The 144179-nt window shown below is 43.5% G+C and overlaps 2 protein-coding genes across 2 annotated transcripts; both read left to right on the forward strand.

Moving 5' to 3' along the window:
- Positions 1 to 1865: 1865 nt before the first annotated feature.
- SELENOS (selenoprotein S) lies at positions 1866 to 10117 on the forward strand. The gene is made up of 6 exons (XM_036878694.2): positions 1866 to 2022; positions 2689 to 2823; positions 4804 to 4910; positions 7441 to 7530; positions 7632 to 7710; positions 9454 to 10117. The coding sequence occupies exons 1-6, from the start codon at positions 1947 to 1949 to the stop codon at positions 9531 to 9533; spliced, it is 567 nt and encodes a 188-aa protein (XP_036734589.1). The 5' UTR covers positions 1866 to 1946; the 3' UTR covers positions 9534 to 10117.
- A 27737-nt stretch (positions 10118 to 37854) lies between these two features.
- Positions 37855 to 116842, forward strand: CHSY1 (chondroitin sulfate synthase 1). The gene is made up of 3 exons (XM_036878715.2): positions 37855 to 38176; positions 51243 to 51738; positions 113905 to 116842. Exons 1-3 carry the CDS (start codon positions 37857 to 37859, stop codon positions 115495 to 115497), a joined length of 2409 nt encoding a protein of 802 aa, XP_036734610.2. The 5' UTR covers positions 37855 to 37856; the 3' UTR covers positions 115498 to 116842.
- Positions 116843 to 144179: the final 27337 nt, after the last annotated feature.

The raw sequence follows: 144179 nt of genomic DNA on the forward strand, positions 1-144179 counted from the left end.
CATGTCTTATTATGTTATCTCTTGTTAAGGCAGGGAACTGTTAAAAAATGGCTCACATATAAATCAAGTATAAAAATCAAACGAATATTCATATTTGACCTGATTGTTTATAGTTCATAATGCATGATCAAAACCAAAAGCTTCTGTGATGACTGCCCTTGTACTGTTCACCATGTAAGAACTTATTCACTATGTAAGAATTTGTTCACCATGTAAGAACTTGTTCGTTATGCTTCAGAAGATTGGAGACTGACGAGAATTAGGCTTGGGGTGGATTAATGATTGTGCATTGAGCACTGAGTCCCCTATACAGAATTTTATTGTTAACAACCATTTGATCAATAAATATGAGAGATGCCCTCTCAAAAAAAAAAAAAACTGGCTCAGTAACCCAAGCCACTAGCAATCTTAATCACCAAGTTCCTATATGTTAAAAACTGGCTCAGTAACCCAAGCCACTAGCAGTCTTAATCACCAAGTTGCTATATATCAATCAATTCCCAAGCATTGATTGAAAGTGTTGTTCTGGATCCCTTTTCAGAGCCTTACCTCCCTAGGAGAAAAATGCCCTAACCAATGGCTTCCATGGACAGTGACACCAGTTAGTGTGCCTAACAATGTCCAAAGCATAACCAAAGAGGCCAGGCAACCCTGATCGTCTTGACCAGTTTATCATTGTTTGCATACAGGGTACATTTAAAGCTGATCCCAAACCAGATATCCCAACTGTTACTCCAAGAAATAGTTCTGGCACACAGAGTTCCTGCAAGATGCCAGAGCAAGTGAGAAACCACCTCAAAGCAAAGAGTGATGGTTCATCATCATGTACAAGTGAGAGGAAAATTAAAAAGGATGGAGTAAAATTACTCCTTCCTAAACCTGTCGAATCATTCATTGGCTGTCTTCACAGCCTTAGGTCCTCAAATTTCCCCATCCGAGAAGACCCTCTACAAGGTGAAGAGCTCTCAGGCTTTTCTTTGCCATGGTCTGTGCTGCTGAACATGCCACTGAAGAGGCTGGTGCTGTGGTACCGGGAGCTGACCCCCTTGAGGAACTTGCAAGCAAACCAGTTAGCTAAGCAGTGGCGGTGTTGGAGCTTCGCGTCGGTGCATTTCTTTACCACGGTGGCGGCTGCAGCCACGGCGCGCTGATGTCATCACCTATTAACTATTTGTTCACCGTTATATTCCTAATCCTCAACCCTGCTTTTGAGACAGTTGCGTTCAAAGTCTTCTCCAAAGACACCTCAAGGTCAAATTTCAGGTATTGTGGTTAAGGTAGGCCTTAGGAGTGGTGACAGGTGAGGCGTGGAAGAGGTTGGAGGAGGGCATCGCTGGCAGGGGGAACAGCCAGGAACTGTGATAATGCTTTCGACGCAGGATTCAATATGTGTTGGAGCCGTTGCTATAATTCTTTTCCCAAGAGGTTTTGATTCTTGAGGAGAACCGTGAGGGTCGGCGGGGGTTTTTTAGCCTGAGAGTAACACCAGCGGCAGGGGGAGGAGGCTTCGAGTATTTTTCTTTACGCCTCGTGGGGCGGGACCTTGGCTGCACCTTCAGTGGCTGAGGGTCCCCACTCAGCTGAACTCTTTTGCCCAACCTGGGGCAAGAATGTGGGCGCAAATCCTGTTTCCAGGCGTCCCTAACCTCTGGGACCTCGGTGTCCAATTAGTACAAAAAGTAAACCCTCGATAAACACTCGGCAAGGAGGTCAGTCGCTCAGCCTCGTGTAGACAATTAAGCCGCACCGCCACCCCAAGCGCGGTGGCCCCGGGGCTCGCCCACTAACATCTCGCCCCGCCTCTCCCTGGCCACGCCCCCCGGGGCGAGCGTCAGGGGCGGGTCGCGCTGCGATTGGCCGAGGCGCGCCGCGTGTACGTAAGGGCGCGCCCGCAGGCGAAGGCTCCAGCTGACGCTGACGTGGCCGGGCCGGCCAGAGCGGCGGCCATGGAGCGGGACGGGGAGCAGCTGTCCGCGCGGCCGGCCCTGGAGACAGAGGGGTTGCATTTTCTGCATATTACCGGTGAGTCGCCGCGAGTCTCGGGGCCGCGGGCTCGCCCTGCCGGCTCTTAGGCGCGCCGCCGTGTGTGGTAGGTCGGCCTCCGCTACGCGCTGGGCCGGGCCTAGAGAAGCTTGGCCGGCAGCCGGCTGCTGGCGCTGCTCGCAAGGCCGGGCGGCGGGCCCGGAGCGCGCCGAGGCTCTCGCGGAGCTGCACCTCCCTGGGCGGAGACTTAGGGCCCTTTTTTGCACGAATTCTTTACTTTTAAGGAAGTAAGCCCTTCCGAGCTGCGGTGACTGGGGTCACTCGATCCTTGGCCCCCCCCACCCCCACATACCCTTCCAGCCACCCTAACAACGGCGCGCCTTCCTGTGTGTTCCCTAGGTGTGAAAGGCCTTTGCCCTCCTAAGTCGGATTAACACCCCTTCATTCATTCCCTCAAAACCTGGCTGCGGTGCCCTGCATCCTCCAGCCTTGTTTCCCTGACACCCCCAATTCTTGAGAACTTCTCGGTGATCCTCGAATTACTGTCCTACTTGCTCATACATTAAATGGCTACTTAGGAGGCCACTTCATCAGCTAGACTCTGAAGGTTTTGAGAACATGAACTTCGTTTATTTTGTCTTTGTTGCCTTTTATAGAAGAGTCTAGTGGTAGTATCAGTTTCTTGAAAACTTTTCTTCTTTTCAGTGGGCTCTCTGCTGGCCACCTACGGCTGGTACATTGTCTTCAGCTGCATCCTTCTCTACGTGGTCTTCCAGAAGCTCTTCACCCGGCTGAGGGCCTTGCGGCAGAGGCAGCTGGACCGAGCTGCGGCAGCTGTGGGTTAGTGCCAGATAACAGAAATGAAGGCGATGGCTTTACATCTATTTCTCTTAGTATTTAAAACTTAGTCTATTGTTAAGGGTAAGAAGTACATGATTTTAATCTCTGTGGGAGGAAAACCTGTCTCTGAAATTGATTTTGGTGAACATGGAGTAGATTTTTTTATTTCAGAGATTTTAATGAGTTTGGAAACCTTGGTGGTTTAAAGCACTCATTGCATATCTTGTTGAATGGTTTTTCCATCTATCAGATAGATTAAAATGAAGACTTAACGGGCTTCTCCATATTTGTGGGTCTGCATACTGAGTCATCTCTAGAATCATTGTGAGTCCCAAGAAACTAAGCGTTAGTTCTTCACACGCCTGGTATCTTGATTTTCACATCTTAGTCATCAGAACTGATTTCACATTAACACTTGGCTGTTTCAAAAACGTGTTCCTTCTGAAATGTCACTAGTTAGAAAATATCATTTCTGAGGATACATCCAAAAAAAAAGGGTTAAGTGTTTTGAGACTAGTAGCATAATTAAACAAATACAAATCATCATTCCTCAGATATTTCTGAGGTTGGAGAGGAAAAACAAATATTATAGCACATAAGTAGTCATTAGTGGAAAGACTTAGAAAATTCCTTCACTCAAACATACCCTCTCCTCTCTCTCCCAAGAAGCCATGTGGTCCTGCCATTCTTCCAGTCTTTCTGATTGTTGTCTGTACATCCAGCAACGAACTACAAACTACAGTTGTAAATGGTGCATAAGCTGCAGGATTACCACGAGTGGTGACAATGGCGTTAGGAAATAGCCTCAGTCACCTGTAAGGTTACCTCTGTGAGTGAAGTACTCGCCCTGTAAGACTGACTTTACCAACTGAAGAGTAGATTTGTAAGGTGATGGTAGGATGGGCACTTGGAAGGAAGATTTTTTATGAAGCACAGCAGAAAGTGCATGTGCAGTGAAAGGGTGTGTGGTGCAACACCTTCTGTTAGAAAAATTAGATTTAAAAGATCCACCCTTGATTGACTTTTATTCTAAGATTTACCCCCCTTGGTTACAAATGTTGCCAGAATTGACATCTGTACTAAGTTGAACTAGTTTTGTTTTTGTTTTTTTAAAAACAAAGTGTCAGTCATTGTTACTGACACACACTGTCTACTACATACCTCCAACACACCCACACCTCTCAGCTTCTTTGACGATGACATTTTGTCCTGTTTAATGTAGATTAAATTAAGTGGCCCTTTCCCACTACTTTCTGTAGGTAATGATGATTGCTTTTTGGGGGTATGGTACCGATATGAACATAGAAGTTGTAGTTTGTTTTCTTGTTTAAAAAATTAGTCATACCATTGTGTGCTTGCCAGTTAGTGGTCCTTAACATGGTAGTCTGAAGAAATAGAGAACTTTATGGCATATTTAAATTTTCTTTGTTTTATAAGCCAGATAAAAACATAAAACTTTATTTCTATTAATGCCAACTGGAAGGATTTTTCTTTCTTTTCTGTAGAAACAAAGGTAAAATATCTAAGAATCCTTACCTCTTTCTGGTAGAGATCTGAGGTAATTAAGTGATGGCTAATGATCAGAAAACTACCTTCCCTTGGCTGTCTTCTAGAATTCTGGTCAACTGGGAGCCTGGGTGTTAGGGGGTATCCAGCTTGTGGAATAGAATTTTAGTGTGTGACCATCAGACCACTAATATTTCAGTCACGGGGCTTATCCCATGTTCTCTGGAGTTGCTGAGAGAGCCCAGAAATCTGCATTTCTAACAGAAGTTTCTGGTGCTGTGGATTGTTAATAAAAGCTAAGAACTATGGCAATAGGACAATCCCCTGCCCTTTTAAGCAGTAAAATACATGCAGAAGGGTAGAATTATCCATGTTAAAGTAATTTCTTTTTTGGCATTTTCTGACATCTGTAATACTTCTAATACTGTGGACCTTCAAGAGTTTCTTCTTCTCAAATTTTTTCTGACATTTTAGAACCTGATGTTGTTGTTAAGCGACAGGAGGCTTTAGCAGCTGCTCGACTGAAAATGCAAGAAGAATTAAATGCACAAGTTGAAAAGCATAAGGAAAAACTAAGAAAGGTATGAACTGGTTTCCATTTGAATACCCAGTCTTAAGTAGTTTGCGACTTAGTGGATAGAAATGGAGGGGGGGATAGGGGCAGCGCGGGTCAGACATACATACATGCATGCCCTTACTGGAAACCCCTAACTGTAACAGAATCATCTCCACTTGGCTTAGTATTTCCTTGTGCAATTTCTTACTGCTTAGGGGGAAATACTCCTATAGGCATATTTGGTTATGTTACTGCTGTTCAGTGTTTCCCTCACAGCAACATTTTATACAACAAAACTCCTGGTGTCATGCCACTAGACACACAGAGTATATGCACTTTGCTTCTTGCTCTGTGTTCTGTTTCAGGCTGTGTGTCTCACACAACCTGCTCGGTGAGGCCACTCTTTAGTGGACTGAAGGAGAGCCAGGGGAGGCTGGCAGTGGGCTTACCCCAGGCTTAAGGAATCTTTAAAGGCCCATGGTTTGGTTAGAGCGGTTGGAGGCAGGGGAGGGTAGGAGGGAAGGGAAAGGAAGAACCAAGGTGACTGTTGGAAGTGAGCCAAGCAGCCAGGTGACCTGTGCTGCCCTTCTCTGGGGTGAGATCACCCACCAGTCTGGCCCAGTCTGTGTAACTGAAATGACCAAGTGTAGACTCTTGTTTTCTGGGTTCAATCCAGGTGTTTCTGGGTGCTTCTTCATCCCCTCTGAAGGAACACCCTGCTGCTCTAAGGCAGCAGGGAACTTGGTCTTCCTGTTGGTCTTGCACGTATCTCTGGCATTCCAGGGCCATGTGCCTCTGCTGCTGCCTGTGGCTCTTGTTTCTGCACGGTCATCTCGTACATGGCTGTCTCCCCAGCTTGGCTTTGGCCCAGAAGGAAAGGACGGAACAAGACCACACCTGCTGCACACACTCGCCCTCCTGGGTCACCCTGTCTCAGCAGCCTTCTTCAATGATCAGTTCGTTGCCCATTTTCCACTTAAATACAGTCACTGACCTAAAATGTACTAGCACATTCTTACTAATTTTTTAAAGAACATGAAGTAAAAAATCCGTGACATAAATATCTATACCAGGAAAATTAAGTTTCTGCCCTCCTTGCTCCCCTGCCTCCTGTTGCTCAAGCATTCCATAGTAGGTTTTTCACGTGTTTTCCAGAAATTTTTTTATCCGTGTATAAATCACTTGCATAGATCTTTTTTCATGGAAACTGCAAAATAATATACCCAGATGCCAGTTTTGAGCAGTTCTGTTTTAGTTTTTTTCATTACTGATTTCTAACCATTTTGTTTTTGTTTTGTTTTTACCATTTTGTTTCTAGAACATAGAATAAGTTGAATTCCTTCTACATGTCAGAATTAACAACTTTGGGGTCTGAATTTTTGCATATGTTAGTAAAATAGCTTGATTATTTATTCATTTGCTGATGTAGCTGGAGAAGATCTTTTTAAAAGATCACTTTTTAAAATAGTCTCTTAGAATTAGAAGAGACAAAAGCGTATGTTCAGCTTTAAAATTGTTAACAGCATATGTGGTTCTGTCTCATGTACTTAAAGAAATACTATAAGCTGATTGAGTCTGCCTGACTCAGTTAAATCAGCTCTTGTTTGTGGTCTCAGGGTTGATCAGCTGTGTTCCAGTCTGGTGCTGTCCATGTTAGCTAGGAATGTAGAACAACCTTGGATCAAGAGGTTGACCTCACCTCCTTTCATTCTTCCTTGACCTCTTGTACTTGCCAACAGTGCAAAACAAAGTGAGATGACAGGTTGGTTTAGCAGTGCTGGGCCCTGAAAGCCATGGAGAAATTTTCTGGAGATGTGCTTTCTAAGGTACATTCTTGCATATCCTTGTGACATCACAGCTTAATTGGAACCAGGATGAACTGCAGTTTGGGCCTGGATTCTATTAGAAATGTGGAATTTAGTGACCTTTGTGTGCACATTAGCTGCAGAGCCCAGTTGCTGGCAGGAGTGCTGCTCTTTAACGAGTAGGAAGCAGAGGCAGAGACCCAGCGCACCAAGTTTTCCTCCCACCGTGGGAACCTGCTCACTGGGTTACTAGGAGCTTTCTCACTGCTCATTGTTGGGCATCGTTTTCTGCTGAGATTCGTTTTCCCTTAGGTTTCCAATGGTACTTGACTTTCAGAGAACTTTCAAATCTGCTCTTATTGGATCCTCACAGCCTGCAAACAGAGGGGTTAAGTGACTTACCTCAGGTGACACAGCCAGGAAGCAACAAAACAGGCCTGCCACGATGTTCATGTGTTCCAAGTCAGAGTTCTTCCACGTTGCCAGAAATGTCCTCCTTCAGGCGAGCTTTGGAAGAATTGAATCAGGATTCTTTTTTTCCATGACCCTTCTGCTTTCTTTAATAGTGTACTAAACAAAAGGTTCCATTTGCAAGTTAAAGTTACACTACGAGATGATACTAGTTTCATTAACTGAAGAAAATGCAGGAGAAGGTTTGTTTTGAAGGACATTTAAATTAAAAGTTGTCAACATTAGCATTTTCTTTGAGAAAGTTGGCAGCTTATGAATGTACAATGTGCAATTTCTCAGCTTGAAGAAGAGAAAAGGAGACAGAAGATTGAAATGTGGGACAGCATGCAAGAAGGAAAAAGTTACAAAGGAAACGCAAGAAGGCCTCAGGTGAGTGTACACTTTGGCATAGTTGATGTCTTTCAAAGTAGATGCATGTTTGTTGAATAGACTGTTTGTAAATAGTCTTAAGCCTGTGTGTGTTCAAACAGGAAGAAGAGAGTTCTGGGCCTTCTACTTCATCAGCCATCCCCAAACGAAAATCTGACAGAAAGCCTTTGCGGGGAGGTGGTAAGTACCAAACATGAAAGCATTATCAACAATTAGAGGCTATCCTTACCATATGAAAACAAGTTTATTTGTTTCATTGTCTGTAAATTGACACTAATTCCTAAGTTTAGGATTATGAAGATAAAATAAAAGAAATAACAGGTGCACAGCACCCCCTCAATGGCTGGGAGTCACCAGTCTGCTGAGCCCAGTTGCCCAGTGGGCCTGGGGCAAGGATGTGGGCACAAGTCCTGTTTCTCAGCAGCTTGTAACCTCCTTGGCGCCAGTGTCCAATGAGTACAAAAGTAAATATTCAATAAGAAATTGGAAAGGGAGGTTAGTGCAGGCACTCCGCACGTAGTTGGAATGATTGCACCTGTGTTGTAGTGTTCTCCCTTGGTCCCACACAGACCTGAAAGGGAAAGGTGACTAGGATGAGGAATCGTTTGCCCATCTTGCCGATGAGCGTCGAAGGCCTCTAACACAGTGGTTTTGGTCTTTCCAGCCAGGACTGCCTTGTTTCTTGCAATAACTTTGTCAAGGAGACATGGACAGATGTTCATCCAGAGCTTTTTTCTTGTGTGCAAACACCTCTCTCCGCCTTACACTCTCGGTGATACTGGTGTCTGTATCTAGAGGACTTTAACATCATTTTGGGAAGATGGAACTATACACAAAGGAAAATAAATAGTCCTTTGTAATATGCTAGGAGGTCCCCCTTAATCCTCAGGGAGGAGGGGGCAAAGGTACTGGAACACTTTGCTTAGGAAGCAGTTGTAGGCTGAAGACTTCATTCTCCCTGGGAGGAGAAGGGATTTCTGTAGGGAGGTACAGCGGAGGCAGAGGTGTAGAAGCCCGAGCGGTGTTGTGGATGAGTGTGGGGAGATGGGACCAGCCCCAGACAAGCTGGGCTGCCCTTAGAGGCTGAGCTCTTGATCCCCGTTGTGGCAGGAACCCAAAGCTGGGTTGCTCTAGGGGAGCGAGATTTCTGAAAAGGAACTGCTGTGTTCAAATGTCCTCTTGCTGAAAGACTATTTTTCAGAGCAAAAAAACAGTGGTAATACTTAGTATAGGAGTGGAAAGTGTAGAAAATGTAATGCATAGTTTGCATATGTCCATGACCTCTTTCAGTGTTCCCAACAGTCCTGTGCGGAGTGCTTTGTCCAGCGTGGTTATATAGACAAGGAATCTGAGGCACAGGGAGTTAACTGCCCAAGGATCCCACAGCAAGTACACAGCAAAACCACCTCAAGGTCTCCCTGGCTGTAGAGCCTGAGCACCCAACCTGCCACCAGAGATCCATTAACTTTGGGAAGCTAATGAGTGGGTGGGACAGGGGCCAAAGCACACAGCTTATCCATTCCTCACTGGTAGAAGTGGCAAGTTCCATTCTGTTTTGGTTTCTTAAGTTTATTTTCTGTAGCTTGAACAATCCTTACTTAAATGTATATGTTTTATTAAGCACTGCAGTAGAAGTCTTCACATACTTAAATCCAGCCATCTTGAGAGGTTTTGAGGGGGCAGTTATTTTGTATGTTTTGGGGAGTTAAGACCAAGAAGCTGAATGGCTTCTTTTATTCCCACGAGAAAGTCAATTCAAACTGCAATCACAGTATAAAGTATTTTTTTCATTTGGTAGCTGTAAGTTTTATGAATATGTCCATGAGAACAGACATAACTTTGCAGTGCTTTGCATATATCAGGTTCACAATTTCATGTTTGATGTAGAATCTCCCTAGTAACTCGTGCTTTTCTCTCATCCAGGTTACAACCCTCTGTCTGGTGAAGGAGGTGGAGCCTGCTCCTGGAGACCTGGGCGCAGAGGCCCCACATCTGGTGGATGAGGCTAAGAATCTTGTTAGTGTTACTTTGACATTAGCAAGATGAATCCTTAACCCTCGATTCAGTTGCCTTACACACTTTTCACAGTGACTAGCCAAGGGGAGGTGGGGCTTATTTCTGTTCTTATTTCACCTGTGTCTTTAAGGGTTGAAATCAGCGTAGGGTATAGACGTTGCCACTAGGCAGTAGTGGCAGTTGGTCACACTTCACTAAAGCCAGTCACTGCTTTCGTGGATTCCATGGGTGGTTGCTAATTGGTAGGTGAAGGCCTCCAGGTGATTAACGATCTTGTTCAAGGACCTAGTAATGATCCTTCAAGTTAGAGTCCTTGCTCGTCGGACAGTCTCTGTGACAGGTTGTGTTGAATGATGTCTTCCTTGTAAATGGTGAGCCCACCAGCAAGGATTACTGATGCAGGCAGTTGATGGGGTTGTTTCTGTATATTTATTTTTATGTACAGAACTTTGTAAAAAAGAAACTAAATATTACAAAATTGCAAGGAACATTTTTTTAGCATCTTTATTAATCCAAGGAAATTTCTTTATGAACTTGAACTGTCAAACATTAAACAACTTTTTATCATTCACAGCTTCCTACTATTATTACTTATTTTCCCTGTTCATTATTCCTCGTCTCCTCTGAGTATACAGCAGTGGCAGACAGCTGCGGTGAGTCCCAAAGTTGGTAGTTTCTTTGGGATTTATCCACGGATCAGGTGCTTGGAGTTGAGTTGCTGAATTAATAGGACAGAGAAACATCTTGTCTAGAGAGGCCTGCAGGCCAACCAGATTTCTAAGATCCCTGTTGGTCATTCCCCTTAAGCCATGACTCATGTTACATTCTTATCCAGAGACTCTGTCAAAGGTATGCTATAGAGGCCTGGGTAGTAACTATTTTAGCTGCAGAGTTTCCGTTTCTACATTTTTTAAGGAACCAGCTCATGGGCTGGCTGCATTTGGCCTGCATGTTACAGTTTGCTGATCCTCACTGTCAAGTCTAGATTGTGAGAAGGAACAAAATTAACTTGTGGAATAGTGTTAATTAGCTGGAAAAGTGTTCTGCAGTTGTCTCATATATAAATTAGTCAATATTTATTGAGTATCTGATACGTGAAATTTTCTGTGGTTGTCTCTTTTGATATGTGTAAAGGAAAAAAATACAGCCTGATCTTATGGGGTGGGGCTGGGAGGAGTGAAAACAGGGCCCTTGAACAAGAGGACAGTTGCAAACAGGTCACTATAGTTGAGACTTAAGTATTTGAGTACAGAGACATTTGAGTTAAATTTTGACAAGGACATTGGGGGTTCCCGGCGGAAGAGAGGGTCACTGAACACAAGGCTGGGCCTTGGGAGGTTTAAGAGAGCCCTTGAACCTTGATCTCAGCTTCCGGTTTTAAACTAGATTGGCTTTCCACCAGCATAGATGTACAAACATGGGAGATTTTAGACTTGGATTAAAAGTTTTCATCCAGATTTATTGTTTATATCTGAACAGATTCCTTTATAAGGGTATAAAGGAACGTTTTAATAATTATTTCATCAGTACATTTTCTGTAGCTGAAAATTTGCATTAAGCAGCTCTCAACTATTCATATTAGAAGAAGGGCCTGTTTTAGTATAGTATTAGATGAGGTTTTCCTCAAACCTCATTTTTCCCATGCATTGCCAAGTCATGAGCACACTGGAGGAACTTGTGCTTAAATTCTCAAGTATCTGTACTCCGAGTGCCCGCCTTGCATCTAGCACTTTTGGGTGGGGGAGGGGAGGCAGTACCGTGTTGGTGATTGATTAGGAGGTAATGAAGGAGAGAGGGAAATGTTTTCATCTTCATAATAGCGTTTGAGGAGCATTTGCCTTGTGCCAGGCACATACATCAGTACTTACTCTGCACTACAGTCCTGTGAGGTAGGTGCCTTGGTTTGCAGAAACTGAAGCTTAGAGGGGTGACTTGTCTCAGGCCCTGATCACTGTGGTCTGCTTCATCCTTGTGCTCCTAGCAGCCAGAGACATGCATAACCAAGGTAGGGCTTGACGTAGTAAATGAAACAGAGAAGAGTGGATACTTGGCTAAAGGTTGCCTGCTCTATAAAGTGTAATGGGGCCGTAAGCATCTCAGAAGGGTGGGCTGAGGTAGCCAGGGCAGGTAGGCCTTGTCCCGCTTTGGAAAGCATGAGGAAGTGGAGCCAGGTCCTGAGTTCTGTGGGGAGTAACGGCGCGGGTGAAGGCCGGGAGAGCTGCGTCTGGTGTGCCGAGCCATGGGGGACACCACCTTGTGCCTCGGGTTGCGGCTGCGGTCACCAGGCACCTACCGTGGGCTGCAAGCAGCTTGGTCTGATGCAGTAGACAGGAGCTATTCAGTTGTTAAGTGTAAATGTGAGGATCAGGGAGCAACATTAGTAAATTTGGGGTAAAATACCCATCAATCTTCAGTTGAAATTGGTAGCTGGAGTTGTATCCTTCGCCAAATGTCCCTGCGTCTGTACGCGAGGAGACAGAGACTGGAGCGATCACGCCGGGATGCCAGGCCCTCTCTGCTGCGCCTCATCCGCTGCTTAACTATGCTGAGTCTTTCTCATCATGTGAGAACATGGCCACATGAGATAACCCGAGCCCTGCCTGCCTCTGGTGCTCTCCCTGTAGTGCAAGCTTTGAGTGGTCTCCCTTCCTGGTCTCCTCTCCCTGCTGCTCCTTCACACATGCTTACTGGGTCATCAGATCTCAAGCTCCAGGAGAGCCTGAGTCCTCATCTTGCTCTGCCTGGTTAAAAAAAATGATTGTGCTGAGGGCTGCAAATGGAAAATACAAGTTGCAATAAGAAATGATCTGACTTAGGGGGACCCAACTTATCTTTACCCTGTAGCTAGATTCCACTTTTGTGGAACGTGGGGGTTGGAAATGTTAGGGAGTAATTTACAGATGAAATAACTTCACCATAAGCCAAGTCTTGCGTCTTCAGTGTTAGTTCTAGTTCCTGGCATATCCTCACTAGTATGTCCTGTCCACTTGGTAATGTGAAAACAGGCTTAGCGAGTGTCTTCAGGAACTTAACTGGCCACTGTTGTCTTTTTAGCATCATGGGAGGAAGTGGTAAAATGCTACAGGACCAGCTTCAGGAGCAAATTTCTGCAAATGTTGATCTAGGGTAGCCCCTTTCACTTTGAAACATCTATTCCAAACTTCCTCTCCATTCACTTTAGGCCTCTCCTTGCCATCATCACAGTCCACAAACCCCATGATAAAAATAGGACTTGCAATCAAAAAGTACAAGAGAAGTGAGCTTGCCAATTCAACCTCTGATGTGGAGGGTGTACCCCTTAGCTACTCCAGTGTCTCCAGCCACCGTGAGCTTAGTGACTCAAAGCAGCCATTTACCCCTAAGATTCTGCTGGGCTCAGTTCAGTTGATGCCGGCTGTACTCCCCCAGGTGTCTATGGTCAGCTGATGGGTCGGCTAGAGGCTAGTTGGGCCCAAATGGCCTCACTGGCGGGTTGCCCACGTATCAGACTAGGTCATGTGTTTCTCAATCTTCAGCAGGCTAGCTGGGCCTGTTCATTTGGTGGTTCAATTCCAAAGCCTGAAAAGGTCTGTGTTCTTCACATTTTGCTTACATCCCATCTAAGCTAAAGTAATTCATAAGATTAGGCCCTTTGCAAAGGACAGAAAAAGCTGTCTTTCAAGGGGAGGAGCTATAATACCTCAGGCAAGGGTGTAGGTGCAGCCAGCGGAAGAAACTGGCCACTTACAGTGGAAGTATCATCCTCGTGGGTCTTGTAATACCCGTCTTTTCAGCCTATGAGAGCTCTCCAGTCTGGATCAAGGCTGCTCCAACTTAATCCTTGAGGACTATCCTCAAGATTTATAATCCAGAGAATTGTCCAGCCAACATGAAGAATCCTGCTCTGACAAATACACTATACCCCCATAATAAGCATAGAAAATGGCCTGTGTTGGGGTCCTGCAGGAAACATGGTGCACTCAAATTATTGATGGAGGAGTGGTCAATAAGGAGCCATTTGCAAAGGTTTTGATGGGGTTTAGGCAAACCACCAAGGAACAGTATGATACTGGGGGCAGCTAGTAACACTGGGGGACTAGCGATGCCCACTCCCCATCCCCAAAGCCTGAAGATCTGGAAAGAGAACGGTTCCCAGAACCCATAGAGAGGATCTGTTGGAGATGGCTGCCTGGCAGAGATGGGTCTGCAACAGAGACAACCAACAAAGTAACCCCGTGAGAAGGAACCAGAATAAATCCTCTGACCCCACTCTCCCACCCACCAGTCGCTGCCAATGCCTTTCATTGGCTGAACCCAGCTGAAAGCTGGAGCCCCTGGGGATAACAATATTGGCTAAGCTGGGTAACTAACTGATGCCCCTCCTCAAAATGGCTGTTAGGGGCTGAAATATGTCCCCCGAGAAGACAGGTTGAGGTCCTAAGACCTACTACCTATGAATGTGACCTCATTTAGAAATAGGGTCTCTGCAGATGCAGTCACATTCAGATGAGGTCCTAGGAGGTCACAGTGAATCAGGGTAGGGCCTAATCCAATGCTACCAGTACGTAGTCTGCTAGGGCCGCCATAACAAAGGGCCATACACTGGGAGGCTTGAATGCCAGAAATGTCTTCTCTCTGTTTTGGAGGCTGGAAGCCAAAGGGTGTCAGCAGGTTTGCTTTCCTCTGAGGCCACTCCTTGAAGATGGCCACCCTCTTGCTGCCTCCTCATATGGTCTTTTCTCTGTGGCTGTGCATCCTTCCTTTATCTTTGTGCCCTAAATCTCCTCCTTTTATAAGACCACCAGTCAGATTGGGTTAGCGCCCATCCCAAAGGCCTCATTTTATCAGAATTACCTATTTAAAGACTCTTGTCTCCCAAAGCAGTCACATTCCCAGGTACTGGAGGTTAATGCTTCAACATGGGAATTTGGGGGAATACAATCAGCTCATAACAATTGGTATCCTTATAAAAAGAGAAGAGACACAGAGAAGAGCAGAGCCAGGTGAAGACGGCAGACCCACAAACCAAGGAGCGCCGGGGCTGCCAGAGGCTGGAAAGGGCAGGAGGCATCCTCCCTTGGAGGCACCAGAGGTACTTCTCTGTTTGGGATCTATTGTGATCAGCTCTTCCTATGGGCTTGGAGGCAATGAGGAGTGGTGGGTTGGGTCCTGAGGCTGGAACCACAACAGCAGGAAAGGCAGCTACCCCAGGTGTGTTCACTGAAAGGTGTTTATATATGCGGAGGCTGGCTGGGGCGGAAATAGAGGGATTTAGAGATTCAAAGCTCTCAGACTTCTCTATGTCAACACATATCTTAGGATCCCGCTTCTTTCCCAGTGCCCTTAGAATGAGTGACCAAACAGGACTGAGCATTTAATTGACAGTGCAACTTGGCAATCCTTCTTGCAGGCCCTGGACTGGGCTTCAGCTAGTTCTCCTCTGCAGCCACAGAGGATGCAGAAATGGCTCCAGGACTTTCTGATCTTTCCCTCGGGTTCTGCATTGACCATAACTACCTTCACTTTTTCCTTCTTCCTGTGTGTGCACTCAAGGGCCATCAGAACCATCCAGCTCACCCCACGCTTTCTAATCCCTCTTGTTATACTGTGACTGTTTCACAGCCCTTGATCTCCCATGGCTGTGCTCCTCTCTCTGACACCATTACCAGTGACATTTTGCCTGTGATGTCACTGAATGCCATGGCTCACCAGTGTCCCATTACTCACTCCTTCAATATGTGGGCAACCCAGTCCCCAAATCCCAGTTTGAGGGTCTGGGCACATTCACTCTATGTATCAGGTTGTGTCCTGGGTAGAAACAGATGGGATACATGAACTGGGTCATTAAGAGGAGCCTAATAAAGGGACTGCTTACAAAGGTGTGGGCAGGGTTTGGGGAGATGAAGAAGGGAAGGGGCAGTACCCCAGACCTGGCAACACTGGGAGGTCATTACCAGTACTAGGCTTGGGACAGCAAGGGAGAGTATAGAGCTGGAGCCATCCATGGAGGTATGCTGCCACCCCATGGTTCCTTGGCAGGGGCCCAGGTAATGAGAGCTGTGCCACGTGCTGCAAATGCTCTGGCTCTGAGGTGGCTTACAGTAAGGATGTTGTACAGTGAGGTTAATAAAAGCAATATAAAATGAGGACAAAGCAAGGGAACAAACAACCTCATACAGTTCTTTGGGCATTTAATTCTGTTCTGGGCTTCTTAGCAGCCAAGGTAAAAAGGGAACCACAAATTGTTTCTCATTAATAGAAAAAAGAAAGATGTGAGACATTTTGAGGGGACAAAGTTTGTCTTGACAACAAAGTTTAAGGTAAATTTCAGACAGAGAACACTAACAGAAGAGAAACATGCCAAAGGGCATAATAAATGTCCCTAAGAACAGGTTAATGGCAAATTCAAATGTGGTTTTCAAAAATAAACAAAACAGGAATGCTGGTCTTTCTTGTAAAAGTTAAGGACATAACATTAGCGCATAGTTCAGTGATGACAATGTCTGTAGTGGGTCAAGCCTAGAACTGGTTAGACTTCGCTTGTTAATGGTGGGCAGTAGCTTCCTGCAGTTGTGCACTGAGAACTGCCTGGTTCGGCGGGCTCGGGCTGGCTAGATGCTACCGAGTGCAGGGTTATGGGGGTGGAGGTACGGGTAGAGGAAATCAGCCTTGGGCTGAGCTGATAGGGGCAATCAAATGCAATCTCAGAAAAGAATCTACAATACCCAGCAGAGTGGATGGAGAGCTTATGCATTTACACCACAGATTTTCAATCTTTCTTATACCTATGAGTGTTCCCAGGGTCACCCACAGGTCCCACCAGAGTGGCTATGTCTACACATTCTTCCCTTATCTCAGAAACTGTAAGTGAGCAGAAATGATGTCACAGTAGGAATGACCTCATATATATTCTAATTTACATTTTACAAGTTAACTTATAAATTCTGGGTCTTATGTCATGTTTAGAAAGGCTTTCTATACTCCAAGATTCTGTCATTGTACAAGTACTTTTTTGCTTAAACTTTTCATCCATCTGGGATTTACTTTCATATAAAGAAAGAGAGAGAAATCTAACTTTTTCCCCCTCAATTTGTTACACAGTTGTTCCATGTTTCCTTCACTTTTCCAATGTACCAAATCTCAAAATATATTTAGGTTTATTTTGGTCTCTACTCTGTTCTAATGACATCTGTCTATACATCATTTTATGGGAACACTCACAGGTACAATTTTGGATTATGTTGCTTCACCTTCGAAGATCTGTTGGAGTGTAACCCCCCAGTACCTCAGAATATGACCTTATTTGGAAGTAAGGTTATTACAGATGTCATTAGTTAAGATAAAATCATACTGGAGTAAGGTAAGTCCCCAACCCAATATGACAGGTGTCCTCATAAGAAGAGGGAAATCTGGATATAGCACGAGACCCACCCAAGGAGAGTGCCATGTGATGTCAAGGGCAGAGAGCGGATGCATGCAGCTGCAGGCCAAGCAACCCCAAGGATCGGTGGCCACCAGCAAAAGCTGGGAGGAGGCCAGGCAAGAGCTATCCAGGATCTTGGAGGGAGCATGGCCGCCTGACACCTTGCTTTTCAGACTTCTAGACTCCAGGACTAAGAGGGAATAAATAATGTTGTGTTGTTTGAAGCCACCCAATTTGTGGCACTTTGTTACAGCAGCCCTAGGAAACCAACAATGTGTCAACACCACACTGCTTTAATTAATGTATCTTTGTAATATTCTTTAAAGTATAATGTCATCCCTCATCACTCTTTCTTGGAGTTTTTCTCACTATTGGTGAATTTTTAATTTTTCCATGTAAAATTTAGAGACAGCTTGTCTAGTTTTCGCCAAAGAAATCCCACTGGTCTTTTTAGTGTTTTATAGTCATCATTTTAAAGTAGTTTTGTGAGAATCAGCATCTCCATACTGTGGAATCTTTGTGTTTAAGGACAAACTTGATAAATATGACCACATAAGAATAAAAGATTTCTGCCTGGCTAAAACAACCTCAAAGTTAAACCAAGCTAGCAAAGAATATTTGCAAATCACAAACCAATAAAAAAATACCAATACATCAATAGAAAAAATACTAAGAACACAAATAGTAAGTTTCATAGAAAGGAAAATTCAAATGGTTTCTAGGCATATGAAAAGATGTTCAACCTCATCCATATAAAAGGGATACAAGGAGAAACCTTTGTTTTCCTTTTTTCCTATCAAATTAACAAATGTAAATAAGCTTAATAACATGTATTGGCAAAAGTTTGGGGACCAGATGCTCTCAAATCTCATACATTGTTGATGGGAGTGAACGTTGGTATAACATTCACTCTACAGCAAGCAATTTGGATAGATCTTAAAGACACACACTCTTTATTCTTCTTCTGAAATGTATCCTAAAATACCTCTGCACAAAAGTGTGTAATAGAATATTCCTGTTTACATAAATCAAAAGATTGGTATATCTTAATATTATAACAAATTATGGCCTATCCATACAGGAGAATACTAAGTAGCTGTAACTGTCAATGAGCGACAGAATGATTTGTATTAAGTGGAAAAAGTGGGTTGCAGAACAGTGTTATAGGATGCCGACATGGAGTTTAAAAGGGGGGATGATGAACATATGCACATCCACATACACACAGGGGCTGGGATATATATACAATAACCTCTGGGCAATACAAAAACAACCATGTAGTTGCTGTTGGGGGGGGAGGGGTCCTGAAAGGTTGAAGAGCAGAAAGAGAGGAAAGACTAAACTGCCATGCCTCTCTACCTTTTTAATTTTATCCCATATGCATACATTACCCATTCAAATAAGAAATATAAGTCTTTGATTTTTAAACATTTTTATTTTAATAAAAAAACATCTATAGAAAAGTACATTATAGGTATGCAGCACAGGCTGATCACATCCAAGTAACTAAAACCTAAAACAATATTTTAAAAATAGATTTAACCCATTCACACACTTCAAAAGTTTGATCATTCTTAGTAAACATTTATTTGAAAAATACATTTCAACTACTTACAAACTTCTAGAGCTTGGCTATTATTAAATGTAAAAACAAAAAATCACATTTAGAAAAATGACAAAATAATAATAGTAGGATAATAATAATAGACCTTTGCATTTGTCAGGTGCTTCATAGGTTTCAAAGCACTTCGTGGCCTTTAATTTACTGGTCCTGAGAGAGAGACAGGGCCAGAGCAACTACATCCATTAGACAAATGAAGAAACTGGTTCTAGAAAGAAAGGGAACTTGCCCAGAGTGAGCAGAATGCTCGATTCCTGACAGACTTCCACCAACCTTGCTGCCTCCAGGCATGCTGGGACAGAACCACAAGATGAGAGAAAAAAGGGGCCTAGGAACACCCTTGGTACTTTTGTCCTTTCTGCACCAGTAAGTGAAAGCTAACATCTAGTAGCTCACAGTTCACAAAGCAATTTCACACCCATCATTGGTTTAACCCTATGAAATAGATTATTCCCCCAATTGTTTAGTCCATGAGGAAGCTGAGATTCAAAAAGCAAAATGGTTTGCTAATAAGTGGTAGAGCCAAGTTACATTTTGCAATCACATCGAATGCCTCACCACTGACATTGTCTACTATTACCCTCGAGTGGAGAATAGGTGCCTTAGACGGGAGTCTTGCCATGGTACTTCTGGTCACCCTCTCCCTTCTCTTACATGTATTCCTGAAATGCTAGACTGGGTAATTCAGGCCAGCCTTCCTTCTAAAACTAACTTTTAAAATCCATACAGGATAGTTTTAATGTCTGCAATTGTTAGAAGAGGGTATGGGAACATGGGAAGAAGGTGTGCAAAGCACTAGTGGCCACTTTTGTCCTGGGACATTTGTCAGCCTCTACAAAGTATCTGAGAGGCTGAGTTGCTTTTTTCTGGCCTCTCAAGGCTAGAGAACATTGTCTGAATCTATGGAACCTTGGTAAATCCCCAACCCTGACTTTAAAGGCCTTAGCAGTGTTCTCAGCCTAATTTCCTGTCATCTTGGTGATTCAGAGAAATCTCAACCTGGCATTGGAATTAAGGTAGTCGTGAATTGTAACTGTTCCCAAATGCCAGACAGAAGCAATCCCACTTTTCTCTGAATTAGAGTTCAAATTATTTCCACACATGATTTTTTAAGTACTGTCCAGCACACAAAGATGATTAGGTACATGAGGAGACAGGACCACATAAGAAAGACCTGGAAGAAACAATATGCAATGGACTCTAAAGAATTCTAGTAAAACCACCATAAAATAGACTGTAAACAACTATATTTACCTTGTACAAGGAGAAAAAAAAGAAGATTCAAGTCTTTGCCAAACAAGTGGAAACCATTAAAAAGTGACATAAGATATTTTTAAAGAATCAAATATAAGTTTTAGGATTGAAAACAATTTGTTAACTGAAAATAATAGTTCATGGTCAGGTTTAATAGGTGTTAGACAAAACTGAAGAAAATAGTCAATTTGAAGACAGAGCAAAATAAATGATCTGGAATGAAGCAAAAAGAAATAAATGCTGAAAATTACATAAGACAAGGTAAAGGTAGTAATAGATCCAGCTGACCTTGAAAGATGTGGGTATAGGGGCACTGGCCCTTCACACAGTTGAAAATCCATGTATAACTTTTTGACTCCCCCAAAACTTAATCACTGAAAGCTTAATGTTGGCTGGAAGCCAACATATTATAGCTGTTTAACAAATATTTTTTGTGTTTTATGTATTATATACTGTATTCTTACAACACAGTAAACTAGAGAAAATATGTCTTTTCAAATTGTTGCAAATGTCCAAAAATCTTTTCAATACATTTATTAAAAAAAAGTCCTCATTTGAGTGGACCCACACAAGTCAAACCTGTGTTGTTCAAGGGTCAGGTGTACATAGAAGACTTAGAGGAATCATGTAACACATTTGAAATAGTAGTTGCAGTAGAAGAGGAGAGAGAAAAATGGACAGGGGTATTATTTAAAGAAACAATGGTAGAGACTTTTTCCAGAACTGATAAAAGACACCAATGCACAGACTCAAAAATCCAACAGATCCTGATCAGGATCAATATAAAAACACATAGACACAATATAACAAAACTACTGAAAACTAAAGACAAAGAAAAAACTTCAGAATCACTCAGGGGGGAAAAAAAGACATCTTTATAAGAGCTTATCCTTGACAGAGCAGTTAGATTGATAGCTGACTTCTATCAGAACAATTACTGGAAACCAGGAGACAGCACAAGTATATTTATTGTGGTTTTAAAGAAAGTAACTGCCATCCTGAAATTCTCTATCCAGGCAAATTATCTTCAGTAATGAAAGCAAAATAAAGACAGTTTTAGACAAACAAAAACTGAGGAAGTTAACAATCAGCAAACCTGCACCAAGGAAAATTCTAAAAGTTGTTCTTAAATAGAAGTGAAAATGATTGGGAGTGGGAATCCAATTGGTTGGAAGTTGGAGAAGCAGGATGGGATGAAAAGCAACAAAAGAGGTAGTAATGTGAGCAAATTCATAACTAAAAATAATAATGTATCATAGCATAATGTAAAATACAAAATAATATTATAGCATTGCACTGTTTGTATATACCATAATTTAGCCATTCCCCTATTATTGGATATATAGGTTGCTTCCAACTTCTTGGTTAAAATCAAGTCATGGTATGTATCTCTAGAAAATCTAGACAAGCTTTTGTCAGTCATGGCTTGTAGATAATTTGATTATATATTCTGATAATGCCTGCAGTGCAGGTATAATATATTAACATTGAGGGCTGATTCCTACTCTTTGGTAACTAAACAAGTGTGCAGAAGGGTTGGCATTCTCTTCCAAAAGTTAAGAAGTCTACTCACTATTCCTGTAGCTGGCATGCTGGTTATTAATTATTCTCTCTCAGCTTCAGTCTCACCCTTCTGTGGGTGGTAGTTGTGGTGCTTGGACTTGGATTTGCAAACCACATTTCTGCTTTGTCTGCAGCTCACTGTTAGTCATTGCCAATAGGGAAGGGGGCTAGAGGGAGGCTGCAAGGCTGAAGGGGAAAGAAGGAACTTTCCTTTCCTGTCTCCCTCTTCTTCATGTGAGCATTACCCCAACTATGCTCCTTAACCTCAGTAGAAGCAATTCCCTCCTATCACAGCAGCTCCTAGGTTTGGTTCTCCCCAAACCCAGAGAGACCAGCACCTATTGGCCGGGACCCCACCCCACCCCCAGAGGTCTGAGTTTCAGCTCAGCGGAACTCCTCTTCTAAGATTTTAAGTTTTAAGAATTTCAGCCTCTTCCTATTGTTCCTTCAGGCCTGGGAATGGTGGCTGCCTCTGCAGTTGCTTCTTCCATGATATCTTAGTGTTTTCCTTTACCCTTTGGTTAACCCATGAACAACTTTGTGCCTAGTTAACAATTCCTTATATTAAATTCTCTTATTTTGGATTTCCATTTCCAGCCAAGATGGGATAGTGGTGATTGGTTTTACCCACGCACCTGAAACAACCAAATCAAAAAAGATAATGTTTTCAACCCACTGGTCATCAGATAAGGCAAGACAGTGACCCTTGCGAGAGGGAACAAGTGAAGGGGCCATAGGGTTGCTCCAGCTTAAGAGAGTATCCAGGACACAGCTCAGGAAGAGTGAAGCCAGGTGGGACTTAGCTGACTCCTGGAGTTGAAAAGACAGAGCTGAAAGCTGGGGGAGCCCCAGGTGGCTAGAGTTTGCAGGACAGAAAAAAAGGGAACTCTAGACAGAACTTGAGATCTGCAGAGTCCTCCTCAAATATCAGTGAAGTACTAATTAGCAGATGCCTGAGAGAAAGTCCTTCAAAGCTGGGAAAAGAACTCCCCAAAAGAATTAGAACGAGTGGCATGCGGCACTCACACAGTGGTAAGAACAGTGCCTGTTCCCGCCAGCCAGACTGGACAATCTAGTAATGAACAGGACATTGGGTAGAGCCCTGGGGGAAGCCTTGTCCCCGTAGCAGAGAATAATTACTCCCGGACTGAGGATTGACCTAGACCGGCCTCACAAAGCATAAAAGCAAAACCCTAAAGAATCAAACTGCTTCCAAGGAATTGGAACAAGGAACCTAACTGCCTCCCAGACCAAAACTCAAGCCTTAACAGAATACAAAAAAAGCATTCAATGAAGTAAAATTCATAATCTCTGGCATCCTAAGATTAAGACGCTAAGGAGATTCCTGCAAAGAGGCAGGAAAACAAGGCCTGTCATGAGGAGAAAACACTTGAAACTGACCCACAATTCACAGATATTAGAATTAACAGAGAAGAGCCTTAAAACAATTACTGTATTTTATATGTCCAAAAAGTTAAGTAGATACATGGAAAATATATATTTTAAAGAAGACTCAAACAGAACTTCTAGAGATGAAAACTACACTGGGTAGCATTAGACATTCTAAAAGAAAAGATAGTGAACCTAAGGACAGGGCCATGAAAACAATCCAAAATGAAACCCAAAGAGAAAAAAAGAATCAAAAAATAATGTCAAGGGCATAGAGCTTGGGGCAACTTCAAGCAGCCATATGAACATGAATGACTGGAATCCTGGGGTAGGGGGGACAGGAAATATATATGAAGGAATAATGGCCAAAATTTTCTAAATTTTATGGCAATTCTGAAGCCACAACAAGAACATGAAGAAAATAATAACAGCACTCATCATAAATAAATTGCTGAAAACAGACGATAAAGATAAAAAGTAAAAGAAGAAAATCTTAAAAGCAGCCAGAGAGAGGGAAACAGCACATATAGAAGAACAGAAATAAGGATGGCAGTATGGTCAGAAACAATCCAAGTGTAAAGGGATCATCAAGAGGACATAGCGATCCTAAATGTTATGCTCCTAGGAACAGAGCTTTGCAGGAAAAACCAGTGGAATTGCAAAGAGAAATGGACAAATTCATAACTGCAGTCAGAGCTAATAATCCTCTTTCTTGACAGAATGAGTACAATTAGTATGGATATTTTAGTCAACATGATCAACCAATTTGACCTGATGAACACCTTTAGAGCACTCCACCCCAAATCAGCAGAATACACATTATTTGCTCAAGTGCACACTTTCTCAAGGACATTTGCCAACATAGAAAAGGTTCTGGCCATAAAATAAATCTCAATAAATGTTTGAAGATTTAAGTCATACAACATATCTTCTCTGACTGCAATGGAATTAAGTTAGAAATTAATATATAGATATCTGGAGAATTCATCCCTAAACATTTGGAACCTAAATAACATATCTACATAACTGATAGGTCAAAAAACAAATGAGAGGGGAAATTAGACAGTACTTTTTATAAAAATGAAAACAACATTCAAAATTTGTGGGATACTGGTAACATAGTATTTGTGGAAAATTTATAGTGCTAATCATCTGTATTAGAAAAGAAAAAGGTCTCAAATCAGTTACCTCTTCTCCTATCTTAAATAACTAGAAAAATAAGAGCAGGTTAAACCCAAAGTAAATAGGACAAAAGAAATAATAATGATTAGAGTAGAAATCAATGAAAAATAAAACAAAAAATAGAGAAAATCAATAAAACTAAAAACTGGTTCTTTGAAAAAAACAATAAAATTGAAATATCTCTAATCAGACTAATCAGGGAGAAAAAAGAGAAGACACTAATTACCAATATCATGAGTGAGGAAGATAATATCATTATAGATTCTATAGATATTAAAAAGGATAAAAGGGAAATATTATGAATGGCTTTCATGCCAATATACTTGACAACTTAGAGGAAATAGACCAATTCCTTAAAAGACACAAACTGCCAAAACTCACTCCAGAAGAAATAGGTAACCTGAATAACCCTCTATCTTTTAAGGAAATTAAATCTCTATTTTAATGCCTCCCCACAAAGGCAACTCCAGGGTCAAATGGCTTTGCTGGTAAATTCGACTAAACATTTAAGGAAGAAATAACACAAATTCTACACAAACTCTTCCAAAAAAATGGAAGAGAAGGGAATATTTTACAACTCATCCTACAAGGGTAGCATTATGCTGATGTGAAAATCACACACATTACAAAAAAGAAACTACAGACCAATATCCCCAAGACATGCCCCATGGGCATAAATGCAAAAATTCTGAACAAAATTTTATGAAGCTGGGTTTTAAAAATCCTGTAATTTATTAAAAAAAGAATTCATGATGTTATGAGGTTGAGTCAACATTTGAAAATCAATCAGTATTATTCCAAATATTTAAAGACAAGAAAAACCAGATGATCATCTCAAGAGGCATAGAAAAATCACTTAACAAAACTTAACATAAATTTCTAGTAAAACTCAGGAAACTAGGAAAAGAAAGGAACTTCTTCAAACTTGATAAAGGCCCTCTATTAAAAACCTGTAGCTCACACCACACTTCAGGGGAAAAGACTGCTAGCTTTCCTCCAAGATTAGACAGTCCTATTCAACCTTGTACTGGACGTTCCAGCCAATACAATAAAACAAGCGTAGGAAATGTATGGTACTCAGACTGGGAAGGAAGAAGTAAAATTCATTATGTGTGATGACCTGATTGTCTATGTAGAAAATCTGATGGAATCTACAAAGAGTTATTAGAACCACTTAAGTGAACTCAGCATGGTTGCAGGATATAAAATCAAAATACAGATGTCAATTGTATCTACAGAGAATACATGTTTTACAGTAGTCCAGATGTCCACACTCAATAAAACATTTGACAAAACAACAGAACAAAACAAAACAAAATATAAAGAACCCAGAATATCCAAAACAACTTCAAAAAAGAACAAAGCTGGAGGTCTTACATTACCTGATTTCTAAACTTATTTTATATATACATCTGGAAAAATGAAGTTTGATCCAAATCTCATTCAAAAATTAACTCAAAATACCTCATAGACTTAAATACAAACCCTAAAGCCATAGAGCTTCTGGAAGAAAAGATGAGAAAAATCTTGGTGGCAAATCTTGAGTCAGACAAAGATTTCTTTGCTACAACACGAAAAGGAACAATCTATAAATTTGTGCACTTCGAAGGATACTGTTAAGGGGATAAAAAGACAGTTAACAGACTGGTAGAATATGTTTGCAAATCACATATATGATAAAGGACTTTTATTCAGAATATATAAAGAACTCTCAAAATTCAAGAATAAGAAAATAAACCACCCTATTTTTAAATGGCTCAAAGCTTTGAACAGACAGTTCACCAAGAAGACATATGGATGGCTAATAAGCACATGGAAAGGTGCTCGGTGTAATTAGTCATTAGGAAAATGCAAATTAAAACCACTCTGAGATTCTACTAAATACTTATTAAAAAGGCTAAAATGGGGGCTCTCTTGTCTCCTCCTGGTGTGAGCCAGGAGCTCTGCCCTCTCGCTTAGTCTCTAAATAAAAGCCTCTGCCTGGCTCTCCTACCTTGAGTGTTTGCGATCTTCGACTCCGTGAACAAGAACCCTGGCATCATTTTTGGGGGCTCGTCCAGAATAGTTTCGGAGGTGAGTATTGGCATCTGAGCCTGCCTTTTTCTTTCACTGTCCTTATAGAAGGAAGCCGCCTATGGCACTCAAAACCAGGCGCTTGTGAGCCATTTAAATGAGACAGGCCCGGCTGCCCATCTTAAAGTCCAGAGCGACAGGTTCCCCCTGCGTCTCCCTCAGTGGATCCCCCATCTCCCTTGGGAGCCGGGCATGTCCCCTGAGTGGTGGTCAGGATTCCCCTTCAGAGGCATCTCCTCGGATGCGAGGGACTGAGGAAGGCCGTGGGCAGCTGCGAGGGTCTAGGCTGAGGCTGCACTTCAGCGGCTTCTCAAAGGCCCGCGTGTCTGGAATCAGACCCCGACAGCCCGCCTGGGTGTCCACGAGGAGTGCCTCTCTCTCTGTCTCTGACTCCCAGCCTGCTTCCTCAGGCTGCCCTGGCCTCAGTGAGGCAGGGGGCGTCCCTAACTCTCTCCTAACTTCATCAACTTCACGGAACCCGATGCTCACCGCCGCAAGGTAGGAGACCTATGCTTCTCTCTTATTCTTGACTAAATGCTGTACTTTATATCTCATAAAAATGTGTCTGGGCACCTGTTTAGCCACTCAAAGACGATTAGTGTTGGCTACCAGTCTCAAGTCTCCAGGGAAAGGTTTCCTGGTGTCCGCTCCTCCTTGATCCCCCGCCTTGGACGGGAATGTCGGGGAGTGGCTGGGCGGATTTCCCACTTTCCTCACCTAATCTGCAGACTCCGAGGGCAGACGGGATGAGTAGACAGCGGTCCTGGATCTCAGCTCTGGCCGATTGGTCCGATGGCACTGAGTGAGCCTCCGGCTAGGCTGCTGCCTATGCGAGAGCCGCAGATGACCCCCGACTTCTTTGTCTCACAGATAAGATCTCTTACAGTGGGTGACTAGTAGGATAATTCCCAGGCAGTGGCAGAACTGGTGTTTGAGAGTACAGACCCCCTCCTTCATAACTGTCCATGGCAGCGTCTGTGTGGATTTTATCTTTGGCCTTAGAAAAAGCCCCCCTGCTCCCCATTCACAGCAGTCCTCTTGGGACTGTGCCACTTTCTCCTGTGTAGCGTAAATGAGGTTTGTGAAGTAGTCAAGCTGTACCTGAGCCCAGCACGTAAATGGCTCCATTCTACTGACCTCTCTTCCTTAGAGGCAGTCATCCTGGGGTACGGCATGTCCTTTTCTGCAGTCCCAGAGAAGTGGAACAGGCTTGTGACTCTGACTGACCACTGCTCTGGCAGCAAGAGGTCACACAGTCCCTGCACTTATCGGACAGGCAGGGGCCTCTCAAAGAATGATCCCGAGTGTACTATGCTAAAGCCTGTGCAGAAGAAATTAGGGTCTGGATTAGAACTCCCAAAAGGCGTAAAGTAAGAACACACTGGTAAAGTCCCACTAAACCCAGAGCTCTGAGGGGACTCTTGCTCAGCGGGAAGGCAAGAGGGAAATCAAGGCAAGGTACAGGCCACGCTGGTAAGGAGTGGTTAAGTCTGGTAGGCCCGACAGAGGAGGTGATTGACCACTGTCACCCAGGCTCCAAGGCGAGGCAACACCTCACAGAAAAGGCCGACCAGGTGTGGCACACCTGTTTTTCTTTTTCTTCCAGATGGGAGCATCCTCTTCAAGGTTAAAGCCAGACACGTCTCTGGCATGCATTCTGAGTAATTGGGAGCAATTTGATTCCCAAACCCTGAAAAAGAAGTGTGTATCTTCTTCCGCACACAAGGCTGGCCTCAGTACAAACTCTCTGATGGAGAGGCTTGGCCCTCTGAGATAAATATACAATATAATAAGGTCATGCAACTAAATTAATTTTGCCATAAGGAAGGAAAATGGTCAAAAGTCCTGTGGACTACTACAATGTAAAACTTTCTAAATCTTTTTATTGGAAATCTATTCTACTTATTGGGTTCATTATTACCCTAAAAAATTGGGAGGTTTTTAAACTAGACTCCAAGACATTTATCTTCTGCAATACAGCTTGGCTTAAATCTTTCAAAAGAAAAGAATGCTTCAAGAGAGGCTTGGCTTTGTCATGTTTTGTGAAGGTTTTGAAAATAATCTAGTATGGTTGTTAAGAAGGAGTGAACTAAATAAGTGTAGTAACTGAACTTTTTGGCTGCAAGGATGTTGTTGGGTTAGAACATACCACACCCTGCAAACTTCCCAAGCCTCCGACATCAATGGACTATGAGTGTCTTTCATTGGTATGATCTCCTAGCCTCCATTTTTATACCATCTCTTGGTTTAGAAGATGCAATTTGGCATCTCAAATCCTTAACCAATTTTACTCAAAAGGCCTTAATACTAAAGGCCAAGCAGTTATACAAAATAGAATGGCACTAGACATCTTAACAGCAGCACAGGTGGGATCTGTGCTTTAATTAAAATTGGGTATTGTGTGTACATTCCAAGTTATTCACAAAATGTCTCATTCACTCCAGGACCTCTGAAAGCTAGTCCAAGCTATGTCAGGCCCAGAAGTCCCATGAACTACTATGATAATGGAGCTGGTTTTCTAAATCCTTTAAAACCATAAAACTGCAAATGGGGATGGAAATGGAACCCCAGATAGAAGTGTCCATCTTCTGAGGCCCTCTGGACTGACCAGTGATGGAGACGTAGCTGCACTCTTTACTGCCCCCCTTCTCAGCATGAAGCAGCCAGAGTGGTCATCCCCCCCAACTCCCTAGCTAGGGTCGCCATCTGTAGAGGGGGGAATGAGACGGGGACCATGAGTTTAGACAGAGTAGGGTGAGGGCCTCTGGAAGAAACAAAGCAAGATAATCCACTGTGGGATTTGTTTTGGCTGCTGGGGGGCCCAGATTGTTTTTCTGACTTTACTCAGGTGTTGCTTTTCTTCCTGCCGCCCTAGTCCAGTGATTTGCCATCTGGGCAGTTTAATAAGCAAGCCCAAAACAAACAGGAAGGATTCCATCTTGAAAATAAGATTGCATTTAAAAACCCAATTTGTTAAAAAGTAACTTTCTTGACATACTCTTTAACAGACAATAACTCAGCCCACCTTGGGAGCAAAGCAGGCAGTCCTGAGTGATAAGCTCCCAGACCAGGAAGCTGCTATCCTGGGAGGAAATCAGAGCAGTAAATTTCTTGTAAATAACCAGGAAGAATAAGAAACCTAATGTCTCTTCAAAGATAAACATTTTGGGCCCACTTAGCAGGTGTACCTCCCTAGCCCTTTGTCTCTCAACCACCTATAAAAATGCCAGGAGCTCTGTCCTCTCACTATGCCAAGTGTAGGTGAGGATGTGGAAGACCTGAAATTCTCATGCATTCCTTGCTGGTAGAAATATAAAATGGAAAATGATGGGCAGTTTCTTAAAAAGTTAAACCTCACCTATCATATATGATCCAGCCATTCCACTAATGAATTTTGCATAAAGGAAATGAAAGCACATGTCCATACAAAGACTTGTGCATGAATGTTCATAGCAGCTTTACATGTAATAGCCCAAATCCAAATCAATACAAATGTCCATCAACAGGCGAGCAGATAAATTAGGTGTGTTCATAGAATGGAATGCTACTTGGCAATAAAATGGAATGAACTATTGGTATGTGCAACAACATGGATAGATTTCCAAATAACGTGTGTGGAAGAAGCAAGACACAAAATGCACACTCCCGTATGATTTCATGTATAGAAAACTCTGGAAGATGTGCATTAATCTACAGTGACTCAGGGCAAATCAGTGGTTGCCTGAGAAAGATGTGGGGGGCAAGGAGGGAGTAACTTTTGGGAGTGATAGATAAGTCCACAATCTTGATCAGAGTTGTTTTAGTCTATTTGAGTTACTATAACCAAATACTACAGAAAGGGTGGCTTATAAACAGCACAAATTTATTTCTCTCAGTTCTGGAGTCTGGAAATCCAAGATCAAGGGATCAGCATGGTCAGGTGAAGACCCTCCTCTGAGGCTCAGATTTCTCGTGTCCTCTGATGGTGGAAGGAACACTAGGGGGTCCCGTGGGGCCCCTTTTATACAGGCACTAATCCCATTCATGAGGGCTCAGTAGTGGTGGTAGGGGTTTTACAGGTGCATACATGTATCAAAACTCATCCAATTGTGCATTTGAAACATGTGCAGTTTATTGTATATCAGCCCTCAATAAAACTGTTTTTAAAATGTTCTGTCTTCAAATAGCTGGCAAGGTTTCTGTCCTCTGACTAGATCCTGATGGCATAGATGGTTCTGTTGTGGATTCAGAACTCTCTGTGGGATCTTTGAGTCTCTGTCTGCTTTACTCACTTGACATCACAAAATTTGACAAAGGAGAAAGCAAAGGTTGTTTGGGTCTGATATGTTCAGGCAGGTGTCATGGGAAGCTCCAAGCCCAAGCCTGAGTGCACAACTTCTCAGCCTTGCTTCTGATGTTCACTGTCTTATAATGGAAGCACTTGGCTTTATTATTACTAAATATTTAGAAATAAAATGTATTTTGCAAAGGCACAAATGTTTGTTTCTCCCTTAACCAAATCAAACATTTGTTGGAAAATGTCATGAAACAGAAAATGTAGAGAAGAAAACAAAGTATATGAGTTCAGTATCATTTCCTCCTGTTCATTTCAATATCATTGAAAGAATGTTGAATCATTCTGCCTGGCACCAGGGCCAGCTGTATCTTAAGACCACTTCCAGTTTGTGACAATAAAAGCATGTTATTTTTGAGACTTCTCTTCCATCTGGTAGGAGAAGGGCACATTTTCAGAGTTCCCTTTGAGTTCAGGTGTGGGTGGGGACTGGAGCCTTTCTTGAGGGGACACAGCAAGGCAAGCAAACACTGTGTGCAAATGACCACGCTACCGACGTGTGAGGTCAAAATGGATTAAAAGTGGCATTTCGAGAAGAACCACAAAGAAAACATCTGGACCTCAGACTTCTGCCTCGAGGTCCTGTAGACAACCTCTTCAGTGTGATCTCTGTGGCTGCGGTCCTGGGCAGATGCAGGACCAGAAGTTCTCCACTACCACATACAATCAGCTTATACTGGCTGATATTTTTCATCTGTTGGGGAAACTGACCCATTTCCCCCATAAGAGAAGAGATCCATAGCTCTCAAAACTATCTGGTTATCAGAACCATGTTGGGGCGCTTGCTAAACCTACAGACTCTGGCCCACCTCTTCTCTCATTCAGTTTCAAGATGTAAGGGGTCTAGCTGACCATTTAATTTACCTCCTCCCATTTTACAGTTTCACCAGTTAGCCACAAACTCAAGACCAGGATATCACCTTGGAAAATGCTGGTAAAAGCAGTAATTAAAAACAGGCTATTATTAACCATAAAGGAAAATATTCTCTTGGGAGTCTAGGTTACAGACCTTTACTTAATGGGAATAGCTACATACCACAAGAGGGCGTCATTGTCACAAAGTTCTAGCATTACCCTTGACCTTTGTGTTTACTATTACAATATTTTTAAGAAATTTTTGAGAGAGTTTAAGGGTAATAAAAGGACACGGCCAAGGCGTTATGATTATGGAAGGTCCAAGAATAAAGTACAAGAAGGAAATGGCATAAAACAAGTGGAGAAATAGATTCTGAAAAAAGTTTAGACATTTTAATGGTTTGAGAAGGTTCTTAATATTTCTGTGACGGAAGAACACTTATAATATGTTAAGTAACTAGAAAGTAAAAGTTCAGTTAGCTCTGTGAAATTTTCATTTAACCAGTTGCTAAGGGGCGAGAGACAAAACTTGAAAGAAACTATTTGGGGAATTCTTGCTTAGACTTTGAGGTATTTTGGGCTGGGTTATTGGCTAATCAGTTGGTGACAGTCCTTACCATATGGCCCCCTAGTTTCATCTCCACCTCCACTTAAATTAAACAAGGGCGCTTGCACCAAATAAAGTCGTCAAGGACTGATGGTCTTAGTGATCTGTGCTCTGCTAATCTCACTGAAATGGTACATTTTTAAAATTGGTACCTTTTTTTGGATAAATAATACAGTCACATAATTAAATACCAGATGGATATTTAAAAGCATTCATTGGGAAATATTGTTCCCATCTCTCCTTTCAACTGCCCTCCCAAAGGTTTGCTTTTTGTTTCTTGTGCATCCTTCTTTCTAATATTCTGTTACAAACACTAGCAAAATTCTTATCTTCTCTGCTTTCTGTTCTGTACCATGTGGCACTTATGCCATCCCAGTAGAGAGAGAGTGCTTCCTTCCTTGTTTCACACCAGCAGAGTCCTTCACTCTCTGACAGATGCACTGTCTCTATTCCTCCATTCCCCTCTGAAACGACAATTAGGTCTAATAGCTGAGTATCTCAAAAAATGTGGCAGATAATTACCTTCCACGAGTATCATTTTGTCCTGGTATCACGGGAGGATAAACTCTCAGAAGTGGGATTGCTGGGTCAAAAGGAAATAGGCTTGTAATTTGCAGTTTTGACAAAACTGCCCTCCAAGTGGACCGCAGGATTTTGCTGTCTTCCCAGAATGTTTGGGAGTCTCTTTCACCAGACACCTGAACAGAATGTTTCATGTTCCATTTTCTTTTGAACTCCCGGAGAGGCCTTAATACCAGATCTGGATAACAATTCCTATCACCCATCAGATGGGTGATAAAAGTGTTTAAGACCCTAGCCTGGGCAGAGCGTAACAACAGGAAGTGTGAGGATCAATGAAATGGGGTCATTAATTATGTTTTATGGTGCTCATGTTTTCTGGTTCTTGCATTGCACTTTATGTATTTGTGGATCTGAATTTGTGCTGCCACCATTCATAGCTTAAACGTACGGTTTGATTTTTTTTTCCCCAGGCAGTTTTTTGCTTCATTAAGCCTGGAGTAGAACAAAGAGAGTTTGAACGGCCTGTTGGGAGCATTTCCACAGGCTCCCAGAGCTGCCCATCACTGTGTGCAGCCCTCAGGTGGGGATGCCACTGCCCAGCTGCCCAGAGCTTGGGTACTGGGTAGGGTGGGGACAGGGGTAGGGTGGGGAGACCTGCCTTCCCTCCAGTGGAATGGAAGCTTTGTCTTTGTGCAAAGTCCCCAGCTGTGGAAACTTTCACACTGCTCTAAAGATTAATGGCATTTCTTGGCAACGGATGGGAAAAGCAAATTTCTCTGCTACACAAGGATTAAGTCTTAACCAAGAAGCATACTGTCCCCAGCCTCTGCTGGGAAGTTATCTCCCAGAAAACACTCAGGCTGTTTCCTAATAGTGCCTGTGCTGGCGGCAGCCAGCGTTTTCTAGTCAGTGAGATTACATCCCATCTGGCCAGCACACACAGTGGTACTAAATTTCTCCTCTCTGTCTCTCTCATACACACGCGCCTGTGTAAAACACACACACGTGATGACTCAATGTCTGACAGAAAAAATGGCAAAGCTAATAAACAGAGCAAGAAAGCATGAAGAACATTCTAGCCCACCAGTGTCCTATCCACTAGTGTCTGGAAGCCTGAACATAAGCCATAATCACTTGTTCTTTCCTGCGTCTGGCTGGAAGTGCTGCAAATAGAAGGAAATAATGAGCAAAATTAATTAGCTAATGGGGACCTTAAATGTCACTTTAATGGCAGCATTCATAATAAAGCAAAGTTTTACTGGGTTAATAGAGGTTAAGTGGTAATATTAGTCAAATGGTCATTATAGATTTTCTTCTTTGCAGCAATGAACAGGGTCTTCTGAAAGGCTGGATTATTACAACTCCTTCCACCACATTCACTTTTTCTTTAAAAAAGCATTTCTAAAGGTTTTAAAAAATTATAGGCAGGGCTCCCTGTTCGAGGCAGAAGTCCAGGAGCTGTGTCTTTAAAGAAGCCCTTACAGGGAACTCTGTCGGTTCAAGGCCTGCTGCCAACGAACAATTGAGGTATTTACCAAGGGTTTCCAAGAAATTACTGCAAATTATGTGAAATGTTATACCTGTAACAGGCGTTCGATGTGTTTGCAACAGAAAAAAAGTAACAGCACTTGTGAGAACAGAGGTGCAATTTGTGAGAAAATGCTCAGTAATGTAGGTAGAGATGAATTTTAATTACATGTCATAGAGAGTAACACATAAAACAGAAAGGAGATTAGATGATGCGGCATTTCTTTAAAAACACATTTCTGACTCAGTCTAGAATCACTGAGCAGGAACTTTTAACACAATCTGGTGGAAAAGACCCTTTTAGAGCTACGGAAACTGAGATGCTGAGTGGGGACGCTCCTTATGTAAGTAGGACTTCCTTAGTGTAAAAGGCAGGCCGACACCAAGATCAGAGTCCTCCATTCAGGCTGGGCCCCCATCTCGGGTAGCGTTTGTGCCATTAGGAGTCTTCGTCAGTGAATAACTCTGTAGTTTGTGGTTTCCCTTACAAGTCTATCTGATTATGGTTAATACTGCTCCTTTTTTTAAATGAGAAAATTGGTCAATGACTCCTCCACTTAACAGAGAGGGCTCCTAGTGCAGCTAAATCGAGCGAAAAAGTTCTTTACTCAGTTGACAGAGATGAAATGCCTAGGAAATCTGATCAGCCTGACTTCTCCTTACCTTTAGAAATAAATTAACGAGAGGAAGACACTGTAGAAAGTTAGGAGCTACCCTGGCCTGGAGAGGTTTTGGAGAGGGTGCACATGTGTGCCTTGGGAGATGGGAGGTCTCAGATGCATGCCATCCTCCCAGAGCCTTGCTGGTATTGGCTTTGTGGGGGCTGGTGGGGCTGGTGGGGCTGGTTGCTAGGCAGTTCTCAGTACTGGGCTAACCAGCTCTGGCTGGCCCTTTGGGTCTCTGGCTGGTCTAGCCTGAGGGTTTCAGCCCTGTGTGAATTCACTATGGATTCAGTGAGACTAAGAAATGACAACGGAACATTCTTGGGGTAAAAAGGTTTATACCCAGCTTTATTCTCACGGAGATGGGTTGAGCTCTGGGATCACACCCGCTCCCGGCAGTCTGCAGGTCCATAATCCACCTCCTCTCTGCCTCCACTCAGAACACTGGGTGGAGCTTTTTATATAGTGACTGAGTCAGTAATAGCTCATTGCCTAAGGGTGTGGGAGCAGTAGCCTAGCAGTAGGCCAATTACATCATCAAGTAGTTTAGGATCAGGGGAGGATCCTGGCCGAAGGAACTTCCGTTTTTCCCACAGGCAATCCCTGAAGTCCTTGGTTCTGGGCATTTGTCCCCAGCCATGCGATCTTCCCTGGGGACAGCTCTGCCTCCTGACCCGGGCCTGGGAGGGAGAGCTGCCTCACCTTGACCATGCAGCTGCTTCTTCCTGCTATGCTGGAGCTTCGCTGTTTCCTCCCCAGGCTGCACTCAGGGAAGCAGTCCCTGCCCCAGTGTGGAGCCTCCTAGAGCCCCTGGCTGACTTCCACAGGACTCCAGCTCTCCCCTTCTCCTCCCACCCTCCCCTGGCCTGGCATTCCTCAGCTTTCCTGGGAGCACTTAGCCTATGCCAGGTGCTCTTCGGTGCTCTAAACCTTCAGGCTCGGCCTTTATGGAGAACAGGGAGCTTCTCTATGTTATGAAGGAAACACATCCTTTGAGTCTGCAGGTGAAGCAGATGTGGCAGCCGACCCAGGAACTGAGTGACAACTGGGAGCCAAGGAATCCAGGAGGACAAACACATTCAGAGTCCTCAAAATTCTAATTCCCATCACTTGTTTATGCACTAGTCATCAGATTTTAGTCTAGAAGAGGAAAAACAGATCATTTAAAAGCAGGTTAGAAAATACTGAAATCAAGTATGTCATGAAATCAAACATCTTTATCTTGCCAGATATGAACTTTATGGAAATCATTGTGAATTATGGGGCTGTTGCTGAGTTTGGGGTATCTGGTGACTACGCAGCATCTGTGGCTTATGGGCTTACTGGAAACCCCTTTGGATGGTTTTTGAGCCTGTAATTCATGGTTTTGTGTTCTGTATTTATCCCAAGACCACTGCTGGAATCCTGTGTTCACTGTATAATGAGTATTTTATTTTTAGATGTGGATCACTTCTTAGGGAGGGCATCTGGGGGGAATGTGGGTAATGAACTATTTTTGCCATAAATCACAAGTGCCAAAGAAAGTGGTAATATCCTAAGAACAAACAAGAGTGACCACCATTCAGTGGCAGACACAGTGTCTTAATCTCCCACAATTTGGTGCTTTAAGTTGCATATTTCAGTCATTCAGTTATGTGAACAATGAAGAAAGAGGCAAGGATTACTCCCATGCTTGCTTATTTTCTGTCTCTAATTCCTGGGCTCATTTGATTATGTAAAGGGAACCTGCCAGGCTCAGGAAAATACTTTGCTCTCCAGGAGTTTCATTGGAAAACCCCAATATAGTGGTGACTAAGTAACAAATGCTTACACAGACATTTGTTACAGGGGCACGTTCTCAGCTTTTGTTGCCTTAGCTGTTTTTTTCTTTTTTAAAAGAGAAAATGTAGACAACTGAAAATCCATCTTAGAGAAATCGTTATTCAAACCCTGTCTTTAGATATCCACGGCACTTTTATGGATGGGCTATGTCAAGATACTGACAAAGATTCAGGTTAGAGGTACTAGCCGACTATCTGTAAGTAAAAGCAGCGTTCACCATGCAGAGTATTAACATCACCTTCTATTTCTTCAACATTCATTAAATGCTAGTACTGTTAGGAACTGGGACATTAATATGGCTTTTTTTTTTTTAGCTTAGAACTGGTGGCAGGGAACATGGTAACTGAATTCACGGTTCACTCTAAGCATGCACGTCTCAAACGGCTTCTGAACTGTTTATTCTATACGTGCTCGCTCGCTCGCTGCTGCCTACAGAACGGCGGGAACAAAGATACAGTGTGAACTGGGAGGACGCGGGCAAGGTAGACTGTGAGGTCCGCCGGCTGCAGAGCAGGGCGTGGGCACTGGGGTTTGGCTGAGGACAGTCACTGCAGGAGGAGCGAGCCGTTCGTGGGGAGTTGGGGACCCAGGAGCCCCTTCTTCAAAAATCCCTCCTAAGAGTCTCGCGCACAGGATGCGGCCGCCCGGCGGGCACGGTCCTCGCAGAGTTCGCCCTCGGGCGGGTGCCCGGCGCCGCCACGGGGAGTACGAGCGCGGGCCGGCGGGGGCGTGGCCGGCGGGTGGGTAACCGGCTGCCGGCGCTGAGCCCGGCCTCACGCCCTCTCTGCCCCGGCGGCCACGGCGCCGCAGACCGCGCGGGCGGGGCGGGCGAGCCGGGCGCCGCGCGCGCCGGGAGGGCTCTTTTTTTTTTTGGTCAAACTTTGGCCACGTGAACCGCCCCCCATTCACTTTTGCGCCAATCGGGCAGCACGGACGGATCCCGAGAGGGGCCAGGCTCCGCCGCCGCCGGGGCCGCTTCAAAAACGCGCCGTTCGTGACGTGAGGGGCTCCTGCTGCAATGGCGAGCTAAGCCGGAGGATGTGCAGCTGCAGCGGCGGCGCCGGCCACGAAGAGGACCGGGGCGGGCGCAGCGCGAGCGAAGCCGAGCTAGCCGGGGTTCGCGGGCAGGGCGGGACGGGGGTCCGGACGCAGCTGCCACTGCTGCCGCTGTCGCGCTGGCCCCGCGTCCCCGCGCGCGAGCGGGAGGAACCGCTGCCGCCTCGCGCCCGAGCCGCCGCCGGCGCGCGCCGGGCATGGTCCCCTCTTAAAGGCGCAGGCCGCGGCGGTGGGGGTGGGAGTGCGGAACAAAGCGCCGGCGCGGGGCCTGCGGGCGGCTTGGGGGCCGCGATGGGCGCGGCGGGCCGGCGGCGGCCGCGGCGCTGCCCGGGCCGGGCCTCGCGGCGCTAGGGCGGGCTGGCCTCCGCGGGCGGGGGCAGCGGGCTGAGGGCGCACGGAGCCTGCGGCTGCAGCGGCGGCCCGGCGGGCGGCGCGGCGTGGGCATGGCAGCGCGCAGCCGGCGCGCCTGGCTCAGCGTGCTGCTCGGGCTCGTGCTGGGCTTCGTGCTGGCCTCGCGGCTCGTCCTCCCCCGCGCCTCCGAGCTGAAGCGAGCGGGCCCGCGGCGCCGTGCCAGCCCCGAGGGCTGCCGGCCCGGGCAAGCGGCAAATTTCCAGGCCGGCGGGACGCGCAGCTATGCGCGCGGGACGCAGCTCTGGCCGCACGGTCCGGCCCCGGATTTCGGCCCGCGCGACAGGAACTTTCTCTTCGTGGGAGTCATGACCGCCCAGAAATACCTGCAGACCCGCGCCGTGGCCGCCTACAGGTGAGCCCCTGCTCCCACGGCATCGCCGCCTCCATCCAGCATCCCGGCGGGCGGCCCTGCCGGCCCCGCGCCGCTCATGCCTCTGCCAGCTTCCCAGACTCGAGGCTCCCAGGGTTCCTGTGGGATTGGGCTGCCCCTCGGGCGATGCCGGGCACTGACAGCAAAAGTCAGAGCGGTGTGATGGCCGCAGCGCTCGAGACAGGGGCTTTGGGGGCAGACAGACCAGGGCGGCCCCTCCGGGTGCGGTCCTCGCCCTGACTTTGTACATGGCACCTTAGCTTTTCTTCATCCAAGTTCTCCGCTCCTTTGTTAAATGGGCCGACTGAACGAATCTCCCTCATAAGGTCGTTGGAAAACCTCGGCGCGATACCTGTGATGGTGGTGGCCGTGATGGTTATTTCATTCTCTGAAATACGTGCTTTTGCCCTTGCAGAGCTAGAGCCACTGTACATTAATCTGGCTATTGCAGATTTCATTGTTGAAAGGGGGTGCCCAGCGTACAGTTGACTGCACCAGTCTGTTGAGTAAGTGGAAAGATGACCAGCAGTTCCTGGACCGAGGTAGATTTGGTGTCCACTAGTCCAGTTTAGTGATGGATATGTGTTGTCCAGTGTCTGGGCTCTAGTTGGCCATATGAGTCATAAAAGTAGCTGGAATCATGCTCAGGATTAAAGGAATTAAAATCTTTAGAAGGGAGATGATTTTGGAGTGGCAGATTTGTATTAGAGTGAATTCAAGGAAGAAGAGGGGTGTGTGGATTCAATGAAGGGGGTGAAGGGAAACCTTATACGTGTGAAGTACAGACATGCTTACTGTACGGATAAGATTTGGGATTCATCCAGCCACAGAGCAAACCAATATGGGGAGGTCCTCTGGGAATGAACTTTTTTTTAGAACAGTCAGTGCTGAGTAAGGCCAGACTGGTTGCTGTTAGTTCTTAGTTTATAACCAGCGCCTTTATAACTTCAGCTTTTAAATCAGGTCCTGATGTAAACCTTTAGGCATTAGACGTTGTGAGGGGGAGAGTATATATGGATCCCTGTTCCTCTAAGGGAGGAAGTCAAGGATTGAAAAGGTGTATAAGCACTAATGTCTGCCTTTTCAGTGCATTGATTCCCCACTCCTGTGTTTCCATTAGGAGCTGAAGTCCAGAGCCCAGGCTCTGCCAGGAGGGGTCCTAAGTGACTGAAAAGCTTAGAGTGCAAGTAGTGTTAAATTTAGGTAGCAATTTGGGAACCCTCAGAGCTAAGGTCTTTTTTCCCAGATCTACCATGAGTTACCTGGAATTTTATGAGGATTGTGCTTTTTGACAAGAGAATATCCACATCAAAATTGAGCTGTATAAATTGTTCACAGCATAGTTTTGAAAGAATAAATCTACATGACTGCAATTTGATGACAAGCTCTGAAATCACAATATGGGGGAAAATTACCCAAATAGTTTGTTTGAATACCAGATGGTGTGATTTCTTGTCCTGCAAACAAAAACATTTGCATGGGTACAAAATCAGTATATACAAACCAGTTAAGGGTCCTGGAACACTCAGAAAATGTCATGCAACCTTGACCTGTTTTATACCTGGGGATGGGCTTTTCCCAAAGCACATGCTTGGAGCTCTTACTTTTGGCCTGGTTTCTAAATCTCCTACTTCATCTCCTTTTGGGGATGTAGGATTTTCTTACTGCTTATTTCTTTCAGGCAGTTAGGGCGAAATAGAAACATAATTTGCCCTCTGGCCCAGTTCTCCCTTTTTTGTGAAAACTCAGCCTTTCTGATAAAGGAAAACCCTTACCAGGAAACAGTGATCCCATCCAGTCATTCTGTTTGCTTTTCTGAATACCTTTTCTCTCTCTCTGATCCTAAGAAGTCATTTTACTTGGAGCCTGGGAGTGGACTTCTCCTCCTGGTCAAGGTCCTCTGCTTCTCAGCCTGTCAGCCCTGTGTTTAGGCTCGGTGCAGATGGCACAAAATGAGTTTAGCCTTAAGGAACATTTTGGGGAAGGCCTAAATTGAGATGGAGTTATAGGGTGTAACTTATGATTATGGCTTTGCAGTGCTTTTCAGCCTGGGCCAGAAGTCCACACTCAACTCAAACTGGAAATTTCATGCACAGTTCTGTGTAACAGTGCCTGAATCTTCTAGCATGGGGTAGAACTCCAGTGTGTCACTGGGTGTGCTCAGTTTTACATCTTCCGTAAAGTGCATGTTCATTGTTTACCTTAGAAAAAACTCCATTGTTGTTTGTTTTTGTTTTTTAAAATTCAATTATTTTTGTCTATGGGTTGAAGGAGGTGCCAACATTTTTGGTAAGATAGCACCATGGTGTCCTTTTATGCTAGGTAGGATATTGAAAACGTCAGATTCTGAGATCCAGACAGGACTTTAAAAAAGAGCCTTTGAAAAACTCGGAGGAGATAAGCCTTTCCATACTAAAGTTGGTGTACTTTCAAGATCCGACAGCCTCATCATTATGGACTTTTACTTTCCATGCAGTTCAAGTGGGGAGAGGGGCCACTGAGAGATGTTGGCAGTGCAGTGACAGCTGATAGCAGGCAAGTGACAGATTTTTAAAAGCAGGCACAACAAAACTCAAAGGATATCTGGTCAGACATCAGCCAGGGCTACTTATTCTGTAGACCCTGAGGTGACCTAGGTGTTCAGTTTAGAAAGGTTCATCAAAATGTTCACATACACTGAAGACTCATCCCTTCATTTAACATAGATGCCTGACCCCTCCAAGTTCGGGCCCTTAGTGTTGAGAACACAAAAAAAATAGTGAAGATGGTTGTTCTCACTGAGCTTCTGTTCTAGTGGGAGGGACAGGCACTGAAAAGAGCATTTCAGCTCGTGTTGGGTGCTGTGAAGAAGATAGAACAGGGTAAGGAAAGGATGGGGTGGTGTCCTCTAATTAGGTGGTTGGGTCAGGGCTTGGGGAACTTTGTGTTTGGGCTGAGATCTGACAGTGGGGAAACGATTGTGTAGATATCACTGATGAGCTTGTGGGGGGCAGAGGGAGGAGCTGGTAAATTATAGGGCAGGAACCAGCTTGGAAAAGAACCTGAAAAAGGCCAATGAAATAAAGATGAGGCCTGACAGTGTCTGGTCTCCTGGAAATGTATTCCAAGTGAATTAGAAAGAAAGCCTTTGGAAGGCTTAGGCAGGAGAGGGAGGTGATTGCATTGTGTTCTAAAGAGTTGATTTTTGCATATTGTGTGGAGAATGGATGGTAGGGAAACGGAGATGTTAGGAGGTGGTCCAGGTGGGGATGAGGGTGGCTGATATGAGTGTGGTAGCAGTAGAGGTGGAGAGAATAGACAGTTCCAGAATACGTGCCTGAGCCAGAATTAAAGATGGGCTGTTGGAATGCTTGTGGGGCATAAGCAAAGAGGAATTGACAATGACTTTTGCTTTGAAAGACAAGGCGGGTGCTTCTGCCATTTACTGACGTGGGAAGAGACCAGAGGAAGAGTAGATTCAGTGGAAGGAGGTGAATCAGCAGAGATCTAGTTCTGCACAGGAAAAGTTTTAAGATGGCTTTTAGACACACAGGTGGCTTGGCTGTGTACTTAGGTTTATAAATGCTATGAATTGAAGAAGGAATTGAGAGAAAATTTACATCTGTGGTGATTACGTTGTTGGAGGTGTAAACTAAAATCTGAAGCCCTCTTAAACTAAAATTCCCTGAGGGCTCTGGGTAACTGGGGCTATACAAATAAACATATGAAATAAATTGTTTTGACTCATCTAGGAAGATACTTGTATTCTCACTAATTTCACTTTAAGATGGTACCATGATTCCTCTACAGTAATTTATTGTGCTGCTTACTAGTGACAGATCACCCAGAACCCCTGGGCTCCTTGTGTCTTTAATTACGAGCTGCAATTTTTTTTTGATATTTTTTCTTAGTTATGTTTGATGTACAGAAGTAAAATACTCACATAGTTCAGTGTTCTCCTTTCTGATTTTTTTTTTCTTTACCCCTCAGCTCAGCTCAGAAAGTTATTACCTGGGAGAGCTTTTTAAATGTAACTTTTTTTCCCCCCTAATTCTAGAAAGGAAAGAAACTACCTTAACCTCATTTTTTCCCCCCAAATAGCACATTGTCTCTGAACTGTCTGTTGAATAAGCTCCCGTTTCCCTACCAACTTGAAATGGCATCTTCCTCATACTCAAAATTCCTGGGTATGCTGTTGGACTTCCCATTTTATTCCATTGATCTTTTCTGTCTGTTCTTGTGCCAGTACCACCCATTGGAACTATTGGAAGTTGAATAATGTTTTAATATCCGGTAGACAAGTTCTCTTTTGTTTCAAATATTTCTTGGCTATACTTACTTGTTCTTGCTGGGAGAGTTTTGATGCTGTTTCTTTTTTTTTTTTAATTAATGGTTTGATAAAAAAGAAAAAGCAAACATACTTAGCTTTTTAGTCCCATTTTTATGCTCAGAATACTAAACTAATCCAACACCTTTTATTAGGCTTGATTCTTATCTTCCTTGGGTTGAGGATGGAGAACTGTTTTGTTCTTTATGTTCTCAGAAGAAAGAGGTGGATGCTTTCCCTTCATTGCCCCAGGAGAGATAAAGGGTACCATTAAAGATTAGCATCAGTCTGTGGGGAATTGTGGGAAGGAAGTTTGAGAAACACCAGCTTTAGGTAAAGGAATTTTATCGCAAGATGTTGTTATACCAGTTAATGGCCTCTTCCCAATGCTTTCAAAGACACGTAGTTCCTTTTACTAACTTTAATGAGCAAATTTCAGAGCTCCTTTCCTTATTTCTTGAACTCAGTAAACCCTGTTTATTTTAAGCAGTTTAGAGCAATTGTTTTCTCAGATAGAATTCAGCTTGGCAAAAATTTACTGAAAGCTTTCTATAATCCAAATGAACCTGTAAGTGAACTTTTGGAGCATAATTCATTTCACTTTATGAATCACTCGTATAGGAAGGCAAGATTATATGTGATGGTGTTTTCACTGAATGGGCATTTTCACTTTTCCCCACCATTAATTAAGCTGCTCTTTGTTGAAAAGAGATTTATAATCCTATCCCTGCAGAGTTCATTGTCTAGGTGAGGAAACCAATGATCATTTTGGATGGTTAAGGGCTCTGGGGTGCCTGGACTGATTATTGCGAGGGCACAGAAGAAATAGGCCTGTGCTGCTTATGAAGGGGATCAGGAAGGGTCTCACCCACACTCCTATTCGCTAGTCTTCCCCTAACTGGTCTTTAAGGCTGAGTTAGGAGTGTTTGAAGCAGAGATAGCAGGTTCCTGGAAACAGGGCATAGCAGGAAGAAGTGAATGAACAGTGACAAAGGGCAGTTCCTTGGGGCTGAGATCTGAGATCTGGGAATTTCTTTAGAAATTTCCCAAAGGAATTTAAAGATGTGCTCAGAGATGTTAACTAATGAAGTGGAAATTTCAAGTATCTTTGTGTTGTGTGTGCATTAGGAACTATGGACCGCAACTGATTTAGCTGGTGATCTACTTCTCTAACTATAAAAAGTGATGTGGCTGAAATACATTTATTGAAATGAAGGGAGGTTCATAATATGTTTTAAGTGAGAGTAGGCTATAAAATTGTATGCTCAGTATGAGGTCATTTTTGTTTAAAATCTGTGTTTGTGTAGCATAGAAAAGAAGGTGTAAAAGTATATACACCACTATGCTGAATGACTTCATATTCTTCTTGGCTCTTTTCTATATTTTTGAGTTTTCCTACAATGAGCAATTATTTTGTAATAAAGATGCAGAGCTACAGTTAAAAAAAAAAGAGCAGGAGGAGATGACAGCTCTTAGGAAATGTGAGTGCAGTTTTAAGCATGTTAAATTGTAGGTACCTGTAAAAGTGCTGGGCACAGATGGCATGTTGGCCCTTGACTCCCTGGAGCGTGAGTCTGGGGTCATTCTTGTTTCAGTAAGTGACAGTTAATCCTGCCCTGAAATGTAGGGGAAAACTTGTTTATTTGGTTACTGTAACTGTATTTTCCTCAGTTTTTGTTACTTCATACTGCTGAGGTGATACATGGGAGAATCAGGTGACAGCACTTGAATGTGAGAATTTTAGTTAACGATTTAAAAGTAAAGCTGCGCACACACTTAATTCAGTGTCTTTTTTGAAGCGTTTATAGCTATAGGTATTTGTCTAGCCAAGTACATTTGTTTGTGGATGGTTAAAAATAAGGTGTAGTCTGCTCTGATTGGACATCTGCTCTGGGCTTGCAAACCCAGAACCTGAAGATTTTTGAAAATGTAGATAATAATGCCATTAAAATGATTGTTTTGTAAGTTGAACTTAGGTACAAAGGCTGATTTGTGTTAAACTTTCTGCTGTGCTTCCAACCCTAACAGTGGAAAATGTTTGGGCAGGATTTAGAGTAGCAAAGGGACCCAAATATAAGAGTGGTTTCAGAAGCTAGTGATTGAATGTCTTCCGATCTTCAGTAAAATCCCGCCCAAACTCTGAAGCGGTGTCCTGGATGGGCAGGGCTCTGCCAGGCAGACGCAGAGTGGGTGGAAGTGGCTGAAGTCAGTATCAGGCTGCCCTCCTTATCTGAGATGACTGCTTTCTCAGCCTTGTCGGTGGAGGAGGGACTGCAAAAGAAATGTGGGTTATAACCTGGGAACCAGGTGTGCAGGATGGAAAAGCCACAGCCTGACCAGTGGAGGCTTTGCAGTCATATTGTTTTCCGGCTTTGACATTTATTAGCTTTATGATCTTGGGCAAATGACTTACTTGGCTCCGAGCCAAGTCTCATCTGCAAAATGTGTGTAACAATACCTTACACGCTTTATAGAGTTGTCATAAGATCCAGTGTCTAATGCCCTCAGCACAGTGTCTGCACTCCGCTGCTCAGTAAAGGGTGCCTGTTGGCTGTTATGCGGGCTTGTTGTGACTGAGTGCCTCAACGGGGGAAGACTGGCTTGGAAAGGGGTTAGCCAGAATAGGTTTGGGGTAGTTTTATTGTTTGCATTAAGTAACACTACCTTTTTTTTTTTTTGCTTTGAATTAAATGTGAAAACTAATTTTGTTCATGCATGATTAAGAGTTAGTTGCATGTTTATGCTTTAAGTGTACAACAACAAAAAATACAAACTACATAAGGTAGCTCTCCAACGCTTGAAGCTGTCGAGATGTATCATGAGAACAGAATTTGCCTTCTGTCATTAACACTCCAAATTTTAATTCTTACATTTCAAAGAGGGCATTTTTGTGGGCTCTACTGATGAGTATTGCCACTGTTTGCTCTGAACCTGGATTCTAAGGGCAGGTTGCTATTAGCTCTTAATACCTTGGAACTGCCTCCTGGGCTAGTGCCCAGGCCATTGTTGAAATGGGAAGCTGTAATCCACCCACCGAGAGCTTTATTGAGAGTAAAAAGGCTCTGTAATGCTTGCTTTCACTGTAAGTCTATTTTTTTAGGATTAGCAGTAAAGAATATAATACTTGTTTTTTAAAAAAGTTTCCCACCAGTTGTGATCTGTGTTCTGTTTCCCCACTTACTTCCAAAAAGAATTTGAGATTGCTCACGTCATAGGGTCATACGCAGTGAGACAGTTGAAGATTTTAAAAGAGGAAACCACATATCCGGAAACCACATAGGGGGAGGAGGGAGCACCCAGCTTAGTGCTTGGGGCTGCAGAGCTCCCCAAAGGAAGACGGGCCCGATAGGGGACTGAGGAACCTTGCAGCATCCTACCAGAGGGCATTCCCTCAGCTCCTGGAGAAGCCTTGAATCATCACTTGGTAGCCGTGGAAGACCTCTGAGTTTTCCCAAGGCCTGATTGGGTTCAAGTGCATATGACTGGCAGCATAGCACTGCCCTCCATGTGCTTTTCTGGGACAATGAGCTAAGGTTGCTGCTCCTTCAAACTGCTTCCCATAGGGTGATCAGTCCCTTTGGCCTTTCTCTCTCCACCACAGACTTTCAGGGCTTAGCATCCAGAACAGTTATTTCACTCAGTCCTGAATAGTGGGACATGGTCTTGGGCTTCTGTTGGTTGCCTGCTGGAAAGGCTTATAGCTGAGTTTGGACCCACAGTTAGAAGATACAGAGGCCACCTGATGACAGATAGGTCCCAAGCTGGTATCTTCGTAGGGGCTCTAGTTGGTCCAGTGTTCACGGTGGGCATAGATTTGTGAGGGCAACTACTGCTGCCGTTTTGCCCTCCTTGGTACAGGCACCGCCTCCACGCCTTGCTCTGATTTTCCTACTCTTTGTTTTTCTTCGGCCTTATTTTCATGCTTATTTAGTTCATACTCTGTGTAGTTGGGTTAAGTTGTCTAAATCTTTTCTGAAATGGGGAAGAATATAGATACGTACATTCAATTCCTGTTGTCGGTTCTACAGAGGGAAAACTGTACTTTCCTTTTCTTGATTCCAAATTCTGAGGTGATTTGATCACATGAGTCCTTTCAAACTTACCCTGTAACCATCAGACAACATATGTAATTGTGATTTGGGGGAACTCCCAGAAAATCTCCCCTTTGTGGTTATAAAAATGTATAGCTATTAATGTTTAGAAAATGTAAAAAGAAAGTACTCAAGCTTACTCCATTTTTCTTTTAGGTTTTTTTCCATTGGATAGAGTAAAAAAATACTTTCATCACAACAGTTCTGTTGTCAAATCTTTTTATTTCTTTGGATCCTTTCCAGCTTAAAGCTTTCCCCCAGATAAAAATTGATTTTTCTAATTCTAAATATACCCATCTTTTGTAGAAAATTTAGAAAATGTAGAAAACACAAAGAAGATTAAATCCCTTCTCCATTCAAAAATAAGCACTTTTGGGTTAATTTGTACATTATTTATTTTTGTATGTGTACTTTTGTTCCCTTAATATTCCATGTCACAAGTAGACACTATTGTCTGCTTTAAAACTTAACTGCATATTATGAATGTATGTACCCAGGACAGTCATGGTGTAAATGCAGTTTTACACAGAAATGTATTTTATGTAGTTTTTCTTAAAATGGTATTGAATTGAAATGGAGACTACTGTATTAAGTCCTGACTCAGCGAAGGCATTCCTTAGCGAAGCCACCACTGTCCAGCTGTTTTACTTAACTCTGATTTAACATGGAATAGGGATAGCATTTAGAAGCCTGGAGGAATGGAAGAGTGCTTTCTTGGCACTCTCGAATTTCGGTTGTCTTATCTGTGCTTTAGTAAGACTTGGTTATCAGTCCATTGAAAATCGAGCTTTCTGGCAAGGACCTTTGCAAATTTTGCGGTTTTAATTAAGTGAGAGCTCTTTGCTCCAGGTAACAAACGTGTTGATGACAAAAGTTGACATTTGCTTATGAAAATTAAGGAACTTGACCTATTTCTATCTCAGAAGGAAGGCCAGCTTGCTTCTTTAGCAGTATTTCCTTGAAATTAATAGTGTACTCTCCCTGCTCCCCCAGGATAGTAAATCATGATTTATGTTCCAGAACTCTTTAACTTCATGGAGCTCTTTAAGCTATAGGTACCCAAGTGAAAAAAGATTAGAATTTCTTAAGATTGGAAGATTTACAAATACTTCATATTGAGAGATTTCCTTAGAACCAGCAGTCATTTAGAAAAGAAAAGGGCAACATGAGGTTTTGCCCTGGGTTACCTAAAAAGGAGAAGATAAAAATTGGGTTGAGTTACCATAAAACTCTAGAGGCTTTTAAGGATGCTTTGAAGTTAGATTGTTTTTAAAATTAATTAGGTTCTCTTCTTGGACAAATGACACTATTTCAAGTGACAGTTTAGGCGTTAATCGCATCAGTGGTAGTTGTATTGCTGGCACTGCCTTTCCTGTGCCCTGTCTGGTGGGGCCCGTTGGAAACCAGTCCAGGCTGGATTTTGATCCTCAGTCTAATTATGAAGGGGTCTGGGATTTTGAGCGGAAACACTTTTGAAGTCTTATTAGACTTCTACCCTAACATTATCTCAGAATGATGGTAAAACAGAATTCTAATGTATAGCGTGTGTTAGGTTTTTAGCCAGAGATGTGACAAGCGGCATTTCCATAATAACCTTCTCTCCAATGTGTAATCTTGTGACTGGCTGTTCCAAGTTCAGCCCACACTCTCCCATCTCCTTCATTTCCTCTTTCACTACCTTATTTTATTTGCAAACTTCTGTCTTCCCTAATAAGTCACGTTTATATAATGCTTATTGCATGCCAGGCTAACTTCTAAGCACTTTTAATCTAATAATCCGTTGAACCCTCATAACAGCCCTGGAAGGCAGGTGCAATTATTATCACAGGTTTACAGCTTAGGAAAGTGAGGCACAGAGTAACTTCCCTGAAGTGGAGCCAGGGTTCTCATCCCAGCAACCTGATTCCAGAGCCCAAGCTCTTAACCATTACGCTGTGTGTTGTCCTTTTAGTGGGCTGTTTGTGTGAAGGTAGACGTTGCCTTACACATCCCATGTCCTAAATAATAACGTGGTGCATTAGTACTTTAAGAGCTTCTGAGGCTGGCTGCTTTAGTACTACTTTGAACTTGATCTACTTCATTAATCACATTTTAGTTCAGAAGCAGTTGGGTAGAATCTAAGTTAATTTTGTTCACCATCCCTTTAAAATCAATTGTAAGCTAATACAGAATCCTCAGCTTTATGTTTCAAAAGTACCATGAATGATAGTATATCAACTCTAGCTTGCCTGAGAATTTTACCTCTTAATAATTGTTTTCCTGTTGTGGTTTGATTAAGTTGGTTCCGTTTTATATGAGGAATGGTAGGAAATGTTAGTGTGGCTTGTGGAAAGTGATGAAAACCTCACTTGGAAATTTCTAAGAGACATTATTTCTGCCCTTTTGCATTCTACCCCCCAACTACACACACACCTGGCATCTTCATGTCACTTATTTCAGACAAATGAGCAGTATTTATTGATCTCTATTCCATGCCAAGCACTGAAATTACTTTTCAAAGAATTGTTGTGACTGACAAACAGTAGCCATTTCTACATAGAGGGAGGAATCGGGCTCCTTGACTTGGGTGGGGTTTTCTCACTACAGCTGTGTCATCACGGACTTCCTTAGGCTGAGGAATCATCTCCCCGCCAGCAGTTGCTGTGTCAGAAGGGTGTGTTCAGGTTTTCATACATTCTGGTAGGTTACAGTTTATTTGCATATTTAAAAGGACTTGTTTCGTTATGCCAGGGATTTGTTTCTCTTTAAATTAATTACCCCATTTCTACTGTGTTTACTTTACATCCTTTTTTTCTGGTAGCATATCCTTTGTGAAAATGAAGTGCAATACCTAGTATAGCATTTATAGTCCCATCAGGTTGTGTATATGCTGAATAATTTGTTAAACAGTTTTCTGAGTGGCATAGACTCTATAGGTCCATTTTAAATCCATAGGCAGTAAAGAAAAACATCAGGTACTGTCTTACATCAATTTAAAAATGTACATTTTTTTTCATGTTTTTACATCTCTGAAATCAGGATGCATTTACAGTTGTTGGCATCATATGATTATGACTGGCAATATTTTTTTCTTTGTTACTGGTACATAAAACTGGTACATCCTAGATTTGATTAAAAATGAAATATATTTAATCCTTGGCACTTTGAGAAGCATGTTTGGTAAAAAGTTCAATCCTGTGGAATTTTTCCTCTGAGTGAAATAAGTTAGAAGTCATTTGTATTCTTTATATTTGAGTTAGGAAGATAATTAAAAGCCAGTACTTTTTCTTTAAATACTTCATTGTAGGTGTTTTTTAAAATTACAAAAATAATAGCATGCTGCAGAAATTTAGTTCTGCAAAATGAAAAACGTTCTGGAGACAGATGGTGGTGATCATTGCAGAACTATGTGAATGTACTTAATGTCCCTGAATGTTATACTTTAAAAATGGCTAAAGTGGTCAATTTCAAGTTATGTATGTTTTATCACAATTAATTTTTTTTTCCAAAAGAGTAGTATCGTGTGTATAAAAATTTCCCTCAATATACAGCGAATAAAAAGTGAAAGTCATCTTTATTCCACACCCCCCGCCATATCCCTACATCTGTGCCTCTTCACCAGAAGATTGGTGTGTCTATCTTTTCAGATATTTGTCTCCTAAGACTTTCCATTAAAGATATGTATGGTTTTCATTGATCTGTAAGTCACTTTCCACCATAATAAATACTGTATCACAGTTAAGCAAAATGAAAATACACTGGGGAGAACATGATCTGGGAACTGGGTTTTTTTGATCATACAAAGGCTGAATTTACTGTGTCACTTTTTCTCTGATACGTTTTACCTATAAGTAGTCTGTTTAAAATGCATTTTTGTAGCTAGGCCACTTCAGCTCTTAATATGTAGCATAAAGAAAGTATAAGGGAAAATGTGACGTGATGGCCTTAAGTCAGTAGTTGGGCAGCAGGATTCTTTACCGTGTTTCCTTCTGATTTTTTCGCAGTTCCCCTTGGAATGTTGGCCGGGCTCCCCTGGCCTTCTCTCCCCCCACCTGCAGTTTGCTTCACTGGCTCCCCAACCCCTTTCTCTGTCTTTGCTGTTCACTGAGTCCCAGAGAAGTGTTCTCTGCTCTGTGTCCTGTGTTTATGCTCTTTAGGGCTGTGGGCCCTCCTTCCAGAGCGCGTGTCTTAGTTCGTCATATGTACGTTTGTATGACTACTTTTGGTGTCTGTCTCTCCAGATGTCAGCTCCACAAGCTGGGCTAGGTGTTTTGCTCATCTTCCATACCCCTGGCCTAGCACATACCTGGCACTTGGTGGGCATTCAAAGAAAATTTGTTGCATAAATGATTTGATTTTTTTTTTCTTGTTTGTTTTATGGAGTAGGGCAGTTTGTAGGTAGGGAGTTTGTTAGAGTTGATAGTTTCAGAAAATTAACCTGAATATCTAGAGCTTCGTGCCCTGGCAAAAACATAGTTATCCTGGAAATATTTGTATACTTCGTGATTCTTTTGAAAACATATTTGAACTTTGCAATAGAGGAAGCAAGCAGATGAAGTAGCTTTTTATCATACTTTTGAATGCAGCCATTCAACATCAGTAGATAAGTGAATTTCTGGAAATGAGAAGCTTGAAATAAACCATTCTCTCACTGATACTTATTTTATTCCAGAACGTGGTCCAAGACAATTCCTGGGAAAGTCGAATTCTTCTCTAGTGAGGGTTCAGACACATCGATACCAATTCCGATAGTGCCACTACGGGGCGTGGACGATTCCTACCCACCCCAGAAGAAGTCTTTTATGATGCTCAAGTACATGCATGACCACTACTTGGACAAGTATGAATGGTTTATGAGAGCAGACGATGATGTTTATATCAAAGGAGACCGTCTGGAGAATTTTCTGAGGAGTTTGAATAGCAGTGAGCCCCTCTTTCTTGGGCAGACAGGACTGGGCACCACGGAAGAAATGGGGAAACTGGCCCTGGAGCCTGGTGAGAACTTCTGCATGGGGGGCCCTGGTGTGATCATGAGCCGGGAAGTCCTCCGGAGGATGGTACCACACATTGGAAAGTGTCTTCGGGAAATGTACACTACTCATGAGGACGTGGAGGTGGGAAGATGTGTCCGGAGGTTTGCAGGGGTGCAGTGTGTCTGGTCTTATGAGGTAAGAACAGAAAAAAAAAACCTGTTAATTTTGTCTTTAGTTCTGAACCAATCATAGGAAACTAGTGATAATAACCTCTTTAAGTCTTACAGTTGCTATTTTTGCCTTAGTTTTTAAAATGTGATTTCCTTAATACTTTTTTCTCTATTTTTAGAACATACCTTCTATACTTTTGTCCTAATCATTTAGTTAATAAACAATAGCATTTGGGGGTCCAAAGAAAAGATATAGTTTGTTGCAGGGTGCAGTGGTATTTTCAGGATTGTCCAGAAAATCCGTCTGTTCTGACCCTTACTGCTTCTACAGGTATGATTGCAAGAATGTGTCCTACTCGCCCAAAGGCCCTGTTCATCTCATCATGTGGACCCACAAAGTTTAGAAACTTAGATGTTATGAATTTATAAAATGAATAATGATGTAAAAAAGCCAATAGCATTTGGCTCTGGCCTTTATCTTAAACCTTCACTTTTTTAGACAATTACTGTAACCTGGAAGTTTGCAGTATTGTTGGCCCATTCAGAATAGGTGGTAGGCGATTTCTGAGTTTTCTTAACACATAAATGCAATTTTTTGAAAGAATTCTGCTTGTAGATGTTTTCTCTTTAATAGTTCTAGAGAATGAGTTAGCTTCTGACTTTACTCTGTTTTTATTGGCAGATGTGCATCTCTTGCCTGCGGTTGCAGGATGTGATATTAGTCAGAGTGGAAAAAATTATTTAGGTTGTGTTGTGTTTAGATTGGTAAACTACTGATAGTTGTGAGGACAGCAGAGGGAATTGCTAGACCTTTTGCCCAAGAGAAAGAAACACACCTTCTCATGTAAACTGTTAGCTGTTCATCTGAGTTAATTTTCTAAAGTGCTTAAGTGAAAAATAGTATTCTTGCCTGTACTTGCCTTCCCCTCAGCCTTGCTTTTAAATGTTTTCCTAATCACTCCATTTCTTTTGTTTGAACTTTTGGGGAAGTGGACATTTTCAAGTGTACAGGAAGTAGTCTTCATGTAGTTTCTAATTATAAAAGATATCTTTTAAATTCCAGATGTGATCTGTGAACCCTCTAATCTCTGTGTCAGCCTCCCCTGCTCTCCCCATGCGAGGGCAATTGGTCACTGGATCTGGGGGATCTCTATTGTCATTGGATTTTTGCAGCAAGGAAAGCTGTTTGGGAATTTTATGCTGTTCTAAGCAGAGTACAACTGGCAGTATTTCTACTTTTTCCCTAACCTTAATTAAGTAATTATAACCTTAGCATGTTTCATTATGTTTAAAAATGTAATGCCTTGTGTATTTTGAATGCTCTAAGCTGCTTCTGATCTCTGGAAAGCTAGCCTTCCTGCTGGAATTGTAGAGAATAGGTCTACCTTTGAGATAGAATTTAAAAAAATATGTGTCTTAGTGTTGTCATGCCATTAACTCTTATACACTGCTAGATAGACACCAACAGAGCCAGTATCTTGAGTTTATGAACTTTGACTTAGCCTTAGTGCCAAGATACAGTTAGAAAGTATTGTCCTGGGGCAGTAGGGATTGAGAGACAGTTTTGGGGCTTTTCTCCCCTGTTATGATGTAATCACCAAGTTTTCTAAGGCCCTAAGCAGGGGTGCCGGGAATCATTCTGTCTAGCTCCTTGGAGCTGCCTCTTAGACTTAAGGCTGGCTAATGACCTTATTAGCTAAAGGGAGGTGGGGGAGGGGGAGGAAGCTCCCTCCCTGGGTGGCTTGCTTCCCCTGCCTGGGGTGTCCCGAGGAGTTTGGACCATCAGCTTCGGATGCCTGTCTCTGCTGCTTTTCATGTCTTGAAATGCTGCCAACAGACCTTTTCCAGATCAGTAGCTTTTCTAGGGACTACCGGTTTGCTCTCTGGACACCCTCCTTTTGTTGGAGAATACCCTCTGTTCCCTTTAAATGTGGTAGTTTTGTTATATGCAAATTGAGAAAAGAAGTGTAGTTTGTTTTGTGGTTCTTTTCCTGTATGGTTTATGATTTTGTGTCTTGTTCAAGAAATTCTTCCCTTTCTTGGGTCACAGAAATTTTCTCATATGTTTTTCTGTAAACTTAAAGTTTTGCCTTTCATATGTAGTTCTTTGTTATTATCATTTTTAAGAATTCTGTTGTTGTGACATTTACCATTTAATAATAGGCCTTTGATTTCTCTTTTTCCTTTTTTTTTTTTTGTAGGGCTTTAAGTGCTTCTAACCTAAGTTGTTGTTAGGATTTGTCATTTTATTCACCACTTAGGTGAGATAAATCCCTCATGTGGATGCAGAACTTTTATTAAAACTTCCTGTAAATCTAGTTTCTCCATTAAGGCTGCCATTATGAGAAATTGCAGAGTTGAATCTTATGTTCAAGGCAATTATGTTAAGCTTTGGATCTTGGAAGGTGCTTATTTTGCCCCATTATAAACCTAGCCAGAAGGTGTAATTTTTTTTTTCAAGTTGAAATAATGCCTTGGGATTACACTTACATAATTAAAATGGCTTGTAGGAACAACTGTCATAGACAAAATCCAGGTCCATTTCTAAGCTTGTTTTGATTTTTATTAGTGGTTGATTATTAACACATGGCTTTTAAAAACTTTATTTGGAAGTATTTTTAATTTCACAGAAAAGCAGCAATCAAGTAGTCCAGAGAACATCCATATACCCTATACCCAGATTAACCTGTTAACATTTTACTCCGTTACTCCGTTCGCCTTATTATTTGTTTGCGTTCCTGAGTACCTGTGCTTTCACCCATCTAGAGAGTCGTAGATCCATCCCCCTGCCATTTAAGGTAACTGTACTTAATTTAAAGTGTGGGTCTCACTTTAAGTAACACCAGTGTATTTTGGCTAATAGGGAAATTCTCTTACACACCCACGGTACAGCTTAAGTAAATTTAACATGGAAACTTTAACCTGGCATTTATATTCTCATTTTCTCTGTTGACCCTGTCAAGCTTGTGTAACAAACAGTTTTTGCTTCTCCACTACCAGCTCCAGCCTAGGGTCAGGTATTGCATTTGCTTGTCACATTTCTTTGGCCTCTTGTAATCTGGAATGTTTGTACAGATTCTCTGTCTTTTATGACCTTGGCATTTTTGATAAGTAATACTTCATTTTCATAATGAAAATACGTGATTGCAGTATAGTGAGCGGTAAGGCAGTTTTTCGTGGTGCTCCTCCTGGCTTACTGAAACCTCCCGCTGCGAAGCCCTAGCAGCAGGGTGAGAGCCTGTGTGTTGCCGTTGGTGGAGAGGAGGTGGGTGGAGCTGGCAGGGCCAGTTCCCCCTTGTCACATGGGTTTGGTGTCATTAACTCCAGTAACACAAGACTTTTTTGAGAAACATTGAAAAATTTGGAACAATAATGTATTTAGGCAAATAGGTGAAATATCATACTACTCTTCAGGTAAGAGAGAACAAAAAGGAAACTGACCCAAGTAACCTATTCATTTTTTTTTTTTTTAAATAATTATTTTTTATTGAAGGGTAGTTGACGCACAGTATTACATTACATTAGTTTCAAGTGTACAACACAGTGGTAGAACATTTATATACATAATTCTAGGTTCCAGCTATCACCCTACCAAGCTGTTACAATATCTTGACTATATTCCTTATGCTATACATTACATCCCGGTTACTTATTTATTTTACCATTGGAAGTCGGTCCTTTTTTTTTTTTTTTTTTTTTTTTTTTTGTGAGGGCATCTCTCATATTTATTGATCAAATGGTTGTTAACGACAATAAAATTCTGTATAGGGGAGTCAATGCTCAATGCACAATCATTAATCCACCCCAAGCCTAATTTTCGTCAGTCTCCAATCTTCTGAGGCATAACAAACAAGTTCTTACATGGAGAACAAATTCTTACATAATGAATAAGTTACATAGTGAACAGTACAAGGGCAGTCATCACAGAAACTTTCGGTTTTGCTCATGCATTATGAACTCTAAACAGTCAGTTCAAATATGAATATTCATTTGGTTTTTATACTTGATTTATATGTGGATACCACATTTCTCTCTTTATTATTATTATTTTTAATAAAATGCTGAAGTGGTAGGTAGATACAAGATAAAGGTAGAAAACATAGTTTAGTGTTGTAAGAGAGCAAATGTAGATGATCAGGTGTGTGCCTGTAGACTATGTGTTAATCCAAGCTAGACCAGGGCAATAAAACATCCACGTATGCAGAAGATTTCTCTCAGAACAGGGGGGGTGAGGTTCTAAGCCTCACTTCTGTTGATCCCCAATTTCTCACCTGATGGCCCCCCTGCGACTGTGCCTGTCTTAGGTTGTTCCTCCCTTGAGGAATCTTACCTGTCTCTGGCTAACCAGTCATCTTCCGGGGCCATACAGGGAAATGTGAAGTTGGTAAGTGAGAGGGAAGCCTTATTGTTTGAAAAGGTTAGCTTTTTACTTCTTTGCAGATTTATGCCCTGTGGCTTCTATGCCCAGCATTTGTCTTGAGGTGTCTTTACCACTTGGAAGAATTATGATACTCGGTAAATTTGATATGAGGCACGAATTCTATTTAAGGGTTGTAATTAGGAAGGAAGAAGAAAAGCTATAGAAGTAGCAGGCGGAAGAAAACATGGGAAGATTGATTATTTCTTTGACATATCTTCTTGTAGAGTAACTTCAGCATATATAGGTTTTAAGCTACTACTTAAATTGCGCACACACATTAACATAATAGGAGTATAGTTACATAACCAAAGCATATCTGTAATTACCAGCCATCTCCAGTGAAACCAAGAAAACGATTAAGGCACCTTAGGCATTTGTGAAAACTTATCTATGATATGGTGGATATTGTCCAACTGAACTTGAACAGTCTGAGAGAAATCAGAAAAAACAACCCATTCCTGGGGACTGTTCACATGCCATATGTTCTTTTAACAGTAAATAGTCTGTAGTTGTAAGAGTTTGGAGCGCTACAATTTGCACTTCTCCAAATTCTTGGTTGAGTTCCAACAGTATAGATCCAGTCAAATTTGTTGTTTTACTGTATGCACAGGTCAGCTTAGATATCTCCTTCCTCATTCCCATGGCAAGTCCAGGAACTGGTGGGATGAGTGCATCTACAGCTGTAGCAGTGCGTGGATCTTTGTTGGGGTTTTTTGATGATCATCTTCTGGCATGAGTCTTCCAGAGAGTGCAGATGTTGGAAGTTCTTTTTCATATCGTATCTTAGTTCATTTTCGGGGTAGCCCAATTAGGCTTTGATCCTCTGTATAAACACAAACAGACCCTTTGCCTACACTTTTATATGCCCTTTATACCCTTGTGTAGAACTCGTTGGAGGTTACCACACAGGAACTGCCCTTTTTTTTTTTTTTTTTTTTTGCTTTGTTTTTGGTATCACTAATCTACACTTACATGACGAATATTATGTTTACTAGGCTCTCCCCTATACCAGGTCTCCCCTATAAACCCCTTTACAGTCACTGTCCATCAGCATAGCAAAATGTTGTAGAATCACTACTTGCCTTCTCTGTGTTGTACAGCCCTCCCTTTTCTCCTACCCCCCCATGCATGTTAATCTTAATACCCCCCTACTTCTCCTCCCCTTATCCCTCCCTACCCACCCATCCTCCCCAGTCCCTTTCCCTTTGGTACCTGTTAGTCCATTCTTGAGTTCTGTGATTCTGCTGCTGTTTTGTTCCTTCAGTTTTTCCTTTGTTCTTATATTCCACAGATAAGTGAAATCATTTGGTATTTCTCTTTCTCCGCTTGGCTTGTTTCACTGAGCATAATACCCTCCAGCTCCATCCATGTTGCTGCAAATGATTGGATTTGCCCTTTTCTTATGGCTGAGTAGTATTCCATTGTGTATATGTACCACATCTTCTTTATCCATTCATCTATTGATGGACATTTAGGTTGCTTCCAATTCTTGGCTATTGTAAATAGTGCTGCAATAAACATAGGGGTGCATCTGTCTTTCTCAAACTTGATTGCTGCGTTCTTAGGGTAAATTCCTAGGAGTGCAATTCCTGGGTCAAATGGTAAGTCTGTTTTGAGCATTTTGATGTACCTCCATACTGCTTTCCACAATGGTTGAACTAGTTTACATTCCCACCAGCAGTGTAGGAGGGTTCCCCTTTCTCCACAGCCTCGCCAACATTTGTTGTTGTTTGTCTTTTGGATGGCAGCCATCCTTACTGGTGTGAGGTGATACCTCATTGTAGTTTTAATTTGCATTTCTCTGATAATTAGCGATGTGGAGCATCTTTTCATGTGTCTGTTGGCCATCTGTATTTCTTTTTTGGAGAATTGTCTGTTCAGTTCCTCTGCCCATTTTTTAATTGGGTTATTTGTTTTTTGTTTGTTGAGGCGTGTGAGCTCCTTATATATTCTGGACGTCAAGCCTTTATCGGATGTGTCATTTTCAAATATATTCTCCCATACTGTAGGGATCCTTCTTGTTCTATTGATGGTGTTTTTTGCTGTACAGAAGCTTTTCAGCTTAATATAGTCCCACTTACTCATTTTTGCTGTTGTTTTCCTTGCCCGGGGAGATATGTTCAAGAAGAGGTCACTCATGTTTATGTCTAAGAGGTTTTCACCTATGTTTTCTTCCAAGAGTTTAATGGTTTCATGGCTTACATTCAGGTCTTTGATCCATTTTGAGTTTACTTTTGTATATGGGGTTAGACAATGGTCCAGTTTCATTCTCCTACATGTAGCTGTCCAGTTTTGCCAGCACCACCTGTTGAAGAGACTGTCATTTCGCCATTGTATGTCCATGGCTCCTTTATCAAATATTAATTGACCATATATGTCTGGGTTAATGTCTGGATTCTCTAGTCTGTTCCATTGGTCTGTGGCTCTGCTCTTGTGCCAGTACCAAATTGTCTTGATTACTATGGCTTTATAGTAGAGCTTGAAGTTGGGGAGTGAGATCCCCCCTACTTTATTCTTCTTTCTCAGGATTGCTTTGGCTATTCGGGGTCTTTGGTGTTTCCATATGAATTTTTGAATTATTTGTTCCAGTTCATTGAAGAATGTTGCTGGTAGTTTCATAGGGATTGCATCAAATCTGTATATTGCTTTGGGCAGGATGGCCATTTTAACGATATTAATTCTTCCTAGCCACGAGCATGGGATGAGTTTCCATCTGTTAGTGTCCCCTTTAATTTCTCTTAAGAGTGACTTGTAGTTTTCAGAGTATAAGTCTTTCACTTCTTTGGTTAGGTTTATTCCTAGGTATTTTATTTTTTTTGATGCAATTGTGAATGGAGTTGTTTTCCTGATTTCTCTTTCTGTTGGTTCATTGTTAGTATATAGGAAAGCCACAGATTTCTGTGTGTTGATTTTGTATCCTGCAACTTTGCTGTATTCCGATATCAGTTCTAGTAGTTTTGGGGTGGAGTCTTTAGGGTTTTTTTATGTACAGTATCATGTCATCTGCAAATAGTGACAGTTTAACTTCTTCTTTACCAATCTGGATTCCTTGTATTTCTTTATTTTGTCTGATTGCCATGGCTAGGACCTCCAGTACTATGTTAAATAACAGTGGAGAGAGTGGGCATCCCTGTCTAGTTCCCGATCTCAGAGGAAATGCTTTCAGCTTCTCGCTGTTCAATATAATGTTGGCTGTGGGTTTATCATAGATGGCCTTTATTATGTTGAGGTACTTGCCCTCTATTCCCATTTTGCTGAGAGTTTTTAACATGAATGGATGTTGAACTTTGTCAAATGCTTTTTCAGCATCTATGGAGATGATCATGTGGTTTTTGTCTTTCTTTTTGTTGATGTGGTGGATGATGTTGATGGACTTTCGAATGTTGTACCATCCTTGCATCCCTGGGATGAATCCCACTTGGTCATGGTGTATGATCCTTTTGATGTATTTTTGAATTCGGTTTGCTAATATTTTGTTGAGTATTTTTGCATCTACGTTCATCAGGGATATTGGTCTGTAGTTTTCTTTTTTGGTGGTCTTTGCCTGGTTTTGGTATTAGGGTGATGTTAGCTTCATAGAATGAGTTTGGGAGTATCCCGTCCTCCTCTATTTTTTGGACAACTTTAAGGAGAATGAGTATTATGTCTTCCCTGTATGTCTGATAAAATTCCGAGGTAAATCCATCTAGCCCGGGGGTTTTGTTCTTTGGTAGTTTTTTGATTACCGCTTCAATTTCGTTGCTGGTAATTGGTCTGTTTAGATTTTCTGTTTCTTCCTGGGTCAATCTTGGAAGGTTATATTTTTCTAGGAAGTTGTCCATTTCTCCTAGGTTTCCCAGCTTGTTAGCATATAGGTTTTCATAGTATTCTCCAATAATTCTTTGCATTTCCGTGGGGTCCGTCGTGATTATTCCTTTCTCGTTTCTGATACTGTTGATTTGTGTTGACTCTCTTTTCTTCTTAATAAGTCTGGCTAGAGGCTTATCTATTTTGTTTATTTTCTCGAAGAACCAGCTCTTGGTTTCATTGATTTTTGCTATTGTTTTATTCTTCTCAATTTTATTTATTTCTTCTCTGATTTTTATTATGTCCCTCCTTCTGCTGACCTTAGGCCTCATCTGTTCTTCTTTTTCCAATTTCGATAATTGTGACATTAGACCCTTCATTTGGGATTGCTCTTCCTTTTTTAAATATGCTTGGATTGCTATATACTTTCCTCTTAAGACTGCTTTTGCTGTGTCCCACAGAAGTTGGGGCTTAGTGTTGTTGTTGTCATTTGTTTCCATATATTGCTGGATCTCCATTTTGATTTGGTCATTGATCCATTGATTATTTAGGAGCGTGTTGTTAAGCCTCCATGTGTTTGTGAGCCTCTTTGCTTTCTTTGTACAGTTTATTTCTAGTTTTATGCCTTTGTAGTCTGAAAAGTTGGTTGGTAGGATTTCAATCTTTTGGAATTTTATGAGGCTCTTTTTGTGTCCTAGTATGTGGTCTATTCTGGAGAATGTTCCATGTGCACTTGAGAAGAATGTATATCCCGCTGCTTTTGGATGTAGAGTTCTATAGATGTCTATTAGGTCCATCTGCTCTACTGTGTTGTTCAGTGATTCCGTGTCCTTACTTATTTTCTGCCCAGTGGATCTATCCTTTGGGGTGAGTGGTGTGTTGAAGTCTCCTAGAATGAATGCATTGCAGTCTATATCCCCCTTTAGTTCTGTTAGTATTTGTTTCACATATGCTGGTGCTCCTGTGTTGGGTGCATATATATTTAGAATGGTTATATCCTCTTGTTTGACTGAGCCCTTTATCATTATGTAGTGTCCTTCTTTATCTCTTGTTACTTTCTTTGTTTTGAAGTCTATTTTGTCTGATATTAGTACTGCAACCCCTGCTTTCTTCTCACTGTTGTTTGCTTGAAATATGTTTTTCCATCCCTTGACTTTTAGTCTGTACATGTCTTTGGGTTTGAGGTGAGTTTCTTGTAAGCAGCATATAGATGGGTCTTGCTTTTTTATCCATTCTGTTACTCTGTGTCTTTTGATTGGTGCATTCAACCCATTAACATTTAGGGTGACTATTGAAAGATATGTACTTATTGCCATTGCAGGCTTTAAATTCGTGGTTACCAAAGGTTCAAGGTTAGCCTCTTTAGTATCTTACTGCCTAACTTAGCTCGCTTATTGAGCTGTTATATACACTATCTGGAGATTCTTTTCTTCTCTCCCTTCTTGTTCCTCCTCCTCGATTCTTCATATGTTGGGTGTTTTGTGTTGTGCTCTTTCTAGGAGTGCTCCCATCTAGAGCAGTCCCTGTAAGATGTTCTGTAGAGGTGGTTTGTGGAAAGCAAATTCCCTCAGCTTTTGTTTGTCTGGGAATTGTTTAATCCCACCGTCATATTTGAATGATAGTCGTGCTGGATACAGTATCCTTGGTTCAAGGCCCTTCTGTTTCATTGTATTAAATATATCATGCCATTCTCTTCTGGCCTGTAGGGTTTCTGTTGAGAAATCTGTTAGCCTGATGGGTTTCCCTTTATAGGTGACCTTTTTCTCTGTAGCTGCCTTTAACACTCTTTCCTTGTCCTTGATCTTTGCCATTTTAATTATTATGTGTCTTGGTGTTGCCCTTCTTGGATCCTTTCTGTTGGGGGTTCTGTGTATTTCCGTGGTCTGTTCGATTACTTCCTCCCCCAGTGTGGGGAAGTTTTCAGCAATTATTTCTTCTAAGATACTTTCCATCTCTTTTCCTCTCTCTTCTTCTTTTGGGACCCCTATAATACGGATATTGTTCCTTTTGGATTGGTCACACAGTTCTCTTAATATTGTTTCATTCCTGGAGATCCTTTTGTCTCTCTCTATGTCAGCTTCTATGCGTTCCTGTTCTCTGATTTCAATTCCATCAATGGCCTCTTGCATTCTATCCATTCTGCTTATAAACCCTTCCAGAGTTTGTTTCATTTCTGCAATCTCCTTTCTGGCATCTGTGATCTCCTTCCGGACTTCATCCCATTTCTCTTGCATATTTCTCTGCATCTCTTTCAGCATGTTTATGATTCTTATTTTGAATTCTTTTTCAGGGAGACTGGTTAGGTCTGTCTCCTTCTCTGGTGTTGTCTCTGTGATCTTTGTCTGCCTGTAGCTTTGCCTTTTCATGGTGATAGGAATAGTTTGTAGAGCTGGGACTAGTGACGGCTGGAAGGACTTCCTTTCTTGTTGGTTTGTGGCCCTCCTCTCCTGGGAGAACAGCGGCCTCTAGTGGCTTGTGCTGCGCAGCTGCGCGCAGACAGGGTTTCTGCTTCCTGCCCGGCTGCTATGGAGTTAATCTCCGCTGTTGCTGTGGGCGTGGCCTGGCTCGGGCAGCTGCTCCAAAATGGTGGAGTCGCGTTGGAGCAGGAGCTGCTGGGAGGCTATTTATCTCCATAAGGGGCCTCCCTGCTCCCTGCAGCCCAGGGGTTAGGGTGCCCAGAGATCCCGGTTTCCCTACCTCTGGATTAAGTGACCCGCCCTGCCCCTTTAAGACTTCCTAAAAACACCCGCCAAAACAAAACAACGCCCACCAAAAAAAAAAGAAAAAAAATTTTTTTTAATTAAAAAAAAAAAAAAAGTTTTTAATTAAAAAAAAAAAAAAGGTGGTCGTTCGTTTTTCTTTATTCTCCGGTGCCAGCCTCAGGCCTCTGCTCACCGGTCTTTCTGCCCTGTTTCCCTAGTATTGGGGTCCCTATCCCTTTAAGACTTCCAAAAAGCGCTCGCCAAAACGAAACAGCAAAAAAGCAAAAAAAAATGGTCGCGCGCTTTTCTTATGCCCTCTGTCGCCCAGCCTCCAGTGCCTGCTCACTGTTCTTGCTGCCCTGTTTTCCTAGTATCGAGCGCCCTGCACTCTGGCCCGGATGGCTGGGGCTGGGTGTTCGGCAGTCCTGGGCTCCGTCTCCCTCCCGCTCTGCCTGCTCTTCTCCTGCCGGGAGCTGGGGGGAGGGGCGCTCGGCTCCCGCGGGGCCGGGGCTTGTATCTTACCCCCTTCACGAGGCGCTGGGTTCTCTCAGGTGCGGATGTGGTCTGGATATTATCCTGTGTCCTCTGGTCTTTATTCTGGGAAGGGTTGTCTTTGTTATATTTTCATATATATATGTTGTTTTGGGAGGAGATTTCCGCTGCTCTACTCACGCCGCCAACTTCTGCCCCTTCCTATTCATTTTATTTTTAACTTTCATTGAAGTATATTACTCCCATGGAAAAAGGCACAGATGATAAGAAGAATAGAGCTCGGTGGATTTTCACAAAATGAACACAGCTGGGAATCCAGCATCCAAATCTTGCTTTTATTATTTTAACTCAATGTTTGACTAGTAATGAAGGTGTTTGGGTAGAAAATAATCGTTACTAATGAAAGTGGGAGGTAGGCATAGATGGATTTGGCAACTTTGAAACATTTATTGTCTTTTTAGTAGCTGATGCTGACACAGGATTCAAAATTCAAAAGGGCAGAGGGTTTAGAGAACTCTTCCCATCTCTGCCTCCCACCACTGGGTTCCTTCCCCTCATGAGTCAGCCACCGTGGTGCATCTTAACATATATACCATATGCATATATAAACAGTACTACCTTTTATGGGAATGGTAGCATATTTTACATGCTATTTACATCATGCTGGTTGTCACTAATATGTCTTGAAAGATTTTCCATTAGGTACATAAAGAACTTTATCTTTTTTATGGACATGCAGGCTAATTCCAGTTCTTATTAGCAGTGTTTCCAATTGGTCATGTAACCCAGTGTTTTGCAGGCTTTTTCACATCATGGCACACAACACTGAGGCGACTGCCCCCAAAGGGCTCTTACCTCAGTACAAACCACTGTGTCCTCCCCACCCCACCCCTGTCTCTTCCAACCCAACCTGAAGAGATTGTTACCTTGGCACACTTAGAACTTGTTTGGGTATACCACCATACCAGGACACAGCAGCTGTGGCACTCTGAGTTACGCAGGAAGTTATTTGTCAAAGGGTCATCAGTGGGCCCAGAACTGCCCTCTGAACTGGTAGGAAATTGCAGTAGAGTGAAACATGCATGGCCTTTTTCTCCCTCAAGGACTTTAGTCTAGTTAAGGAGACAAAAATGTATCTTCATGGAATAGTTGGAAAAAATTTTAAAGTGTAAACTCTGATACTGATTTTAAATATAAAACAGTATGGAGAAAGGTAAGGTCAATGGTGTTATTTTAATAGGAAGGCATATCATCAAGGGAAATTGGTGTTTAGAGGAAAATATGTAAAAGAGAAGGTCTTCCTGTTAGTCTTACTGGCTTATGAAGGAAGGTGTAATGTCCTTACATCAAAAGGCTGGGATTCTTTTTTTTTTTAATAATAGAAGAAATAATGTTTCTTAACTGCTGCCGTGGAACTGATTTGTATTGTAGTGGTACCTTCCTCACTCTGTTAGGCTGCCCGTTAATCTTAGCTGGCCAGGAACCAAGCAGGCCCCAACGGCTAGAATATGTGCTCCAAATGTGAATGCTGCCAGGTTCTTCCAGGCAGAGCCCCTTGTGGTCCTAAACTGAGCCTTATTCCTTTTTTCTGGAAGTTTGACAGTTCAGTTTCCAAGCTCCTAGTAGATTAGAAGGGCAAGTTAGCACCCAAAATAGGCGCTACCCTGTAAAGTCTGTATCAGCAGTGAGAGGGAAGGGCACGAAGAGGAAGTGAAAATGAGAAAAAGTGAGACTGAACAGCACAGCAGCCTAAGACCAACCGTTGTGTTACTAATTTCTAATTCTTTGTGGTTATAGAGCATACTTTGTATTATTTCAATTTTAAGTTTTTTGAGTCTTTTTATGGCCTAACATATGGTCTGCCCTGGAAAATGTTCCACATGCTGTTGAGAAGAGTGTGTATTCTGCCATTGTTGAGTGGAGTATTGTAAAGGTGTCTGTTAGGTCTGGTTAGTTTATATGTTGATCAACCCTTCTCTTACTAATTTGTCATCTAGTTTTATTCATTGTTGCAAGTGGGATATTGAAGTTGCCAATATTATTGTTCAGTTGTCTATTTCTCCCTTCAGTTATGTTAGTTTTTGCTTCATGTATTTTGGGGCTCTGTTGTTAGGTCCATATATGTTTATAACCCTTATATCTTGATGGATGAACCCTTTTATCATTATAAAATTCCATCTTGTCTTTAGTAATAATCTTTGTCTTAAAGAAAGTGTATTTTGACTGTTATTAGAGTGTTTATTCCAGCTCTCTTTTGGTTTCTGTTTACACAGTGTATCTTTTCCCATCCTTTCCCAGCCTGTTTGTGTCTTTGAATCTAAAGTGTGTCTTTTGTAGGTAACATATACTTGAATCATAAATCCATTCTGTCAACCTTGCCTTTTAATTGGAGTGTTTGATCCATTTACATTTAATGTCATTACTGATAGGGTAGGATATCTGCCATTTTGTTATTTGTTTTCTATGTCATGTCTTTTTTGTTCCTCTCTCTTCCAGTGCCCCCTTCTCTTGTATTAAGTAGAAATTTTCTGTTTTCATTTTATTGTTATACCTTTTACTTTATTTTTTTAATTATTTCCTTAAAAGTTGCCCTGAGCATTACAGTTACATCTTCATTGATAATAATCTAGTTCAAATGAATACCAACTTAATACAAAGTCTTGGCTTCTGTAAAGTTCCATTCTCTCCCCACTCCTTTGGGCTGTTATTGTCATACAAATTATATCTTTATACATTGTTGTATATGCATATGATAGACATATATCAACACAAATTTAATTGCTTTCTGAAGCTGTCTTTTAAATCAGATTAGAGAAAAAAATAGTACAAGCAAGAAGCACATTTATACTGTCTTCTGTGTTTACCTATGTAGTCACCCTTATTAGGCTCTTTATTCATGTGTATTCAAGTTATTGTCTAGTGTCCTTTCATTTCAGTCTGAAAGACTCCTTTTAATATTTTTCATAGGGCAAGTTTGCTAGTGACAGATTCTCTCAGTTTTTGTTTATCTGGGAATGTCCTAAGTTCTCCTTCACTTTTAAAGGGTTGTTTTGTTGATGCAGAATTCTTGACTAACAATCTTTTCTTTTTGGCATTTTGAATGGAAGCTTTCTGGTATCTGTGGTTTCTGATGAGAAATCAGTTGTTAATTGTAGTGAGGCTCTCTCATAGGTGAGTTACTTCTCTCACTGTTTCGAGATTCTGGCTTCAAGCAGTTTGATTATGATGTGTCTCAGCATGGCTGTCTTTGAGTTTATCATACTTGGGGTTTGTTAAACCTCTTGGGTATGTGGATTGTTTTTCACCAGATTTGGGAAGTTTTCAGCCATTATTTCTTCAAATGCTCTTTCTGTCCCTTTCTCTTTCTTGTTCTCCTTCTGGGACTGTCGTTCTGCATATATATGCTCAGGCTCTCTTTATTTTTCTTTATTGTTTTTCCTACTCTGTGGATAACCTTTCTTTGAGTGGCTGATTCTTTTCTTTCTTCTGCCTGTTCAAATCTGTTATGAGTGTTTCGTTCCAGTTATTGTACATTTCAACTTTAGGATTTCTGTTTGGCTCTTTTTTAATAATTTCTATCTATTGGTTGCTCCTCAGCACCTCCCCCTCGTGTCCCCCCCCAATATGTGCTATAGTTTCTTTGCATGTCTTACAATTTCTTGTTGGAAACTGGATATTTTAAATAATATAATGTAGCGGCTCTGGAAATCAGATTCTCCGCTCTCCCCAAGGTTTGATATTGTTGATGTTGTTTATTTAGTGAGTTTTTAGAAGTAATTCTGTAAAGTGTGTATTCTTTTTTGTGTGTGTGGCCACTAAAAATCTCTGCCTGGTTTCTTAGTGGTCAGCTCATGTTTGAATGGAGAGTTCCTTAGATGCCTGGAACTAAGAAGTCTCCCAGTCTTGCTGAAGGGCTCTGTACCCGTTGGCGCTTGCCACTAACACCCACCACATAGTTTTCAGCTCTTCCTTAGCCTCTCTTCCTGTTTGTGCAGAGCCTCAAGGTCATCCAGAGATGAGAGCTTAGGACCTTCTCAGGTCTTCCCTGAGCATGTGCACATTCTGCTATATTCCCAGGAATATAGTAAAGCTTTTCAAAGTTCCTTAATGGACATCTCATACCCCATCATTTCTTTTTAAGCGTTTTTGGTTTGCCTGTGTTTGCCACCTGCTCAGGTAGAGTGAATCTCAGTAATGCCTGTGACTGTTTTTAACACATACCTCCTCCTCACCCACGAGAGGCAGTTTGCTGTAGGTGGGCTCCCCAGCCAGGTCAACTAAGATAGCCTTGGAAGTGGAGTCTTCTCAGGAACCACCAGACAGGCCAGATAATAACAGTTCTCTGGGAATGGGGCTTTGAAGGAGCTCCAGCCCTTTCTGTCTGCACCAGTGGCTGCCAGGCTTCTGATTTTCACCGTGATTATGGACTCTTGGTTTTCATGGTAACCACATTGCTGGGGAACAGGGAGTAGAAAAACAGGTTAAAATGCCACAAAGTTCACCACTCTTACCAAAAGTTCCCTGTTTTTGGTGCATAAATGCTTCCTAGATTATTGCAAGTCCTTGGTTAGTATCCAGACTCTTAAAAAGGTGACCTCAAACAATTTTTGCCTGTGTTCTCTTGGCTCCCGTGGAGGAGAGAATTTCTGGAAGTCTTTACTGCCATTTTCATCAATGCCACCTAAGACCATCTATTTATGGGCCTTAGCATCACAGCTTACATTTACTTTTTACAATTAAATAGATCACTTTGAGTATCCTCTTAATCCTTGCTAAGTCAGGGAGTTGTGCCCTAAAAATTAGAAAGACTTCTAACCAATCAGTTATAATATTCGCATACATTTCTTTTTCAAAGAAGTTTTGAACATCTGCTATGATCAGAGCACTGTTGTTGTGGACACAACAGTGCAGAAAGGAAAGGCCCTGCCTTCTTCTGTTCTGCTGGGCCTGGGCTGGGAGCAGAGACAGACAGTAAAGAGTAGTGTGTGGGATGTGTTTTAAGACATAGCAAGGGTGGAATGGGGTGAGCCAGGGGAGAGAGAAATGAAGGATGAAGTCAAAGGGCACATACATTGAGTGTAGCAAGGGAGTGAGTGGCGAGGACATTCTTTAGGGCACAGCAGCCCTGGGCTTGAGTCACAGTTCCCTTGCCATTCTTCACCAGCTTCTCTGGACCTTAATTTCCTTACACTGGGGTAAGAAATTATCTTCCTTGTATGTAGGATTGTTCCAAAGATTAATTGAGATGATGTGTAATATCATAGCTAGTGCTCGGCTCAGAGGGAACACTCATGAAGTGCTTGGGCTACTGGGGCATCCTCAAGTTTCTGGAAGACTAAGCCATGCAGAACTCATTCCCTGAGGACTTTTCATAAATTCTGACCTTTGGAAACAAATATTTGAATATGATTTGTAGGAACATTGTGGTCTTGGAATCCCCATTTTTTGCTTTTGCAATTTAGAGAAGACTATTCTGACAGGGAAAATCAGAGTTTACCTAAAGTGGGGAGGTTAGTTGCTTTGAAACAAAATCTTCTATAGGTACATAAACATCTCTGAAATAGTGTTACCATTTGGCATATCTGAGTCTTGTGGTTGTGAGGTGGGAGGTGTGGATCTAAAGACAAACTGATATGTCTTCATAACGTTCAGATTTGGTGGGAGTATGTTAAAGATATTCTAGGCTTTATTATATTAATCACCTTTCTTACTGAAAGGTCATCATTAGGTATATTTAATTTGTGTATAGTTGACAGAAAAGGGCTCCTTAGCCACATTATCAGGAGGTGGGATCAATGTAACATTTAAACTTAAGATGCATCTGAGTATAGCATTATCCTAAGTCACAAAGGAGATCACAGATGTCATCGCAATTCCTGTAACAACGAACTATCTACCTTTAAAATCTTCTATCAATATTTAAAGTGTTGCCCAAGCCATTCTGAGGTAGTAAGAATAAAATGAGCTCTAAGAACTTAATGATAAGTGAAAATGGACTAACCTGTATGAGAAGTACCTCACTACCTAAATAATGGGCCAGACTCTGGACTACTGTGAACAGTCAGGATGGTTTCCTTTCCCATTTAAAGAAGTAGCAGGATGGCAGCAGCAAAGCTTTTTGAAGTTTTTAATCCAATACTTAATTTCTTTGTTGAACTGGTAAGACTGTCTGGGAAGGAGGGAAGGCAAGAATGAGCCTCACGCTAACGGTGTTGTCTGGGTTAGGAGGGAACAGAGGTAAAGCTGCATAAGGTCAGGCCGTGTGTTGTACCAAGGTTTCGCAAACTCCAGTGACACAGGGACGTTTTCCAGTGGGAAAATTGAGTTTGTGTGTGTGTGTGTGTGTGTGTGTGTGTGTGTACTTAAGTATTAGCACTACTCCATAGGTCTTATACCAGGTTGCTCTTTCTCAAAAGCCATCTATATGAGAATCACTTGAGGTGTTTACAGAGCAAACTTGAGGCCCAAATCCAGAGCCAGACTGTTGGCAGGCACACTGCTTACAGGCTTTTCTCCTCGTTCTTCTGCTTGCTCATGTTTAAGAACCATCAGTACCATTTATACTCTTACAACATTTCTTATGATCCAGTGATGTTTTGGAGCTGGGTAGAGAATGGATTTTTTTGTTTTGGTCAATTGGCATCATTTCATTGAGCCCCTGGCCTGTGCAGCAGAGAGCACAGAAAAGGAGTTTTGACTTGGTCTTTCCAGTAAGTAACTTAGAGTCTGGTTGGTAGGGAAGCCAAACATGGCACACAGTGTCCCTCATCATACGTGTTCAATGCTGATGCTTTATACATTTTACCTTTTTTCCTTGTCTGAGCCAGATTAATTACAATGAGTTGTGTGGCCAGATAAAAGTCAGAGAGGATGAGAGTTAGGTCAGGGGTAAATGCTGAGAAGTGACGTGGTAAGATGCTCTGTTCGATGTGTGATGAAAACAAAGAACTTTTGGCCAGAGATTAAACTGACAAACGCTTTAAAGCTAAAATCAAATGATATTTGTAATATCTTTTTGTCTCTGCACTTTATGATTTCACAAATGTCTCTTTGTGTGATTTGGTTATGAATCTTAAGCCTCAGCTTCTTTTTTTTTAAGCCTCAGCTTTTGTTAGTTGCCATGAACCATAACTTGATATTTGCTTGTCGAACAGATTTCAGTTTAAAAAGAAGTAATTACAAAGTATTTATTAATTACTATGGTGGTTTTAACATCTGCAGATTTTTTTAATGATCTTCCTTCTTGGAGGTGGGGCTTAATTTTCTTCCCCTCACCTATGGGCTGGACCTAGTGGCTAATTTTTTTTTTTTTTTGGTATCATTAATATACAATTACATGAGCAACACTGTGGTTACAAAATTCCCCCCATTATCAAGTCCCCACCACATACCCCATTACAGTCACTGTCCATCAATGTAGTAAGATGCTGTAGAGTCACTACTTGTTCTCTCTGTGCTATACTGCCTTCCCTGTGTCCCCCCTCTACATTATGATGTGTGCTAATTGTAATGCCCCTTATTTCCCTTTTCTCTCCCTTCCCACCGCATCCCCCCACCCCAGTCCCTTTCCCTTTTACAACTGTTAGTCCATTCTTGGGTTCTGTGAGTCTGCTGCTGTTTTGTTCCTTCAGTTTTTGCTTTGTTCTTATGCTCCACAGATGAGTGAAATCATTTGGTACTTGTCTTTCTCCACCTGGCTTATTTCACTGAGCATAATACCCTCTAGCTCCATCCATGTTGTTGTTAATGGTAGGATTTATTTTCTTCTTATGGCTGAATAATATTCCATTGTGTATATGTATCACATCTTCTTTATCCATTCATCTACTGATGGACACTTAGGTTTTTTCCATATCTTGGCTATTGTAAATAGTGCTGTGATAAACATAGGGGTGCATCTGTCTTTTTTAAACTGGGCTGCTGCATTCTTTTTTTTTTGGTGGGGGTGAAAGGGTCATACCCAAACTTTATTTCCAGGTGGCAGGTCAGTCACTAAAATCCCGTTCACTCAGAGTTCATTCTTAGGGTAAATTCCTAGGAGTGGAATTCCTGGGTCAAATGGTATTTCTATTTTCAGTTTTTTGAGGAACCTCCATACTGCTTTCCACAATGGTTGAACTAGTTTACATTCCCACCAGCAGTGTAGGAGGGTTCCTCTTTCTCTGCATCCTCACCAGCATTTGTTGTTCCTAGTCTTTTCTATGTTGGCCATCCCTAACTGGTGTGAGGTGATATCTCACTGTGGTTTTAATTTGCATTTCCCTGATAATTAGCGATGTGGAGCATCTTTTCATGTGCCTGTTGACCATCTGAATTTCTTCTTTGGAGAAGTGTCTGTTCTATCATCTGCCCATTTTTTAATAGGGTTATTTGCTTTTTTGGGTGTTGTGGTGTGTGAGTTCTTTATATATTTTGGATGTTAACCCCTTGTCGGATATGTCATTTACAAACATATTCTCCCATACTGTAGAATGTCTTTTTGTTCTGCTGATGGTGTCCTTTGCTGTACAGAAGCTTTTTAGCATGATGTAGTCCCATTTGTTCATTTTTTATTTTGTTTCCCTTGCCTGAGGAGATGCATTCAGGAAAGTTGCTCATGTTTATATTCAAGAGATTATTGCCTATCTTGTCTTCTAAGAGTTTTTTGGTTTCATGACTTACATTCAGGTCTTTGATCCATTTTGAATTTACTTTTGTGTGTGGGGTTAGACAATAATCCAGTTTCATTCTCCTACATGTAGCTGTCCAGTTTTGCCAACATCAGCTGTTGAAGAGGCTGCCATTTCCCCATTGTATGTCCATGGCTCCTTTATCATATATTAATTGACCGTATATGGTTGGGTTTATATCAGGGCTCTCTGGTCTGTTCCATTGGTCTATGGGTCTGTTCTTGTACCAGTACCAAATTGTCTTGATTACTGTGGCTTTGTAGTAGAGTTTGAAGTCGGGGAGCATAATCCCCCCTGCTTTATTCTTCCTTCTCAGGATTGCTTTGGCTATTCGGGATCTTTTGTGGTTCCATATGAATTTAGAACGATTTGCTCTAGTTAATTGAAGAATGCTGTTGGTATTTTGATAGGGATTGCATTGAATCTGTAGATCGCTTTAGGCAGGATGCCATTTTGACAATATTGATTCTTCCTATCCATGAGCACAGGATGTGTTCCCATTTATTGGTATCTTCTTTAATTTTTCTCATGAGTGTCTTGTAGTTTTCAGAGTATAGGTCTTTCACTTCCTTGGTTAGGTTTATTCATAGGTATTTTATTCTTTTTGATGCAATTGTGAATGGAATTATTTTCCTGATTTCTCTTTCTGCTAGTTCATCATTAGTGTAAGGAATGTGACAGATTTCTGTGTATTAAGTTTGTATCCTGCAACTTTGCTGAATTCAGATATTAGATCTCGTAGTTGTGGAGTGGATTCTTTAGGGTTTTTTATGTACAATGTCATGTCATCTGCAAATAGTGACAGTTTGACTTCTTCCTTGCCAGTCTGGATGCCTTTTATTTCTTTGTGTTGTCTAAATGCTGTGGCGAGGACCTCCAGAACTATGTTGAATGAAAGTGGAGAGAGTGGGCATTCTTGTCTTGTTCCTGATCTTAAAGGAAAGGCTTTCTTTCAGCTTCTTGCTGAAAGTATGAATTTGGCTGTGGGTTTGTCATATATGGCCTTTATTATGTTGAGGTACTTGCTCTCTATATCCATTTTGTTGAGAGTTTTTATCATGAATGGATGTTGAATTTTGTTGAATGCTTTTTTGGCATCTATGGAGATGATCATGTGGTTTTTGTCCTTCTTTTTGTTGATGTGGTGGATGATGTTGATGGATTTTCGAATGTTGTACCATCCTTGCATCCCTGGAATAAATCCTACTTGATCATGGTGGATGATCTTTTTGATGTATTTTTAAATTTGGTTTGCTAATATTCTGTTGAGTATTTTTGCACCTGTGTTCGTCAGGGATGATACTGATCTGTAATTTTCTTTTTTTGTGGTGTCTTTGCCTGGTTTTGGTATTAAAGTGATGCTGGCCTCGTAGAATGCATTTAGAAATATTCCCTCTTCTACTTTTTGCAAAACTTTAAGGAGGATGGGTATTAGGTCTTCACCAAATGTTTGATAAAATTCAGCGGTGAAGCCATCTAGTCTAGGAGTTTTGTTCTTAGGTAGTTTTTTGATTACCAGTTTAATTTCATTGCTGTTTCTTTCTGGGTCAGCCTTGGAAGGTTGTGTTTTTCTAGAAAGTTGTCCATTTCTTCTAGGTTATCTAGTTTGTGAGCATATAATTTTTCATAGTATTCTCTAATAATTCTTTGTATTTCTGTGGTGTCCGTAGTGATTTTTCCTTTCTCATTTCTGATTCTGTTTATGTGTGTAGACTCTCTTTTTTTCTTGGTAAGTCTGGCTAGGGGTTTATCTATTTTGTTTATTTTCTTGAAGAACCAGCTCTTGCTTTCATTGATTCTTTCTATTGTTTTATTCTTCTTGATTTTATTTATTTCTGCTCTAATCTTTATTATGTCCCTCCTTCTACTGACTTTGGGTTTCATTTGTTCTTCTTTTTCTAGTTTCGTTAATTGTGCATTTAGACTGTTCATATGGGATTTTTCTTCTTTCCTGAGGTAGGCCTGTATTGCAATATATTTTCCTCTTAGCATGGCCTTCGCTGTGTCCCACACATTTTGTGGTGTTGAATTATTGTTGTCATTTGTCTCCATATATTGCTTAATCTGTTTTTATGTGGTCATTGATCCATTGATTATTTAGGAGTATGTTATTAAGTCTCTATGTGTTTGTGGGCTCTTTCATTTTCTTTGTGTAATTTATTTCTAGTTTCATACCTTTGTGATCTGAGAAGCTGGTCGGTACAATTTCAGTGTTTTTGAATTTACTGAGGCTCTTTTTGTGCCCTAGTATATGATCTGTTCTTCAAAATGTTCTATGTGCACTGGAGAAGAATGTGTATCCTTTTGCTTTTGGATAGGTGTTGTGTAGATGTCCATTTTGTCTCTTGTTACTTTCTTTGTTTTGAAGTCTGTTTTGCCTGATACAAGTTCTGCAACTGCTGCTTTTTTCTCCCTATTAGTTGCATGAAATATCTATTTTCATCCCTTTAGTTTCAGTCTATGTATGTTTTTGGGTTGAGGTGAAGGCAGCATGTAGACAGGTCTTGTTTTTTAATCCACTCAGTGACTCTGTGTCTTTCGATTGGTGCATTCAGACCATTTACATTTAGGGTGATTATTGATAGGTATGTACTTATTGCCATTGCAGGCTTTAGATTTGTGGTTACCAAAAGTTTAACGGTAATTTCCTTACTATGTAACAGTCTAATTTAATTCACTTAGTATGCTATTACAAACACAACCTAAAGGGTTTTTTTTCTTCCCTCCTTTTTCTTCCTCCTCCATTCTTTATATATTAGGTATTGTGTTTTTTACTCTTTGTCTATCCCTTGATTGACTTTGGGAGTAGTTGATTTTATTTTGCATGTGCTTAGTAATTAATTCTACTTTGCTGTGGTTTTATTTCCCCTGGTAACAGCTATTTAGCCTTAGGAATACTTCCATCTATAGCAGTCCTCCCAAAATGCACTGTAGTGGTGGTTTGTGGGAGGTAAATTCTCTCACCTTTTGCTTACCTGAAAATTGTTTAATCCCTCCTTCAAATTTAAATGATAACCTTGCCAGGTAAAGTATTCCTGGTTTGAGGCCCTTCTGTTTCATTGCATTACATATATCATGCCACTCCCTTCTAGCCTGTAAGGTTTTTGTTGAGAAATCTGATGATAGCCTGATGGGTTTTCCTTTGTATGTGATCTTTTTTATCTCTCTAGCTGCTTTTAAAAGTCTGTCCTTATCCTTGATCTTTGCCATTTTTATTAATATATGTCTTGTTGTTGTCTTCCTTGGGTCCCTTGTATTGGGAGATCTGTACACCTCCTTAGCCTGAGAGACTATCTCCTTCCCCAGATTAGGGAAGTTTTCAGCAATTATGTCCTCAATGATACTTTCTATCCCTTTTTCTCTCTCTTCTTCTGGTATCCCTGTAATGTGAATATCGTTCTGTTTGGATTGGTCACACAGTTCTCTCAATATTCTTTCATTCTTAGAGATCCTTTTTTCTCTCTGTGCCTCATCTTCTTTGTATTCCTCTTCTCTAATTTCTATTCCATTTATCTTCTCTTCTACTACCTCTAATCTGCTTTTAAATCCCTCCATTGTATGTTGCATTTCAGATATGGAATTCCTTAATGATTGAATCTCTGTCCTAAATTCATCCCTGAGTTCTTGAATATTTTTCTGTACCTCCATGAGCATGTTTATGATTTTTATTTTCTTTGAACTCTCAGGAAGATTGGTGAGTTAAGTTTCATTTGGCCCTTTTTCTGGGGTTTGTGAGATTTTGGTCTGAACCAGGTTCCTTTGATATTTCATGTTTCTAGTGCCCAGAAGGTCTAGTCTCTGTAGCTGCTCAGCCCCTGGAGTGAGGTTGTGGGTCACAGGGAAGCGGTGCTGGTGCCTGGCAGGAGGAAAGAGCTGTTTCCTGCTTCCCGGCTGCAGTGTCTGTCTCCAGTGTCAGAGCCAGTGGGCCAAGCACACAGATGTAAGCCTCTATGCTTTGCGTCTGTAGCTGTCATAGGTAGGGCCTCCCTCTTGCTGGCCTGACGCCAACACAGTGACTGCTGGTTTGTGAGCCAGTGCTGGCAGGCCAGGAGAAAGGTGCAGCAGGCTGCATGTCACGGTGGGGGGCTTCGGAGCTGAGTAGCCAGCCAGGGGGATGGAGCGCCTGAAGTTCCTCAAAGTTCCCAACCTGCTGGGCAGAGCGCACCCAGACAGCCTTGTCCACCTATCCCTTCTCCTGCGCAGCAAGCTCCATGCAGACCCTGCCTCTTCAGCCGCCCTTTCTCTGCTAGAAAGCCTCTTAGACTGCCCACCTTTGCATTGTCCCAGAGCAGCCGGATGTGGATCCCTGTCCTCCCACAAATGGCTGAAATCTCAGTCTCTCAAGTATTCCACCTGTCTTAGCTTTCCAACCCCACTAATCTCCAGAGCAGCATGCAGTGTAGGTTTGTGCTTCCAAAGCAGATCTCCAGGGCTGGGTGTTCAGCAGTCCTAGGCTTCCATTCCTTCTCTGCTCCATTTCTCTTCCTCCCATTGGTGAGCTGGGGTGGGGGAAGGGCTTGGGTCATGCTGGATTAAGGCTTTGGTACTTTACCCTGTTTTTTGAGGTCTGCTCTGTTCTCTAGGTATGTGCAGTCTGGTACAGCCTTCTTTCCTGTTGCTCTTTTAGGATTAGTTGTATTAACTTTATTTTCATATTATATGTCGTTTTGGGAGGAGTTCTCTGTCTTATCTCTCACACCGCCATCTTGAATCAAATTCTGAAAAGTTTGTTTCTTTAGTAGTGGCTAATTTTTAATGACTGGAATAGGCAGTGGGAACAACAGTAGCTTAATAAAAGACCTGGCAGACCCCACTTTCGCATCACCAATATTTAGTCATATTTCTATTGAGTACTCCTGGATGTGGTGGTCTAGAAGGCTCTTTACGTGTGTTTGCGCTCCCAGAGCACGACTTCAGTCTAGTCTTTAGGAAACAGCAGACACACCAATGTTGAGGGACATGCTATACGATACTTGACCAGTGTCCTTCAAAAGTGCCAGCGTTGTAAAGAGGAGGGAGAGCCTTAGGAACTGTCACCGATTGGAGGAGATCAAAGAGGCAAGATGGCTGCATGCTGTGTGGGTCTTGCACTGGCAGAGAAAACGGACATTAATGGAAAAGCTGAGGAAATCTGAGTAAAGCCTATAATGTAGTGAATAGTGTTGAATAAATGTTAATTTCTTAGTTTTGATAGACACAGCATGGTTACATGAGTGTTCACATCAGAGGAAGCAGGGTTCAGAGATGGGAATTCTCTCTGCTGTCTTTACCACTCTGCTGCAAATATGAAACTTTTCAGAATAAAAAGTACTGAGAACCCAGAGATGATCTAATTGGACACAGAGGCGAAGCTGCTCTCTCTGCCACTGTATTGTGTTGGCTGCTCATTGCCCTGGGGACCCCGGGTGAAGGCATGGAAGACTAGAGGTTCTGTGAGTCCAAGTGGATACTGTGCAGGATGTGATTTTTAGCTTGTTGACTTCTAGGAAATGCAACACAGAAAGGTCTTTGTTTGGGATGGCTGCAGACTTCTAACCCTCATAAAGAGCTTATCATTTGAGCAAGCTTATAATATACCATGTTATTACTGTAAGAAATTTGTAACCGTACCATTACAGCAAAACTTTTCCCTGGCTCAAAAGGATCTTTCAGCATTCACTCAGCAATTTTATGCTAGTGCTCTTGCTGACATCATCATGGTTAACCCTGTAGTGTTTCATTTCTGTGTTTTCTTTCAGTGGACTCTTCCACGAATAAAGAAATGAACACAATGCCATTTTCCTTTATGTCTGGCACTGGTTTTCAGAGACTTTTCTTTTGAAAAGTACTGTGCATGCTACTTTTCCTTCTGCATATGTTACCATCTGTGCATATTCCCCTTCAACAGGAACACTCCTTTTAGCAACTAAGACTTAACTTTTATTTATAATGATGTGGTTTATTTAAAGCAGAAAGATGAGTACATTTTTATTTCTTTTTTACCACCTGAGGAATGCCTGTTTGATTTTTAGTTTTGTATAACAATTTAACATTTTGGTTGTTTTATTAGGGCACAATGGGTATGGAAATTACATATCCCAGATGATGCAAGCATACCTAAATTTTTTAAATGGTTAATTCATTTTTAAAAAGTCTGTGCCTGCTATAGGATAGGCTCTGTTTTAGACATGAGCACAGCAAAGCCTGCTCTCATGACGTGTTTACATCTCTATGGGGACATTTGAGAATAAGGAGATAAATACACAGTGGCAGGTGCTACTAAGTCCTCTTCTGAAGAACCACAAACATAACAGGATAGAGTGATGGAGGGGTTGGCGGATTGCTAGTCAGCTGAGTGAGAAGCAAATGTTTCTATTTGGCAGACAATTCCCAGCAAGGGGAGTGGAATGTGCAAAGGCCCAGAGGCAGGGAATGTGCATGTGATTAGGACAATAAGGAGGCAGGGTGGTTGATGTGCAGGTGGGAGAAGGGCCAGATCTGTAAGGCTCATCCTTGGTAAGGGCTGTGGGTTCTGTGGTAAGTGAGCTGGGAAGTCTCTGGGGGGTTGGGGCAGAGGAATGCAGGGAGCTGATGTTTCCAAAGGACTCTTCTGGTTGGTGGGTGGAGAAGGAACGGCAGGAAAGCAAGAGTGGGAGCAGGGGGAGGTTGGGCAGCAGGCACTTCCATAGCTCAGAAAAGGGAGGGCTAGCTGGGCCCAGGGTGGCGGCAGCAGAGTGGTGAGAAGTGTCTGACTGTGTGTGGATTTGGAAGGGAGAGCTGAGAGAACTTGAGGGTTAAGATGTGGGAGAGAGGAAGGTTGCCTGAGCATTTGGAGTGCCTGAGTTACAGTGATAGGAAAGGCTGGGCATTGAGGCTAGAGATACAAATGTGAGTCATCTGCAGCTAGACTTAACCTAAAGCCAAAGGACAGAGGGCATTACTTAGGGACTTAGTGGAGACAAAGGAAAGGACTGAGTCCAGGGGCTTCCAGGGGCTAGAAATCAAAGACAGGAGGATCCAGCAAAGGAGACTGAGCTGGGGAGGCCAGTGAAATAGGAGGAGAACCTTTTCTTTCAGTTTATGTTTGCTTAGTTTTCACATGTAATGTTTGAACATCACCCTTTGGGTACTCGTTATAGTTGGTTTGGAAGGTGGTGACGTGGGAGACTTTGATCAAAAGTAAACATTACCTTCTTTAAAAAGAGAATTTCCTGATACAGGTGGGCGGGGTGGGAGGTGTGCTGACGTAACAAGGGGAGCTTTTTTATTACTGATGACTGGTGTGCTGGAAGAGTACTTGAAACTAACCGTCCTCAAGGGGCAGCCTGAGGACCAGTGGACACACACAGTTGGGGGTGAACACCCAGGCAGAAACTGGAATATTCTTTGCTTGGAGCAGCAAGCTGTGGGTCCTGTGCCTCTGTGTTATAGAGGTAGTGTTTATCATGAAACTTGACATTCAGTTATCTAGATTTAAATTGCATGGCTTTGCTTATTTTTAAGAAGATAGGCCACTCCATAGAATTGTGTGCATCATTTTGAAGTCACTTCATATCCTATACTAATTGATACAGAAACGTACCAGAGGCTCAGCCTTTCTGTTATACTCTTTGCCCTATAAAAATCCTAATAGATGGACAGCTTGCAAATCACTAGGTGATCTGAGTTATTTTGCAATATAACTCAGTAATGGTAGATCAATAAGGTTTCCAAGTGGGCTCTTAACTTGGAAGCAGAAATGACTGTTAATTTCAGGAGTCACTGAACATTGATTCAGTTAAGCCTTTGTAGTAAATAATTTGTGTTTTTTTTGGGGGGGGTAGGTTTAGATGGTACTTTTAAATGCCTTTGATATGAAGAGAAAACCCATTTAAACTGTCCTCTCCAAGCCTCAGTTTCCTCTTTGGAACAGGGCAACTTAACTCATCCAAGCTTGTACAGATGGTAAAGTGCTCAGCCCAGAATGTGAATCCCAGGGGTCTAACTAACTGCAGAGCCTGCAGTTCTAACGCTAATGAAATTACATTTTCTTTTTCTGTATGATACTGCTGTACTCTACCTTTTTATCATTAATATTGCCAGTATTCATTTGAAAAGAACGCAGTAAAGTTCAGTTGTTGAGAATTTTAAACAAAGGGAGAATTTTCATGGTTCTTAGGTTTCTTTGGTGGGATTTTTTAGTATGTTTATGTTTAAGAAAAAATAGTCAACTGATAACAACTAGACCTCATAGTACCCTGTCAGTTTGATTTGTTAAGACTCTTGCCATGCTAGTGTAAATGGCTAGTTTAAAGTGGTTTTAAATGCATGTAAAGTGGTGGCCTAAATCTAAGAACAAACAAAAGAGGTGTTTGATCTCCAGTGTCTAGACCTACTATTAGGAAACTTTCAGTGTAAAAGGAGAGCAGCAGAGCAAACATTCCTGGGGTCAGTTTCTTGAGAAATCTTAAACTAGTCCTGAAATTGCTCAAAAGTCTCTTTAAAAATGCTTGTCAGGATTGTCTGAAACAAGTCCTCTGAATTCTGTGGCCTTGGTGAAGGTATTTTTTTAGTGTCTAATTATAATTAAGTTTTAGATCGTCTAGAATATGGTAATATTCCACATGTACAGTCTGTGTGGTAATTTGTGGTTATTCCTATAAGAAAAAAACTGTCAGATCCTTGGTCAGAAATCTTCATTCTCTGCTATAATTGTGTCTTGGAAATCCATTGACTATCATCCTGACTCACTATGTATATTAGGTTGAATAATGGCCAGCCAGTGATATCTAGTCTTAACCCCTTGAACTGGTAACTAAATATTACTTTATTTAGAGAAAGGGTCTTTGCAGAAGTATTTAAACTAAGGATTTTGAGATGAGATTACCCTCAATTATCCAAGTGGGTGGGTCTGTTAAATGCCATCACAGGTGTTCTTAAAAGAGAGCAAAGGGAAGTAACACAGACGCACAGAGGAGAAGGCAGGAGGCAGTCAAAGTGGTACAGCCACGTGCCCAGAATGCCGGCTGCCACCAGAAGAGGGAAAGGTGAGGGGCGGAGTCTTCCCTGGAGGGAGCCCAGCCCTGCTGGATTTCAGACTTTCGGCCTCCAGAACTGTAAGAGAGTAAATTCCAGCTGTTGCAAGCCACTCAGTTTCGGGCAGTTTGGGGCAGCAGCCTGAGGATGCAGTGTGCCTGCCAGTCTGCAGCCCCCAGAGGGCGGGACAGAGGCTCCCCTGCCCTCCGTGGAGCTGTGCAGCCTGAGGGAGACCACTCTCTTCCTCTGACATGGGGTGGGTAAAACCTTTCTCACAGGGATGTGGTGTGGTGGTAAGTACCTGGCACAATGTAAGCACCTGCTAATGGCTGTTATTACATGGTTAGTCTGAGGTAGTGATTCTCAAAGTGTGGTCCCCAGGTCAGCAGCCTGAGCATCTCCTGGTTCCTCTAACTATCAGAAATGAGGGCCACTGTGTGTGCAAACATTAGCATGTGTCAGTCACCCAAGGGGCTTTTAGAATACAGACGGCTGAGCCATCCCCAGGCCCGAGTCAGGAGGTCGGGGGTGGTGGCCTGAGGATTCACATGGCTAACAAGCTCTCAGGGACTGCACTTTGAGAATCAGTAGTCTGAAGTTGAGTGGTTTACGGGATGGTGAGTAGAAAGAGATTTTTATTTATTTGCTTTGCTTTAAAATAAACTTCTGACTTTAGGACAGTTTTGAATTTGTAACAAAATTTTGAAGATAAAGTCCATACTTCATTCAGATGTCCTCAGTTTTTACCTACTGTACTTATCCTATCATCATACACCTTAGGCTCCTCTGGTCTGATGGTTTCTTAACCTTATTTTTGGTGACCTTGAGAGTTTTGAGGAGTACCAGTAAGGTATTTTGTAAAATGTCCCTCCTGTGGGATTTATCTGATGTTCTTCTTAAACTGAGATTGAGGCTCTGGGTGTTTGGGAGGAAGGCCGTGAAGGGGGAGCGCCATTCTCATCATGCCGGGTCAAGAGCGGGACTGTGCACGTGCCTTACTGCTGTTGGTGTGGACCTGACCGCCGGCTGAGGGAGCGTTAGGTCTCCTCTGAGAACCCTTTGCCCCTGCCCCTGCTGTGGTCTCTGGGAGGAAGTCACTCAGCACAGCCCACAGTTAAGGAGTCAGGACTTGCTCCCCTCCTTGCCTTCAGAGTAGCTACATATATTATTTAGAGTTCTGCACAGATTTGTCTGTTCTCTCCCATTTATTTATTTATATCGGTATGGACTCATGAGTATTTATTTTATATTTTGGGTTATAGACTACTTTCTGTGGTTGCTGAGATTATTCCAGCTTTGGCCATTGGGAACTCTCTCAGTTGCAGTCCCTCCCTCCTTCCCTCCCTCCCTCTCTTTCTTACTTTCTGGCCTTAGAAGATATTGCAGGCTCATCTTTTAAATTTTCTTCCCCAGCCCTAGAATCGGCCATTTCTTGAAAAAAATCCCAGTCTCCTTCAACTGGAGAATGGTATTAGAAACTAAGATGTGGGCACTAGGTGTGCTTGTTGTTACTGGAGTATCATTTGCTTCTAGGCCTCTTGAAGCAGCAGAGCAAGGAAATCTGTGCCTATATACTGACCCCTGTATATACACATATCTGTAAGTATTTCTGTATGTCATCTCCTGTATCTATATTAAACTAGACATGAGCTGATACTGATGTCTCCAGCTGGAATCAATAGCACCTTCATCCTTCTAGCCACCTCCCTTTGCTTAACTATAACCTCCAACTCCCAGCAGTAAGAAACCTGGCTGTCACCGTCTGCTGTCCCTTTACTGAATTGTTCACTTCCAGTGTACAGGTATCAACGTTTCAAAATTTTTAACATGTATCTCCTTGAGAAACTTTTTTATCGAGTACAGCATTTATGAAGCTTCAGTTGCCTTTAGTCTGAAAATTTCCACTCATTTCCATGTTAACTTAGACCTTCTTTCTGACTCTCCTTACAAAGGTTTGTTTCCTACATTTGTAAAATAGTTCAGTTGTTTTGTCATGGGCTACATTCCACCCTGGAATCCCTTGACCTCTTAAATGACTTAAAAAAAAAAGCCCATTTGTACACATTAAAGGTCACTCTCTGTGCTGTGAAGTTCCATGGGTTTTGACAAATATGTAGTGTCACATATCCATCATTACAGTATCATAAAGAACAGCTTCACTGCCCTAAAAATCCACTGAATAGGGGAATTCAGTGCTCCTCCCTCCCTCCCCACACCCTCTAAGTAAGCCCTTGGCAACCACTTTTTACTGTCTGTGTAGTTTTGCCTTTTCCAGAATGTCACATAGTTGGAATCATGCAGTATGTAGCTTTTTTAGACTGGCTTCTTCACTTAGGAATATGCATTTAAGGTTTTTCCATGCTTTTTCATCACTTAATAGCTCATTTATTTTTATTGTTGAATAATATTACATTGGATGTACCACAATTCATCTATTGAAGGACATCTTCATTGCTTCTGGGTTTTGCTATTTATGAATAAAGCTGCTATAAAACATTAGAGCGTATAATTTTGTGTGGGCATATGGTTTTAAATCAGTTGGGTAAATACCTAGAAGTGTGATTGCTGGATTATATGGTAAGACTATGTTTAGCTTTGTAAGAAACTGCCAGACTGTCTTCCAAAGTGGCTGTTCAATTTGCATTCTCACCAGTATGAATGAGAGGTCCTGTTGCTCTCATCCTTTGGCATTTGGTATTGTCAGTGTTGTGGATTTTAGTCACTGTAGTAGGTATGTAGTGGTATCGTGTTGTTGTTTAGGAAGAGGTTTTTAGTACCTTATTTATGGTTTAGCCTAGCTGATGTGCTCTTAATTTGGTACTGTGTTTCTGTTTATAATTTGGGTAAGTGACTCTTTCCATTTTTGTATTTTAATAACATTAAGCTTGGACAGGTTTATGCTTGACTATAATGAGGCTATGGAAAATTGTTGAATTGATCTTCACTGAGGCTGGGTTTGATCCCCGCACCCCTGTTCTTTCTTTTTATGGTTGTTATATCCCTTAGGCATTTGGAATATTAATACAGAGCACTTAACTTTAACAGTAATGGCAAAGGTTTTTAGAACAAGCCTGAACAACTTACAGCAGTTGATCACATTCCACGTTTCATACCTAAATGAATATTAGCAAGCTAGAGTTTGAAGAAAGGCACATGAATTGTTCACCATTTGTTCATTTAACAGATAATTATACCATTTCAGCAGTGCTTTATGGCAGGGTACTCCTTGCCATGGTGGAATTTCTCCCCTGGTAGAGACAGATGATGTATACATTTCTGTGATGCATTCAACACTCAGCAACAACGACACTTAGCAAATTCTCATGTGCCTGGCACTGGGCAGTTGTGTGAGCAACAGGCAAGTCCCGGCCCTCTGGAAGGTACGTCTGTGCGAGGGCACCATATCATGAGTGACGGCATCAGAGGTCCTGCGAAGGCAAACTGCAGAGAAACTGTGAGCGTGGAGAGCAGGCAGGCCTGACTTAGGCCTGCAGGTCAGGGAGGCCTCCACGAGGAGGTGTCTCCCAGATGTGTGAGTGCAGTAGGTTCAGACAGGCAAGGGTCCAGAAGAGCAGCATTAGGAGTAGGAGGCCAGGTTGAGGGTAGGCAGATAGGACAACCTGGCAAGTTCTCTCATCAGCTCATTTTGGTTTTAGTGTTTCCCCCCAGCTGTTTTGTGCTTTATACCCCAACCCCTCCCCACATGGGTAAATAAAGTGCCGGTGATGTTATTGAATGCACTTGTAGAGACTGGACTTTTTAGGTGGCATTTTTACTGTCTCACTGAAACATTACAGGCTAATGTAATTTAGCCAGAGAGAGTATCAAAGACAGTAGACAAGAAGCCTACTTTGAAGGAGCCCATAGTCCCTTGGGGAGAGACCGTGTGTAATCATGCATCTCAGGGAGAAGTAGGAACAGGGTGTTCTAGGAAACCAGAGACTGATTGATTGTGTGGGGTGGAGGAGGGGGTGGGAAGGTCCTCGCAGGTGGGACCATTAGCCGGAGCCTTGCTGAGCCCCCCAAGAGGATGGGCCGCCTTACAAGGGCAGGGCAGCCTGTCAAAAGGAGCAATAAGTGTGAAGCTAAGGGATACAGCACAGTCCGACCTGCGGTGAAAACTGCCTATGGCTCCATATAACTGCAGTGGTGGGAACTCAGACAGGACAGATGGATGGACCCAACTGGTGAGGTTCGATTTTAGGGGTTGAGGGCTTCCACAATGCAGCCTGCTCCATGGGTACCATTTTCAAATCTTTTTACCTGATTAGCTGGCTAGTAAATGAATAGGCCTTTGTATGGAAAGGCTTAGCTTTCTGTCACAGATAAAGTAGTTACCATCAAGAGGTTAAAGGTTTCCAGTTTATTTGTTCTGGGGGAGGTACATATGCCCGGCCTTCATTGCCTAATTCATCTGAGGGAATTGTGCAAATCACAATCATTCCACAGTATGATAGAAGAGATCAGGACTGTGAATTTTCTTCATGGTCTGACAGTTACAAACTATATGGAAGAAGTCAAGGAAGAATAAAGTGTATTTTAGTGAGGTTGTAAAGCTGTGTTGTAGAGTCTTATTGAAGGTGTTTACTGAGCTCCTTCTGCTGAGACAGGAGGGCTCCAGAATCTGCCTCTTAACCACAAAAATATTTTTTCCTCTGAGCTCAAAACATGAAAAATATGAAGAGCTATGGAAAAGTAAGTATACTTATGATTTGTTGAGCAGAGTGTAAGGTTTTGGACTGAACACATGAACGGAGCAGTTGGCTCCGGGAGGGGAACCTAACCATGTGTCACTGATTCTAAGATGCCACCCGTTGTAAGACATACTGTTACCTTCCGCACCATTGAGAAAGAAAACACTACCACCTGTTAACTATGACAGTGCTTTCTTACCAGTAATAAGTCACATCCCAACTTAAGAGACGGCAAGATGTGAAAAACTTGAAATGGATGCGGTGCAGTGTCACCTTAACTGCTCACTTTCCTCTCGGGTTATTGGTGTGAAGGATTGTAGAATTGGAATAGACTGTGAACTCCCAAGTTTTGTCCCCAGTGCCTTTAATTCTTAGTCTGATGCTTGGCAATAGTCGATGGCTGATAATTGAGTAAATATGTAAGTGGATGGGTGGAACAAATACAAATGGAGTAAGGGTTGAAGACGGTCAGGTAGAGAAGGTTTGTGGGAAAAGGTGTTCCAGGAAGCTTGAAATCTTAGAAAAAGTGTTAATGTAGTGAATTTGACGGAAACCAATGTTGCTTGTGTTAGGGTAATAGGAATCATTAAGATTTCTTTAATACCTACATAAGTACTTGACCCTTTTCTTAGAACTTTATAGCTATTAATTCACTCTGTCCTCACAACAACTTCAGGAGGTGGGTGCTGTTCCCTTCCCTTTTACAGACATGGAAACTGAGGCTCAGGGTCCCAGCGGTGATGTAAAAGCATATAATAGGAATGTTGGCTCTAAATCTGTTTGCAGTTGAAAATGGTTTTGACTTTGAAAATTACTTTGAAACAGTTTACTTTTCTCTGGATTTTTAAATTATGTGAGGGCCATGAGAACTCCATGAAGGGCTTAGTAGTACTAAGCATTGTAACCTTACCCTATCATCGTGTAAAGGCCTTTCAGACTTAATTCCTCCTGACATTGTAGGCTTACGTGGGTAGTATACTCCAGAACACCTTTTAAATTATTGCTCTGTGAGTTATAAAGTCTTCACCTAGCATTTTCAGGTCTTTGCACATCATTCATGTATCAAACTATTATAAAAATTTATTAAAATTATAGTGGATGTATCCGATTAGAAATTCGGTTACTTTGATTTAAGGTGGTGGATGGAGATACAAAAACCTGTGAGGTAAGGGTAATTCGGACCTTGCTGGGGCCAGTGTGTCCTTAAGGAAGGACATAGCGATCACAGTGTCTTTGTGGTGCAGGCAGGCCCTGGTGAGCAGGTGGTACATGCACCGGGGGGTGAGGGGCGCCATTGAAATCACTGCTCTGTGGGACCCCTGCCCTGCGATGCCGTGCCCTCAGCTTCTTCCGCCATGTGCTCCATCTCGCAGTCTTCTTAGTTAGGATATTTTTATTATAACCTCGATCCTAATTTCTCAACTCACAGAAACTGTTTCTAATTATAAAATTCATGAAAATAGGATCTGAGATTCAAAGCATACTTTCTGAATACCCATGAGGTATCTCTGTACCACTTCTAGATTGTTACTTACATCAGGGTGAGTTTTTCTAACAAATGCAGTGTCTTTGCAGTGACTGAAGAATATAGTTTCAAGAGAACCATGATGTTCAAGATGTGGTAGAGCCCTCAGGCCTTTTCTGCTCAGCAGCTTTACTTTGCGTGCTGTGCACAGTTAGAGCTGCAGTACGCTGTACTAACAAGTTCCTTCGGCCAGGTTTTTAAAAACTTGACCAAAAAATGGTACTGTCTAATTTCTAACTATTTAAAGAGTAATTACAATTAAATCTTGTACCAAGGTTAAAAACAGAGGGCTTGTTTTTGAGCTTTTCTTTTTCTTTTCCATGCTTTTTACTAGAAGCATTCAGAAAGTTCTACCAAAGTTAGTATGTAGGAAGAGGAATAGTCTACTAGAAGTGGAAGACGAGTACTTCGAGAAATGTGATCAGTGTTTTAACAGCATCAACTTGGAGTAGTCTTAAAGAGCCTAAATAGCAAAGTTGAAGGCACCTTTTATATTTTCTATGTTGAACTTGATATTTAAGTTGTCTTTTAATACAGATCAATTGTATGCTAGTACACTTGTCTTCATAATGTTATATCCATGCTCACCTCCCAGTACACCGAAGTGTGTTGTAGTGCGTGTTCTAAGCAGACACCTCCGTCTGTTGGAGCAGTTTCTGACTGGGCTGTTCATACCCTATCTTAGAAACTTAATATAGAATATATAGAAAGATTAGTTTTTACTGCCTTTTCTCCTTTGTTGACTTCATGTAAACAAATCTCATTGTTGCATAGCAACTGGCTTTGTATTTGGGATTTTTGTTTAGCAGTTTTTTCTCTATGTAACATTGACTTTGTGTAACAGTTTCTAATCTCTTAAGCATCCGTGATGAAAGTTTAACTCTTTTTTCTTAAAACAGAAAAGTCTTCGTGGCATATAGGTGTATATCTCTTTGCCATTTTTCTAATATCTCTATGAATTAGGGTTTTATTAAAATGATGACATTTTAAATGCTCAGATTGTTATGTCTCTTTAGTCACCTTCAGTCTGAAATAGATCCTCAGTCTTTCCTTGATTTTTAGACCTTGACACTTTTGGTGATTACAGGCTAGTGCAGTGTTCATCAGTTTCAATTTATTTATTGTTTCCTCATGATCTAAGGTATATGTTTTGGGCAGGAATATTACAGAAATGATGCTATGTTCTTCTTTCATTCTAAACAGTACATGATATTGATTTGTCCTATTGGTGGTACTAACACTGACTGCTTAATTAAAGTGATGTCTGCCAGGTTTCTTTGTTGTAAAGTCACTCTTTTTCTTTTTGTAATTAATAGCTGTCATTGTGGAGAGGTATTTTGAGATCATATAAATATCCCGTTCCTCATCAGATTCACATCCACTAGTTTTAGCAACTATTGATGTTTCTTGGCTGAATAAGTTAATTACTATGATGATTGCTAAATGGTGCTTTTCTAATTCCAGTCATTCTTTCTACTTCATTAGCTGAAAGTAAGGAAAAACATGTTCTTCCCATTTATTTATTCATGTGTGTGTGTTTGCATGAGTACAGACTCCTGATTCCTATTTTACTCAATGGGTTATAATCTTTTACTGTTGTATTTTTCTGTGTTTAAATTGTCCCAAATTTGTCCAGTGGTAGCCCTTTCTTGCTGGTTTCTGTGTCATTTTGACATCCTTTGAGCAGTTTCTTGCTGTCTGGTACAAGATATCATCTTGGCTATTACTTCTTTTCCTGCCCAGGCTCTACAGTCCACCGTCCATTTCTCCGTGAGACCCTGGTCCTTTTAATGAGAAATATGTAGAAGCCAGTATCCAGGCTGTAGTGTGTTCATTGTTATTGGTGTGTTGCCATTCCCATGCCTGTTCAGTGAACTGAACCAGGGAAAGCGTGTGCGCGTCCATGAGTTCATATTGATACACAAAATGCCATTTCAACACTAAAGGACTCATTCTCATTATCGCCCTTTCCAAATTTGTCTCCCCTTTGTTTGACAGTTGAATCTGCCTCCTGTTGTCCTCAGATATATTGACTTGTTGAATAGATTTCCGTTGCATGTCATTAATCTCCCGTTGCTGCAGTACCCCCGTATAGATGTTCAGGCTGCAGCACCCCGCGCTGGGCTGTTGTGTGTGGATACCCATTGCATCATGGCATGACCCCACTAGCGGTTATTACGGGGAGAGTGGAAGGAAACCCAAATCCATCTTGAAATAGGCTTTTATCATTTTAGTTACTTGATTCTAGGTAATACTGACCACATAGAGTGACATAGCCCTCCTTGGTAAGGGCATTTTTTAAAACTATTAGTAAATAGCAAAACTATTTCTGTTTTGATAGTATGCTCTTGCAGATCTGTTCCCTTCAGGTATCTCCTGCCATCAAATGTTTAACATCTTTTTCCTAGTAAATTCAGTTTTAACCATTTCTGTATTCCTCTTAGAGACTAATGAATTAGTCATTTAAATGTTTGATAAATTGGAAAAATGTTCTGCTAACATTGAAATGAAATATTATATAAAGTACTAGAGTGTATAGCTGTTGACAGCCAGCCAGCATCGTGAGCTGTACTCTAAAAATTGTAATGAATAATTTTTAAAATACTGGCGTTAGTTGGCAAAGTTGAAAAGCACTTGGGGATACTAATTCTTACCATTCTGAAGTTTTAAATGGGTGTAACTCTTTCCTTTTCTTTAAGCCAAAGATTTTTTTTTTCCAAAAATGAGGTATAGAAGAAAAGCCTTTTATTCCCATTTTGGGTAGCCAGTGGTTTTTCTCTCTCTCTTTTTTAACTGTAAATGCTATGTTAATATAAAAAACATTTGTCAGGAGTGGAGTGTTTCTGAGAAACGGTCTAGACAAGGTTTGTTTCAGATATCCCATTAGGATTTTTCCCCCTTTAAGTTCTGTTTCATTTTGTCTGACCTTGTTTCTCTTAAGTAAAATTTTAATTTTAGAACCAGATTTCTCCAAAAGGGTATCTAGGTGTGTGCTGATATTCTAGGGTGGTTCTGAGTCACCAAAGGGGAAGCTTGGCTTGGGTCCCCAGAACATTAATTTTACATCAGGTTTGAGAGAGGAAGAGACATTTCTACAATGAGATAAACATGGATACCATAGTGTATAGTGCAACTTTATGAATTTTTAAGATTAAACATGAGAAGAAAAATCTAGTATTTATCAGAGGACTGCTTTAGGCTGTGCCCTCCAAACCAGGGGAATTTCTATTCACTCTTCTCTGCCATTAGAATACTCATGTGCAAGAAATCATAAAACTACGTTTATTTACTCATAGATTATATAGTCTCTTTTATCCCTTTATGCTTTTCTGTAGCTACTTTATTGATGTGGTCTGGCACCACTCTCTTTTCTAGCTTCCATAGTTTACTAACTTTCTGTGGAACACCATATCCTTTCACTGAATAATTTGACTGTTTATTTTCAGAAGTGTTACTTGTGTGAAGTTGGCCCACATAAATGCTTCTGTTCCAAACCATTTTCAGAGGAAACATCTCAGTTGCAGCCACAGCATTTAGCATGCCACCATCTTCCAAGCCCAGTGAATTGGTAACCCCGCTGATGGAGAGCTGCTCCTTCCTGTCCAAGGTACAGTGGGGTGTTCCCCCACCCTGCTCCCATCCCCTACTGTGTCTCAGTGGCTTAGTTGCTTTCTTTTAACAGATCATATGAACTCTTTAAAAACAAACACCTGGAAATTGGTGTTTGTTTTCCACTGTCTAATCTCACACCTGGCATGTGGGCCTGACCATGCCTATGAGGCCTCACTGTTTTCTCATTGTACCTCTTTGCTCAGAGCCTGCCCTGGGGGAGAGAAAGGAGAGCAGATTTAGGTTTGGGTTTGAAATTAAACTTCTCATTTAACCATGCAAACCATATGTAACACTCATCAAAAACCAAATGCCCTTAAGTACTGTTATTTTAAGGATGGAGCATATTACTAGCTATAGGTCCTTGAAATAGAAAACAGTACCATACCAGGGTGTGGACGTAGAGCAAATTATTAAACCATCTTCAAAATTGAAGTTCTCCTCTTGGAGCAGAATAAAAATGTGTGGATTTGTGTCTGAATGTCAGGATGGCTAATACAGTCATCAATAGAAATGTTAGGTTCATAACAGTTTTATCACAATACCCATTAAGTTTGAGTATGTATCTTTCAGTAATTAAATCTGGTAAAGCTGTGCATTTTCTCTAGTTATAGGGAAGTTTTGTAGAATCTGTAAAGATGGATGGCTACTTTATTATTAAGGAGCAGGCTTTTTCTTAAACAACTGAGGAATATGCTGCTTCTAGTAGTTTTTTTTCCTCTGAATCATCAGTGGGTATGGTGGTGTTTTAGTGACTAGGAGGCATTGTAAATTATTGGTTATAATAAATTGATGTCATGCCCACAGCACAGCATGTGAAAAGGATGAATTAGAGACAGGAATAGTAACAGGTTTTTTGCCCAGGAAACCTCAAAGAATATAATGAAGCAGTGCCATGTTGATTACTTTAAAAAAAAAAGAATAAGGAAAAAAAAAGATCTAAGAAAATATTGAGACCTTAGGTTTAATCAAATAGGTTACAGATCAAAAACTTCATACTTCATGTTTCTGAAAATCTGAACAGCTAAAGAACCTTTAAGACATCTCTTACTATAATTTCATGATTTATTTGTTGATGAATAGAGTATGTAGTATGACAAAAAACTATCACTGTCATTTTTAATCTCTCCTTTTTTGTTTTTGAAATGCTTTCTAAACTTAGAACAATTTCAGGAATAGCACTCCCCAACTTACCAGGTTCCCTGATTGTTAACATTTACCACATATATCATTTTTCTCTAGATGTATACATTTTTTTTTCCTGAATCATTTGAAGGTAAGTTGTGGACAAAATATTTAGGGGCTTTTTTGCCCCTAAATACCTCCTAAGAACTAGGACATTCATTACATAAACAGTGCAGTAATCAAAATCAGGAAATTAACGTAATACTATTATCTAATCTACAGACTATTTATATTTCACCAGTGTTCTGATACCATCCTTCATAGCAAAAAAAGAAAAAAAACTGTCAAGGGTACAGTACAGTCCAGATTCACACACAGCAATTAGTTGCTATTTCCCTGAAGTATTCTTTAACCTTGACCTTGTCTTTGCTGTTGACCTTGACCTTGTCAAAAAGTAACGGCCAGTTATTTTGTTGTGTCCCTCAGTTTGGGTGTATCTGCTGGATCTCTGGCGAAGTGACTGTCCTCCTCAGTGCGTCATATCAGGGGCGCATGATGTCAGTGTACCCCTGCTGGCAGGATTAACTAATCACTTGTCAAGTTGCCACTGTGAAATCATTTTTCCCTTTGTAGCTAATACATATTCTGTAAGGAGGTATTTTGAGACCATGAGCTATCCTATTCCTTCCCCAACTGCCATCCACTAATGTTAGCATCCACTGATGATGACTTACCTGAACTAATTACTCTGATGTCTGTCAAATGGTGGTATTCTTAACTCTCTACCTGTGGTAATTTTTATGCCCAGCAGCTTTGTAATGGGGGCTTTGGGTAATCGTTTACTTTCTTAGATGTAGTTTGAGTAACTGTAAATGTGGGAAACCTTCGTCCTGAAATTAAATAGTGTGTCCCTTGTCCTCTGCTTTTCCTGTATTCTTGGATATATGGCCTTGACCTGTAGAATGGGTGGCCCAGAGGCAGTGTTGTGTGGCCATAGGGATTGTGGACAGGCCTTACTGAACCCTCTTTGGGTGTCTGCTCTGCTGTTACATATCCTGCACCCCTTCACTTTTCTCTTTCAGGGGATTGTGGCTTCTGGTACCTAGCACATATCACTTTAAAGCTTGGTTTCAGATGTAAATAATTCTTGATAAAATTGATCTGTGGCAGTGTTCTTGGTTTATTTACTTGAAAGTAGCAGTTACTGAATCCTGTTATCATATGCTTTTTATTTTTATATGTTAACTGAAAGGAATCTAGGTATACATATAAGTCCAAAGACCTTGGTATTTCCCCCAAAATTATAGCTGGTAGAAAAAAAAGCCATTTAAAATGCAGAAACAGTTTACCTCACCAATACTTTCTCTCTTTATTTTTTCCTCAGTTGATTTCCATTAAATAGATCCTTTTTAATTACTGGTCTTCATTTTATAATCTTTATCCCTTAGTCTTAAGATCCCTTAACTTAAGATCCCTTAATCTTGTTTTTCCAGATTCCTAAACATGCCAAAAACTATTTATAAATCAACTTTTTCAAAGTAAAACAAACAACAAAACAGCACCCTAAACTGGGGTCACCTTTTCCCATCTGTGCCAAAGAGTGCTGCGGGTGGTCACGAGTGCCCTGGCCCTCCACTGCAGACTTTACTCCTAATAAGCCTCAGACCTCACTGCCCCTTCCAGGCCTGCTGCCTCCTCCTGCCCTAGTAGGATGGGTAGGACAAGAGCTTGTCATAAGCAGCCTCTCAAGTTGCTGAAGCTCAGGGAATGCAGGCTGCCGCACTGCATTGCTCAGATTGAAAGGTAATGTGCAGAGGGCTGAGGGTTTTCCTCAGCTGTGGTGACGGGCCCTGGCTGGCTTGCTACTGACTTGAGATCACTCCTAACTTCCCTGCCACATGCTGGGAGGCATGAAGGCAGCCTGCAGTTCTCTCTCTTGGGTTCGATTCAGAGAAGGGGGAAGGTGACAACCTTCCTTTCCTTCCTTTTTATCTGGTTAGCCTGGTCTCCCTGAAAATACATCACTCAAATAAAAAGAGAAAGGCAGCTCCTACCAGCCCCAGGCCTCCGGAGCTGCCAGGGAACGCCTGTCTGCGTTTCTTCCCTGCCGGTGGTACTTCTGAGCTCTTGTACACCCTCCATCCAGTGACTCACAGCTGCAACCGTTAGCTAGGATTTAGCTGTGACTTAGTGCCTTCCTGCCTCTCTCCCCATCCGCCCAGCATCCTGATGAAAAAGGAGCCCCACTTCTCCACCATTATATGCATCCGTTAGCCTCACTCCCGAAGCAGGATTGCTAACCAGCCTCCTGCCCATTCTTAGGCATCTTTCTTATGCAGTCCTTTCTAGTCTATTCTTTTGTCTCCACTTTGTTCTGTAGGATTTGAGAGGTGATCTTCCTGCCAGAGGGCCTTCATGTTGATATTCCTGGAAGGCATGAGTAACAGGCAACTCTTTCTGAGGTTATTTTGTCCAAACATCATTCTCATTTTATTTTTTACATGGTAGGTGTTGGCCAGGGACACAGTATAAGAATCTGATTATTCTGCCCTGAGCCCTTTGTGGAGAATCACTGCTCTGTAAGAGGGATTAACAGAGACTAATCTTCTAAGTTTTTCCTCATCTCCTCCCCAACAGTTACACACACCCCTGCAGGTACAACCTGGGGGATCCTGTGAGGTCAGAGAGTCCTTCCCTGGGCTCAGGGAAGGACTGAGTCCCAGGTGGACAGGATTTACCCAGTAAGGCCGAGCAAGCCAGGAGATTGGTGTGTATAGCAGGGGGAACCTGTTAGCCTAGCACAGAGCTGGCATGGAACTGGGCCTGGTGGAGGTGGCTAGCCTGTTGAGGGAACCTCAGGATTACATGGAGGATTTCTTTCAGGTGGATTTAATTATTCCCAGCATGTAAACAACATGACCAGAGCTCAAAATTTGAAAGACCTCCTAACAAGGTTTAGAGGAAGGTAGCTGGGGGCTGGAAGAAAGAAGAGATTTCTGCAGCAGCCGGGGGAGAAATGATGAAGGTCAGGGCTACGAGCCTTGCTGGTGGGCTGCAGAAGAGTGGATACAGTGGAAGGACTTGGGGGCTGCATTTCCCAGAATTTGGTCACTGATCCATTTGAGGAGTGTAGGTTGGAGGAGGGAGCAGCCAGGCATCCTCATTAATCTGTTTTTATTGTTCTGGAGAACAGTTGTCAGATGATTCTCCTAATTCATACTATTAATTTGCCCTAAATTGTAGCCCTGGAAGGTACTTTCATGTTTAGTCCCTTATTTCACAGTTAAATGGAGACTTGCTTAAGGACACACAGCCATGAGAAGCAAAGCAGGCTTGGGCTTCTGGGTCTCTTATTTGCATCATATTTACCAGTCATGTTAGGTGGTATAGCACAGCAAACCCTAATAATTTTGTTTATAGCCAACAAAATTATTTTTTATATTTTTGGTCTAAACTTTTCATTCTTTCCCTTGAAACTCTCACAACAATGAAAATCAAAAACAAAAACTAGACATAAGCTGGCTTATGAAATGAGGACAAATGATGACATTGTTTTGTCTTCTTCAGCCTAGATTGTCACCTGAATGATGAGGATTTGAAATTTAAAAATACTTCGTTCTGTTGAGTACTGGATAACTGTACAACTATGCTTGGCATATATAGTGGGTGGTCCCTAAATATTTGTGTGAATGAAGTCATTTTTTCTTGTACCTTATTCAGAAGGATGCTTCCAAGAGCTTTAGTGACTCACTCATATCCAGTTGCTGATGCAGCTATAGTGCTGGTTAGAAACAGGGATAAAATGAACATACTCTGCTGTTCGTGGTCTTTGTGGATTCTATTTTAGGGAGTGCTATGTCTGTTTTTAGTTTCTAGAAACTGCCTTTTATGCACAAAACCCAAGTAGAATGAACGTATACCACAAAGTATAAGGCAGGCGGAATTTGATTCATTGTGTTTTTTGCTTCTGGTGTATTACTTTCAGGTTTTTTATTTAGCTTGAATCAAATGTGTTTATTTTTAAACAACTAAATGCAAAATTTTCTTTCTGACATTACTTTTTTTGAAGGAGTTCTGTTAGCACTGAAAAGTTAGGAAGCCAGAGGTGTGAGTCCCATAGGTGTAACAGGGGTGTCTTTATGTCAGAGAGATGCAACTTGACACTGGTCACAGTGGTGGACGGGGCAGGGAGCGGAGACCAGGGTGACCTCAGCTGTGGACAGGAAGGTAAACTGCATGGAGAGGACACCACCTTTAGAAACGTGCTTTGTTTAGGCGGAGTCTGCACGTGCCTGGCTTAGCCGCAGTGGAGACAGTGATGGTGTAATGGTGATGGCTGTAGATCAGGTGCCTGTGGGCTTTCTCTGTTAAAGGCCAGAAAATAAGTATCTTGGGCTTTGTGGGCCATAAAGTCTCTGTCCCAACGAGAGCTGCCATAGACAACAGCTAAACAAATGAGCATGTCTGTGTTCCAGTACAACTTCTAACAAGTAGCGGGCCGATGTCAGATTTTGGCCCATAAGCAAAGTTTGCCAACGTCTGCTCTAGTCACAGGGTGAGTGTTTTAGGTCTTGGCTCTGCTGCTACTCTCTGATTTCTTGTCAGTTTAGCCAGTTTCTCAAAGCTCTTTTTCTCCTCTGTAAAATGGAAATAATACACAGGGCTGACATGAGATTACATGAAATAATATGTAAAATGTTGCCAGAACAATAGTACTTGTGCTCTATCTCTTGTGAGATGCTGTCCTGTGAAGTAACACTCAAATTGCAGTTTGGCTCGTGTCTAATACAGTGGGCAAATTTATAACGTACAAGACTTACAAAAAGGCTAAACACTATAGCAGACACCTAAGAAGTGGCCTGGAGGGAGACACAGAAATTAATTTCTTTCTTGAGTTAACAGTCCTAGATAGGTCTTCCAGGATGGCAGGGGCTGTGCTCCTCAAGGTCATCCAAGGACCTGGCTTCTTCTGTTTTGCTTCCCCATTGTGGCCTGTGACGTCATCCCTAGCTGTGTGGCTATAGTCGCAGGAGGGGATGAGACCCAGGAGAGAGAGAGGCAGGACTTGAGAAGACACGGGTGGAAGGAGAGAGCATGTCGCTTCCATTCCCGGTCCACCGGGAAGAACTGGGTGTGTGGTCACCTAACTGGATGGGAAGCAGGCAGAGCAAGGCCACACTGTCACCACAGACAAAGGGAGGACAGATCCTGGTGATCCACTCCACGTGACCAAAAGAAATCTTTGCATCTGTCGTGGACTGGGTTTTTGTGTTCAGGTTGCACGTGTGTAAGGCATCTGAACAACTCTTTTGGAAATCATGGCAGTGTACTGAGGTCAGGTGCTTAAGAAATGCAGTTGTACAGTGCAATTTAATTGATTTTTAGGTTAAAAAACTTCTAATGTGAGCTCCACATAGGAATTAGGCTTCTGACTATTTCTGTTGGCAAGAATCATTACCTGTTGGGAACTGGTCCTAAGTTTATTGTATTTGTAGTTTTGGTTTTATGTTTGCTGTATTGCATGGTGCTCTCATAGATTAGCTTTATATAAATGCCATAATTTTGGTATGTCCCTAGATACTTCACCTAAATTTTTTTCTCCTGGGAAATCATTCTGGCTATAACAGTAGGATATAATGACTTGGGAATATGCTCCAAATACAGTGTGAAACTAGCAAATCAGTCCAGACGGGAAAATTTCCCTTAGAAGGTCTTCTTTTAAATTTATGTCACATGACTTGTAGCTTTACCCCCCACCATAACACTGAGACTAGGAAGGCATTTGTGGTTAAATTTGTATTTGGGGATCAGGTATATGCCTTATTATTAGTTATTGAAACTTAAACTCATGTTTAAAAAAGGAGTATAATTAGCGGGCTTGCAGTCAAATTTATCAGTAATTTGAGGAAAAAAATCTCAAATTGGATTAATGCCACATTTTTTGGGAAGAAATAAAGCCAAGTTTGTTAAGGTAAAACAAAAGCTAAAAGAATTAAAACTAAGCGCGCATTGCTCCTTTGTATTCTAGGGATATGCCTATAGTTCATTGTGAATTGCCCAGCTTGGATACACCCAGCGTAACATTTCAGCACATTACACAACCCATTTGAAAAGGAACCAGAGCATTCACATTTAAATTACGGCTTTTATGGCTCACATTGGCTTACTGTCCTAGAGTTTACAGTCTTAGTCATGGGTAATACTACTTGGGTGTTGTGGCTTTTCTGTTATTTTGACATTAATTGGAACCTAAGATAGTAGCAGTGGTTATCGCTGGGTAGTAAGGGTAAGAGTTCATGTTTCCTTTTACCTCTGAGTTTTCCTGGCTTCTTCCTGTGAACATGGGTTGTGTAACAACTTTCTTTCTGCAGTGGCTCGGTACCATCTGACACTGGGACTTAACATCAGAATGGGACATGAGAAAATGTCTGAGCAAGAGGCTGGGAAAGAGATTTTAGTTCCTCTAGTGTAATTAATACTTATGGGGTTTTATGACTCTTAATTGTTTAGAGAATGCTTATGTTACATATACATCTACTTTGTATATTTGTACATAATTTATATTGACTGACTTGGATCAAAATAATATATAACTTGAATTTGAATCTCTGTGACATTCTCTTCTCTTGTTACTCTCCTGCAACTCCTCACAGGTTTTTAATGAAAAAAAAAATTGTGCTTCTAGCCTTTGGTTATGTGTAACTTACTCCTTTTACTATTAGCCTTTCTGCTTTCTCACTTGCATGAAATTTTTTCTCTTCTTGTAGCTTATAATTGTATTGTCTCTTTCTTTGGTTAAAGTCCTGATTGCCAAGTAGAATGGCTTGATTTTATTTAGCAGTTACTGTTAACTTTTTCAGGAAAATAATGGTGGTCAGAAGTAGAATTATTACTCAGATATGACGTACTTCATGTTTATATGCACAATGTAGTCAACAGAGTGTAATTGGTTTTGTTACCTTATATGTGAATATGTGCACAGATTATCTTTGAAACATCATCAGAGTGGGTTTATAAGTGCTTCTTCCTCTTTGCAGGATTTCATGATGAGTGTTTATTACTTTATAATAAAAAGGTTTAAAAGTAGTAATCATAAATGATGTTAAGTATTTTTACAAGGTGCATTTGAAGAATTACATAGCTTAAGAAATGCTGTGTGTATAACCCCACTTCATGAAATCCCCCTTTATTTCATTGTAGTCTGTCTTTATTACAAGACACGTACTGTGGGATCTGTTAAAAGCTTTGGGCAAAGAGTAGATGGGGTCTTACCTTTTCGGCATCCTTTTCAGAAGTGTACTCTTGAAAATAGAACTTTTTAAAGGCATGAGTGGTAATACCCCCACTCCTACCCTTCATGGCTCTTGCTGCCTCCCCTTCCCCCAGGCACTCACACACGGAGTCAGTGGTTGTGATTTAATTCAGAAATAGAGGCAAGATTAGAGAGTGGGGGGTGAGCAGGGGCCTAGAGACATGTATGTGCTGTGGTTCTTGTCCAAGTGGGAGTAGGATGTTCTGGGTGGATAATTAATGCCTTTGGTGTTTGGAAGTCGTTCTCCATTCTCTTTCTAGCACTTACTAGTTTATTTAACAGTAAGAATATTTGATAAGAAAGAAGGTGTGTTTTTATTACACAGCAGTAGTACACACAGCATTGTAACTACTTTCGGGTTCCCAGACCTGATTCCAATCCCACACACACCAGCAGACAATACCTGAACACCTGGTGTTGGGAGGACTGAACCCAGCTCTGTCGCTGTCTGCTTGGAGACAGCACCAGATCCCCCAGTTAAGGGCTCCGTCCTACAAGACTGCCCTCCACCCCCCCACTCCAGACACCAGTCACAAGCCCCAGGAAGCTTGGGAGGTGCCCACGACCTTCCCCTTAGGTTCCGTTAATTTGCATGAGCTGCTCTCAGAACTCAGGAAAACAAGTTTACTAGTTTAACAGAGAATACCATAAAGGATAGATAGGGCAAGGTCCCAAATAAAGGAGCTTCTATCCTGTGGAGCTTGGGGCCTGGCTCGGTGGCCCGTGGGAGCTTTCCAGTTCCCCAGCTTTCTGCTTCCCAAAGCGTAACTCTTTGCAACAGAGAAGGATCCAGTAGAGCGAGAGGCCCTTCCCAGGTTTCTGTGGGAGCTTCATTGCAGTCACGACTAAGTCAGTCATTGGCTATTGGCTGATTCAGCCTCCAGCCCCTGCCCTTGGGTGGGGGTCCCAAAGTCTCTCATTAACATGACAAAACACCCATTTCACCTTTAAGGCTCTGAAGTGTTTTCAGGAACTGTGAATGAAGACCAAATATACCTGGGAAATATATATTTGGTCAACTCAATGACCAAATAAGTATTTCTTATAGCTCATTGTATCGCATAAGGGCTATATGGGTGTCATGGATGGCTAGATAAGTTGTATGGGCTACAAAATTCAGAGCAAAATCAATCTAGGAAGTTATTTAAAATGCAGGACAGAGCTGAGGGGCAAGCTGCTCACCTTGAATGACCTTTTAAATTCTGTTTCCTTTCAGCTTAGAGTACTTGAGGTCCCTGGGTAACTAATGTTCATAATAAAACAAAGGTACCCATTCTTACTGTTAAAAGTGGTTTTCTTTCCAGTTTTCTAACTTAAAGATTACTTAACTACAGTCACTGCAGTGGCTTCCCTGCAGAGGAAGTCTTAGTAAGCACACCCAGAGGGCACTGGGGGAAGTTGCTTAATACTTCTGAGTCACTTCCACTTTAAAAGACAACCAGGCTGGCGTGTGGATCCCACTCAGTTCTGGTGCCGGGCCAAGGCTGGGCGGCTGCTGGCTGCCTGACAGCGAGGGAGGCAGTGAGTGGAGAAGGGGGCTTGGAAATCCACATTGAATGCAACTGACAAGACCCCTGGCATGGCCTTCCTCCGTGGGTGCGTCTCGGGGCTCTGCCCCCACCAGCTCACAAAGTGAAAGCAACCCTGCATCCACTCCCCTGCCAAGAGAGTGGCTTTCTTAGAAAGGAAGGTTCCTGAAGGTTCACATCATCTTGGTGGAAGATTGGCGTTACCACCTGACCGTCCTTAGTGCCAGGAATGTTTGTGCTGTGCACACATTAAGCAGAGGACTTTCCACTCTTGTTTGCTCTAAGGCTTTTCTGACCAACATTTGGTCCCGTGGAGTTTACGTGCTTTTCAGGAAGTTTGGAGTAGTCATTTCTAGCTTTTAAATCTTTCTTCCTGATTATGCTGTTAAAATTCCCTCCCTCCCTCCACACACCCCGCATTTTCTAGCCCCAGACTTGGAGTCAGCCTCCCTGCCTGGGGGCAGCGGCTGCAGGTGGAGCTCCAGGGCCGACTGTCAGGCCGGGTGGTCTTGCACAGAGCAGGTGAGTCATAGTTGCTGAAGAAATGGGTGCTCTAGAGGGAGTACAGTGTATTCTCTAGTCACTGACCTACAGTGCCCGCTGAGCACTTCCCTCGTGTGGGCCACTGGCTTCCCTCAGGTCTCTGCTCAGATCTCCCCTGCCAGAGAGGCCTCTCCCTGCCCAAGCTTGTGAGATGACCGCACCCCACCCCCTCCTGCCCCCCTGCTTTCTGTCTCTTCAGAGCTCAGTCTCACAAGTTACCTGTTCTGTCAACTGCCTGTCCCTCCGCCCGGGGTGGGAGCTCCAGGAGAATGGGGGCTGCCACCCCTGCCTCCGCATGTGCCCGGGGCCCAGAGCGCTGTCTGCCGGGAGAGCTCCTCTAGTTGTGAAGACCCTGCCCCTCCCAGGACAGAGCTGAGGGGCGAGCTGCTGACCATGTACGCTGCAGTCTCTGGGTTTGTAACATGTGGGGAAGTAACAGGACTGGCTCCCCGTGGGATTAAACAAGGGAACGCACGGTGAGTGCCCTGCAGGCCTTCCAGGAGATGGTGCTTATTAGTGTTATAAAATCACATAGGTTGTTTAACTGCAGTTAGGGATTGGGGGTAATAAGCGTTATCAAGCACCTCCGAAGGATCAAAGGACGTGCTGTCAGCTCAAACATGTTGCCTAATACTTACTTTCCTTCTGTAAGTAGGGAATGGTTGTGTAAAGGAAGTAGGTTGTTTTGGACATTCAGGGTGATTATCTGTTTAGTACACTAAAATTCTGTTATTAATATTTTATCCTTTGGGTAAGTGTTTATTAGGAAAATTTATTATGTGCCAGGCTCTGCTGTTACATGTGGGGCTGGAGAAGTCACAGCTGAAGCCTACCTTCAAGGCCACTTAGACCAGTGGTGCAGATGGGGAGAATTCATGTGATTTTTGAGATTTCTGGTTGTCCTCTTGTAAGGCGCTTTTACTCTTGGCATTTCCCAGAGGATGTAGATCATCCATATTTTAAAGTCCTATCCTCGTAGCTTTTGTCGCCATGTTTGCTGGGAGTCAGGGAAGTGGGGGCAGAGGCTGACAGGGTGCACCTGTCTTGCCTTTGCTGGTCTGCCCCCAGGCTGCCTGAGAATATTGAGCGGTAGGGCCACGGTGGGGACCGGCTGCCTCTCACGGGCAGGCAGCTGTGTGCTGAATGTGCCTTTTCTTTTCTAAGGGGTTAGTTCTGTTGTGGAGAGTGGTGCTTGCCTTTCACTGTGATGTTTAAATAGTCTGGAACCACTCACATTGCTAAGTGATCAGTCTTTTTATCCTCATCCATAAAATGGGAGAAATAATATTGGTTCATTCATTTACTCAGCAGGTACTTAACTGGGCAATTACTTATGTTAGGCACCCAGAACAAAAATAGGCTTTGGCCTCAAGGGGTTTAAAACTGTGAGGATTAAATGAATGTGTGCATGTGTGGAAAGAAAGAGAGAAAAGCGTGGTGTTTCATACTCAAAATGATTTCACATGCTCAAATGAGTACATGAGCTCGAGACATGCTTTCTGTTCACATAAAGCTTTTTAGTTTAGATTCCTATTTTACCAAAAAAATTTTACTCTCTTTGAATTGTTAATCACTTGCATTTTATTTCCACCTTCCTCTTTCCACAAAGGATCTGAAGTTTAGAGTAATTTATATATTCCTCTCAAGGTTCTGTTTTGCCTAAAGCACTGAGTAGTAGAAGGATGAATGAAGGAATGAATGAAAGAATTGATTGTAAATAACAAACCAGAGAAAAAGATGAACTGTTTCCACTATAATCTAATTAGCATAAATAACTTGAGGATTTTTTTTTTCAAATATCTTGTCTTTGTGTGTTTTTTTAAAAATTAATATACTGTATTTTTTAGGACAGTTTTAGGTTCAGAGCAAAACTGAGCAGAATGTACAGTGTTCCCATATCCTTGCCTCCTTCCATCTCCCCCCCAACTATAAACATTGCCAAGTGGTTGGTATGTCCATCAGGACTGATGAACCTGCACTGACACGCATAATCACTCAGAGCCACAGTGTACGTCAGGCCCCCTATTGGTGTTGCATATTCTGTGGGTTTTGACAAATGCGTAATGTCACGTATCCACCACTGTGGTATCATGCAGAATAGTTTCACTGCCCCAAAACTCTATTGTGCTCAACCTCCTCTCCCCTAACTCCTGTCAGCCAATGATTTTTTTTTTTTACCATCTCAACAGTTTTGTCTTTTCCAGAAAGTCATATAGTTGGAATCATACAGTATGTAACTTTTTGAAATTGGCTTCTTTCACTTAATAATATATATTTAAGGTTCTTCAATGTCTTTTCATGGCTTGATAGGTCATTTCTTTTCATTGCTGAGTAATTTTCCATTGGGTGTACCACAGTTTATCGATTCATCTTCTGAAGGATGTCTTAGTTGATTCCGATTTTGGGCCATTAGGAATGAAGTTGCTGTAAACCTCTATGTGCAGGTTTTTTTGTGGACATGTTTTCAGTTCATTTGGGTACATATGAAGGAGCACAACTGCTAGATTTTACAGTAAGAGTACTTAGTTTTGTAAGAAACTGCCAAGCTGCCTTTTACGGCTGTACCATTCTGCTTTCTCACCAGCCATGAGTGAGTTCCTGCTGCTCCACCTCCCCACCAGCACTTGGCATTTTATGTTGGATTTTTGGGCCACTTGAACAGGTGTGTGCTGCTTGTTGTTTGACTTTGCATCACCTGATGGCCTGTGATACTGAACATCTTTCCATGTGCTTACCTGCCATCTGTTCTGTGGTGAGGTGTTTGTCAAGGTATTTGGGCCACTTTTTAATCAGGTTGTTTTATTGTTGAGTATTAAGAGTTCTTTGTATGTTTGGGGTAATAGTCCTTTATTGAATGTGTCTTTGCAGGTATTTTCTCCCTGTCTGTGGCTTGTGTTCTCATTCTCATGACATTCTCTCCTGCAGAGCAGAAGTTTTTAATTTTAATGAGGTCAAGCTGATCAATTTATTCTTTCATGGATCATGCCTTTGCTGTTGTATATAAAAAGTCATCTCCATACCCAAGGTCATCTAGGTTTGCTCTCTTGTTATCTTCTAGGAGTTTTATAAAGGCCTTGTGTTTCACATTTAGGTCTGTGATACATTCTGAGTTAATTTTTGTGAAGAATTTAAAGTCCATGTCCAGATTGATATATATACATGTTTTTTGCAGGGGGACATCAAGTTGTTCTAGCATGTTTGTTGAAAAGATTATCTTTGCTCCATTGTATTGCATTTTTTGTTCCTTAATTGGCTGCCTATGTTTTGAAAACCTTTACTTGTATCACTTCTCTACAAATTTGACACTATGGAACTTAAAGCTTTAATAGTTCCCATTCCTCCCAGCAAAACATTCCCTTTCCTCCCTCTGTCCCCATCTCCAGCAAAGTATTTCTTAGGAAAGAAAACTGTAAGGACTCAAGCCTTTCTTTGTGTGACACTTGTGAAGTGAGAATCCTGCCTCAGGCGTACATGGGTGGTCTTCACCCTGGAGGGTTAATTAAGCCTGAACATCCAGAACACGTGGGCTTCCCTGTCCCCAACTGCAGATGCTCTCAGCACTGCGTACGCGACAGAAACACAGGCTTTAGTGTGGGAAACAAAGTTGTGATATATGCCATTGGGTTCTAGAGTCGTGGCTGTACCTCAGGAGACTTGAGCAGATGGGACTTGGTCTCCCCTCCCTCGCTGGCCTCCCTGCCCTGATTTGGTGGCCCCATCCGGTGACAGCGACGCCAGTGGATTGTCCTGATGCATCAGGCCTCTACCATTTAAAGGTTGCTTAAATCTTTAGATGTTGTCTCTTTTTTTGGTAAGATATTACTTGTTAATGAGGTAAGTAAAAATAATATAAAATGCTTTCTATATAGAATGAGATTCCACACAAATCAGAAATGGACCAAAAAAATCCTAGAAGGCAGTGAACTTGTAGGTGATATTTGGCTCACAGATTTATTTTGGCTTGTATTTCTGTCTCTTTTTCTAATTTGAACTGGTGGCTAATATTTAAAAGGAGTCTTTTCACAAAATAGCCAGATTTCTCACCTCTTATTAAAAATCAGAAGGTCTGCCCATACTGGACCTGAATTTCTGTATGTCCTGTTCTCCCAATTCCCCAACCTAGTACACTTCCCCCATATTGCCCCTGTAAGTTTATTTTTAGTTTTATTTTTGTTTTGGTTTGTGTTTTGGCAGCCCCCTAGACTACAGCTTAAATTAGTTTATCACAAAGGTTTTTGGTCAAGTGTGAGCTGGCATGTGGTCACACATTGACTGGAGTTAGGAAGGAAAACCGCAAGGGGGACTTGTAAATGGAGGCAGTGAGGGTGCCTGGACCGGTACCTGCTGGGAGCCAGGTGTTTGGACGCCCTTGAGGGAGCCCTTCGTAGACTTCCCTTGTGCACAGGCTCAGGCTGGGGCTGTGATGGTGTCCACTCTGGTGCTTTATCTTGTGTGCGTGCTTATCCTTACTTTGTATGTGACCTCTTGCATTTTCCCTGCCTGGGACAGTACTCTGACATGAGTGTTTGGTACCACGTTTTCATAAGACTTTGTTTATTTAAAGATAGTTCTGCATTGTAATGCTACCATGTTTGCTTCTTCTTGGCAAAAAGGGCGATGCCTGGAAAACTGAAGTGACTCCCCAAGATCAGACTGCCGTAAAGGACAGAGATGGGGGTTTAGATACAGTTCTTTGACTGCAGATAAGGCTCTCTCCACTGTTACTCTTGACTGTTCAAACCACAGAATGTTCACTTGCAAACCATTGATTTCAGCATGATCACTTTGCTTATTGTCTTATGTAGAAGTTTTAAATTACTACCAACAGTCTTCATTTTACTTTGTCAAGCTCAAGTGTCAGTTATTTTGAAATGTGTTAGGCCGCTCTTGAAGGTATTTAGATTTCAGAATTTGACACTGAATGTTCAAGACACAAACGTATAGTTGTCTTTTTTTTTTTTTTTTTTTTTACCACTAGCTGCCATGAAAAATGTATTTTTTTTTATTGGAGTCTTTCAAAACACAAAGCACTTAATCCTTGAATTTAATGGATGAAAATTGGCAAAGCCAAGCAGAATTAATTAGGAAAGAGCTAATAGGGAAGTGCAGGGTAAGTGTATATCCTGAGAGCCAGGGACAGGCCCAGCTTGTGCTGGTGGTCCTGGCCTAATTATTAACAGATTGTCCTTTTCATTTCAAAAGGACCCTATTGAGACAATAAATTATCTGGAAACCCTACCTAAAGGTATATGAGAATGTTAATTTTAGTATTTAGAACTTGTGAGTATGATTATTTTGAAACTACCACCAGTTAGGGTATCTTGACATTTAGGCAACATGTATTTTTTTTAAACCAATTTTCAAGACAAAAAAGATAAGAAAACAAATGATTTGCAGTGACTTGAAGTGCTATATAAATCAGAATTAAAAATAGCCTTCCATCTGGAGCAGTGATACGTCTGTTGATGTGGCTGAAATATGTATTTAATGACAGACATTAATGTAAACAGAGGGAGAACCATGACTTAATGAGAATGTTGGCATTCATTGCAGAGGACAAGGACATTTGCTAATGAAGACCGTAGAAGGTATTTGTTAAGATTAGATGTGGATGTTGATGGTTATTCCCAGCTGAGTTAGAAGTTCCTGGGAATAACATGACCTTGGTATTTATTAGCCCCTCTCAGATTTACCATGAGATGACTCAGAGTCCTGAAACATCTCACAGGAAGGGAGATGGCTTTGCTGGAGCTCAAGAATATAGGGGTGCTTTTTAGCACAAAAGAGTAAAGGCTATTTTATGGGCACTGGAAATTAAATGAAACCATCAGTGGTACTGTATGTGTCTTAAAAAGGCTTCTTCATGTGTTTTAAGCAATGAGTAAATTGATTATTAAACTGATTTGTGTTTTCTTCTGCAGCACCTTTTAATTTTCCATTTTTTATAATATTCTTCCAAAGAATGTGCCAAGTTATAGATTATTGAAATATTTTATAATAAACCCTCTTAATTACTAAACTTGGTATTATTCAAAATGTTTTCGTTATAACAAAGAAATTATGTATTTGTTACCCTTGGAGTTACTAAAATGAATTACTATGACTGTCATAACCTAAACTATTTTTACTTACAGCAGAACTGGAGGTTTGTTTTTATAGGATGGAAACAGATAATGGGGATGTGTTGTTCCCTTTAACGCTGCAAATACAGTCTGAGTCAGTGAAGGTGGAATCCTGTAACATTCTCATGCTTCACCTTCAGCCCCGTCAGGACGGATAGTAGAAGAACATCAAGGCAGGGCTTTAGAATTATATGTGACTGGTTCTAGAATTAGCACATGCAATCTTAGAATTCCATCCTGAAGGGACCTCTAGTATAAAACAGTCATTTTACATATGAGTAAACTTGAGACCCAACAAATTCAAGTGACTTGTCCACAGTCTTAGAACTTACTGGTTAGTACCATAAAATCAATAAATGTCTCTGTGTAGGCTTATTTCTTAACCTTTATTTTAAAAATAGTTAATTCTGAATTTTCTTTCAGAGAAATAATGGTTTTCTCTTACCAGAAAATTACTAAACACTTACTTTAGTCATATGATTATAATTCTTAAGGATTGGAGACATCATTCCTGTTGAATCCAGGAAATTACCTGGAGTTCAGAAATTAAATCTTAACCTGTATCTTACCTGCTTAATGGGGAACATTGTCGTGAGAGATGAATTAGCTACAATATGAGGGAAAGAGGGACAGTGGACAGAAGATAGAGGTGTTCAATGTAATGAGCCAACTGTTTTCCATTCAGGTCCTGAGAGGTTTCATCTCACCCACAGCATGCCTTAATGCAGCCAGGCATTTTTTACAGAGAAGTAAAAGGCAAGAAAAACTGAAATAGCACCAAAGAAACTAGAAACTAGTCAATAAAAACAAAGATAATTTGAAGAGAATTTTGCAAGGGATTCCCAAATCAAATGCAAGTGCCCAATACTACAAAGGCCGAAATGAGACGGGAAAGTGCTAAAATCAGATTAGGGAACAGGTGGGAAGGTAAGCTGGGATAACAGCACAGAGGGGACAAAGGGGACCAATGGTGGGGGTGCTGTGAACTCAGGCCCTGGGCTGGCCCTGGAGGTCCGGGCAGGTGGGATCGGAAGAGGCAGAATCTGCACTCAGCCAGACACCCAGGCCTCACTTCTCCGGTATTCCCTCCTACCTGCATTTCAGGAATCACAGCTGATTTCTGGATCATTCTCCGTCCTGGTATGTTAGTGAAATTTTTGGTTTAAATTATACTCCCATTCTTAATTTTGAAGATAATTTTGTAACATCTATTTCTCTCAAAAAACTATTTCCCTGAAATCTGAATTTCCCCTTCCTCCTCTCCTACAATATCAAGGGTGAGGAAATTTGGTCCCTTACACCAAAGGCAATGATGATAAGGCTCCGTAGAGAAATCGGTGGCAGGGCGGCAGGAGGGGGTGGAGCTGCCACACGTGCTAACTGACCAGAGGTACCACTGGAAGCCGACCTGGGCAGCGTCTCACACCTCTGCCGGTACCCATATGTGGAGGTGCACACCCTTACCTATTACGTTCTGTCTGCTCACTGTGAAGTACTTAGTCCTCTACGTTTGCCCTTTTAGAAAGGGAGCTATTTCACTGGCATTTACTCAGGTTTTTCTTAAGATCATAGCAGGTATGTGTCCATCCAGTCTGTCAGGTGGTAGCTTCTTTGTTTAAAGCATTTAATTTGTAGCAATATGAGTATACTAAGTAAATCCTTTGGGGTCATACAGGCTGGGGGCCACCAGCTAGTTTGGGCATAGATTAGGCCTTAATTTTATTTATTTATTTATTTATTTATCTATTTATTTATTTAATTAAGGTGTCATTGATATCTACTCTTACGAAGGTTTCACAAGAAAAGCAATGTAGTTATTACATTCACCCTTATTATTGAGTCTCCCGCATGCCCCACTGCAGTCACTGTCCATCAGTGTAGTAAGATAGATTAGGTCTTAATTTTAATGAAATTACTTACACACACATACACAACACTTCTGTCTGCAGCAGTTTTCTTTTTAACAACAACAAAAAAGGACATAACGTAGTATTCTTTCCAGTCAGACTGTAGGAGTTTAGCCAAAGGAGTTTGCCTACAACAACTTACTGTAGTTTAAAATGCTTAGTCTGTAATAGATCCAGGAGACTTTAAGGCTTCCCTAAGCCGGTTAGTAATTTTCTCTTCTTCGTATTCATGCTGTTAGCACACACACTCTGTTTCAGGTAAAGATTTTCTAGACTTCGGTCACTATGAAGGTAACGGCCATAGACAGACTCTAAAACATGCTGAGAAATGTATTCCTGAAAATGTTTGGAGACGTGGTGTCCCAGCAAGTCTTCAAGAAGTAATCAGTGCATAGAGACTGTGTGTCCTGCAGAGGGTTCCCGTTGGAGCTCACTCTCCACGTGAGGGATTTTGATAGCCAAGAATAAAATGTGCAGTTAGATACTTGGTCTCCTAGGGAGTAAAAAAATGAATGACAAGTACAACCTTTGCCTGGAAAGGTATATATTTTTCCTTCAAAATGTGCCGCTGATTTTTACATTTTAAAATCTGCCCTAGTCAGAGGAACCCAACCTGTTGGTCACCGAATACAGTGTACTCTGTCATCCTCATCACGTGTCCTGCTTTGAAATCATTCAGTAGTTTCTTAATTATTTGCTGAGCTTAAAGCCTTGACTGTTCATTATTAATTCATCAAATACCTGTTGAGCATCCTGTGATGTGCCAGGCCTGGGCTAGACTCTGGAGGTGAAGGCAGGGAACACCTGTGCGTGTTCCCCTAGCCTGCTGCGGAGCCCTTTGTCTTAGTCTGTTCGGGCCGATTGAACAGAAGCACTGTAGACTGGGTAGCTGAAGAAGCAGCAGAAACTTATTTCCCACCGTTCTGGAGGCTGGGAATCCAAGATCAAGGTGTCAGCCTGGTCAGGTTCTGGTGAGGGCCCCCTGCCTGGTTTACAGACGTCTGCCTTCTTGCTGTGCCCTCCTGTGGCAGGGAGAGAGCGCTCTGGTCCCGTCATGCCCTCTAAAGACCCCAGTCCCATCACTGGGGACCCAACCTCAGGACCTCATCTAAATCCAGTCGCTCAACGGCCCCATCTGCAAATACCGTTACACTGGGGATTAGGGCTTCAGGGTACGAGTCTTGGGACACAGTCCGTTCATAGGCCTCCTCTTGTGGGACTTTCTTTCTGTTCTGGGGCTGTCTTTCCTTTCCTTTGTGTTGTACTCCTTGTTTCTTGGATTTCTTCTTTCCTATCATCTTCTTTCCAGATGTATTCCCTCATTCTACAGGCAGACGTCTGATAGCTTTCTGGGAAAGAATGAATGCAAGGCAAAATTGAGCCCTTGAATATCTGAAAATATGTCTTCCCCTCTCACTTAGTGGATAATTTGGAAAGAGAATTCTACATTGAGAGTAATTTTCACTCTTCTCATTTCTGAAGTCATCGTTCTTTATTTTCCAGTGGTTATTGCCTGTGTTCATTGCCAGTCCAGTTTCTCATTATTTATATATGGCCTTTTTCCTCCTTTTTGGAAATTTTCAGATTGCATTATTTGTGGTATTCTGAATTTGTACTCTTTGTACTGGTTACACTTAGGGTTTAATCCAAGCACCAAAGTCTTTTAATTCTAGACCCATTTTTTGGTATTGTTTTCTCCCCCCATGTGCATTCTCTTTCTAGAATGAATACTTTTTCTCACTGGTTCCTTGTCTGTTTTTGTTTTTTTTTCTGTTTTCTGGGATATTCAACTTTATCTCGAACTCTACTCTTCTTTTTTGTTTTGCTCTTTTATGGTTAACGTCAAGAGCCTTTTTTGTTCTCTTTTTATTTTTCATAGTATTCAGTTTCTGTTGCATGGATTAAATTTTATAGTTTTATAGTTTTGTTTTTTGTTTTGTTGTTGAGTTTTTCTTCTTCACTGCATTGTTTCTCTTTCCACCATTCTTTTTGTTTCTTTGTTTTGTCTCCTTCTTTCCCATTAGATTCCTTTTTCAACTGCCTGATGGCCCTTGGCTATTGATTGTCATTTAAGACTGAAGCATTGAAAAACTAACTGAAAGCTCAGTAGGCAAGATTTTTAAACTAGTATCTTTGCTGTAGGTACCGAACTTTTTGAATGTTTTTTGTTGGCAGATCAAGATATCTGTGGGGCTATTTAATTGATTCAGAAAAGATGCTTTCAGTCCCCTACTTCGGATGGGGAGTTGGGGACTAAGAGTCCTAGGAGCCGCTTGAGAGGAGAAGACTGGGGTGAGGTGGGGTGGGGTCCCATTGCTTAGCCTTTCACTTCCCCCGCCTCTCAGCCTTGAGCTCATCCCTACCCAGATGTTTAGATGTTCGTTTCTGGAGAAATTGAACTTTAGGGTCATGTGCTTATCAGTGAACCAACCCTAGAGAAGTGAGGGAAAATAGCCTGCAGACAATTACATCCAGGAATAACTACTGTAAATAATGAGGATGTTAATAAATCTCCAGTATTTGCTACTCATCTGTCCTGATTTAGCTGGAATTGGTAGGCAATCCTACATAGATTTTGGTGAGGGCAAAATAACTCCTGGCAGAGTAACTCAAACATGTCTTTGAAGATGCTGGGCATCTGCCATCACCCTCCTTCGCCCAGCCCTGTGATGCGGTTTGTGTGTGGTGTGGGGGCAGCGGGTAGTCCCCTGGCTGCATGGAAGGGAATATGGGTATCTCCGCGTTCCACATTTCTGGGGTTCTTCAGGGCGCCTGCATTTAGCACCAGGCCTCGCCACCCCTCCCCTTTGCAGTGCTGGTATCTTCCCTGGCTTACTCTTCAGAGCAGGCTGTTCAGTTTCACCTTCCCTCACTCTCCGTTTTCTTAAAATCTGGGGGCATCTCTCTCTTGGCTGCTGGGTCTCCTCTCCCATTCTCTCCATCCTTATGGGTTTATTCCTTTTATGTTCCCTTATCCCTTTTAGGAGATACTTGGGAAGAGAGAATCCTGTGGGTTCTAACCCTCATATTTTAGCCCTTAGCCTCCACTTGACATTTTATGACTGTTTCTGTTAGTGTGTTGAGAACCAAATTGGAGGAGAAAGAACAGAATTCTGCAAGGAGACTTGTTGGGAGGCTGAGGCGTAAAACACCTGCGGAGGCGGGCGTGGCTGCGCTGGCTGCCGAGGGCCAGGAAGAAGCACCACCTGCTGCGGACTGTTCTGACCTAGTCCTGGAAAGCAACTTGTAAGGATAAATCAGTGGTTCTGTGTGTTCATGTGCTTAGAAGTGGAGGGTCCTTTAAAAATGAGTGACGGTTCATCATGCTCCTGGTTAAAAACTTGAAAATTATAAGCAGACAAAATGGAAATAATGTGTCATTAGAACAAGTACTTACAAAATCTCTGCCAAAGCCGTTAATGTAGCCTCCCATCCTATGGCAGGCTCATAATTATTATTCTCATCTTCGGTCGTGGAGCGCTGCGTTGTTGCTGGTTTCTTTGTGGTGATGACCATGTGCGGAGGGGGTTGTGGGTCAGGTGCCCACCTGGTCGTGAGGTGCGGGTTGTAAACACTGCCCCTTTGCGGAGACCCGAAGCAGGGCTCCTCAAGTTCCTGGTGAGGCTGAGGGCGAGAGGGTGGGGTGACTGCACTTATTTCCCGTCTTCCGCACCTTCAGAGGACTGTCCTCAGTCTGTCTTCCTCAGCCCTCAGGTGACACTCACGTGTCTGTAGCCGTGCGGTGTGCACCCACCCAGGAGTCCGCCCAGATGGAAGGTGCACCAGTGACACCACTTCGGGCGTGTAGTTCATTCAACTTGGTTTGCTGTGTGACCCATCTAAGGGCAAAATAATAAAAACTAAGTGATTGGGGTCCTTGTGCTCCTCATCTGAACCTTGGCGTGGGGGTTTATTTTAGGGTTGCTCTCCGTTAGCACAGTGTGGCCCTCCGTCAGGGCTCCGGGGAGCTCAAGCACCCCCCGCTGCGCCCAGCCCCGCCAGCTCTGTGCTGGTGCTCACGACCAAGGGTGGAGCAAGCACACCCTCTCCTGCCTGTAGTGAGGCCATGGCAAGGCCCACGCGACACGAGGAACAAGCAGGCGTTTTCGGGATTTTCAGAATACCCGCTTCCAGTGGCCTTACAGACCCTTGGTTCTCCCACGGCAGCCCCTCCAGGGCCAGGCCACCTCCTTGCCCACATGGCTTTCCATCCCGTGCTCCCTGGAAGCAGTGTTAATCCTGGCTTAGGTCATACTCCTGGAGGTCCTCCTTTCACTCCATCAGATTTGGTTTGTTCCTGTACAGGGTAGCTAGCTGCAGGGTCTGCCGTCCCAGATGGATGGCAGCTCTCGTTGGGTGCCAGTCTTCAGTGGGGGGACCTTGGCTCTTGAGTCCCTGTCATGGGCTTGGTGCAGAACCGCGGGGCATTCTGTCCCAGGCATGCTGACTTGCTGCACTGGGATCTCAAGGTTAAGCTTTTTCTTTATGGGAAAACTTTTCATGATTCTCTGCAGAGTAATATTGGCCAGCTCTGGTTGTTGATGAAGCCTTTTTTCTTTAGTTTATCTCTGTTAATTCTGCTCACATTGGATTGCTGTAGATTGGGCTTTTCCTAAGGCCTTCGGTATGCTGTGGCTAATTTAGAAAGATTTCTAATACTTAGATTTTTATTTTAGAGTGTTCAGGTATGTGAGGAAATAGAAGTAAGAGAGACAGTCGGTCACCTAGTAGTAAAGTAGCCATCTTTTTTTTTTCTTAACAGATGCAGCAGCTTTTTTATGAGAACTATGAACAGAACAAAAAGGGCTACATTAGAGATCTCCACAACAGTAAAATTCACCGAGCCATCACACTGCACCCCAACAAAAACCCACCCTACCAGTACAGGCTCCACAGTTACATGCTCAGCCGCAAGATAGCCGAGCTCCGCCACCGCACCATTCAGCTCCACCGAGAGATTGTGCTCATGAGCAGGTACAGCAACTCCGAGGTCCGTAAAGACGACCTCCAGCTGGGAATCCCTCCTTCCTTTATGAGGTTCCAGCCCCGCCGGCGAGAGGAGATCCTGGAGTGGGAGTTTCTGACCGGGAAGTATCTGTACTCGGCTGCTGACGGCCAGCCCCCTCGAAGAGGGATGGACTCTGCCCAGAGGGAGGCCTTGGATGACATTGTCATGCAGGTCATGGAGATGATCAATGCCAACGCCAAGACCAGAGGGCGCATCATTGACTTCAAGGAGATCCAGTATGGCTACCGCCGCGTGAATCCCATGTATGGGGCCGAGTACATCCTGGACCTGCTGCTTCTGTACAAAAAACACAAAGGGAAGAAAATGACGGTTCCTGTGCGGAGGCACGCGTATCTCCAGCAGACCTTCAGCAAGACCCAGTTTGTGGAGCACGAGGAACTGGACGCGACAGAATTGGCCAATAAGATCAATCGGGAGTCTGGGTCCTTGTCCTTTCTCTCCAATTCCCTAAAGAAACTCGTTCCCTTTCAGCTCCCCGGGTCCAAGAACGAGCACAAAGAACCCAAAGAGAAAAAGATAAATATATTGATTCCTTTGTCTGGACGTTTTGACATGTTTGTGAGATTTATGGCAAACTTCGAGAAGACGTGTCTCATTCCAAATCAGAACGTCAAGCTTGTTGTTCTGCTTTTCAATTCTGACTCCAACCCCGACAAGGCCAGACAAGTGGAGCTCATGAGGGATTTCCGCAGGAAGTACCCTAAAGCTGACATGCAGATTTTGCCTGTGTCTGGAGAGTTTTCAAGAGCTCTGGCCCTGGAAGTAGGATCGTCCCAGTTTAACAATGAATCTTTGCTCTTCTTCTGTGACGTTGACCTCGTGTTTACTACAGAATTCCTTCAACGATGCCGAGCAAATACAGTTCTGGGCCAACAAATATATTTTCCAATCATTTTTAGCCAGTATGATCCAAAGATTGTGTATAGTGGGAAAGTTCCCAGTGACAGCCATTTTGCCTTTACTCAGAAAACTGGCTTCTGGAGAAACTATGGGTTTGGCATTACCTGTATTTATAAGGGAGATCTCGTCCGCGTAGGCGGCTTTGATGTTTCCATCCAAGGCTGGGGACTTGAGGATGTAGACCTTTTCAACAAGGTTGTCCAGGCAGGTTTGAAGACATTTAGGAGCCAAGAAGTGGGAGTGGTCCACGTCCACCACCCTGTCTTCTGTGATCCCAATCTTGACCCCAAACAGTACAAAATGTGCTTGGGGTCCAAAGCATCAACATATGGGTCCACACAGCAGTTGGCTGAAATGTGGCTAGAAAAAAATGACCCGAGTTACAGTAAAAGCAGCAATAATAATGGCTCAGTGAGGACAGCCTAATATCCAGCTCTGCTGGAAAAGACTTTTTTAATTATCTAATTTATTTTTCAAAAATGTTTTGTATGATCCGTTTTTGAAGTCCATATGAGGATATATTTTACACATGATTTTTCTTACAAAGGACTCCTTGAAGATTGAGCTTTTTGAACAAAAATGTGATCATGTTTGCCTTTGAACACATTTTCTTGCTGCATGTAACGTAGCAGACCTGCTTAATCATGACTTGAAATGTTGAAATGTACCTGATGAACAAAACTTTTTTTTTACACATCCTTCTCAGACCCCTTTGCTACATGCAGTCTGATGGCAGAAAATAGAAAACATGAACGTTCCTGCAAAGTATTATTGTAACAAAACACTGTAACTCTGGTAAATGTTTTGTTGTAACTGTTAACATTGCACAGATTCTACCTTTGTCTTTTTTTACGGTGATTTATTTCTTAAGCCATTTCGTGTTCCAGTTGTAAAATAAGGAAGTGTGATAACAGCTGTGTCATCATCACCATCACGAGAGCTTCCCAAAGCTGAATCTTTCCCTGAAACTTGGGCTCATGAAAGCAAGGCGAGCAAGGAGGTGCACAATGAGAAATATGGCTGCTCTTACAGTTTGTGTGGCCTGCATGGACCTGGGATTAAATACCAAGCAGGATTTGGTAATTTATCTCTTCTTGACCCTCTTCTTTAAAGGGGTAAAATCTTAATGTTTAGAATGGCAAAGAAGAATTGTAATAAATTCTAATGGAAACAAACTAAAACAAAAACCCAAATCCACCCTGATGAAAGCATTGGGGAAAACGTATTTGGTTTCATTCGCTTCATCCTGTCTGTGCTGCATTGGCAGAGATGGTTATTTCGTTCTTTAGTTACTGTTACGTTTTATCCTTTGTATCTGAAATACCTTTAATTTATTTAATATCCATTGTTTAGAACTCTGCCATTTCTCAAGTACCTGTTAGTTATTAGTATTTATGTGTATCAGGCTTGTGTTTAGTCTGTTTTATTTGCAGTAAAGTGATCTCCAAAGATTTCCTTTTGAAAGCGCTCTCCCCCCCCCTCAATTTTTACATTCCTTACTGTTTTACTAAATATTAAGTGTCTTTGACAATTTTGGTGCTCACGTGTGTGGGGGACAAAAGTGAAATGAATCTGTCATTATACTGGAAACTTTGTTTTAAACTCACAGATCAAATGTGCCTTAATAAATTTCTTTTTCATTTAGATTTCAAACAGTAATAGACTTGCCATTTTAGTATACATTGTTGGAGATCTGCTTATTTGTAAATAGTCTATTGCTCATTGGGAAAAATAAACCAGTGAACAGTATTTTCTGTTGTACTTTTCAGAAGCATTTTGTCTCATTACTTCTGTTTTTGCTAAAGAATTTGGAGAGCAAAAACCGTAAGCTCTGATTCATAAAGTTGAAAGTTATTTGAGGGGAATACATGGTCTGCAGTTTGGGAATGAAGTGAAAATGACTTTCAAGTGCGTCTTCTGTTTTTTCCTGTAATGACCTTGTTCTGGGCTCTCCTTCAGCCCGTGAGTCTGTGTTCTCTAGAACAAGGGTCTTCAAACCAAGTCCAACCCCTGTCGGACTTCTTGGTACACCTACACCTTCCTGGCCCTATAGTGGACCTCCTGGGCCCATTAGAGTCTGCACTGTAGGGAGAGCCCTCCCGCAAGGAGTGGCCCTGTGTGCGTGAACATCCTCGGGGTGTTAGGATGAACCCAGCTACCAGATTGTGCACAGTTGCTACTATGATCCAAGAATCAAAAAAGATAAGATCTTTGGTGCCAAGGTAGCAAGCTTTGTAGAGGGGAATTACTCTCCCAGGACAAGTATTGATTGTGTGATGACAGTTAAGACCCTGTATAATGACATTCTGCTCACAGCAGGATTTGCTCTCATTCAGCCTAATTGCCATTTATTTTGTGGGAATGTTTAGTTTTTTTCTTGGAAGAAAGCAGACTTCTCATTCTTCAGGAAGGAAGAGCACAGTTTACAGCTTGATGACAAAGTAAATTCTCTCCTATTTGTTGTGACAGGGAACTGTAGGGGTGTGGGATAGGGTGTGAGCCCCGGCTTTATTGAGCTTGAATGACCGTGCAGCATCTCAGCAACACTTCATTAAAATTCTCCGTTTCCTTCCCTACTCCGGTGCTTGCTCAATTCTGTCCTCTTCCTGACGTCGGCGTTGATGTGGGTGCAGGTGCCACCCTCCCCTCGTCTCTGGAGATGCTGTTGGACCCTTCATCCCGGCCCCTCCCCTGGCAGTGCCGTGCTTGGCCGCTGTGCCCTCTGGCTCCAGGCTCACTGTCCTCCCAGCCGCTCCTTAGTGCGGCTGCCAGGGCCCCTCTCTCGAAAGCACCCCCCCAGAGCAGCAGCGCCAGTGCCCTCCTGCCCCGAGACTGGACTCCGGGGGCTGCCTCCTCAGGACCCTCCTCCAGCCAAACCGCTCCGAGTTTGTGGGGCATCGTGTCTCTGCTGCTCGGCCTCTGTCGGGGGCTCTCTCCCCACACACTCCTCTGACCAGCCGGGCTCATCCTCCAGCTCCAGCTGCAGCCCGCTGCCCACTCCCCACTCTGGTGCCATCTGGAGCCCGTCCGGTGTAGATGTGACACAGTTGGACTTAGTTCTATAGTCACGTAATACTGTCTCCCTCCCTGGAGCCCGTGGGTGGCAGGCCCGGGTCTCTCCATGGTGGCACCTGGCACGTGTCGGGCACGAAGCTGCCCCTCACTGCCCCCTGCCCCAGCCAGTGCCGCACTTCCGCTGTGCGATCCTCCCAGCCTTCCCACCACTACCCAGGCTGTGACCCTGGGCCCCCCACCTAGTGACCTGGAAATAATTCCTTCTTCCCTTCAATCTGCATGCTTCCTAGTTACACTTTTGTTCCATTTACTATTTTGACTTTTTCTTAGCATATGTTACTTTATTTTAAATACAGGGAAGTATTGAAGTGCATGTCCCATAACCCCACTAGCCAGATAACTTATGTTACCACTATTTAAAAATTAATGATCCATGAAGATGGTTGAAACAGGGAGAGGAGGTCATAAGACACAAAGGCCTGTGGAGCCCCCTGCTGCCTTTAGCCATCTAGCTCTCGGGTCCCTCCAGCAAAGAACCACCAGGTTTGTGTGTCCTGGGGGGGAAGGGTTATGAATTGTGTGTAGAAACATTGATAGCATTTTTCAAAAGCTTGTTTACCCACATGAGAGAACCACATGCTCGCTTGGGCGCACGGGCCCGTGTGCCTGGGTGGGCTTCCCGTGCCAGAGCCCTTCCCCAGCAGGAGTGGAGGCTTGTTTCATGGGGCAGATGCTGCACTCACTTCTGGAAGGTGGATCACCGATTCTGGGCCAGTGTGCACATGCACCATAGCACTCCAGGACGGTCGTGTGGAGACAGGGCCATGTGCCACAAAGTACAGGTCATGTGCCCACCCCTCTTGGCTGCAGAGTGGGCAAGACATGGAGAATGTTCCCTTTCACAGAGTGCTGAGAGCAGAACGGGGCAGGGTGCTGCTGGGGGCCACCCACAGCTGGGGCCCTTCAGCGTTGAGGACACAAATGGCTCTGACCCTCTTGACACTGGTCTTTCCCTAGTCTCCCTGAACACCATCATCAGCCCAGCAGATTAAGTTCTTGGTCTCTGTGCACAAAGTCTGTCCACGCCTCCTTCCTGCCCAGTCTTCTGACCACATCCTGTTTCACAAAGCCCTCTGACATGGCGGACGTGGGCTTTCTCTGCTCTGCAGACGGCAGGTGCACAGGGCACAGTTAATGCACACCTTCGCCCCCAGCAGGCTCAGCTAGCTCACACCATTTGTCACGATGTGTGACCAACCTAAGCGACGGTCACGTTACATCTCAATCCTGTGTCCTTGAAGGGTCACCTGGAGGTTTGGGTGTTCATAGCCATCTCCAGCTGCTACCCAGGGCATCTACGGAGTAAAATGTGCGTGACAGTGAGCCACGGTCTCCACGCCCCACCTCCTAAGGCCACGGTTAGGTTAAGGAGCGTGGGCTTTCAGGGATGTTCCCTGGTGCTGGGTCTCTTGCCTCTCAAGGTCCATCCTCCTGGAAGGTGCACCTGCAGCCTGCCTGCCCACTGGATGTATTGCCGGCCGCTGGGGCCCTCTCCCCTGGCCCTAGAGCTCCAAGGTCTCATCTTGAGCTTCCTTGTCATGGAGAAGAATGGGTGCCCGCCCCCCTGCACCTGTGCTGGTGCCCGCCCTGGGGGATTAGGCAGCGCTACTGTATATAAACTGCTGTAATCTCTGCTGCAAAGGAGCTTATGTGCCACAGGGACTGGCAGCCAGGAGGCCGTCTGTCTGTTAAAGTGGCTGCACAGCGCTGTCTCTGCCTTGGGTCCCATTGTGCTTTCCAAGCCCTTTAAGGATGTCCCCTCTTGTTCCTTGAAGGACAAGGCTGCTCATGCCAAATCTGCTTAGTCTAACTGGTTACAAATGCAGTGGAAATGTAAATGTTGCAATGCAGTGGATCAAGTTACAGCATCTCATTTTGTATTACTTACAGTTAAAAAAAGAAAAACTCGTGTTAGTTTTGCTATGCTTCAGGGTGTTTTTTTTATTTTTTTATTTTTATTGCAGGGATGTGTGGTGAGGAGGGGTGTAAAAATCTTCAACCGGGAAACCGTCTTGGCCCAGCCAGATGAGGGGCTGGCTTGTCATCAGTGCAGTCGAACCATTTAAATGCTTGTTGTCAGTATTTTTTAATACATTTAACTTACAATTAATTAGATTTCAGTTATGAAAGTCTTCATTTCTTACTACTACAGTCAAAAGGAAAATTTTGTCCTTCACCATCCTAGCTACATTTCCTTTAAAATGTTAAGAGCTATCAGTGCTGCCTGATTTCTAATGAGAAAATATGAGAAGAAATCAATTAAATCATTTAATAGGGCCAATCAGGCAAGCTCTGGAATCCACTTAGATGAAGCCGCCGCATCTGTAATGAATTTCTCTCCGTTAAGCAGCCCATCACAGTGAAGCTGGTGATGCCTCCGCGCAGCCACCTTCTTTTTCCTCTTGCTGATTTGCTGCAACTCACCGGCCCGCGTCAGGCCACAGCCCACCGCGTACCTGGCTTGGGGCTACATACGCACTTCCACTGCAGAAAGCAAAACACGTCTAACTAAACCTGAGAGTGACTTTCAAATTCATTAATTCCAAATTAAGTTGGGGTCTTTCTTTAGGCAGAGGCTTAACTCCTGTCACATAACTAAAGGGGAAATCTCGTTCATATGCTTAAAAGTTCTTCCAAAAGCTAGAAATGAACTGTTTCTAAAAATGCGCTGTCAACTGGTCACAGATTTGTGTTGTGAAGGAAGCATTTTGGATTTTTAAATGAAGCCTGTTTCTTCTGTCCTGAATAACAGTGTAATCACAATACAAGAATATGTACACTGAGAAGTAGAGAAGGGAAGACCCACAGTCCCTTCCTCTTAACACCATCCTGTATTATTGGGGCAAATCCCTATGGGGTTTTGTGACAAACAGTTTGATGTAACGATGTGCCTCTGATTTGGCAGCTTGCTCCCTGCCTCCCTTCCTCCCCATGCCATGTAAACACCTTTTGTGATCCATTGAAAACATCTCTAAAGACCACCTTCTCTGGTAGAGCTGAGAATTTCTCTATTGCTGACTGTCTCGTGTGTCCGGTCAGCTTGAATAACTCCACAATGAGCGCCTTTTGCAAATAACCCTTTTCATACTTAGATCATCACATAGACTTCCAGAAGTGGGTCATCCACCTCGAGGGCCGAGGGACTGTGGTGTTTTCTTTGTGGTGTAGGGCCATTCTTGACCTAACACCAAGTCATTTGGTATTTAATTTGGTCAACGTGACATTTGGAGTACCTACTAGCCATTCTAATAAAGCCCTTTAAAAATAAACCTGAACAACTGAATGACCTTCAGGAAATACCATGGGAATATTGTACACAGAATCTTGGTTACATCACCCCATGAAAATGGCAACTCCACAAACCCAATTCTCTTACTGCAAAACGAGTCACTATGAAGTGAGAAAAAGGCAGACAGATATTGATGACTTGGAGTGAGGAGAGGCAAGTTCCAGACAGCTGGCCTGTTTGGGAACAAGGGACATTTCTCCACTCCCAGGCCTCAGACATTCATCGCAGACTGCAGGGCAGGGGTGAGGAGCGGAAGTGGCCAGGTCAACAGTGGCTCTTCCCAGACTTCACCAGGCGGTGGGGGTGCGGGGCGAGGCGTGGGTGTGGCTACAGGCACCTGGCACCCCTCTGTGCAGCCAGAAGGGAGTCTACATTTTCTGGTGGGAAAGTGTACTCTGGGACACAGATGGGAATTAATTTCGGTGTTCAAGATAAACGCCTGATGGCTTACCTGTGTTCTAGGGAAGTTTTGAGGATTCTTTATATATCTTAAATAATATCACATAAAAATATATGTTGATTATAATTTATTGTTCATTGGCTTCCATGCTACCGTCAGGCCCCCGATGGAGATCCCGACAGGGTCTTGAGCTCGGGGCTGGGGCACCATTGATATCAGGTACCCTTCCCACTTTTCCACAGTCTAGTGCAGGTCCGCCATGGCTCAGCCCGCAGTCACGGGCTAATGAGTGGGTTTGGGTTATGATTCATGGGCCTTCTTTAAAATTAGATTTGGGACGGGCTTTCCCTTCTCCTAAAACGATGTGCCTTCCAGCAAAAACGGGCCAGGCTCTGTTTCTCTGAGGCAATCCGTCAGTGCAGTTCCTGGCTGGGCCTCATCCTCAGGAGGTGACGTTTACGTCCTGCCAACGTGGTGGGATTGGACAGCCCTGTGCAGCCTTAGCTGGTGTCCCGTGGGCCCGAGGGGAGCCACTGGGTGGCCTTGGCCACTCTGCCTGCCCAGGAGCTGGGGCTCACTCTCAAGTGAGGAGGGCGCTTAGCTTCCGCTTCCCGCCCGCTGGGACCCTCCTGTTGACGCTCATGCCCTGCAGCCCCCTGCCACTGCCCTGGCCTCCTGGCTGAGCCTGGCGCTGCCCTTCCCCTCAAAGTCCCTGCTGAGCAGCCAGCTGTCCCCTCATTGCTTTGGGAGCTGAGTTACCAGAGTCACTCCATTTCACTCCAAAATCCGCCTGCTCCTCACCTGCAGAAGAGGCAGGGGCCACTTGCCGTAATTCCTAGCTCTGTGTGTTGCCTTTCTTCTTGCCTCTGTAGCCAGTCCCAAATTAGAAGGAAAATAGCCACAAACCTCAAGATTGGAGGGAAAATGTGACACACGTGGACTCCCATAGGTCTGGAACTAAAATGCTGCAGATGGTCTTGCCATGAATTGTCTGGAGGACGCGGAGTTGCTGACTTTGAAGACAGATGCTGTGCACATTGAATCCACTTGCAGACTGTGACACCAGAAACAATTCCTACTCGGGACAGGAAATCGCCTGCGGGGTTTCCGAGTGGCCAGCAGGTGTCCCATCCCGTGGACGTCCGTGTGCTGCCTGGTGCACCTCCACAGTGAAGACAAAAACCAGACACCAGTGGTGCGCGCTCACTGCGGGGGATCTGCCGCCTGAATGTGGCTCAAGCTCTCCAACAGTTTACAAGGTGGCATCCTGGGCCTGGGGTGGGGCTGGGTTGTGGAAGTTTGATTCTGCTCCACTGTTGGGTATTTCCCTATAACCCACTGGATACAGTGATCTGCGATGTAACCCCATGAAAGTCTGGGCTGAAGGGTGGTGAATAAAAAACAAAGAACCAGGCTCATAGTGAGGTGTTTGGCGTGGCATTGTGGAGGGAGGAAGGGCCTCAGAAGCAGGCAGACCTGGATTTGGGTCACTGGGGGGGCTGGGCCGGCTTATGAGAGCCGACTATGTACCGCTCTTCCCAAACCCCATTCAGCAACCTCATCCTGGCAGCCTGAAATTGGCTGAGGTGGGAGTATTTACACCACAGGAAGTGGCACATTCTTCAAATCAGGCTTTCTTTCCTTTACTTCATGGAGTTTGGTTTGCCAGCATTGGTTTGTGCTGGGAAGCAACTCCACAGATGTTGGGCTGGGCCCTGGGCCCGTCTACCAGCAAACTGAAGGCCTTGTGTGACCTTGGCCAGCTGCTGTGTGGCCTTGGCCAAGTTACCAGTGCCAGAGCTCAGCCTCCTCCTGAGAAATGGGCACAGTTATGGTTGCCTCCCAAGACTCATGAGAGCAGTCACAGGGCCTGGTCCTCCTGCCCCTGTTTCAGTTCATGTGCCTCCCTGACACTATCTCCCCACCTAGAAATTTCAGTCACTCAAAACTTCCAGACCCATATCCTGTGAGTCATGGAATCTCACAATCCCTCCTGGATAAAGTCCCCAGGCTAGCCCTTCCCCCTGCCATCATCTCCCCACAAAGCTGCAAGGCCAGGGCAGGGCCTGCCCATTTCCTGCTCCTCCAGTCCAGCTGCTTCTTGGCCATCAAATTCTTCTTCCTAAAAAAGACAAACCTTATCTGGACTCTCCTTCTTAGGCAGGACCGCTGTTCAAGCCCAGACATCATGGCCTGACTGCTCTAAGGCTGTGCTTGACCCGGCTTCCGCCGGCCTGTCCAGCTTCGTCTGAGCTTAGAAACCCTGCCCCCAACACCACATCGCCCCACCCAAGAGGAGACAGGAAATTCCTCTCAAAATCCCATGGCACACTGGGCCTGGGATGCCTGCTTCCCCTCTCCTGGGCAGACCTGCAGATTCCGTGGCAATGGGGCCCTTTCAGTCCAGCCTGTCTGGGCCCCTCAGGTGGAGTTCCATCATGCCTTCTCACCCCGGTTCCACTTGCCCTTGTAGATCCTGCATGCTAGCTGGGGGCTTGTCTCCATCTGCTTGACTGACACACCCTCACCTTTGTGACTCACAGGGGGCCTGGCAGGTCCTGATGTGCAGCCAACATTAGGTTCCCTGTACTTCTAGGCTCTTGACTGGGTTGCTTGCCAAGGAAAAATAACGACTAAGATGAAAAATTTCTATACAACCTGGGACACCCAATTTTTAGGTGAAAGGAATCAAACAGCTTTGAGTGGAAGACCAAGAAGCTTACTTCAGTGACTTGGCATGCTTGCCCTCTTGAATCAGGAAACTAACATTCATGGAGCAGTTACTAAGTGTTGGGCAAGTTAAATGCATTGCTTTATTTGCTCTTCCCTTCATGCTGTGAGATCAATATTCTTGACCTCAATTTACAAGGGGAAAATAGAAGCTCAGAGAGCTTAAGTGACTTGCACGAGGTCACAGAGCTGATAAGTGGCAGATCCAAGATTCACACCAGACCAGCCTTTTCCCAAAATCCACATCTGGGGAGAGAAAAGCAGTGTGTCTAATTGTCAAGGAAATTTAGGCTTCAACTGAGAGCGCTCACAGACTACCAGGAGGTGGAAGCCCACTGAAACGGGTGTTCTCACAAACCTTAGGAGAATGGCAGAACTCATACACATTTCAGCCTTTCATTTTTCTCTGCCTTTTTAAAAGGCTGATGATTTTGAAGATTCTAAACATGCAATGCAATCTGGATGCAATAAAAACATTTTTTTCAAAATGCACAGTATTCACAAGAGTTGTGATCCCAGTAAAGGTGGAGTATCTTGTATCGGACTAACCCTGTCATAGATAGTGATGAAAATTATGGATCAAGTAGCCAAGAAACACAAGACACAAAAACTATTTCAAGACACTGGAGAGTGACCCAAATCAGGCAGATATTGGAGGAGATTTGACCCTTAAAAGATGAGAACCGCATGTTGTTGTAACTATGCGTATTGTTTATCCACCTCTTTCCTGGAGGGCCCTCTGCAGGCCACAGAACACTGGGGGAACAGGGCTCAGAAAGTTCCATTATTATTGTCTTGAGGTGTCGAAGAGCTGGGAGTGGAAGGGGGAAATCTCAAGAAGCAGGCCACAGACCCGGGGCGGGAAGACCTAACTGTGTATCCACTCCCTTCCCAGTCTCCCTACTCCAGACCTGTGCTTGCAAGGGGAAGGCGCCAAGAAATACAGTGGAAAGCAAAGCTGGAAGGCTGGGAAAGCAAATCAGAAACTTCAGCTTCCCGTTGCAGGGGAATCAGAGTTTGAAGTTAGAATCCCACTAAGTTAGGGGAGCCTTGCGAACACCGTGGGATTTCCACCGAAACCCCAGAGGCCACACATATCAGGAGCAAAGACTGTGTCTTGGATTTATCCTGAGACCAATGGCAAAATCAAAACAGGCTTCTCCTAACAAGTGTGAAAAATGAGACTGCACAAAATCAAGATGATGAGCCAGGAATGTAGCAGTCAGAAATTTGCAAAAATCAGCACTCTTCAGAGGAAGATAACAATCTAGTGTTTGCACAACAGATCATCTCTGAGGGCCGGAATTTATATCAGTCAAGCCTTTCTTAGTGCCTTAGGTGGTTTTAATCATGGTTCCCTATTCCCATCCTGGACCCTCTTTGCCCCAAACTCTAATAAGTTCTAGCATTTATAAGGGGGCTTCTTCTTGTCAGTTTCTGCTGTTTGGCTGGCTGCCATACCAGGCTAGTAACTTTTGACTAGCAGACATGTGAAGAAATGGGGGTAAATAACCTATTGTCAAGAGAAAATTCAGACAATAAGAAACATGTTGAGGTGAACCAGGTGTTCACATTATTAGACAAGGCCTTTAAAACAGCTATTACAAAAATATTCAAGGAGTGACTATGGGGGTGGGGATCTTAACTGACAAATTGAAAATGGAAAAAAGAACTTCATAGATATCCTAAAAATTCAGTATCTGAAATGAACAATTCACTTAGATGGGCTTAATGGCATACTGAAAATTGCAAAAAGTTGGTTTGCTTTAAAGATTACAGAAATTAGCAAACTCTTGTAAGACTGATCAAGAAAAAAAGGACAAAACACAGACTATCAGTATCAGAAATGAAAAAGAGGATAACACTACAGATCCTGCAGCTAAAAGTATTAGCAAATTGTGCCTAGCAATATGTGGCGGTTGTAGCAGGAATGTAGGGTTTTTACAACACTCAAAGGAATTGATGGTATTAATGGAAAAATGTAGAAAACCACATAATTATCTCATATATGCAGAAAAACATTTGATAAGGTTCAGTACTTATCCATGATATTAACTCAGCAAACTAGGAGTAGAAGGGAACTTCTTCAACCTGGTAAAGCATGAATACAGAGGTCCTGAGCACTGACATTACACCTAACGGTGAAGTATTGACCCCTTCACCCATCATGGGAAACAAGACCAGGATATCTGTTCTCATCACTTCTCTTCAGCATTGCACCGGAGGCCTCACTGAGAGGTGTGTCTGCAGAGATGTCCTGGCCACTGGACTCTGGCCACGAGCCCCACAAGTCACTGTCATGTCCTCTGACTCCTCTGCAAGGCCTCTCTACACGGGGCACACTTTCTCAGTTTTGGCAGTGCCAGTAGGCACATTCAGGAAGATTTGTTCTGCTGCACTGCTCCATATGCAGGCGCAGGGGTAAATCTGGGGGCTTGCTAATATCCCCAGTCCTACTCAGGATGGGGGCATTAGTTCCTTCTGCTCTTAGAGTCTCAAGAACCCAATGGCTCAAGAGAGATGGCTCAGAGGCAGGAAGCCTGCCCCCCACTCTGCCCCTTGCCTCTCCTCTTTGCCAAGGGACCTTTCATTTCGTGAGTGTGAGTGCTAGCTCTGACTATCTGTATCCTTCTGAAATTCAAAAGTCAAGAACTTGACTGTTTATCATGAAGGTTCTGCAGCAACGAACATACCCCGAGGAAATGGATATCTCCTAGGCCAGCTGCCTGAACAACGGAATAATAAGGATAACAGGAAATAGTGGGGTGGAGGAAATGTTTCTTTTAAAAATATTTTTGCCACACTGGTGTATAATAGGGGACTGCTCAAATAAAGCCTGGGACAGACAGAGAAACACATCGGCGGGACCGACTAGAGAACTCAGAAGAGGTCTGTGTGTATGTGCACACCAGATATTGCAGAGGTGGTAATGGATCACTGGGAGAGGATTTGACTTTTCAACAAATTGTACCAGGACAATTGAGTAGAATTAAACCCTTACTGTATACCATATACAAAACATTACAGGTGAATTAAAGACCTGAATGTGAAAGGCAAGACAATAAAGCTTTCAGAAAGTGACATAATAGACTATCTTCTTGACCTTGGGGTTAGGAAGGGTTTCTTAAACAAGACCCCCAAAATGTACTAACCATCAAAGCAAAGACTAATAAATTCATGCTCATCCAAAGGTATCATAAAGAGAACAAAAAGACAAGCATAGACTGGAAGATACTTGCAGCACATGCAGCTACGAAAGGACTTAGAATATCTAAAGCACTCCTATTAGCCAGTAAGACAGATGACCCTTGGGAAATGAGCACAAGATTTTAACAAGAATTCTGCAATGAAGAACATCCAAATGGCCAATAATCATGAAAAGATACTCAATTTTATTAATAATCAGGAACATGCCAACTAAAACCACAATGAGATACTCTTGCATACTTCTAGACTTGCAAAACTTTTCAAGTCTGATGATCCGTAATATTGGTGAGGATGTCGAGGAATGAGAACTCATCTGCTGCTGACAGGTGTGTATGGCACAGATACATTGGAAGCAAGTTTGGCATTACCTAATCAAGTTGATGACACACATACTTTGAGGAACAATTCCATTTGTAAGTATTTACTGAGCAGAAATTCATGGCATGTGCACTAGCATTCATAGACAAGAATGCCCATAATAACATTGTTCATAATAGCAAACATTGGAGACACCCACAAAGTGGATGAACAAATAGAGGTAAGCATATATTTATACAAACAATACTACATAGCAATGAAAACTCACTAGTTATTGCTATGTGCAACAGTAATTGAATTCACAAATGAACAAAAGAAGTCAGCACAAAATCATCATTGTATGTTTCCATTTACATAAAACTCAAAAACCAGCCAAACTAAACAATGTTGTCCAGAGATGAATCCAAAGATAGTAAAACTACTGAGAAAAAAATGGAAAAGAATGATCATAAAGACAGGTTCATGGTTGAATCTGGCAGGGGAGGGGTTTATGGGGTGCAGTAAACATTCTGTTCATATTAGAATTATTACTTAAACTGTATGTATGGTCATGGCCTCTTTTCTATTTATTAGCCATCTCACAGAAGAAGCGAGTTAACATAAAAGATGAACTATGGCACTATCTTCCACATCCATTAAAACTCACCTTGCTGAAGACAGTTCTCCAACATGGGAAATTGCTCACCTAGTAATAGGAATAAAAAGCAAGTTGCAGAACCAGGTGCCCGTCAGGAGCCCAGCTTAGAGGGCACCATATATATTTACAGAGAAAAACCTCAAATGGAAAAAACCTCAGAAATGTTCACAGCAATTCCTTTCTTTTGCACATAATAGCATTGTTCATGATAGCAAACACGGGAGACACCCTGAAGGTCCACTGACAATCAGAGTGGCTGAATAAATAGAGGTAAGCATATATTTATACAAGGAATACTATATAGCAACAAGAACTCCCAAACGGTTTTTACATGCTACATTAATTTCCAGATTTTCACAATGCATAGATGTTAATTTTCTAGTTTTAAATAGGAAACCAATCAATATTATGTAAATTCTCTGCAGAAAGGTCTGAAATAAGGCTCACTAAATTATCCCTATTAATCAGGATCCAGTGTGGGAAATGGAAGCCTCTCAAGGCATTTCCAGGACAGGCATTGAATAGAGGAGATTTGGTGTCTGTTTTGCTTTCCAAAGGCTGGGGGAGCCAGGGGCGACTGCAGGACTGATTTGTGGGAGGGCATACCATTGTGGCTTTGATTCTGAAGTCATCACTGTCCCAGCTGATGCTGCCACACACACCTGTCACACCCACGAAGCATCAGGAGATGCTGCAATATGTCCAGTGAGCCATCACCTCAGTCCCACCTTCCAAATGACACAAAAATGCTTCTCATGGGTGAACCTGATTCAAACGCAGACCCCAGATGTACGAAGGTCTGGTCAATGGAGGGGTTGGAGTGCTGCCCAAGCACACTGTCCGCGGGGGTTAGTCTGCAGGGGAATAAGAGGGCAGGTGGTGGAGGGAGCCAGCTTTCCTTTGGATTTAATTCTAGGGCTGCTGTAACCAAGTATGAAGGACTTGGGGGCTTAAACAACAGAAATGTAGCGGCTCACAGTCATGGAGCCTGGAAGTTGCAAGTCAAGGTGTTACAGGGCTGACTCCTTCTGAGGGCCAAGAGGGAAGGATCTGTTCTAGGCCTCTCTCCTTGGCTTGTCCCTGTGCCTTCAGATGGTTATCCCTTTGTGCATAGCTCTGAGTCCAAATTTCCCCTTGTAGAAGGACATCAGTCACATTGGATTAGGGGCCACCCTACTCCAGATTGACTTTATTCTAACCTAATGACACCTGCTTTTCCAGATAAGGTCACATTCTGAGGTACTGGGGGTTAGGACTCCAACGTGGATTTTGGGGGTGGACACAATGCAACCCATAACAGTATTTATTGTTCAAGGTTTTTACTAAAAGCATGCAGATGGAGAAAGAAAGGAAACCTAAGATTATCTGCAGATAAATCATGGAGATTTGGGCAGTGTGCTGTGCTGGGAGGAGTGTTTTGGGGCCTGTGACCCTCGGGAAGTGTCCAAGGCCAAAGGTCAGCACAAAGTGCATGGATGTTGACCTTCTGAAGATATTCTTCCAAGTGATCCAAGAACCCACATAAAAACCCATTTGCCTCTGGCACCACCAACAGATCCCTTCTATGCGGCAGAAGACAACCCTCCCTCTTCACCTTCCCTGGTGGCATCCAGTTGCCGCCTGGCTGGATCTGCCGTGGAGGGGGAGGAAGGAGCCGGTCCTGGGGCGGAGGCTCCCCCGCCTCTTTATTATTCTGAGTCTGGCTCCAAGCCTTGAAGAGCTTTGGGACTGCAGAGGGAGGCCCCGTGACAAGCCTCTTTCTTGCCCTTGCCTGGCAAGGCCTGGCTTCAGAGGGAGGGCACAGGACTGCCACCTTCCGTAGCTGCTGTGGGGTCTCCGGACAAGACCGGCCATGTGAACTGGCCTCAGGATGGCCCGGGCCCCGCTCTGCCTGCCGGGATTGGCCCCTTGAGCGATAAGCGCTGATCCGTGGCCAGAGGGTCAGAGCAAACAAAGCCTTGAGGCTCCCAGCCAGAGTTTCATGTTTCTCTCCTGGTGGCTGTTGGCCAGGACAACATGGATATCTTTGTCCCTTCTGGTTGTTTGAAGCTTGGATTCCATCCCTGTCCAGGCCCCAGAGACACCAGCTGGTTTTCTCCAGTGGAAGAGGCTGTTCTTTTTATGTCTGCAGATGGTCCTGTTTGTTGCAAGCCACCTTGGTCAGGATGGTTCTGGAAGAGTGAGTTAGAAAGAGCCTGAGTTCCACTGTTTGTATACCACAGTTTCCTTAGCCACTCCTGGGTCACTGGACACTTGGGTGGCTTCCATGCTTTGGCTGTTGTGAATCACGCTGCCGTGAGCATGGGTGTCCAAGCATCTCCTCCAGACCCCGCTTTCGGTTCTTTTGGGTGTATGCCCATGAGGGGAATTGCTGGAACATATGGGAATTCTACTTTTAATTTTTGGGGAAACACCATACTTGTTTCCACAGTGGTTGCACCATTTTACATTCCTACCAACAGGGCATGAGGGTTCCAAATGTCTCCTATTCTCACCAACACTTGTTATTTTCTGTTTTTCTTTTTTCAGCAGTAGCCATCCAGGTGGATGTGAGATGCTATCTCACTGCAGTTCTGATTTGCACGTCCCTGATGGTTAGTGATGCTGAGCATCTTCTCACGGCCTTATTGGCCGTTTGTATCTCTTCTTTGGAAAAATCTCTGTTCAAGTCCTTTGCCTGTTTTTAAAACACTGAGTTCCGTTGTTGTCAAATTATATCCACAGGTGACTTTGCGGGAGGGCAAAGTGGGAGCCCATTAGGCTGAGGTGACCCCTTTGGGGAGTGTCCAGGGTCCTCTGGGTGTGGCCCTGACCCACCTGCCATCATTTCCTGCTTCTCACAGCAGGAGTGCGGCGCTCTAAGTGGATGCGCCCATCTTCTGGCCTTTGTTTATACCATCCCAACAACTCAGACTGCTGCGGCAGACTTTTTCTTATCTGCGTGAGAACCACCCTTTTCCATCCCCTGTTGAAATAGCTCTGGTGGGGCTGTGGGTCACAGTGGTCCTCCCCTTCCTGGGCACATTGATGGCACATGACCCAGGCTTTCCTGATCTCAGTGGCCCACCAAGGGGTGGACATGAGATCCAAGCCAGTTGGCCTCTATGTGGCCTTTAGAGAACGTCTCTTTGTGCTTGGCTCACCAAGAGGGGATGATAGAAGCCTGGGCTACTTATGTCCCCTTCCTTGAAAGCACTTCCGTCTGCAGGAAGCAAGAAAAGGTTAACATAGAAATGTAAGATGAGTCAAGACAACGAAAGTGAAAAGAGAATGTGAGTAAGAAAAAGAACAATGCTGTTTGAGTTGCTGGATCCAGCCATAACTGAAATCCTCCTCCCCTGGATATTTCTTGTACATAAGCTGAGAGGTTCCTTTTTTGCAGCTGGTCTGAATTTGGTTCCTGTCACTGGTTAAAAAAAAAAAAAAGTTCTGACTAATGCAAATCCCCCTCCCAGTTCTATCATCTGTCCCTCCATGTGTCCACCCACCTCCTGCCTTTCATCTCCACCCAGCTCAGACCTGCCCTCTTCTCTTTTATGTCTGGCCTGAAGGCCTGCTCCTCTAGGGATCACCAGTATTCAGGGTGTGGGGAGATGGTTTTCCTGGTGTTCTACTCTTGGCCAGTCTCTTCCAACTCCCTACCTACCCTCTTCCTTAAGTTCTTCTGTATCACATATACACTTGCTGTCTGTACCTCGTGTAACAGGGTGAATCATTACAAGAAAAATGATTCTTGAGGCGGCTGGTATGGACTTTTCAGGGAGACATCCAGCACCCCCATGTCCCCCACCCATGCCACAGGACAGCCTTGGACCGAGGCTGAGCTCTAGCTGAGGACTTAGGGTCCCCAGGAACTTGGGCAGGGAGGATGTGAAAAGGTGAGGACTTGCGGAAAACATGAGCTGGTGTCTCCTTGTTGTGAGTTTTGAGGGTGTGGTTTTTTCTTTATTCAGCTGTGCTCTCTGTACAGGGCTCCCCACCCCCAGCTCAGGAAGGGGAAGCCACCCCCGGTTGCCGGCAAGGGCTGGGCCATTCCCTGGAGGAGCCACTGGTCTTCGTGGTTCAGTCCCTCGTCGGAACAGGATGGAGGTTGGTGCCGTGAGTCAGGGATGTTGGGAAATGGCCCAGCCACCCTGAGAAGGAAAGGGGATGGGTGCTGAGCCCATGCTTAGTGGTGAGACCAGCATCCTGAGTAACACACTCCCAGACAGATTCCCTCTGGGGCTTGGGGTGCACGGAGACTGACTCCCCACACTTACGCAGTTTTGGTCTTGTACTGTGGGGATGTATTCTGGTATGACTTGCTCAAAGACAATATTTTTTTAAGTGAAGAAATTTTCATTTGAAAAACAAAGATGTCCTTCTTGCACCCCGCTATGGTGAAGCAAGTTCTCAGGTGCTCCACATTAATATGTCACGTGGTACCTGGGATTGGTGTGCTCACACTTGCAGAGGGCTTCGTGTGAGTCAGGGACTAGTTTAAGCACTTTACAAGTATTAATTCATGAATGGCTGATACTGAGAAAGATGCCAATTTTGCAACCTATGCAGATGTGCGTGGGCCGTGACTGACCCCTGCTAGCCTGCTCACCGTGTGAGCCAGTGCTCCCCATTCCCTGGGGCCGCTGAGCCACCCCGGGGAGTCTGTGGGTTTGTTCTGATCTCCTTTACACCATTGCTCTTGTAACTAGAATGCAATCTAATTAAATGTGGTGCAAACAGATGAGATATGCCAGTAATCGGAACAGATTGTTGCCTCTATGACATGTAAGTTGAATGCTTTGGAAGCACTTAATAAAGATGAGTCATTTTACAAAAACTGCTATCACGTTAGATGTGGGGGCAAGACTGCTGTGAAAGACCAGGAAAACCCGTCAAAGGGACCCTGCCCTCAACTTGCTTAATTCACATGGTCTTCAAATTCTGGTGCTACCTTAAAGGAGATCATAGATCTGCATTATGGGTATGATTTACGCAAAGAAAAAAGCTGATGTGGATATCCTCTGATCGACTCATTCTCAAATAGAAGGCCTTGAACCTACATCAAAGTATAGTTACTAAGTGAGTTTTCAGTTAGAAGCTTTAAATTGTGAGAGCAATTTTATTTTATGATTCCACCTTAACCATCTTTTTCTATTAACACACCTACGGCTGGTCAGAGGGTGCTGGCAATAGACAGACTCAGCAGTGTTGAAGAGACGTCATGTGTGCACTACTGTTTTTCTTAGGAAAGTTCCTGAGACTTTCCCCGGTTCAGTTCCTGTCCCCTGTCAGGGGCAGGGTATTTCCTTCACCCTCGGGTCTCCCAGATCCAGGACAGTGGGGCAGCAGGTCACCTGCAGGGCCAGGTCACGGGAGAGTCCCCCCACCCACCTCCATCCCATCGCCATGACAGCTCCAGCTGATCTCAGCTTCTCCCTTAGCCCCAGTCTTGGAGAACCTCACCTGGTCCCACACACATACATCTGAATCTTTTTCTTTGTTCCTCTTGCACCTCTTAGAGAACAAAGTCTCAAAATAAAGTATGAGCTGGGAGCGGGAAACAGCCGTCGGGCACCGGTCTGTGTCAGAGGGGAGAAGGGTCCATAGGAAACACTCAGATGAAAACCCGCATTTGGATGAATGGATAAACAAAATGTGGTATTTACACATGGTGGAATATGATTGCACCTTAAAAAAGGAGTGATATTCTCACACCTGGTACAACATGGATGAACTGTGAGGACATGATGATGAGTGAAACAAGCTGGTTCCAAGAGGAAAAATCCTATATGATCCCACTTACATGAGGTACTTAAGAGTAACAAAACTCACAGAGACAGAAGGTAGGGTAGTGGGAGCCAGCCGCTGGGGGTGGGGGGAATGGGGAGCTAGTAGTTAACAGGGACGGCGTTTCAGTCTGGGACGATGAAAAAGTTCTAGGGATGGATGGGGGCGATGGCTGCGCACAGTGTGAGCGTGCGTAATGCCACTGAACTGCACACTTAAAAATGGTTAAAATGGTAAATTTTGTGTAATGTATAGCTTAATACACTCCCACACATACACACGCACCTGCATCTGCTTTTTGGTGGTGCGATTACGGACATCTTAATGTTCTTCCTTGAGCCTTGATACGTTTTCCTGATTACTTTAGTCATTGGGTGCGGGAAAGGGCACTTTAGAATTTAAAAGAAAATAAGTGGGGAGTAGATGGCCCAGAGCTCATCTTTCTCGGGCCCGGGGCCTGGGTCTCGGCCATGGCTGCGGAAGCTACTGGATGAGGCCCCCGAGGATGGCCCTGCATGGCAGCGGTGGCTGGGAGAGCAGAGCAGGGTGGGTGAACGGCATCTGCAGCCTGAGCAAGACAGGAAAGGCCCTCATGGCCCCTCCAGCCCCAACCCCCAGGAGACGTTGCCAAGGCTTTTCCCGCAGGCCAGGTGCTGGTCGGCTGGGGGGCCCCTGGCAGGGCTGTCCTCCTCCAGCACGGAGTCAGGGAACAGCTTCCGTGAAGGGGCATCCAGCCCTCAGCCCTGACAGTGACCCTAATTTAACAACATTTAGGTAAATAGATACATTAATAGAGGCTACAAATCTTCGAGCAGCAACTCAAGTCCAGTCAATGATGAATTTACATGCATTATTTATATACATTATTAGCTTTATATACATTATTTTTTAAATCCTCGCAGGAATCCTGTGGGTTAAAGGTCTCCATATTAAAAAATTTTCCCTGCAAAATATGTCCTAAAAATGGAAAAGTATATAAAATATATTTGCACATTTATTTAGTTTTTTAAATATGAGATTAGTTGTATTAGAGTGATTGATAGAATGAATAGACCCCCGAATCCTAATGGCTGCAACACAAAAGACATTTATTTCTGTTTGCCAAGACAGGCTGAAGCAGTCCACGGCAGCAGAGGCAGGGGACTGGGGGAGGGCAGTGTGCTTCATGCAGTCACTCAGGGATCCAGGCTGCCACGGACTGTGTTATGTTCGTCTCAGGGGTTCTGAGGTTGCCCTTGGCATTGACACGAAGCCAGCTGCAAGGAGAAAGATCTCAGACTGCAGAGATTTTTGGGCCAGGCCTAAGAGTCAAGACATAACTTCCACTTAATATTTTATAGGCTAGAACTCACTCTCGTGGCCAAACCTAAGGCAGGAGAGGCTGTGAAATGAAGTTGAGCTGTGTGCTGAGGACAAAGATGAAATGGATTTGGGTTAGGGTGACCCATGTAATTTTTTGTTCAAACCAGGACCTTAACAACAGGGAAAGATGTGATTAAATTATGCCAGGACAGCAGGCATAAACTGGGATGGGAACAGATGGTCACCCTGGATTGTGTGAGCAAGAACAGGCAAAGGCAAAGAATATGTTTTCTTATTTCTCATTTTCTAAGGAAAAGGAAGGCATGCCATACAACCTGCTCTACACCTTGGTCGTATTTCTTCTATTCAGCAAAATATCCTGGAGATCTTTTCATCCAGAGAGTCTGCTTTGGGTGGCTGTTTATAAACTTTTGCACAGGGAAACATGGTGAACCTTGATCTATTGAACCAGTATCTGCTGAGGGACACAAGTTGCTTCAATCTGCTATTACAAACAATGGTGCAATGGATCATATTTTACAAACATTATTTGGGGTGTGTCTTAAACAGTAATGCAATGGATGGTTTTCCTTAGCTTTATACTTTCTAGAAATAAGATCAGATTAACAATGTGCTTTTTAAGGACTCTCCCCGTTTTTGCTCAGAATGATGTTTTTGAGACTTACCTGTTTAGTGAGTATTGAATTCCATGGAATGAATATATCACACGTAAAAAATCATTTAGTCTGTGTTTGAGGGTGATATGTACCTTGCTAGTGTTCCGTTTGAGATGACAGGGTGTGAATATTCCCTGGCCCCTAGGGCACTGCGCGTGCGCTTTCTCCACGGCTCACCCTAATGGTGGGCTCGCTTCATCAAAGGGCAGGTACATATCCCGCATGAGAAGCTGCCAGACGGTCTCTGGCGTGTTTGTGACACCCCCTCAAGCAGAGGATTCTCCTCGCTCCACGTTCTTATCTCGGTCATCTTTTACATTTGAGGTTAAGCGATTTTTCCTTTCTTTGTAATTTGAGTTTTCTTGTGTGCTAACGCCTCTTTGTGTCTTTTGCTCATTTTTGCACTGGATTGCTTATCTTTTCCATGTTGGATCAGAGGAGTTCTTCCTATACTTTGAAAACTAACTCTTTGTTGGTTATAATGTTGTGAATACTGTCAGTTTGTGTCTTGTCTTTGCCCTCTTCCTGATGTCTTTTGGTGACAGAAGTCCATGACGTGATGGGATCATCTCTTAAGGTTTGCACTTCTTCATTTCCTGCTTGAGAAGCCTTCCTAGGCTGAGGTCTCAATGCCCACTTTACATGGGAGCAAACAGTGGCTCACGTTTGGGTGACATGCTTAAGAGCAAGGACTGGTGCCCAGGTTCTAATCCAGACTGCCCCTCCTGAGGCCAGACTGCCCCTTGCCAAACCTGCCAGGAAGGCCCTGGGCTCTGTGCTGCCCTGGAGTCCCTCAGGCTGACTCTGCGGACATCCCTGCAGGAAGGCTCTCTCCACCCTCATGCACTGTCATCAGCTCCTCCGTTGGGCCTGGAATTGTATTTTTCCATCTAACGCGTTTCCCCATAGCTGGACTGGCCTGTATTCCTTGGGCAGTCAAGCATATGACTTGTCCTTCGTTCATCAGTGCTCTGGGATCTGTGACGTCACTGCCACACGGTGCCTTCTGGTGCCGGGGGTGCTGCCCAGAGGACGAGCAGGATTTGGACTTGAGGAGGAAAGCTGAGAAGCAGCGTGAGGGCATTTCCTTTCTCTCCACCGTCCAGGAGGAGCCATCCTGGGGGCTCTTGTCTCTGCACCTTGAGGACAGGCAGAAAGCCCAGTGGTCCCAGTCAAAGGAAGGAAGAGGAGTGAAAGGACCAAAGAAAGGAAAAAGGGGGGGAAGGCAGGCGGGTCAGCGTCAGTCCCAGGATCCCAGCCCACGACCCCTTCACACTTCATGTCCGTTTGCACACATGCTGTCTTGTGTCCCTTGGTCGCTTCTATGTTGTCCTTGAGAAACAGAGAGAATTTTTTTAATAGCCATACAGGCCACCGAGTTGACAGCCTCGCACTGATACAGCCATCCTTCCTATGCTGGACAGACACGAGGCCATTTCTCGAGTCAGCCTAGGTGTTTTCGTCAAACCCTGCTGTGGGTAGCTTTAACTATTTTTTTTTATCTTCCTTTGATTATTTCCTTAAGCCACATTCTCAGAAATGAGATTCCTGGGCAAAAAGGGGATGGATATTTTTATGGCCTTTTAAAGAGAGTGGCAAATTTCTCTTCGCAGATGCTGTGCTAATTTGAAAAACTCAAAGTAAGTTTCTCATAATTTTTTAAAGATTAGTGAAGTGGGGAAAAACTCACCAGAAATGTCTCTCCAGGACCCTAGAGGGCTGTGGCCTTACTGTTTCTGGAAGGTTCTAATCAGTGGCTCTATTTTTGTGGGGCCAGGCTGCAGCACTCAGGAAGGCTTTATGGCTATCTGGACTGATAAAGTTACTCCGGGACTGTTTCTGGCCAGTTTAAGTGGCTGCTGTGCGGGGCCCGGGTCTGGGGGCCCGGCAGGGGTGCTGGGGACCTTACTGTGCCGGACTCCATCCCTCCTCCCAGAGCTGGCACCTCAGGGGCGGGGGGAAGCGGCCACGGGGACGCCACCCAGGCTCTGGAGGCCTTGCTCCCCCAGTGCCCTTGAGCTGTCCTCTCCGGAGGTGCAGGTGATTCTGGCCAGGCCCAGGGCCACCCCGAAGGGTCTCAGCCCTCAGGCCAGCAGCTCAGGCAGAGCAGGGCCCTCAGGGAAACAAGAAGTGACGCCCAGAGGGCAGACGAGCGGCACAGAGGCTCCACTGCCTCCATCCACCAGAACCTTCCCCCATTGGCCAGGCCTTCCCAGGGATGCCAGGCCTTCCCAGGGACCCTCAGCTCAGGGCTGAGAAGTGAGCGTCTCCACACTGGTGGGGCCACAGACCCACATGCCTCCTTCGGCAAAGGCACCTCTGGCCTGCCCGGCGGGCATCTAAGCCCACTCCTCCGGCCACCCCAGAGTTCAGGCCAAGGCCTCGGTAGGGGCCTGCCCGGGACAGGATGTTGGCCTCGGTTCACTTCCCCTCTGGGAACAGGGCGGGAGGCTCAGTGAGGACAGGAGCCTGAGAGGACCCATATGGGAACACTCAGAACACACGTCAGATAAAACCCAAACCACTTCCTTGGGCTGCAGTGTCTGGGTTGTCGGAGCCCAGCTCGCCGCCAGTGAAGTGGGTTTGGGGCAGTGAGGGTCAGCAGGGTCAGGGATGCATTCCCCCACGACTGCCTCAGCTATGCAGTGTCACACCCCCACCCCCATCATCACCACCAACAATAAACGGGGCCTCTCGTGTGTCAGCCACCCTTCTAAATGTTTTACGTGGTCCAACTATATGGTATATGCAAATCTAATTATCCCTATTTTACAGATGAGCACAGAAAGGTTAGGAAACTTGCCCCAGGTCACACAGCCAGTGCGTAGTAGGATTGGGAATCCAGCCCAGGCTGTCTGGCTCTGGAGCCTGAGTTTACCCTCTGTACTGTACAGCCCTTCAGTGTCATAATATGACAAATGCTCACACGTGTACTGTCTTAAAGAAACACAGGTGACAGCAACTGGACCTGGGGGCATGGTGGCGGCTCCTAGCACTGACCTGGCATCCCAGCCCCACTGGCTTGTCAGCCAGGCAACTTTGGTGAATTGCTTTATTTCTAGTAGCCTCAGTTGCTTAGTCTGTAAATAGGGGTGTAAGCTCCGCTTCACAGGTGGCTGCGAAGATTAAACGAGATCCCATCTGTGACCGTGTCCAGCGCTGTGCCCTCTCCGCCCCCGCTGGCGGTGGCAGACATCTAGGAAATGTGGGCTCCCTGCCCGAGTCCTCGTCCTTCCCACGTGCCCTCTGAAGGCCCCCTAACTGTCCTGGGTGAAGCGGCACCATCTGCCCAAGAGCGACGATTCTGTGCTCCCCGCCGCATGAGGCGGTCAGAAGAGGCAATGTACCAGCAGCATCAGACTCCGCCGCGCAAGGCTCCTGGCGTGGCCTCTAAGAAGCTGCTCTCCCAACACTTTCCTGCCCAGCGGAGGGGTCTGTGGCTTAGCTGCCTCGGGCCTATCAGTTCATCAGCGGGCCCCTGGGGACTAGCCAGTCCGTAAGCCCGGGGCCCACCCCACCCCCGCTCAGTAACCAGCATCTCCTCCGTCCCCCTCTGGATAGGGAGGCCTGCTCAAGAACTCACCCAGCTCCTTGACCTCCGTACTGCGCAGGAAAGTCAGCCCGTCTGGCCGAGACAAGAGTGAAATATTTATTAACACTGTAAAAATTTAATGCTGACTTAGATTTCAGTTTTATTTTTTGACTGCACTTAAATAGATGGGAAGAATTGCAAGTGTATAGCTCACTGCACTGTGAATATCACTGATGGCATCACTCCTGTTTCAGATAACGGATGGTATTCGAAAATGCTTGGCAAGGCCTTTTGTTTCCCTGGCTGCACTCTGCCCCCCCCCCCCCCCACCTCTCCCTGTCCTTCTTCCTCCCGTGTTCCTCTCCCAGCACCGCCTTGGTTTCTTGAGAGTGGAGTCCGGTCTGACCTTCTTGGCAAGATGCTCTCCCACTCACCACCATTTCGCATCTCTTCTCTTTCTCCTAACTTTCCTGTCTCTCTGGCTCTCTCACACTGGTTGATGACATCTCTTCATACCCCAGAGTCACAATATAGCTGCTACATTGCCAACATCACATCTCCTTTCCAGGCAGGAGGAGAAGGAAAGAGAGTGAGGCAAAGGAACAAAGGTGGTCTTTCTTCCAGCAAAGCTTTGACTCTTTATTTAGAAAGGGCTCTTCTCTCCAGAACAAGACAAGTTATCTGCTTCAACATACTCATATCAGCAACTGGTTAGAAGTAGGAAGGCTGCAGTAACAGCTGCCATTCAGGAAAAGTTGGAATGGGCAGCATGTGGCAGTCCCTGTTGCACACAGCTGACGCCCTGCTGTGCCAGGAGGTCCTGCTCCTTGGGTGACCAGCTGGCCTGCTTGTTTCTGCGGGGACCTGTGGCAGCCATTTCCCTGTGTAGACTCTGTTTTGCTCCCCAGAGGAGTCCTCCTTGTCCCTAATTCTTCATGGCTGCACATGAGGCAGGTCTTAGGAGTCATGCTATCCCTGGGGGCCACACAGCTTCCTATTGGTGTGAATTTGGGGATTGTTTCAGTGATTGGCTGTACCCCCCCAGCCTTGGATTATTTGGGGTAACACACTTTACTCAAAAACTTCATTGGTTTTTCTTTTTGTTTCATTGGTGTTTTATGTTTTGGGGGGACGGGTGGGGAGGTGGTGGGCTCAGCCCCATTTGAGAGTGACCATAGCCAAAGGTCTCCTCGAGCTTAAGCATTACACATGGCAGTCCAGTCATTCACCTCCTGGCCTCTGCACTTGGCCCTCGCCCTGAGTGGTTACTCCATTGGGGTGATTCAAAACAATGGCCTCAGTGGGAGACACCCCTTCATAGGCTCTTTTCTGGGGACCCCTCTGTTAGATGGAATTCTTAAGAGAAGGTCCTAGAGAAAGACCTTGTTTCTCAGTTTAATCTCCCTCTATGGTTGTGATTTGCAGACAAGAACTTGTTTTAGTCTGGGGTAAAGAAACTGTGTGTGTGTTTAATCCTGTAAAACTAAGTTCTGGGACTTTCAGTCCCTTCAAACTGCAGGTCCCTGGGAGAGGGTGGTTCATTCCCTTCTGTGACTGCTCAACAGCTGGCTGTCTCTGGCCTCAATCCAGTCCAAAGAAGCCAATAACAGCCCCATTCTGGATTTTTCCTAACATTTCCCCAACTCTACCACCTCGACTGGCATATAGTCTGTGTCCCACCGTGCAACAGGGGACTGTTTGGCCAGGCGTTTGGCCACGGCGCGGCACACGTCGCCAACACCCCATCCTGCCAAGCGGGGGCTCTCAGCATCCGCCCTTTCCTCCTCCCCCTGCCCATTCCTACAGCACTCCACTGCCAGCTCCTGGATTTGGACTCAGTTAGGAGTACGCTTGGCCGTGGGGAAACCGGAACAATGGGGAAGGACTCTTGGTCTCATGCAGGGGGACGCTGGTGGCAGGCCAGGGCTGGTCCGTCGCTGGGGGTGGCTGGACTCTCAGGCCCTTTATTGCTTATTGTTCTTTCCATCCTTCTAAACCAGGCATGGTTCATGGTTTTTGCAACAGAAGCTGAGTCATGATGATGAAGCAAAACAGGAGTTTCTTAAAAGGAATTCAGAGGAGGGCTGGAGAGGCCGGCTGGAGAGGGGGCGCCAGCCGTCAAGGCCCTGCCCCGTGACACCGCAGGAGGGGCCGCCCTGGGGGGCTCAGCCTTACCGCCTCTGGCTCTGCGGCCACCACCAGTGCCCCTTCCCTGCTCGGAGCTCCAGCGCCCCTGCCCTTGGGAGCCTCCTTCTAGACTGACATCTGTGAGCTGTCATCGTCTGGTGGAGCGGGTCACATGCTCGTGCCCGGGCTGCAGAGGAGGCTGGGAGAGTTCTCTCCGTTCTCCCTCGGGGTCACAAGACTCTCAAGGTGGGAGAGGCCCCCAGACGGAGCCGGAGTGTTCTCACCTCCCCCTGTCCCGCAGCCCCGGGGGACGTGCTCTGGCCGCTCACAGTGACTCCCTTGGGCCGTCCCCGGGCAGGTCTCCGTGCCCAGCTCACTTCCAGCAGAAGGCGAAGCGCTGATCTTCTCCTCCTTCTTAAAACGTTTCTCTCCTGCCCTCCCCAGCACCACTTTCTCCTCCTCCTCTGGCCACTTCTCTGTCTTCTCAGCTTTCTGCTGCTCTCGATCTGGCTTCTGTGTCTGAGGGTCCCACCCCACCTAGGCAAATTCATCTATGACTCGACGGCCTCATGCTTCTATCTTTAGATCCAATCCCTCCCCTGAGTTCCTAACGCCCTTCGACCGCTTGCATTTGGCTGTTGGACAGGCATCTCACTCTTTATATGCTAAAGAAAGAGCTCAGATTTTCCCTGTTAAATGTACCCCATCTCAGCACCTGGTGCCACCAGTTTAAAGCCAGCAGTAGATGAGATACCCTGGAATCCCGTTTTCTTCTAACCTCACATCAAGCCCGGCAGCAGGTTGCACTGGGTTCTGTGTTCACAGCATATCTCACCCCCTCCCCCTTCTCCTGTCCCGGGACCATCGTTCACCCAGGCAACTGTCAGTTTTCACCTGGATTGCCCCAGCGGCCTCCCAATCAGCGTCTCTGCCTCCATTCTAGTTTCTTCTAGTCCATTCTCCACACAGCAACAGAAGAGAGGTATTCCCCAAACATGAATGTGAGCACATGGCTCATCAGCTTGAACCCTTCCAAAAGCTTCCCATTTAACTAGGAAGAAAATCCACCTTCTCCTCCACGGCTCACGCAGCTCACGCCATCTGTTCCCGCCTCCCTTCCTGTGCTCCAGCTGCCTTCGTCTTCAGGGGGGCGAACACGGCAACTTTTTCTGGCCTCAGGGCACTGGCACATACTACTCCCTGTCTGAAATGTGTTCCTTTGTACTCATTCCACGACAGGCTCATTCTCCATCCTTCAAACTTAGTTGACATGTTATGCTGTCAAAAAGACCTCTGATCACCCAGTGTTGCTATCATCTCAGGCCTTTTGTTTATTTGCTTCACAACAGGTGAACACTTACTGGTTTATAACCATTATATCGATTTGGTTGTTTTCTACCTACTCCTCAACTGGAATCCCAGGCCTGTGAGGGCAGGGATGGCCCAGTCTATCCACTGACCAGCAGAGTGCCTGGGAGAGTAGGCGCTCCACAAGTAAACGTTGTCTGAATGATTTATCTGCCTAGTCCTCAAACATAGCCCAGCACCTAGTAAAGATGCCAAGACCGATCTGACCTTGAACGTTTGCATAACCAGCAGTGAAATGCAGCCAACCAGCTCGCCCTCAGGTGTGCATGGGCCCTGTCTACCACCTACCGTGAATCAAGGTTCCATGGCTGTTCACACACTTGCAAAAGGCGGCTTCCCGGAGGCCTCAGACCTCCTGGCTGTCTGGCACATTGACGTGTGTGTGATGAAAATTCTCCAAAGACTCAGGTGAAGTGTGTGGGGGAGCAGGTCTCCCAGGCAGGTCAAAGGTGTTTTGATTTACGACGTGTTGCCCCTTTCCGTTGAGCACAGGCTGGAGCCCATGTACAGGGTGGTTTTGTTTAGGCTTGTGGAGTTAGAGGCATAATTCTGTGCACCTGAGATCTCTAGTTTATAGCATTAGAATACTTGAAAGTGGGAAGGGAAACTTTTGCACATTAGGACCACGTGCAGCATTTATTAGGCACCAAGTATACGCCAGCCCCCAGCTGGACCTT

Source organism: Manis pentadactyla, chromosome 18 (genome assembly GCF_030020395.1).
Source record: "Manis pentadactyla isolate mManPen7 chromosome 18, mManPen7.hap1, whole genome shotgun sequence".
In the NCBI taxonomy this organism is placed as follows: Eukaryota; Metazoa; Chordata; class Mammalia; order Pholidota; family Manidae; genus Manis; species Manis pentadactyla.

Coding starts and splice junctions, on each gene's coding strand:
- SELENOS (XM_036878694.2), top strand. CDS start 1,947: ATGGAGCGGGACGGGGAGCAGCTGTCCGCGCGGCCGGCCCTGGAGACA. Junction 2,824..4,803: donor CCGAGCTGCGGCAGCTGTGG/GTTAGTGCCAGA, acceptor CTGACATTTTAG/AACCTGATGTTGTTGTTAAG. Junction 7,711..9,453: donor AAAGCCTTTGCGGGGAGGTG/GTAAGTACCAAA, acceptor TCTCTCATCCAG/GTTACAACCCTCTGTCTGGT.
- CHSY1 (XM_036878715.2), top strand. CDS start 37,857: ATGGCAGCGCGCAGCCGGCGCGCCTGGCTCAGCGTGCTGCTCGGGCTC. Junction 38,177..51,242: donor CGCGCCGTGGCCGCCTACAG/GTGAGCCCCTGC, acceptor ATTTTATTCCAG/AACGTGGTCCAAGACAATTC. Junction 51,739..113,904: donor AGTGTGTCTGGTCTTATGAG/GTAAGAACAGAA, acceptor TTTTCTTAACAG/ATGCAGCAGCTTTTTTATGA.